The 140,821-nt window shown below is 39.2% G+C and overlaps 13 protein-coding genes across 22 annotated transcripts in view; 6 read left to right on the forward strand and 7 right to left on the reverse strand.

Moving 5' to 3' along the window:
- The first annotated feature begins 2,697 nt into the window (after positions 1-2,697).
- Positions 2,698-8,698, forward strand: LOC133452691 (presenilin-associated rhomboid-like protein A, mitochondrial). Its single transcript, XM_061732239.1, has 10 exons — positions 2,698-2,804; positions 3,584-3,767; positions 5,006-5,110; positions 5,212-5,344; positions 5,422-5,517; positions 5,612-5,761; positions 6,615-6,685; positions 6,771-6,872; positions 7,418-7,515; positions 7,730-8,698. Exons 1-10 carry the CDS (start codon positions 2,725-2,727, stop codon positions 7,854-7,856), a joined length of 1,146 nt encoding a protein of 381 aa, XP_061588223.1. The 5' UTR covers positions 2,698-2,724; the 3' UTR covers positions 7,857-8,698.
- extl2 (exostosin-like glycosyltransferase 2) lies at positions 8,547-13,085 on the reverse strand. The gene is made up of 5 exons (XM_061732242.1): positions 13,001-13,085; positions 10,359-10,804; positions 10,194-10,264; positions 9,935-10,050; positions 8,547-9,843 (listed from the first exon to the last, which is right to left on the reverse strand). The coding sequence occupies exons 1-5, from the start codon at positions 13,003-13,005 to the stop codon at positions 9,441-9,443; spliced, it is 1,041 nt and encodes a 346-aa protein (XP_061588226.1). The 5' UTR covers positions 13,006-13,085; the 3' UTR covers positions 8,547-9,440.
- A 427-nt stretch (positions 13,086-13,512) lies between these two features.
- Positions 13,513-16,896, forward strand: zgc:110366 (uncharacterized protein LOC550476 homolog). The gene is made up of 8 exons (XM_061732243.1): positions 13,513-13,665; positions 13,746-13,838; positions 14,529-14,777; positions 15,010-15,111; positions 15,252-15,343; positions 15,813-15,995; positions 16,086-16,145; positions 16,535-16,896. Exons 1-8 carry the CDS (start codon positions 13,572-13,574, stop codon positions 16,628-16,630), a joined length of 969 nt encoding a protein of 322 aa, XP_061588227.1. The 5' UTR covers positions 13,513-13,571; the 3' UTR covers positions 16,631-16,896.
- A 1,586-nt stretch (positions 16,897-18,482) lies between these two features.
- On the reverse strand, positions 18,483-44,362 carry rc3h1b (ring finger and CCCH-type domains 1b). Of its 5 annotated transcripts, none has more exons than XM_061732229.1 (21): positions 44,236-44,362; positions 40,805-41,229; positions 39,305-39,425; positions 35,970-36,209; positions 35,673-35,848; positions 35,308-35,508; positions 35,028-35,160; positions 34,764-34,882; positions 32,069-32,181; positions 31,722-31,949; positions 31,307-31,515; positions 30,432-30,470; positions 28,094-28,509; positions 26,892-27,050; positions 26,587-26,742; positions 26,190-26,412; positions 24,532-24,628; positions 24,298-24,394; positions 23,242-23,460; positions 22,286-22,389; positions 18,483-22,178 (listed from the first exon to the last, which is right to left on the reverse strand). In XM_061732229.1, the coding sequence occupies exons 2-21, from the start codon at positions 41,033-41,035 to the stop codon at positions 22,022-22,024; spliced, it is 3,438 nt and encodes a 1,145-aa protein (XP_061588213.1). In that variant the 5' UTR covers positions 41,036-41,229; positions 44,236-44,362; the 3' UTR covers positions 18,483-22,021. The 5 variants fall into 5 exon arrangements, with proteins under 5 accessions (XP_061588213.1, XP_061588214.1, XP_061588212.1 ...); XM_061732230.1 differs by having other exon boundaries at positions 24,532-24,625; positions 44,222-44,328; XM_061732228.1 differs by having other exon boundaries at positions 44,222-44,328.
- Positions 44,363-48,610: 4,248 nt separating this feature from the next.
- si:ch211-13f8.1 (uncharacterized) lies at positions 48,611-59,854 on the forward strand. Of its 2 annotated transcripts, none has more exons than XM_061732234.1 (10): positions 48,611-49,240; positions 49,704-50,913; positions 51,960-52,032; positions 53,579-53,728; positions 54,553-55,724; positions 56,591-56,741; positions 57,039-57,255; positions 57,534-57,646; positions 58,469-58,659; positions 58,780-59,854. In XM_061732234.1, exons 2-10 carry the CDS (start codon positions 49,737-49,739, stop codon positions 58,971-58,973), a joined length of 3,438 nt encoding a protein of 1,145 aa, XP_061588218.1. In that variant the 5' UTR covers positions 48,611-49,240; positions 49,704-49,736; the 3' UTR covers positions 58,974-59,854. The 2 variants fall into 2 exon arrangements, with proteins under 2 accessions (XP_061588218.1, XP_061588219.1); XM_061732235.1 differs by having other exon boundaries at positions 48,611-49,141.
- A 4,022-nt stretch (positions 59,855-63,876) lies between these two features.
- On the forward strand, positions 63,877-68,596 carry tal1 (T-cell acute lymphocytic leukemia 1). 2 transcript variants are annotated; one of them, XM_061732237.1, is made up of 4 exons: positions 63,877-64,041; positions 65,318-65,984; positions 66,498-66,616; positions 67,490-68,596. In XM_061732237.1, the coding sequence occupies exons 2-4, from the start codon at positions 65,443-65,445 to the stop codon at positions 68,017-68,019; spliced, it is 1,191 nt and encodes a 396-aa protein (XP_061588221.1). In that variant the 5' UTR covers positions 63,877-64,041; positions 65,318-65,442; the 3' UTR covers positions 68,020-68,596. The 2 variants fall into 2 exon arrangements, with proteins under 2 accessions (XP_061588221.1, XP_061588222.1); XM_061732238.1 differs by having other exon boundaries at positions 63,879-64,041; positions 66,498-66,586.
- A 5,048-nt stretch (positions 68,597-73,644) lies between these two features.
- otol1a (otolin 1a) lies at positions 73,645-76,394 on the reverse strand. The gene is made up of 5 exons (XM_061731434.1): positions 76,276-76,394; positions 75,708-76,170; positions 75,545-75,634; positions 74,641-74,712; positions 73,645-74,504 (listed from the first exon to the last, which is right to left on the reverse strand). The coding sequence occupies exons 2-5, from the start codon at positions 76,150-76,152 to the stop codon at positions 73,645-73,647; spliced, it is 1,467 nt and encodes a 488-aa protein (XP_061587418.1). The 5' UTR covers positions 76,153-76,170; positions 76,276-76,394.
- Positions 76,395-78,413: 2,019 nt separating this feature from the next.
- On the forward strand, positions 78,414-86,410 carry ppm1la (protein phosphatase, Mg2+/Mn2+ dependent, 1La). Of its 2 annotated transcripts, XM_061732241.1 has the most exons (5): positions 78,414-78,554; positions 79,456-79,789; positions 82,602-82,776; positions 83,654-83,815; positions 84,084-86,410. In XM_061732241.1, exons 2-5 carry the CDS (start codon positions 79,562-79,564, stop codon positions 84,434-84,436), a joined length of 918 nt encoding a protein of 305 aa, XP_061588225.1. In that variant the 5' UTR covers positions 78,414-78,554; positions 79,456-79,561; the 3' UTR covers positions 84,437-86,410. The 2 variants fall into 2 exon arrangements, with proteins under 2 accessions (XP_061588225.1, XP_061588224.1); XM_061732240.1 differs by lacking the exon at positions 78,414-78,554 and having other exon boundaries at positions 78,851-79,789.
- A 3,499-nt stretch (positions 86,411-89,909) lies between these two features.
- Positions 89,910-91,053, forward strand: arl14 (ADP-ribosylation factor-like 14). The gene has a single exon (XM_061732249.1). The coding sequence runs from the start codon at positions 89,967-89,969 to the stop codon at positions 90,570-90,572; it is 606 nt and encodes a 201-aa protein (XP_061588233.1). The 5' UTR covers positions 89,910-89,966; the 3' UTR covers positions 90,573-91,053.
- Positions 91,054-93,113: 2,060 nt separating this feature from the next.
- On the reverse strand, positions 93,114-95,432 carry LOC133452689 (zona pellucida sperm-binding protein 3-like). The gene is made up of 8 exons (XM_061732236.1): positions 95,022-95,432; positions 94,804-94,919; positions 94,570-94,673; positions 94,309-94,486; positions 94,053-94,170; positions 93,815-93,900; positions 93,400-93,665; positions 93,114-93,240 (listed from the first exon to the last, which is right to left on the reverse strand). Exons 1-8 carry the CDS (start codon positions 95,430-95,432, stop codon positions 93,149-93,151), a joined length of 1,371 nt encoding a protein of 456 aa, XP_061588220.1. The 3' UTR covers positions 93,114-93,148.
- A 9,650-nt stretch (positions 95,433-105,082) lies between these two features.
- Positions 105,083-116,287, reverse strand: LOC133451953 (schwannomin-interacting protein 1-like). Of its 2 annotated transcripts, XM_061731116.1 has the most exons (8): positions 116,197-116,287; positions 115,625-115,878; positions 112,668-112,777; positions 107,955-108,072; positions 107,612-107,818; positions 107,110-107,233; positions 106,099-106,192; positions 105,083-106,001 (listed from the first exon to the last, which is right to left on the reverse strand). In XM_061731116.1, the coding sequence occupies exons 2-8, from the start codon at positions 115,856-115,858 to the stop codon at positions 105,950-105,952; spliced, it is 939 nt and encodes a 312-aa protein (XP_061587100.1). In that variant the 5' UTR covers positions 115,859-115,878; positions 116,197-116,287; the 3' UTR covers positions 105,083-105,949. The 2 variants fall into 2 exon arrangements, with proteins under 2 accessions (XP_061587100.1, XP_061587101.1); XM_061731117.1 differs by lacking the exons at positions 115,625-115,878; positions 116,197-116,287 and adding an exon at positions 114,447-114,613.
- Positions 116,288-124,939: 8,652 nt separating this feature from the next.
- selenot1a (selenoprotein T, 1a) lies at positions 124,940-131,441 on the reverse strand. The gene is made up of 6 exons (XM_061732250.1): positions 131,204-131,441; positions 128,824-128,934; positions 127,570-127,696; positions 126,599-126,686; positions 125,575-125,743; positions 124,940-125,454 (listed from the first exon to the last, which is right to left on the reverse strand). Exons 1-5 carry the CDS (start codon positions 131,341-131,343, stop codon positions 125,622-125,624), a joined length of 588 nt encoding a protein of 195 aa, XP_061588234.1. The 5' UTR covers positions 131,344-131,441; the 3' UTR covers positions 124,940-125,454; positions 125,575-125,621.
- Positions 131,442-132,725: 1,284 nt separating this feature from the next.
- The window catches only part of kif2c (kinesin family member 2C), an 11,992-nt gene continuing 3,896 nt past the window's right edge, over positions 132,726-140,821 (reverse strand). For both annotated transcript variants that reach the window (XM_061732251.1, XM_061732252.1), the window contains 16 exons: position 140,821; positions 140,635-140,732; positions 140,463-140,558; positions 140,319-140,373; positions 140,041-140,203; positions 139,854-139,944; positions 139,684-139,747; positions 139,429-139,520; positions 139,195-139,337; positions 138,300-138,513; positions 137,942-138,052; positions 137,765-137,832; positions 137,507-137,588; positions 137,331-137,411; positions 134,423-134,516; positions 132,726-134,114 (listed from right to left, as the gene is read on the reverse strand). The exon at position 140,821 is cut by the window's right edge and continues 116 nt beyond it. In XM_061732251.1, the coding sequence (XP_061588235.1) occupies positions 134,053-134,114; positions 134,423-134,516; positions 137,331-137,411; positions 137,507-137,588; positions 137,765-137,832; positions 137,942-138,052; positions 138,300-138,513; positions 139,195-139,337; positions 139,429-139,520; positions 139,684-139,747; positions 139,854-139,944; positions 140,041-140,203; positions 140,319-140,373; positions 140,463-140,558; positions 140,635-140,732; position 140,821 (1,515 nt within the window). In that variant the 3' untranslated portion in view covers positions 132,726-134,052. The remainder of the gene's footprint in view (positions 134,115-134,422; positions 134,517-137,330; positions 137,412-137,506; positions 137,589-137,764; positions 137,833-137,941; positions 138,053-138,299; positions 138,514-139,194; positions 139,338-139,428; positions 139,521-139,683; positions 139,748-139,853; positions 139,945-140,040; positions 140,204-140,318; positions 140,374-140,462; positions 140,559-140,634; positions 140,733-140,820) is intronic.

A 140,821-nucleotide genomic window follows, 5' to 3' on the forward strand; every position in this document is an offset into this window, starting at 1 on the left:
GAGACATCAATATTTAATGTGGGGATTAGATCAATAAAGTGTCCTGTTCTTTTGATGCTGTATTGTGCTTGTTCTAGCATTGTACCACAGTATAATTCACTGTGAAACTTTGCACAGTATAGATAACCACTGCACATAAAAGACGAGCTAATTTTTTTGTATACTGTAACAGATTTGTGCAAAAAAATAAAAAGCTCTTGGGAGCGCTGCTTGTTGTTATGTAATTAGACCTAAACATAATTCAAATCTGAAAAATAAGTAAAGGGTTGGTGATCTCATAATGTGGGATGCCTTCTGTTGTATTTATGGGTAAAAACCAATTTTAACAGTTACATTGTACTCAGTTTACAATTCACACAAATTGATTTTCTTCAGCCAGCTACCTAAAGAACACCACAGTCATAAACTGACCACTCAGTTGGAAAATGTATGCAGGACAAAACAGAAAACAAGTTTGGTATTATCTAACCGGCCCATTGATCAGTGTCTAAGGAAACGCTCTGTCAGCACACTGATGGGACGCTATGACAACAGCTAGAGTTTCTCTGATGGTATAAAAAGAAAGTGCTGCTCATATGAGGTTTTTCCAGTGCTTGTGCTCAAAGAGAGGCCAAGGGCTTCAAGGCCAAATGATGTTAAGCATCACCTGGAGTCAAATCTCAGGTGCAGAATTCAAGAAGAAAATGTCAGAGAAGGGTTGATATTTTTTTCCAGATATAAGCTTGTCCTGGGATGAATGGTTTTCTGACAAGAATGACAAGTTGATCTGATTTTAATCATCATAGCTCCTGTCACACAGCAAAGACCAAGCCTCCCTGTTGCCGACACAGGCTGGCGTCAGTTCATTTAAAATCAATGGCAGAACCTGAAAGAAGACACTTCTGCTGGGTAAAGAAAAAAAAGAAAGCTGCATTAATCAGAAAGGATTCGGAAGTCCCACAGAATCAGAGAAAGATTAATGTGGTTTCCCTGCAGAGGATGCAACAGCTATTGGTAAACATCCAAATCACCAACATATCAAAACCAAATTTGCTTCTTAAAGCGTATTTCCTCGCTTCTTCTGTTCTTCAGTTTGGTCTCCACAACACAGTGTATCCTGTTTTGAATCCCATCACTATAATCCTTCCTTTCCTTCCTTTCCTCCCTTCATCCATACTCCTCTACCTCCTCTTCCACATTGCTGTGTCCTCCACCGCCCCAGACCTGCACCCATAGGGTATCATCTGACTCGGCAGTGTGTCCTTGGTCCATACAGCAGTAACGGCATATTGTTCTCCTATATTGTATATATATATATATATATAAAGAGAGAGAGAGAGAGAGAGAGAGAGAGAGAGAGAGAGAGAGAGAGAGAGAGAGAGAGAGAGAGAGAGAGAGAGAGAGAGAGAGAGAGAGAGAGAGAGAGAGAGAGAGAGAGAGAGAGAGAGAGAGAGAGAGAGAGAGAGAGCATTATACTGTGGCCACAATCAGTTTAGTTTAGTTTAGATGGATTGCTTGTGTTGTTTCTCATTTATTCTTTTTCCGCTTTACTACAACAATTCTGTGTGGAATATCTTGTTGAGGAAAACGATAGCAAGTGCCAAGTTTGCATTGAGGAGAGCTGTGCTCTGCAGGCACTGCAGTGCAGCTTCTGCAAATTCTACCTTCTGTACTTATTTCTGGAGTCACTGGCAAATACGAGAGTTTGTGGAACCTGTCCAGGTGCCAATAGCAACACCCAGCACTATCAATACTGCTACTGCCCCCGCCTTCCATCATTCACTTCTTTAAATTGAAAAATGAGCGTGGCTATAAAATAAAAACATAAACAACCATTAGTTACATTTCACTGCTACTGTGTGCGTGCGTGCTTCCTGTTACGTTGCCTTCACTATATGACGACATTATATTTCATGATAGAAATCTGGTTTCATTTGCACTAATATAAACTATAAAAGCTTTGGGCGTTAAAAGACCAACACTTAAAAACGTTCTATTTTTAATAAAAAATAATTTGAAATGAACGCTGCAAGAATAGTTCAAGTCTTTGCATATATTGAGTTCCTGTCAAGCTGAATGTTGAGTATATTTCCCACCGGACTGAATGTGAGCTTGTGGTTAATTGTATGCGTAGCTCTACAATGCACTGCAACCTGCAGGATGGGTGGATTACAGTAACATAATAACTAATTCTCTTTTCTGACAACTTAACAGTAAGGTGCTTTTATAATAAAAAAAATAATAGAATTTAATTGAATCAAATTTAATTTAAACATACACCCAACATTTAGAAAATAAAATAAGTAATACGGGTATTTTTGTTACCTTCGATCACAACCTGCCTATTTACTTTAATACACCACTAGGAGGGAGTAAAGTACAGGCTATGGACAATAAATAGATGAAAGAAGCGAAATGTTTTATTTACAAGCCCATTTATTTTTGGCAGTCATTTTAAACCTTATTTAAACAATAGAAGCAATTTCATGAAATACCACAGTTTGAGTACCACACTCAAAAGAGCAAATTATCTATGACATTATTATAATACATATATACAGTGTTTTTGTATAGGTGAAAATGGATTTTCTGCAAACGCTGTAAAATATAGGCTACGATAGACTCTGTACTATAATGTGAAAAAGTGTAAGTTTTAGTGATATATCGGAGCTCTCCGCAGGGTCCGTGAACGCAGCATGACGTCACTCCAGGGGGCGGGGCTTCGTGCAGGAGGTCACAACAAACATGGCGTGGAGAGGATGCGTTATGAAATGGGCTAAAACAGAGTTCTTTAGATCCCAAAACACTTTGTCCCGAAGCTCAAGGTGAGCAATTTGAACATCGTTCAGTTCGCGGGCTTTGTCTAAGGAAGAATGAAGTTAACAGGACGTGTATTTGTGTGTTTATGTTTTCCTCTCTTCCAGCAAAGTGATGTTACCTAACTGTTCCGACTGTCACTGTAAACGGAACTAAGACAATCTTTATGTTAGATTTTACTTAAATGAATGAATAAGTAATATGATTTTTTTTTAAACTGCAATACCAGCAATGTTAATGTTATTATTATGCAGTTATTGTATTTCTTAAGCCGAGCTTCTCGATAAGGCTACTAATCCACAGTCCTTGAATATAAAGCTTTTATAAGTAGCCAACATTACATCGTTTAAAACAAAAGCATTTACCAATGTCAGGCATACCAGCCATGTAATTATACATTTTATGTATTTTTAATAGCTTATTTACGATAAGACGAATGTAGGTAATGTGTAATTACAGACTACACATTAAAGTAGTCTCTATTATGAAATTAATTGGACATTAATCAACACAATTTGATGATGATAATATTAAGTTATTTATTGATGCTAAATTCTCCCTTCGCTTTGCTTTGTTCTAAGTTATATTAAACTAAAACTGTTTGGGTTTTAAAGAAAAGTGATCTTCTGCCCGAAATCATTACATACCAGGATAAACCACCTTGGCAAGCTACACATTTTTAGCTTCTACATTTTCAAATCTGGGATTTTACAAAGCTTTCCCTTCAGTTTTGTGGCAGTTTGAGTTATTCTGTATATCAATTAAGAAAGTTTATTTTCTTTGCCAGACTCAACCCTTGCAATCAACAGAGGTGTGCTTTCCGTCGGGAAGCAAAAAGGCCTGATACCAATAAAGGAAATGTCCCCCAGGAAACAAAAGTCTCACCCCCTGAGCCTGTCATGCCACAGCCACAGCATGCTCAAAAACTCCAAAGACCAACACTTTTCAGACCACTGATTTTCACAGTTGGGGTAGGTTCCCCAGATTTGTATTAATTTTAGGTCCATATGGTCTGTGACAACATCCATTCAGATATGATGTCGAAGAGTGACTTGTCTATGGGACCAAACAAATCTGCTGCCAGTGTCCTACCATCTGAAATCACATGTCACTCACAGAAAGCCAGTAGTGACATCCAGAAAGTTCAGAGCTAATTTGACTAAGCAGGACACAATGTTCTGGTTGTCGTATGAATAAAAAAAACAACTCAAAGTATTGCTGTGTACAGTGGCGTCAATTCAGTCAAAGCTAAGGTATGGCAAGGTTACGAGTCACAGAACTTAACTAGAGTATCAATCAACACGTCCAGCAAATACTCATCACAGAAGTCTGCAAATGCAGTCTCGATCACTGCAAAAACTCAAAATCTTACACAGAATATTTGTTTTATTTCTAGTTAAAATGTCTAATTTTTAGTCAAAAAATCTCATTACACTTAAAACAAGAGTCATCACCAGAAAAATAACTTGTTATTTGACCATTTTCACCTGTTTCAAGTAAATTTTCACTTTAAATAAGTAGAAAAATCTGACAGTGGGACAAGATTTATCTTCTCATTACAAGCAAAAAAAATGTTCTACTTATTTTAAGTGAAAATCTACTTGAAACAGGTGAAAATTGTTGTTTTTTTGAGTTTTTGAGTCTTGTCTTAAATGTAATGAGATTTTTTTTACTAAAAATTAGACATTTTACTAGAAATAAGACAAATGTTCTTGTTAAGATTTTGAGTTTTTGCAGTGTATAATAACTAGTGAAATCGATCATGTTGTTCTGATTTGCATTTGTAGTTATTCTATATGTATTAAACAATAGAATAATCAATACAAATAGACAGAGTAATTCCATAAATGTATTTAAAAAACAAACATTTACATTTTCCCCTGAAGCCAAGGTGTGGCGGCTGCCATACCTTGCCATACCCAATTGACGCCCCTGGCTGTGTATACAGTAAATATATAATAGAAGTGTTGTAGTGTGAGTGTAGTTGTGTGGATGGATGGATAAATAAGAAATAGATCTCAAAGCACTTTGTAGAACCAGGATAAGGTTAGAAAAACACTATATAAGTGCTAGACTATTTGATATTATAACCACGTGACTCTACCAAGAGATAGGTTGTTACAATTTTGAGGTTAATTCGTGCTGATGCTTGCTAAAATGAAATGTAGGAAAGGAGTGTGTTTTTGGTTGCTGTCTGATTCTTTGTCAGTTTACAGGCTGCTCCTTTGGTGCAGCAGCCATTCTGCAGTACGAGGCCCTGAAGTCACGAATTCAGACTGCGAAAGATGGAGAGGAGCTAGAGAAGCTCATGACGGTGAGGATTTAATGATACATGTGTAGTACTCCAGTGCTGTCAACTGGTACTATCTGCTTACCTGACAGCTGCTTACAGTAGAAGCATCTTTATGTTACTAGGGCTCTCAGGACATGGCATACTGGCACGACTGGTGGAACCAGCTGTCCGGCCTCCAGCGGCAGGCCATCCTTCTCATGTCCATGTTGGATGACTTCTGGAGCGGTCTCACAGAGGGACAGAAGACAGTCACGGGTAGCCTATAGTACATTTATTTTTATGTTCAACACGTTTCCATGTGTTTGCCACATTTCCTTCTTCATGTTTTCTAGGTATCATTGCAATAAATGCTGTAGTTTTGTGTTGTTGGCGGATCCCATCTATGCAGAGAAGTATGATTAAGTACTTCACGTCCAACCCAGCCTCCAGTGAGTATGAGTGAGATACGTTTTGCTGCTTGGTCATGGCATCTATTCATATTCCCAAAAGTTTAGTCCTTTTGTTTTCTCTCCCGCTCACCAGAAACGCGGTGCCTTCCCATGGTCCTGTCCTCCTTCAGTCACTACTCCATTATCCATATGGTGGCAAACATGTATGTTTTGTGGACGTTCTCATCTGGAATCGTCTCTCTCTTAGGAAAAGAGCAGTTTCTTGCTGTCTACCTCTCTGCTGGTACGTCAAATAAAGAACCAGGACAGGGGTTAGATAAACAGATATCCAATCTGAATCAAACTATGAGGTTTTAAAGTCTGAAATGTTTGAATATTTTTCAATCGGAATACTATACCTTCTATTTTTTAATCTTCCTATATATATATATATACATATATATATATATACATATATATATATATATATATATATACATATATATATATATATATATATATATATATATATATATACATATATATATATATATATATATATATATATATATATATATATATATATACATATGTACACACACATGTTGAAGATTATGATTTCTTTGGTTTCATATGACTTGAAGACAGAGGCCTTTGCTTCTGCCTCTTTCTTGGGATCTTTGTTATTCCACAAGGCTTCTACTCTATTCAGAATTGACAAATCAAGCACCAGAGTTAGTTTTTGCATTTCTAAAATTTTTAGGTGCCCCTAACGATTTCCCTATACGCTATGAGAGCAAGGCAGAGTCAGGACAATGGGTATTCAGTAGTATTCAAAAGGTACCTGATAAATACCTACTAAATCTTAAAATATTTCTGCTGTTGCCTTTTTGTTGTAATTCATTTTTTGTTAAATATTTTACTGTTCTAGTTGAACATTCAATATTAATCCACTTCCATTTAATCTGTTTTCATTCATTATGTCATGTCTATGACACCGTTCACCAGTGCTCAGTTATTTATACAGGGGAATAGTGATAACGGAATTTCTTCCTGTTTTATTAATTGAGAAAATGAAATACCAGGAAGCAGGATGTGGATCAGAGTTTTATGTGAAGAAAAAGTTGTATCTTAAGCTCAATTTTGTTTATTTTCAGGTGTTATCTCAAATATGGTCAGTTACATGTGTAAAACAGCTACTGGGCGAGTCTATCCATCGTTAGGAGCGGTAAGATTTATTTTCTTTTAAACTCTTCCATCAGCGTTTTTGCAAATGAAATAGAGGGTGGCTTTAGACTTTGTTTTATCCTCAGTCAGGTGCTGTCATGGCAGTACTTGCTGCAGTCTGCGCCAAGGTACCAGAAGCCAAACTAGGAATAATCTTCCTCCCTATGGTCACTTTCACTGCAGGAACTGTAAGTGATACACAGTTTCTATCCATATCTAAAGTCCTCTTCACACAGCTCACTCAAGACAGGACTGATGTGCCCTTGTTGCACATCGAATCCCTGTGTTCAAATACAGAGAAGTTCTCAGGTTGATCATGCAGCACTGACATATATATATCTCAGAGACAGTTATAGAGCCAAATTGGAGAATATGCAAGCGATAACACGGCTCTCTTACTAATGATGGTGTTGCACTCAGATGATTCTGTTGTATGTTGTTTGTTGAGTGTGAACACAAACCAATGCAGCACTGAGCCTCTACTGTTTGAAGGAAGTTCATAAGGCTTAATAAGGCTCCAGCTTTGCGCCAATATGGTGCAACCACTGTCTGAAAATCCCTAAGTCTGTGTGTAATGTATACTACTTTAGAGTACTATGAAAACACTGTTATACATTATATAATACTTTGGCATTTCCAGATTGTATTTAAATCTGTGTATGAATGCGTTACAGTGTAAGTAATCAGGGGTCCCAGATGTAACCAAAGGTATTTGGTACTGCTATGTCTTCAGGCTCTGAAAGCCATCGTGGCCGTAGACACAGTGGGACTTATGTTGGGATGGCGGTTTTTAGACCATGCAGCTCATCTCGGTGGAGCCCTCTTTGGAGTGTGAGTCCTCAATATTTACTTTTGTTATTTCCAAATATTCAGAAACAAGATCAAACATTGACAAAATATTGTAAAACCAAAATGTTTCACTTTTTTTTTTTTTTTTTTTTTTTTTACTTCCACACCTCGCTGGTTCAGAAACACCTTTTTGGCATCACTATTTATTACTCGTGTTTCATACGCGTTAATCATTTCAGTATATCCTATCGAACAGATGGTACGTGGCATATGGTCACAAACTCATTTGGAGAAAGAGGGAGCCCCTTGTGAAGCTGTGGCATGACATACGTTCTCCTGGCGCCAAAGGATCCAGCCCTGGTGGAGGACCTGGACAACAATAAGACTCTGCAAGGGAACAAAATTGTTTTTGTCTTGGATTATGCAAGGTCATTTTACCCACTGAGGCAGAGTGATCTGTTATTGTTTATCAATAGATATAATTTTCCACCAAGACTTAGTGATGAGACCTACCTAATGTAAGGGTATTTGGACTTGAAATTTAATTAAGCCATATTGGCTTTCTTGAGTTTTTTTCCCCCCTCCTTATTGATAAAGGGGATTTCATGCATGTGAAAAGTCTGCAATGTTACAAAATCCACATCAAAGGGACACAACTGCCTGAAAAACATGTTTTGTAGTTCAGCATGTTCTGTTATTTATGTGTCAATGAAGACAATTTACCAAGCCTGCCCAATTGATGTCCTATTTCCAATACCCCAGATTTACAAAAATGAATAATAACGTTGAATACATGCATCATACCACAATTTGACCTGTCGGAGCCGTCTAGGTGTTGGAAAGTGTGTCTTGAAGGTTCAATTTGTGATAATTACAAGGTAAATATGTCACTGAACAACTGAAGTCAAGTGAAAACTAAATTACTCTCTAAATTCTATGAGTTTACTGATCAGAACATAAATATTAATTAGATTTAAAAAAAAAAAAAAAGAACAAACTTAGACAGACTTTCCGTAAAACAAATGTATTTATTATTTTTTTCACATGACTATATTAATTTTGCGCAGATCTAACTTTGCAATAAATTCTCTGTGGAAACCCCAGTCTCTCAGCTCTTTATGCTGGAATGCGTTTGTGTATTGGACAAATGTTAAAATTGGAACATCGAAAGAATTATTTTGACAGAAATAAAATGCTTCAATCTGGGACTCATTTTCTGTAAAGGCTTGCCTCAATTCTTCGACCACTGTCTGAGCATTTAGCCTTCTGTTCACCAGTTTCAAAAACGTACCAAAAAGAAAATACAGATTTTTGAATTCAGAAAATAATTTTATTTTTTAGAGGAATCTTTATTTATTTAAATCATGTGATACAGTTCTACATTTACATGCATCTATTTTTATAAATATTTCTCTACACTTTGATGGCATTAGACACGAAGATTTTGTGTGTTAATTATGCACAATACTTACATTATATTCACACATTCACTCTTTAGTGAGAATTTTTCTTGTTTTTAGCAAAGTCATTACTATGACTACCTCTCTTCTCTATTTACGGAGGAAAAGGCAAAGAAATGGCTCTTCACAGTTACAAACTATTCAAGAAATGTTGTTAAAGTAGATTTAAGTGCCTTTAAAAAAACAAAAATCGGGGTATGCTGGAGAAAACATTTGACAGGTCCATCACTGTTGTGAGATGTCTTGATGCTTAATATAAGAAAACATTCACAAAAACACACTAACAAATTTGTCTTGTTACTTTGAGTTCATAAGAATCTTGTAGATATAAAGAACGAACATTTACAGCAAAATAATGTCAGTCTTTACAGCATATCTGGTCACCATCCTGAGAATATCAGCATATCACCATGTGAAGTGTTATCAACCAAACAAAAGAAAACCTACCATACTGTAGCTTGAGCAGGTCTTACTTCAGCAAAAAGCAGTTAGCAACTTGGCACCTGTTCATCCCCTACTCTTGTGATTGGCGTAGCTGGGGAAACCAAACTGGGAGACCATTAGGTTGGAGTAGCAGAGTGGCATGAAGCCATAGATCTGCGTCAGTTTATTGAGACAGTAGGACCTCTGGAGAAGGTGTTCAGGACGATGCCACATTCCCTGGTACCCACTGCTGGCGTCTTTTTCCAGGTTTCGTAGGTCTACCGGTTTGACGAAGACCCCTGAGGGTTTACTGATTGTGCTCGTCTTTGAGTGCTTCCTTAAATACAGAGCTACAGCAAAGTTCAAGGCAATATCGTCACAGTTCTGTGTTTCATCCACCAAGGCGTGCACCTCTTGAGGTTGGTCCTGGAAGAGCTTCAGGTAGCGGTTGTGGAAAAATGCAGCACCTATTAAAACCATGGAGTACCTGCAAAGAGAATTCATCAAAATTAAAACTAAACCAAAAACAAACTACAAAATTGACTTTAGGAGCAAAGAGAGAGAAAATGAAAACTTACTTGTCACCTCCAGCTGTTTCTGGATCCTGCAGCTCAAAGCTTCCATAACTGTACACGCCCCCTGGTGTCGAGACGTGTTTCCGCGGAACAAATCCAACAATTTGGTCTGGAAATTGCTGTGGAAAATATAGTTACTGACATTGGGTCTGTTTATGGCAGGAACAGTGTGTATAGTGCACATAAGTTATCACACATGACCACAGTAATACACAAACAATGGGCTATTTGCATACGTTCTTAGGACAATGAAAATAATTACCTTCCAGACAGAGAAAGCAAAACTGAGGTCAGGGACACTAATGAGAGTGTCATCATCCAGCATCAATACAGCTAAAGGAGAGATCAAATTACTGACATTAAAACAATAAAAAGGCCTCTATAAAATAATAACCAACTCAGTGCGCAAGCAAAGAGATATACTAACCATCTGTAGCAATCTCAGGGAATATTTGTAATCTGTTGCGCATTCGATTGCTAATCTGCTCCTTGAAGACAACCTGGACTGGATGTGGACCCAAGGAGTCCCACAACTTGACTGGACTCTGCTCCCCAATGTTGTTCCACACGATGATAATCCGCTGAAGATGAGGCACTGCCTGGTAATGGTTCAGGATCTTCAGCAAGATGTCTGTGCGGTTGTAAGTTTGGATGATGATGGTAAACTTCTCCTCCCGCGGTTTGTCTGCATGCTGGTCCTGTGCAGGGTTTGGTTTTGGAGGTGTTGCTCTGCGCATCATCCCCAACACACCAACACCTTCCTGGTTCTCCACAGGCGGCAGCAGAGCCGTCAGGGCAGCACCGACCAGGAGGATCAGCAACACTGGAAAAATAACATACTTTCGCCGGACCCCGAAACAGCACCAGGGTACCCTGCATACGTGGAGAAATACACATTTAAAGCAATACATTTTTTCCAGGGGGGTAAATATACTACACAGGAGCATTTTGAGCAAAGTTGTGAATATAATTAAATTTAATCTGATACATTTTAAACACATTAGGAATAATCTAACAACTGAGGCTGCAAAGTTATACATCAACGTAGTGCTGGGCGATTTTGGACAAAAATAAAATCCCAATTTTTTTCCCTGTAAACCCGATTTTCGATTTTTTTGGTAAAACTACAAAAGACAATGGAATAAATTGTTTCAAATATTTTATTTACTTTATTTTGAAAGAAAAATAAACACATTTCTCTATTGGGAATGAAGTGCAACTGAAAGATACTGTAAATCCTCCTTGAGTTTAGTAAAGTGACACCATTAACAATCTTCTTGACCAAACAAAGTAAAAAATTGATTTTCCGATTTTCCTTTTTTTAAACATCGTCTTGATTAATAAATCCGATTTAGATTTAAAATCGATTAATCGCACAGCCCTACATCAACGCCATGATTCTCTCGCACATGAACTACTGTCTTACCAGCTGGTCGCAGACAGGTAGGACTGCATTACAATCAGTGGGAAAACTCTATAAGCAGGCTTTGAAAACATTGGATAAAAAGTCAAATTTATATCATCATTGTAATATTTTAACTAAATATGTTTTTCTTAACTGGGGAAATATGATTAAGTTTGCAGACATTTTACTTGTATATAAAATCCTTCATGGTCTGGCCCCCGTCCACTCAATGAGTTTATTAAACAAAATCTAAACTCATCTACCAGAGCTGCCACCAGAGGGGATTGTAAAACTGCACATAGAAAAAGTGCCTTTGGGCAGTCAGCCTTTTCCTATCGAGCAGCTCATACCTGGGAACACTAAACCCATACAACTAAGAAACATCACATCTCTTTATTCCTTCTCTAAAAACACAAAACAGTTTGTTTTTTTTAGTTTAGTTTTAGTTTATTTTCGGTCATGACACAAATAAAAACAAAGAATAAAAATGACAACAAGAAAACGAATACACTGTTCAAAGAAAACATTACAAAAAAGTTTCCAATATACAAATAAACAAATAACATCTAGACCGAAAAAGGGCTAGGCAGAAGCAAAGCTTATTATTTGCCTACCCTCAAAAAGATTAATTAAATTAATGAAATAAAAGCAAGAAGTAAGAGAAAGACTGCCAGTAAAACAAATTGCCTCCATGGGGATAACAACATTTTTTAAACATGATTTTTAAAGTAAAGGTGCAGTCTACATGTTACCTTCATCCTTAAAAAATCAAAGCAAATCACCAATTAAATAAATACCCAAATCAACATAGCAAGCGTCACCACTCATTAATTTAATATACAGAAATCATCCTTCTTTTCAATGTTTTTTTAAATAAGGTTAAGGTTCTACATAATTTCAAATCCCTATCTAATTTATTCCATACATCCACCGCTGCCACTGTAGCATCTCAGTTTGGTGTGGTTACTGGACAATCAAATCAAACATGCTGTCATAATCTGGTATAGGGGTCAGGTTATTGTTTTTACTACCTGTTTGTGCTTATGTGCTTTTGTGGTAGCTAATGTGTTTGTGTGCTATAGTTCTTCATTTATGTTGTTTGTCATTATTCGGAGTTATGTCGTGGTTTTACTAATTGTTTGTAGGCTACTCTGTGCTTTAGTGTGTTGTCTTTCAATATTTTTTATATACGCCATCAACCTGCCAGGGACTGCAGATGTAAATTACCCTGTATGGCTAAATCTGGCACATTTACATGATGGACTCAAGTGCTCATGTTAATTAATGTGCGTTGCCCCTTTTAAATAAATAAATCAAATGAAATTTTAAATAAACGAAGCTGGACATACAACTGCAACTACGTGTAAACTATGTATTCAGTTTTGCGTGACCAAGTAAGGCCTTCAGAACACAACGGGTTATTGTTTAAAGAAAATTAAAAAAAAAAGAAGCCAAAATATTAAAGAGAAGTGCACATAAATCAGTGACATTAAGATGTTTTGATCCACAGTGAAGTGACAAAATCACAGCTGCATGCTCTCGCTTTGTTGTGCAAGACAGTTGCTCAGTGTTTCATTTAACAAAATATTGACACGCTTTCAACTTAGTGTTTACAGCTCACCGTAGACGCAACAAAGAGTTTCTTCGTGTGAGTTTTAACTTACCTCATTGTGTTACCACTTCAAGCATCTCTCGAGCATGGATGTATTAACTCTCGAGTTACAGCGTCGCCATGTTGGCTGAAGCCAGCTGACGTGACGTCACGTCGACGTCATCTATTTATCCAAAAGTGGTCATTTTTCCGATGTATTAACACAGACACACACTAATACAATATTTTTTTTTATTTTACTTTTTGACACCATAATAATGACTTTCGGGAGGATTTTTTAATAGACAGAGTGAGTCATGCAACTCTAAAGAACTTATTGATTGGTGTGTCTCGATAACTAACCAGAGAGCTTGAAAGGTAAGAGCTGTCACAAGATAGGATTTGCCTTGAAATAACAATTCAAGGACTCAATCGCCAGGCTGTAAAAAAATCCGAGAAACATGGGATTTTTTAAAATCTGCAATAATTCTTAGTCCACATGTTTACGTCATTAAGTTTCAAATCACTATTTTGTTCATACTTTTACAATTGTTTTTTGTAAACAGACGCCATTTTTCTTCATAGGCAAAAAAATCAAGGGATGATTCGGTTTTTCGTCAGTGGTGAAGCTCACTGGTCCAAAGATGTTACAAAGTTCGTGGTTGGGTTGTAAAATCATCGAAAACAAACTCTTTCATAAGAAACCTAAAGACCTCACAGCCGTCAGAAAAGCCCAGGGTAAGTTAACAATTGTTACGGTTGCAAAGTAGGCAAAAAGTCCAAACGTGGTCCTTTTCTGTTATGTATTTATGTAACAGGGTCCAAGCAGAGCAGCATGGCTTCACCTGCAGGCCTGAGCTGTCCCACTGTCCCACTGAGAAACGGTCTACACATCCCTATCCTGGGACTGGGTTCGGACAAAAAGTGCAACGCTTTATTTTATATTGAAAACAACACACACACACACACACACACACACACACACACACACACACACACACACACACACACACACACACACACATACACACACACACACACACACACACACACACACACACACACACACACACACTCACACAGTTGTGTGAAAAAGTGTTTGCCCCCTTCCTGATTTATTTTTTTGCGTGTTTGTCACACTTAGATGTTTCAGATTATCAAACAAATTTAAATATTAGACAAAGATAACAAGAGTAAACACAAAATGCAGTTTTGAAATGAAGGGTTTTATTATTAAGGGGAAAGAAAAATCCAAACCTACATGGCCCTGTGTGGAAAAGTGCCCCCTAAACCTGATAACTGGTTGAGCCACCCTTAGCGGCAACAACTGCAATCAATTTTGTGTTTACTTGTGTTATCTTTGTCTAATATTTAAATTTGTTTGATGATCTGAAACATTTAAGTTTGACAAACATGCAAAAAAATAATAAATCAGGAAGAGGGCAAACACTTTTTCCACATAACTGTATGTATATGCAGCTGTCAACAGTCTTGCAGACAGTTCTGCAATTCCAAATAAAATCATTTTGTAAATTGTCGCCTAAAACGTTACTGTAATGTAACTATTTTAACTCTCTATTTTAACTCTCATTTCTCCCCAGGCACATCACATGATGGTGGATACTCCCATGAGGCCATTGTGTATGCTCTCACTGAGTGTGGGATGCGCCATATTGACACAGCACAGCGCTATGGATGTGAGGAGAAACTAGGCAAAGCGATTAAAGAAAGTGGGATCACACGAAGTGATTTGTGGCTGACCAATAAACTGTGGCCAGGAGACTACGGATACAACGCTGCCAAAAAAGCCTGCCTTGATTCCTGCTCAAAGATGAGGACTGAATATTTTGGTGTGGATTTTGATTGATAAACAGATTAGAATCATCCATGATGTTCTTGCAATGCCACTCAATTTAAACTGTCATGGTAGTCGTACCAATCTTGTCTCATGACAGGTTTTTGCTCCTTTTGTTTTAGATGTTTTAAAAAAAAAATGTATTGTAATTTTTATTTCTTAACACTGAAATCATTTTGAAATCACCCTGCCTTCTTTTTAATTACTAGCTTGCCTTGTTTTCTCAGATTTGTACCTGATGCACTGGCCAGCATCATTTAGATCAGGTTGTTCCAACAGAGAGATGAGAGCAGAAACCTGGAGAGCTTTGGAGGAACTTTATGAGACAGGTGGCTTCATAAAAGATTGCTTCTTCTGCTTGTATTTTATTTATTTATTATTTTTTAATCATTTCTTTTCAGTCCTGCATCAAATATGTCAATAAAAGAGGATTATTTCACAGACCTCCAGTATCCATGTGTCATTACAGGGAGATGCCGTGCTATCGGGGTGAGCAACTTTCTGATCCACCACCTGGAGGAGTTGAAGGAAGACTGTAGTATGATGCCACACGTGAACCAGGTTTTTTGTTTTTTTGTTTATTTAAAAGCTTTAAATTATTTATTATTATTGGTTTTATTGGTGGTTATTATTATTATTTAATTTATTTTCTCAGAGTCTGTAAGGAGATGCTCAGGCTAAGCTCTGACAAAGAATGAATCATCTTAGATGTTTTATCAAAAGGATGGAGGGAAACACATCTTTTCATTCATACAATGGCATTACAGTTACTGCAGCTTTGCTTACTAAATGGTCAGTAATATATAGTTTGAACAGAACCTACAGATTCTGAGTACACAGAATTAAATATTCCACTCTTCATTAGTGAGTTTTACTGTCGGTTAGTGTGATCATTCCCCTTACACCAGTATTTTTTGTTCAGTCTCTGTGAAATATTTATTTGAACAGTTTAGTCTTTTGTATCTTTTGTAAGGTTCTTGTTGTGAAGACTCAAAACAATGTTACCTTTTGTGATCATTTCATTTGTCAGGTGGAGTATCATCCTTACCAGCAGCCCCACTGCCTCATTGAGTACTGTCACAAGGAGGGGATTGTGTTTGAAGGGTACAGTCCTTTGGCCAAGGGTCAAGTTCTCAGCGATCCCACCATTCGTCAGATTGCAGAAAAGCATGGACGGACACCGGCTCAGATCTGCATCCGCTGGAGCGTCCAGGTTGTCACATTCAGCACATCTTTTCTACCCAAACTAATGTTTCTGTATGTCATGAACTACAATTAAATAGTTTTTCTTATTTAATCCCAGAATGGAGTCGTCACAATACCCAAGTCAGTCAAAAAGAACAGGATACAAGAAAACTGTCAAGTGAGTTTCAGTTAAGCATCAGAATATTATAAATTGCCTCAACTGTTTACAACATGGACACATACTAAAGAGGATGTTGTGATAGACCAAGAACCAAAACAAAATGCATTAAGTAATGTATGTATGATCAAAACTGTTTTTTTAATAGTTATGAGATGCACGAAACCCCCTTACCATGTTGATCAAAGTAATTATCACAGGAGGTTTCAATATATGACAGTTTTTACATTGCAGTCTCACTTTAGAGATCCTTAACAGATTATTTAGAATCCAGTTTCCAAAGGTAGCCATGAGAGAGGACAGCCATCAAATGCAAATCGCACAGATGTGATTCTTTTATTTTCACCAGCTGCTCGTCCTCTTGCATGTCCTCCGTCTTGTCCAAACAGGTGTTTGGGTTCCAGCTCGAGGAGGCAGACATGGTCGCTCTAGGAAACTTACATGATGGAAGACATGTTACGTGGGATCCAACAAATGTGGAGTAAAAAAACAATTTGTCTGTGATTTGTGCATTTCATCATTCAACAATGTGATTTTTATTTTTTATTTTTCTATATAGCCTGTAAATCTGTGAAAAGAGCTATGCAAATAATACAGTTTACTTAATAAGTGATAGTACAAGCTTTGTCAGCAATGCTTCAATGAAAAATAAATATTTAATTAGATATATACACAAGGTTGTTTTTTTTTTAGTTATATTTGTGAAACTTTTCCATGAGACACTAATGTGTAGTTCTTTTTTTTCCTAAACTATTGGTTGTACAAAGGACCCCCCAAAAATGTGTATATTAGAAAATAAATATTTTAATACAAATAGTTACATTTTATATAGTTTATAATAGTTGTCTTTTTTGTAGTTTTTCAATAACTGGACATTTTGTGAATCAGGTTTTTTATATTTTGTGTACATATTCAGGGGGTGGTTAATCTTCTAATTTTGTAATTTTAACTTCCATTGGTACCAACTTCATCTCAAGATGCACTGTGCCTGATAACACTACGTACATGCCTCAAACTGATTTGTTAAATCTTAGGTGTAACATTGAATACTACGGATAATAAGCAATAATATATATATAGACACACTTATCCCGTGGGATTTCCAGATCTAAGATCAAACTGGTGATAGCTAACCAACTGGACATTGTGGTGGTTGATAAACTCCAGAAGAGAGCCGTGGTGACCGACATGGCAATCCCAAGTGACAGCAATATCAAGATGAAGGAACATGGGGAAGTACCAGGGCCTGAAGGAGATAGAGAAGATCTGGAAGGTGAGGACAGTTGTGCCAGTAGTAGTTGGATAACGTGGAGCTGCTTCCAGCTGGGAGGACGGCTCCAGCAGATCTCAGGATCATCAGATGTCGGTCCAGTAGAGCGCAGTCCTTGGAACAGTGTGGATACTGCGCAGGACCCTCAAGCACCTGGGCCTCTGGTAGAACGTTAAAAGCTTGAAGACGGCAACCGCCCACAGAGGAATGAGCAAGGGAGGAGTTTTAATATTTAAAAAAATACGTTACATATATGAAAATGAAGATATAGTTGGATCACACCTGGGACGTGGACAGTTTATCTTAAATAGGTTTAAAACGCTGACAATGAAAAGTGAAAAAGTCTTTATTTTAAATGTTAAAAATGTCAAAGCAGCACAAACCTTTGCCATTTATAGCCATTTGGGTCCCCCTACAGGCAGGAAGATTGTTGCTTTTATGATGCCAAGATTTACTTTTTGATTTATTTGGTCTCCTGCTCAGTCACACACATTTTTTACCTCTGTAATTACTCTCAAGTAACTTCTGCCATGATGTCAACTGTAGCTCTATCAACTACCTTCAGCAATGTTGAGCGTGATCTAGTACCAGGGCAGAAGTCCATAATTACTTTGGCTGGTTTTTATTTGAGCAGGGACAGAAGACTGTATGATTGTAAGCTAGATAGCACTTCGAAAAGCATGCATTTCTTCAAATTAAATTGAAACTGACATGTAAATGCAATTCAAAGTCTTCTGTGCCACTTTTTTATTTTATTTTTTTGTCATAACTTTGATTTTATATTTCTCTTGGTTTCTAGACTGTTGAAAACCCTCCAGGAGTGTGGAGAGAGACAGGGCTCCAACAGTAGCCTGGGAATCTTTCAAAAAACAACTTGCATACACTGACCATAAGGGGAGAAGTAAACCATAAAATGTGGAAAAAACACTATCTTTATATTCTAAAACATTAAGATGATATTTTCCATTGTTTTGTTACATTTTGTTTGAAAAAGATGCCTTGTAAAAGGGAGCCAAGATGCCAAGGGTCAAGATGTGAAATCAGAAAAACAAAGAATGACAAAGCCATTTTGAGTTAGCAATATTGTTTAATCTTTCCCCCTCAGCTTAGAATCACTGTTGCACATAAGTTACTTTTTTATTTTTACTCAATTTCACAGGATCTTTTATCCATTCTTCAAACTTCCAGTTTGACCTCCCCCTCTTATCTAACAAAAAAAGCAGATTGTATTATACAAAAATGCAAACCAATTTTCACACAGTGAATTCTCTTACAAAGTCATAAAATGGCGTAATAATGGCTACATCCACATTGGAGGAAGATAATTCTAGACATTCCTTAATGGAGTATAATATACATATAAAAACTTTTTTTCTTGCTGAAATCAAACCTGTACCTTAATTTAAGAGATATTTTACAAGGGATTAATCATAAAAAAGCCATCTGTGAATTTCTCCAGAAGGTCTGGAAAAAAATGTGAGCCTCAAACAGCAGTAACAATGGTCAATGTTCAAGGGCGTGGGTGGAAAGAGTTTCTGTCAATGAGGGATGTAGGCAGCAGTTTCACTCAGAAACAAAAACAAGATTTAAATGGATTTGTTTTCATGTACTATATTGTAAACTCCCCCATACAACCCTGTATGAGAGTTCTGTTAAGCTGAAGGTTTTGTAGGATCATTCAGACCTGCAGTGACCTTTCAGGCAGAATCAGCATTTTGGTAGACTCACGTTTAGTGGAGTGAGAAACAAAAAAAACTTTTTAAAATTACATTATGCCAATCTATAATGAAGTCCTATTCCCTCTCTCAAACTTTGCTCTGATTTCTTTTAGTTTATAGGCCAATGATTTGTAAATAGTCAAAGGACAGACGCCAGAAAAAAAAAATTAAAATACATCAATCTCAGACACTTAAAGCTGTTGACTGCACATCAGGTCAGATGCTGCATTAAAGACTTGCAGGTCAATAAATTCACTCAACTATTGCAAAGCCAAAAGAGGTAAAAAAAAAAAAAAAAGTTTTACTAACCCTGCTGGATCAAGAAAAATAAAATACATTTATTACATTTGGCATTTTGTATTGTTGCTGTTTTTCACGCCTTTATTTTGAAAGGAAGGCTAGGTTTGGGTCGGTAGACTCCACTTGTAGGACTAAATTTTGACAATTCAGTTAATTTGTATCTTTGATCTCATGCTCCTAAAGCAGACAATGTAAAGGAACATTACAGAGGGTTTTAAGGCTATGCTCTCACAGACTTCCATCCATTTCTTTCTTTTTTTCTCTGGTGGGGTTGTGATGGGCAAAACCCCCAACACTGTTCTAAAACCTCAACACTATTACTCAGTACAGCATATTTCGAGGGGAGTGGGGAGGAAAAAAAAAAGCTTAAGTCAGGGTACAATTTCTACAATACAATCTAGCACACACAAAACATCTCCATATAAATTTTCAAAAGTTACAGATTTTGTCTTCTTCGGAAGCATAGTCTATAAAGAACATCTTTGTTTGAACACAAAAGATTAAGTGAACACACATCAATGCACACAGATGTCCTTCATCTGGGAAAGGATAAAGTCTGTGTTGGCAACCAGTGGACAGGAAAAAAAAAAAAAAAAAGTTCAGATTCTTAGTCGAGATCATTTAATATAAATGCTGAGCAAGTAGAGTAAGAAGTGGCACGTTAATAGTGCTTCAGTATATTAATGTATGTATACATACTCATATGTATAAGTGAGCTGTGTACCTAAAAGAATAAATGTAGCAAGGAGCAGCCAGAGGCTTGTGTGGATGGAAACAGAAAATCAAATGATGCTGATAAATTGAAAAAGATGCCCAGCCCATTCAACCTTGATATAAGACACAAAAATATCTGTCTTTACTTGACTTGGTTATCAGGGATTTGTCAGTGTCAGTTTCTTAGTACCCCCGTCTGACCAAAACGAAGGCTCAATATTAAACAACTTGGCCCGGAGGATCTATCTTTAAACCGTTCAAGCACAAGGACTTAATCTTAGCAAAGCAGTGAAACTGTTGCCAATTATGCTAATTGTTCACAAAAGGCAAGGAGCTCCATATCGAGCATCAGCAGTAAACAATTTATATGATGGAGAAAGAGAAAAACCAGAAATGATGGCGGTGATGACAGCATATTACAAACACAACTGACCGATCTGACTTTTGTGGCAGTCATCAATGAAGACTGAAAAGCACTAAACAGAAGTTAAATGACTATCAAATCTGGATCAAGAACACAATATTGAAAATATTAGGTTTAAACCTCAGTTATTTTCAGCTGTAAAAAAATGTCAAATGTACTCTGCAGCTAAAAACGCTGTAACAATAACTTGTCTACTACAAATGTCATGTCCATGCTTTTGCACAAAATGCAACTATTTCATGACAGAAAGGAGGACAAACTTTCATGTAAGCTGCACCACCCAAAATCGTAACAACTTAAAGCACAAAAAAAAGACTAAATTAAAATTTAGACAAAAACGACACAAAGGAAGGCAACTTCATAGAAGTTAGGAGAACAAATGACAAGATAATCCCAATGGGGAGGCCTTTCATGTGGCCAGATGAGAAGCTTTGAGGAGGGAAATGTTTAAGCGAAAAAATGTTTGTCTTTTTAATTTGGAATCAAAGAAAATAATACTAACAATAATAACTATATTGTACAATTGGCCAAGACTAATTACAGCACATTCAAAAACACAGACACCAGGCACTGAGAACAACCTGCATCAAGCTCCAAGAGAACCAGATAATACAACTAATAAGATTCCTTATGGAAAGTATGGAAAGCTCGTAATGAAAGAAAAGCTGCAATCTCTAAAACAGAATGCTCCAATTAAATATACTGCTTTCAAGTATGGAAAAGGACCTGTTTTCATAAAATGCAAAAAGAAAACATACTTTTTGTGGCAGATTAAGAAATATATATGGTAATATTGAGTTCTATAACAATTTAAATGGGTATATTGGAGGAATACAAGTAGAATTTTGAATCATGTTTCCCTCCTCAGAGATCTAGATCTGGGAAACCTCTCTTTACGATTTTGGGGGCAAGTACCCAGTCACACACGTTATTTCCAATAATGCCTTCCTAGATTATGAAACTACTAGATGCTTCTCAGAGTGAATGTTATGTAATATTGCTTGTTAACCTGTGCACCTCCATATCAAACCGTTCATTTATATGCAAGCTTCTACAGCTAAGCTAAGAATCTTGTATTTGGAGGATAAACATTTTAACTGCTGTGACTGAATATGGAATAGCCATATTTATTCAGAATCAAGTTACAATAACGCTGTCAACACCACCACCATTTTCTCTTTCTGGTATAGCCATAGCGAGCCTTGTTAATGTAATCCCAGTACAAAAAATTAAGAAATAACATAAACAAGAAATGTTATATGCTCTGGTTTCCAGGCAAGGAAAGTCATTAAAAAAAGCTCATTCACAGAACAAAAAAGAAAGAAAATTCATCACGGCAGATACTGCTCATCTTCTAAATCGAATCGGTGTATGCGTGCCTGTGCATGCTTTTCAGTTGAGCGTCGTGTGTAATTGTGTGTGTGCACCCATGTGTGTAAATATGCATTTCCTAAGAGCAGGAATGGACAACACCATTTTTCTGCATCTCTGAACCAGCGGTACCTGGATCAGAACACAGGCTCAATGCAGATGTCTTATTTGTCAGTGACAACATGGGCCCGCCCATTGCACTTTCTTGCAGACTGCTGGAGCCATTGGACACTTCACTGAATTAAGAGCAGAGAGACAAAAATAACAATAGAATAAGTTCAAACAACAAATAAAAGTTTCAGGGAATACATATTAATTCATGTTTATTTATATTCAGACTCACCCAAGAACCAGGGAGATTTCCTCCAGTTGAGTCTTATGCTCTGGCTGTCCATTCTCTGAAGGCTTCATCTTGTACTGCTGAACATCATGGGCTACTTGGTTTTCCTGCATTGTAAAAATAAAAATGGTTAATTGTTACCAAGCAGCTTTTAGCATACATGGTTAGACGTGCACTGGCTTTATTAATGTTATTAACGAGTATTTTTTATTTATTTATTATTTATTGGATCCCCATTAGTCCGCATAAATATGAAGACTATTCTTCCTGGGGTCCACATTAAATCATACAATTAATCAACAATACAGCATTTGTACAAAGAATAACATAGATCAATTAACCTGAAAATATTAACATAAATTTCTCAGTGCATATGAACAAATACTAGTAATAATAATATGAACATTGAAAAATTAACATGAATGGATTCCTTTAACGTAGTTTTCTAATAGACTATTGTAACAGAATATTATGTCGAAACACAGTTTCTCTCAATTTACTTTTCTGCCCTGTTTTGAGTTAGCTGCAATTTGGAAATATCTTTCTTCGAGGCACTGGACCAAACTGTTGGGCAGTAGTTCAGATGGGACAGAACTAAGGAGTTAAGTAACAATTTGATGGTTGATTCCTTCAACAGGTAGGTGATTCTTCTAATATTAGAAATATTGTAACTCATTTTAGACACTATACTATTGATATGATTTGACCAAGACAACACTTCATCCACTATTACTCCCAACAATTTGGCTTTTTTGACCTGTTCTATAGCAATACCATTCATAGAAAGATGCAGTTTAGGTTCAGCCCTCAGTGCATGATTAGATCCAATAACCATACATTTAGTTTTCAATACATTCAGCTTTAGCTTATTCTCCATAATCCACTCTGAGGTTACCATTAATTCCTGTTTAAGTAACTTTTCCACGGATGTAATATTTTCTGCAGAGTATCCGCCTTACCATAGCCATCTCACGGGTTCTTTTGCCAATTTCTCGTTCCACCTGGTGGAGCTCCATGCTGAGCTGTTCACTGGAGACGGCTGTTGCACTTGCGCCCCCTGCTGGCCACTTGGGCTGTTGCTGCTGTGCAGTCACTGCTGTCTGGCCCTGGTTGGACTGTGTAGCCTGACCTGCCAAAGCACTAGCTTCCCTCTGCAGGAGTGAAGAATTACTGGCAGCCTATAGTAGAGACAGGAAGTGAGGAGGGTAAATGTGAAACTTGGAAATTCTGTGCAATAACAAAAATACATTTAAGTAATATGGGAAGTGTGATTTCTGCAATAAGATTTCCAGCTCAACTCCGGTTTGATGGCATCATTTAGTGACTACACCATCCCAGTGGTCATTTGTTCAAACATCAAAACAAACTAAAAGATTTGGTGATGCTGCTTTTAACCACTATGCTCCAAAACTGTGGAACAGCCTGCCGGAGGATCTGAGAGGAGCTGGAAATGTGGACATTTTTAAACGTAGACTAAAAACTCATCTCTTTGGTCTGGCTTTTATGTAGCATCACATTTTATAGTTTTAGTTTTATTCCGTTTAAATTTTTTTAGAGGTATCTGTTTTATTTATTTATCTATCTCTTATAATGTTTTTATTATTTTTATTGTTGTGGACTGATTTTTTTTTTTTTTTGCCTTAATCCTTGAACCTTTATCTTTTTATAAATTTTATATATTTTATATTGTATGTCAGGGTGCATTGGTCTCCCAGTTTTTATTTTTTTGGTCTCCCAGTTTTTATTTATTTATTATGCTTATTTTTCAATCAAAATGTCAAAGCACCTTGTATTTCATGTACCTGGACAAAAGGTGCTATATAAATAAAATTTGATTGATTGATCAGCTGTGCTTAAATATACTGCATAACAATGTAAGTCAACTTACCTGAAATATGCATAAATTATACATAGACACACATTACAAATGTCTGAAAATGTATACAACAAATGTGCCTGAATAGGAGGCTTTCACAGGTGCTATTGAGTTTGTCAGTATGAAGAGTCTCACACACCTCTATGCTGTGCAACTGAGTCTGTTGGGTGATCTGCTGGTTGACCTGCTGCAGCTCAATCTTTAGCTGTTCTCTGTCTGGGGCTGCCATAGGAAGGCTATGGAAAAGGAAAAAAAACATAGTTCGATCTGCTTTAAACTCATAACCTTATTTTCTAATGAACTTTTAATCACATTACTACTTTAACCGTAAATATCTTTATTTAATAAACAAATAAGCAAACATGCAGCTCACCGCTCACTGAAGTGTCCCTGAGAAGAAGATGCTGCCTGGTGGGAGGGGTATGAGGGTCCCCCCCACCCTCCATGACTTCCATATGAGTATTCTGCTGCTGCAGGCAATATAAAAAAAAAAAAGAGGTCATCGCAAAGGTATTCATTTGAAAAACTGGAAACAACACAGTTATGCAACATGATCACGCTGGATATCCAAAGGGCAGTGCATTCAAAACCAGCAGATTATCTCAAGTAATACATGCTTGTCTTCTTCTAAATTCTCATCAAATGAGAGGCAGACCTAGTTACTTATGAGTTAAGATCTTATAATCAGTAAAATGAAATATGGATAAATATAGATTAGCAATACTGTACTACAAGTAGTACCAGTGAGTCTTAATTTACTAAAAAGATGTTGACAATTAAGTAAGACAAATGCCTCTTAAAGCAGCACAATGTAACTTTCAGCTTTTGTTGAGTTTGGCGGCTCCTTGGGACAAAAGCGGTAGTGGTTTACCAGAAAGAACACTACGTTTCCCATGAGCACCAGCGTGTACTGCCGGAAAGATCCTGATCTCCCGTCGCGTTAATTTGTTTTGATGAGAAAAGACGGGACGGACTTTCAAAACTACTTTTCTGTTTTCAGCGGTCGTTTGCAGGGTGGATAGCGAAGAGGTAATGTATCTATTTTTGGCTAAACAATATAATATGACGATGTTGAAAAACACTAAGTTCAACTTGGTTTTATTAAGTTGTTTCAACGAGATAATGCGCCCTACAAACTCATACGCTCTGCACCTTTTTCCTGTCATGTTTTTTAGAGGGACTTCGTCATAAATTAGTAGTCCAACATACTTACTGACAAAATAAAAAAATACTTTATAACCTGTTAATAACTGAATGCCAATTCCTTATGTTTTGCAGATCAGCCCTGCACAATTTTACAGTTCTCAGGAAAAATACTAGAACCCAAGACGAATCCCCTGTATGTGAAAACATTCTAATTTTGATTCTTATTGAACACAGAACTCTACAGTTACATTTGTATCATAACAATTCTGTCTCTCTTGTCGGACATCCCTCCTCGTCTTTCATCTCACGCCAGCGAGTGAACGCCGGGCCAATGTTTATTCTTGTCCGGGCATTTATTTATTTACTTATTTTATTTTTATTTTTTTGTCCGGGCATTTAGCTTGTTACTCTCCCGCTTTCTTTTTTTGCCTCCTCCGATAAAACTTTTATTTTCTTCAGTTTTTCCGCTGCTTCGGCCATGATACCAGCTTCTGCGGAGCTCTGCGCTCCACGCCCCGCCCAGCTTTCGTCTCGACTACAAATCGGGAAGGAAGGGGAATTGACGTATGCCGTAAAGCAGACAAAGCCGTAAAAATCTGTAGTTTTTTAGTGTGGCAGGGTTCCTACCATGCTCCTCAAAGTTACATAGTGCCAGTGAAGGTGATACAGACCCCTCAGACCATGACAGAGGTGTCATTAAACCTGTTGTAAGTTGATGTACCATCACAATGACTCTGGAAATATTATATTAAGGGGGAAAAGTGACATAGTGCTGCTTTAACCAAGTGAACTCCAGAAACTGGATGGAAATACTAACTTCCACATAAACATAGCATGACAGGTACCACTGTTTGACAGGAAATCCACTGAATGTGGCTTTCTAACCTGACATGGCCATGTGTTTGGAGCCAGGGTTCTGCAGAGTAGAGGCCATGGCCTGGATAGGGCCAGTGGTCTGGTAGCCTGTCTTTGAAGTACGAGAGATGGCGCCAAAACGTGACACAGTGGGTTGGGGACCAAATGGGATAATGGGGTCATCGTCCTTTACTTCTGCCGCTCTGCGAGGAACCTCCATTGATGACTCCCTTAGTCCTTTAGCCTCCACATTCTGACACAGAAGAAGAGGCAGTACAGAGAGCAAAATTAAGATATGAAGACATCTCGGGAAGAGGCAAATGGGCAAAATGTCCCTTTATTACTTGACAAAAGAAGAATTTAACATATTTACTAGCTTGTATATCTATTAGGAAACAAAAATAATGAGTTATTCATCTGAACTTACCATCATCTCCATGGTACCGGGAACCATAATGTCTTTGGGTTTGGGATCCTTTGTGCCAATATAGGAGCCAATTGTTTCACAAGACCAAGGGGAGTATTGCCCTGCATAGTCAGACTCCCTGCATTTCACCATCGTTTTGGAGCCATCATCGCCAAACTGGAAATGTAAAAAACATACAGCGATGATAACACAACCATGTTAACCCCGAACCAAGACCCTCCTTGGAATCTTAAAACAAAGTAAAACATTACAGTTTAATTTGAGACGTTATATAGTCTGTGAAACATAACAAATTTTGTGCTAACCTCACTAGTGTAATCACTGGGAAAGGGATGTGAAAGAGTCGGGGATGCAGCAAATGGTGGAGGGGAAATGACCTTCCTTTCTTCTAGTTGGGATATCAGCTCCTGTCGACGTCGATGCAAGTAGTCCAGGCTGGGCTGTGAACCACTGTATGCTGAGCCCTAAACACAAACACACACAAACGCCACTGCTGAACTGTACACTCTGCTTTGTAAAATCTTTTATTCCTTTAGTGATTTTTGCTAAATACTAGGGGTGTAACGATACACTCATCTCACGATACGGTACGATACACGATATTGAGGTCACGATAACGATACGATACAAACTGAACTAAAAGTAAATGTCAGGTTTGCATTATGCATCTTCAGATTCATACTAGTACTGTTACGATCACCAGTTAGAACACTCGGTTTAACTCTGTATAAATATTTTGCAACAAATTGAATAGTTTCTCTCATGTATGATTCGACATTTTTCTTTTCCAGAAATGTTACAACAAAATTAAATAAATAAATAGAAGTAAATAAATACAATTTTACATCATAAAAAAGATTCATGCTCACCTTATAAGTGTAAGAGGAGATTTATTGTTGTTAAGAAGGTTATTTTGGTAATTCAGGGTTCATTATTTTATTAATATATTCTTTATATTCTGATGTAAATATATAATATAATTAATTAATATAATATAATTACTATAATTACACTAGTCAGTTTATCTGTAGTCATTACAGTTTTAGATTGGGCGGAGTGATACGCCACAGTACGGCACTAGGTGTTGTGTTGATGTTCTAAAATCCTACACTGTTGAGCGGACAGTAAAGTACTCTCGAACACGGCAGAAGTTGTGCCCGTGTTTATCCTACTCACGACCCTAAAAAGGTTTAATTTAATAAGGTAAGGCTTAACTCTACACCAGCCTTAAATAAGTAAAGGTTCAGAGCTCAAAATGGGACCGCAAAGCGGTACTATTTTCTTCTGAGCGGAGGAAGATTTTGGTCGGCGGGTCGAGCCGCGGTCGGCACGCGCGGTCGGATGCGCGTTTCTAGTCAACACAATAGATTAATATTAATAATCCAATATCGCGATAGACTTTGTCACCTCCACGACACGTATTGTGAGGTTTTTGTATCGCGAAATTTCGTGGCACGATATATTGTTACACCCCTACTAAATACAAACAGACTCAGAACAGACTTACTCTGACATAAGTCCTCATAGTTGGAGGCTGGTTGCCTGGAGGATAATAGCCATCGGGTGGGTATCTATCCCGGCCGCTTGGCTCCTGGTGGTAGAGCGAGTTAGACTGTCCTGCTGATGGTGGGGGAACATCCACAGGTGCTGGACTCATTCTGACTAGGTCGTCCCTCTGAGACGGGTAAGGCTGTGGGGGAAGTGGGGGGCCGCTGTAGGGCCCGTGGCGGCTCCTGTCATAGTGCGGAGGGTGAGGATAAGAGAAGGGCAGGCTGGAGTGCGGGGCCGGGTAGGCGCGCTCTGGGTGGCCGTAGCCGGGGTAGGGGTCCTGATAAGGATGTCCTGGATCACTCGGGGGCGGAGGGTTACGAATGTAATGTTCCTCCCGAGGAACATACTGTGGTGGTTGTTGGTAAGGGTAACCTAAGAAATAAATTAACATTCATAAAAATGTATAGATGTTTTCCATTTAAAGCTGTAAAATTATGTTCATTAGTCACAACCAAAGAAGTATCAGGCTTCCTTTGTTTTTTTTAAGAAATGTTTCCCAAAGAGAGTTATATTAGCCTGGTATGTACGAAGTAGAGCCATAACTACCATGAGTATTTTAAGTTTCCTTTACAACATAACACTGCAAAACTCTCAAACATTGTAGATACTCGTTAGCCCCTTTTAATTTGCCGGATTCCCCACGTTTATTACCCCAAATGAGCATGTTGCCTGTCCTTTTAGGGTGTTGAGCTGGCCCATCAATATGCTGCCTCTGGGGGTTCACTTAACACGAGTCTGGTATGATGTAGATAGGTTGGAGCGGGATGGCGAGGGGGTCCTCGAGCTCGTCAGCCTCACAGCCGAGGACACTGTTAACCCTCATATTACGGAAACTATAAATGATGGTCCTTTGTTGAAGCCACTGGCTACTAAACCGACAGACACAGGCTTTGCAAGAAAAGAAACTCTGGTCATTAACAAAACGAAGAGCCTAACAAAGAAGTTCTCTGCAGAAAACGGTAGGAATGGGAGAGGAAAAGTGGACTGGCCATATTTTGATTTGTGCTACGTAATTTCTTTTTTTTTTTGGGCTACTAAGCAATCCCCTTTGCAATTTAGGGTAGTATGGACCAGCACCCAGTGCTGCACCTGCTGAGGCTAACCATACAGTGGGGCCATTATAGTACACGGTGGCTGATCTAGGGCAGTGGTTCCCAAACTTTCTGTGCCCAAGGCACACCAAAGGACAAATAAAAATTTCAAGGCACACCTATTGTGCAAAATAGCCTTATAACACGTGTTATCACTAATATCATCTGTTAAGTTTATTATTTACTAATGCCAAATAAGATATGATAAAAGACAACTATTCTACTCGTGAAATATTTATTAACAAAATACTTCACAAAAATATTTAAACTTTATCAAATTGGGCTTCATCAAACACACCCATTTCAACCAGATTGGTGGTTTGCTCCGCACGAGAAAGCGCTCCATTTTCCCTCTTGTTTATGTTTTAATGTTGTGTTGACCTACTGCCTTTGATGTGTCACAGTCTAAAATTCCCACCTGCGCAACTGCGCGAACAGCGAAATGTGGGATCCTCTTTGAGGATTTTTTTTAAATAGTTTTTAGATAAAGAGTTTGCCTCTGTATTATGGAATGAGTGCATTCAAAGTATATAGTAAATTATATATATATATAAAAAGTTGTATACTATATTGCAGTCGGCTATGGTTGTCACAAAATCCCACGGCACACTTGGACTTGCCTCAAGGCACACCAGTGTGCCTCGGCACACAGTTTGGGAACCACTGATCTAGGGGACGGCTACTTGGGCTACAGCCCCGGATGTTTTCTCAAAGCCCTGGATCTCGCTTCTGAGCTGGTCTGAGTATAATGTGCAGTACTGGAATCCACCAGAGTGGCAGCATGCAAAGGAAAGCAGCATGTAGCCTGCCTGTCCAGAAGAAGTGTTTCCCTCTCGTCGCTGCTAGCTTCTACGCGTCGAGCGCCTCTGCGGCAAATTTTAAACAGATACGTGGCGGATATTAATGGAATCAGAAGCAACGCCCCAACCCCGGCTCCGACGAACGCGCTCACACTTGGCTAAGCCCCTGATCTCCTAGAATCCTAGATCCGCCCCTGATGGTACACAATACCACTTAATTACACCTCCCTTCCCCTCAACTAAGCTTCAGGCACTGGGAGGCAATAACACCCCTTGTGTTTACACTGCCCAGCCCCCGTTTAACAGAAGGTCTTCATCCAGTGAAAGTGTAATCAAAAATACCTATTAACACATCAACAGGGAGGCATCTGTGAGTCTGCAAGTCAGACAATTTTTTACGTACCCATTTTAATCCTGTTCAGGTTCACAGAGGGGCTGGATGCTGCGCATGAAGGGAAAAAAAAAAAGGTTCCAATACTGTAGCGGCCAGTTCAAATTTCTCAAGGAAAAACCCTGGCAATTGTCCTCAGATTGCGAACACCATAACACTTCATGAAAACACAATGGAGACAATACACCTTTTGGAGCTATAGTAATTGTACATCAGAGATTCCAGGTGAAATTAAGAGGAAATCTCCAGCACATCTTAAGAAAATGATCTCTGTGCACTGCAGTTCCCTGGAAACTTGAGATGTGCAGCCCTCCAAGCAAGATGATCATAATTCATAGTGTTCATGCAGTGGTGCACCTCCATCATACATTTTAAATTGAATTTTAAACCATTTTTTAAATACATTGTTAGCTAATAAGTGTGTATCTGAATCAGATTCAGTGTAAGCTGAATCATGCAATCGTGAAAAATAGATTTGATGGTCCAATAATCTTGATAGTCAATTACAACCTCTTCCTATTGTAATTTGTATGTTCACCCATGGAAGCACTGCAGACTGAGGTTACCTAAGCATTTTTTTTAATAGGTTAATTTCAGAGAAAAACTATTTTTTTAGCTTTTCTAGCAGCATATTTTGGGCTGCAACCTCTAAGTAGTGTGTATCAACAAGCCAATTATAGTGTTCTGAGTGTGAGGTTAACTAACAAGTAATGATTAGTTGACGTCACTGTCTCCTCTCTACTGTTAGGTTATAAGGATTTTTTTCTCCATCTCTAAAATTCATGGAGATTTTTGACAGAAAAGCATATTGAGAAGAAAAATGAAATTCAAGTTTTCCTTGTTTTATGAGGACTTCACCTGTATTTTTTTCTTTAGGTGATCCTTACCTGTTTGGTATTGTGAGGGCCCGTACTGAGAAGCAGGTGGTGGACGAGCCTCATAGCACATTTCCGAGGGCTGTGGCTGGGAATACACAGCTGAACTCCTGGGTACCACAGGCATATGCTTCACTCCTGAGAGGTAAGGATCTGGCATTCTTGGGTGGGCCATTGCATGAGGTGGCAGAGGCATACCGGGTTTGGGAACAGGGTTCAAGCTGCAAAAATATTGAATGTCAAATAAAAACTGCATTTCACTATATTACACTTGTCTATCTAATCCTGCTCAATTAAATACATTGCATGTAAATCCAGAGTGGCCTTAACAAATGACAATTAAAATCAGTGCTATGAAATTATGTCCAACAGATTGCTTCTTTTTAGCCGGCAACTAAATTAATAACCCATGAAATACTTCACTCACACATCAGGTGGCGACCCTGGGGCACTAGGACTGTCTCCATCCATCTTGGGCATGAGTTCATATGATGGTGTATCAGTGCCACGGGCAATAAGTTGGGGCAAATTTGGTGCAGTACTGCCATTGGGAAGGGGTGAGGACTTCCGGCCCCCTGCTACGTCAATAGGAAGGCAATCATCTGGAAAAAGCCCTCCTGAGCGAGCTGCAATACGCTTATTCATCTTACGGTACCTGACAAGGAGGAGATGTATTACAAAAACAATAACACATTGTACAGTGATTGTGAATAAAGGTAAAATAGAAATCTATGAATCAAAGCATTTCTTCATCCTGATATATTGCAGACTCACTTCTCCAGTTCTTCCTGAGAGTGAGCAAAGGTGCAGCTGGCTCCACGAGGACAGCCTCCCTTTTGCTTCATGTCACGGCACATGTATGTCTTGTATTTGCTGTGCTGAGGAGGCTGAAGAAAGTAATTTTGTGCATGATTATTTAATTTAAAAAAATGTATGAGTATAAACACAGGGGTTTTATAGGGCTGCATTGAGCCCTTTGTAGACACGAGAGGTATAACAATGACTTCATCGGTCTGCCTAAGCAACGGCATTTAGTCAGACAGGTCATCTTTTTTGTTAATTTTCCTCACACTTTACTTAGACATGCAAGTGAAAATGAAGAGAGCTTTAATGCACACACAGGATATATGACATTTGCACAAGACCACAGTAAATCAAGTGAGGTTTCAGAACGTTTTCATGTAGTCTCAGTTCTGCATGTAAGAATGATTCAGCATCATGAAGATGCCGTTCTTACAAATGTTGCTCCTGTCAAAAATATCAGCATGCAGTTCTCTCATGACACTCAGTATGGTTACATGCACATCTAAATCCAGCTATTGGCAACAATCTGGCTAAAGATTCAACTGGAGTTTCCAAGAAATCAGAGTATACATGTGCAGAAAGAGAACTGAATTATTGAGTGAAGTGCGTTAAGACTCTGACGCGCTAGGTGGCGCTACACGCCCTTTCGCGTTGCCGTTCTTCCAGTTATTTAGAACAATTAGTAAACAAACATCCTCAACCTCTTCCTACTAAGACACCCAGCTTATCCACACATGATCCACTCAACAACTTTGTTGTTCCTCGTCCTCTTCTGCTACTGTGTTGTTGTCATGCCGTGGCTGTTTTTCCAGCTTTTGCGGCCTCTTCACTTCCGAAAGGGGGAGACCCAGGCCAGTCAATAACTCTGATAACCATGGTTTGCGTATACATGCCAGAATAGCTTGATTTAGAACCACATTATCTGGCCTTAATAGATCAATTTCAAGAACTCCAGTTCGGTTCGACTACAGCCAGACTACGGTGTATATATGTGTGTGTGTATGGTGTGCTTCTTAAACTTTGATATCAGTGAGACTAAGGCAATTATTCTACTTTCTCTTACTGACTGATGCAGCATTATGCCACTTCCATTTGGTCTGTGTAATACTTGGACCCTAACTGTCAAAGCAGCACTTAAACAAGGATGGCCTTTTGCACACAAACATGATTCAACTGCCTTGTGCAAGAGACCTACAGTTGTCTCACAGCAGCACATTGTTTTGCCATAACAATTAACACAAAAATAAACATTGTTTTTGTGAATTGAAACTGGTGGATGCAATTGAAGATACAGATGTACAATAACATTGCTTTGGAATTGTTTTCTTATACCGTACTTGTATGATGACAATAAAGTGGTTTAACTATTAATTATTGAAGTTTGGAAAGTGCTCTTGGAGACAGCCCCCCCTAAGAATCTGATTAACAGAGCACTATTGTACATGTGTCTGTTTGGCTGTTTTCACAGTACATGATTTTAAGTCCAATATACCAGTCAAAACACTTGTCAACTGCTCAGATGCAAATCCTTGAGTGGTCAGTGATTACCCCATCAGTGCTTGATTGTCTTGAGTAAACAACTTAACACACTCAAAAGACTCTGCTGCAGATGGTAATCATTTACTTAGAACGCCAAATATCTTGACTCATCAGGAAACTCCCCATTCAAGCTACAGTCGATAAGAGGTTGGAGTGGGTTATGGTCAACCTGAATACAGGAAACCCAAATGGAAAACTGTAAAACACATGGGAGTTATAAAGATTAATAATACACAAAACCCATAGCATAGCGGGTGGTTCCCTTTCCATCACAAAAAAAATAAAAATCATTCAACTCTCTTTACAACACATAGAATACCTGCTGACCACATCTGCCAATAGATTATTTTCTTATCTTTGTATTCTGATAAATTCTTTATGAAAACATTTCAGCTAATTTCTTCCCAAATCCATTTTCAAATGAAACAACTAATGATTTGTGCATAGTGAGGCCTCATTTCCTTTGTGTGCTTTGTTGACAATGCATGGTTTGGAGACCAGCTAAGTACCGGTAACTGAGTTTCTGTGAGATCATGAAGTGTGTGACCCCTGCCGCCCATCATTTATGTAGGGTGGACACAACAACAACACTCATGACTACAAGACCACACTTTTTGAAGTGTGAACAGCACAAAAAAAGCTGTTGGTGTTGGAAGTTGTGTAATCTGTGTTTTAACTTATAGTCATGGGTATCTGACTTTGTCAGATACCCATTGCAAAATGATATGGAGTTATTCAGACATTACACAAACCGACTTGGCTGCCACAAAATAATGAAAAGCAACTCAAGTCTGACAATTTAATTGTATTCCATGAACAATAATAGTAAGTTCTGAGGATGTCATTTCCATCACTAGTATGCAGAATAAAAAGCTACATCAGAGTGGTGCATGCCGGAGCGGGGTTTAACACACAGAGCTGACAACTGGTGCAATTGAGCTGATACCAACACAATGACCACTAATAGAAATATTCATTAACCAGTTCAGAATGCATAAAAATATACTTATAAAAGTAAAAAAGGAAAAGAATGAACTTTTTTTTTTGTTTGTTTTGAAGTAGTGCCACCCCATACAGAGCCATCTGTATATTTTTGTGAAGTCTCCAAATATTTGGAAACACTGACCTGTTGAGGGTCAGCTCCTTTCTTGCTGTGGTTCTGGATGAAGTCAACAAGTCCATGTACCACAGTTTTTACTGCTACCAAGCCCTTCTCAAGCTGCTCCCACGTAGGAGGAGGAGCATCTAAACAAGAAAATTGAGATTGAGAGGAAAAACATTGAGCAAACTCTGGACGTCATATGACGTATTTACACTCGTCATTAAACAAAACAGGCTTCCTCAGGCTTCTCTACAAAAGCCAAGTTTGTGAAGTTGGCTTGTTTCTTACCAGGGCTGGGATCAATGTTGGCCAGTAGTTCCAGGTGGGGCCGCAGTCTGTTTAGGTTGGCAGGGTCTCCAGTCCTTTGCAGTGCAATAGTAAGCTCCTGAACACTCTGAGCAAAAGATGCCGGGGTCTGCAACTATGTGGAAAGTAGTGGGGGAAAAAAAGTTTAAAAGAAAACATAGTATGAAGAAACATTTTTAATACGGTGCTAAAAAACCCATCACACAATAAAATCACAATGACAATGTATATATGAAAAAAAAAGGTTATTTCTGTCACATACCTTATCTATAATAGACTGCATATGAGACTTGTGAGACTGATCCCCGTACAACAAAGAAGACCACTGGTCGGGTGCAATGCGCAATCCACCTTCCATGGCAATCTGAACAATTTGAGAGTCATGCTCGCGTCGCAGAGCCTCATAAGTACGAAACTCCTCTTTCAACTGCATCAAGGATGAGTCTTCATCGCGTTTGGTAACCTAAATAGCCGCAGAAGAAGATATTTTGTCCCTCTCCATCAATAAAACTTTAGGCTTCACAGCTTTAAATCACCACAATTTTTTTTCATTGTGGAGCAAGAAAAAAAAAGACATCATATGTCTTACATAGAAATTAAAAGAATCTGGATATCAGGAAGACCTACCTTGAAGCAGGAGGCTCTGTAAAGGAGCTGTACAACATGGCCTATGCTAGTTTTAGAAGCCTGAGGGAAGCGTGGCTCAAGCCTCTGGACCACAAAGAGAACCAACACTTTCCTGGATAAAGCCGAGCCATCTTCTAAAGCAAGAAGGACCAACTTAAGAGCTTCCTCTTGCATTGCTGGAGGAGAACAAGAGAAAACACAAAAACAGTGAGTTAAGAAATTCTAAGAATCAACACGAAATGAATATAAATGAGATACAGCCCATGTTGGTCTCCCTTTCAGGTAACTGACAATTACCTGGGCCTAGAAACTGACATCCTCGAGCACGAACAGCAGCCCACAGGTTTGAGGAGAGTTGTTGTGGATTCTGGTGCTGCAAGATGAGTTCAGTGACAGTGCGCTCCCCAAGAGAGCGGGCAGCTCTCATAGCTCTTACACGACCTTCTTCCTCCACCAGCTGGCAGTGTACCAGAGTTACCAGTTTCCTTTGCATGGGCCGACTCAGCATACTTTGGGCTGTGTTGCTCAGACCCACACCTGGTAAGAGATGAGACAGTTCATTAGCAATTACTCCATACCACTGTGCCATATTTATATCACTGTTAGATAGCGCTGGGCGATAAGTCTATTTAATCTATTTCAGTTGATTCAAATAAATAGTTGATGGCAGTTTGAAAAATGGCAATCGATTTTTACTCGAATCTGCTAACTGTTTTTGCACCATCACTCCTTCCACAAGCTTCTGTAGTTCTGTCATGTCCCACCCCTACCACTGAACAGAACAACACTGCACTTTCAGAGTACCGCCGCACAAGAGTGGTACTCTGAAACTGCAACACAAACAAGCAAAGCTAGCAATAACATTTTCCTGTAATATCCTGTTGGACAAGATAACAACCTAGTAAAAACATTACAGATGCAGTACAATTGAAACTGATGGGTGTATCCACTTTCTCAACATAATCGACCCCATACACGATGCAATCTCTGTATCATTATTTCAGGATAAATCACTTTCACTTTAATTGCATTCATGAAAGTCATCTATTGTTATAATTACATAAAAAACTTAAATCTGATTAATTCCACTGTAGCTCCTTTCTAAAAAAAATGTGAACTAATCAAAAATGAAGATCTGGTGTGTGGTGTTAAAACAAACAAAAAAAAACAATTAGGACATTATCACACTGCAATATAATACTCTGACAGCACAACAAACTAACATTTCCACCTTTTGGCCATACCACACCTGGTTTTCCTTTCAACATTCAAGGATAAACTGCACCACTGCACTCAAACCACATGTTATAGGACGCAATATCACAAATTATAAATGTATTACTTTTATATTTCTATATCAAATACACACTTTCTTAAACCTCTCATTATTTTTCCAAGCCATGACTTCAGAATGATGCCCCTTTTCCAATACGAATGTATTAAAATCCATTTCACCATACATGAAGTTAATGGCAGAAACTTTCATTAATTTTTAAAGTAGTGTCAGAAGCTACATTTTTATGTAGAAACCTGAAAGCTAGTGAACAGGTTAGCGAATGGACATTATGAACACAGCTAAAGTGGCGTAAACAACGACTGTCTAACCTTTCTACCTTGTTCTGCTGCATCAGTTGTGATGGTTTGTATGAAATTCAGGAACAAGCCAGGTCTTTTTCCAGATATAGTTTGTTTCCCAGTTAGTAAACCATCAAACAGATGCAACTCAAAAACCTTAAATGCTTATCCCAAGCTCTGAACAACCTAAACAATCATACATTTCAATGTACATTAGAAGTAGTAGTTCAATTTCTGAAAAGTTCCATTTTTATATTTTTTCAGTTCAGTACAAAGAGGGGGAGAGAAGGGAAAAAAGAACACAAAAAGTCCACCACAATGGCAGACTCCACAACCAGACTCTTTTTAGCATCTTCAACAGCTATTTACAATATTTATACAGTTACTACCCATGGAACCAGAAAATCCCCCAGCAACCAATCCAATGTATGGGGTAAAAAGCTCCACAAAACAAATGACAGCAGTCCAACAGGGCTAAAATCCACTTCCATCCTCGGTAAATCCACAACAAAAGAGAGCACACAATGAACATCCCAATCACTGGACAGAGTAAATGATGACAAATCTTACACATGGATTCTCACCACTATAGGCTCGACTGAAGTCTACCAATAGTGCTTCCAGTTTTTTGCAATTTTGCGACCGGGTAAATTAAATCAAAACCAACGTTTATATGCATGATTTGTGAAGCATAATTTATACTTTATCACAAAATTCCTCCATAAATAGTCACAAACATTGAGATTTCAAATGCCTACTCATTCACCCCTGCCAGTGGCAATCCATCTTATCTGTACTGCTGCCTCAGCAGTACAGGAGATGTCAGGTGTGTAGGCCGTGATTGATATGAAGAGTAACAAGAAGTTATCATCGTTTATAAGTGTTGTGACCATGCAAAACAGTGACCCCCAGTTCTTCATGAACGCAGGGGGAAACCACCTAGGGGTACTTGACCACACTTAAAGGAGAGGGGACAGCAGTCTCCACATGTTTGCAGGAATAATAATAATAATAATAATAATGACTTGGATTTATATAGCGCCCTTCAAGGCACCCAGAGCGCTTTTACAGAGATCATTATTCATTCATACACATTCTCACTGGTGGTGGTAAACTACAATTTGTAGCCACAGCTGCCCTGGGGCAGACTGACGGAAGCGTGGCTGCCATATCGCGCCAAACGGCCCCTCCGACCACCACCAACATTCAAACACATTCACACGGGGCAAGGTGGGTAAGGTGTCTTGCCCAAGGACACTACGACAGCAAACTGGGACAGAGCGGGATTCGAACCGCCGACCTTCCGATCATTGGACGACCCACTCTACCACCTGAGCTACTGCCGCCTCCAGGAAGGAAGGATGTCCAGCATATGGGACATATGCCAATCTCTGTGTTTGGCTGTGAAGCTCTGCTGTGGCGGCCCCTCCATCAAGGGAATGCCCTCTTTTAATCCGAACATTTCTCTTCAGGATGTGGGTTCTGGCTGTGTCTGCTGATATTGAGCTTAAGTTTTGATATTAAGTTTTTTAAAGAACAAATGATTGTGCTCTAAACTCTCCACTTGTTATATTTTTTTCCTCACCTCTTCCCTTCTATATGTAGATTTTAAATGGGCTTTAATGAAAAAAGTATTGCAAAATTCCTTACACATTTTTATGAAATACCACCAGAGAATCAAGCACAACATTCTGAAAGGATTGATTAGAAAATTGAAGTAATGTGATTGTGGTGCCTAAATAAGTCTTACACAACAGAACAAAAGGGTATGAGGTGTTGAAACGGTGTATTAACTGAGTTTTCAATATTCAATTACACTTAACAATTTGATCAGTACAAGATAAGTATTCCCCCTCCTGTTACCATCTTCTGTATAGCTTCTTTTTTTTTTTCTTTTCTGATTGGATAAACAGTATATCTCGTTTCAAAAGCACTGCCAACATAGACCAGAATGTAAGGAAGACATCAACACTGTCAACAGATCATAAAAAGGACAAGAAAGCTCTAGGGGTAACGAGTGTGTATATGGGAGGTTAAGTGTATGTATGTTCAAATACCTCGAGTGTTGCTGAGGGGTTTAAGGTAAAGGGCCAGTTCCTCGACACACTGCCTAGCCACCTCATAATTCTGGGAGTCCTCTGGGCTAGTGATCAAGGCAATTGGTTGAGCCTTAGGAACCTGCGAGGAGAAAACAAGCAATTAAAATTGTGGCAAAGTCAACAAAAAAAACTGAGGTGATTCAGTGCAGTTATATTTCAGTACATCAAATGCATCTATAGATGCAAGTATGGCAGTATTCATCTGTCATGTAGAACATAGATACAACCCAAGTACATCACATAGTACCAACTAATACCAAATTTTAAGACTGAAATATAGCCATTCTTAACTAAATAGTCAAGCATGATATATGTGTATTTGATTAACTTTGATTAAGCCCACAATAACAATACTTGATCAAAAGTCCTCACATTTTTTTCAATGTTGTTTCCTACTTCGTTGAAGCAATCCTCTATAAAAATATCCACAAAGGATAAATTGCTTCTAAGTTTTAATATAACAATGATGGCCTTTTTCTTAATGTGCAAATACCCCTTGCATTTAGATTCTTTCTTTGGATATAAACTTGTTATAAAAGAAACTTGTTATAAAGAAACTTGTTATAAAGAAATGCAGGGTTTCACTGGTATTATTAACACCTGCTAACTTACATTATCATCCAGGCACATTTCTTTGGAATCGGTGCCCTATAACTCAATATCAGCATAGACATGCAAAACATTATGCTAAGAGACAAAACAATACAGTCACATACATTTGAACTTAATGGATGGTATACTGTTATTAACTGTGACATAGGTTAAATCTTAAAAATTAAAACACTATTAGCTGTGCCTAACCCTGCAAGTTAAACAACTTCAGTGACATATACTGGCTGTGTGGGAACTCGGTAAATTAATCAAATTTAAGTAATTGCTCAATGGCTGCTGTGTGACTCAAAGTTTACTCAATGTTTAGTAGCCAATGAACAACATTCATAAACAATGATTGCAGGAAGAAAAAAAAAAGTAAAAAAGAGGTAAGTTTAAAAGGAGCCATATTATGCATTTCCATGTCGTCTGACAAACCCATTCTAAATAAATTTTATACACACGTTGTACATGTGAAATTACACACATCCATTCGACCCTCAGTTGCGAGAACATGGCTCCATCTTACGATAGAGTGTAATTTCCTTATATGGTCATCATCCCAAGGCAATGTATGATCTTACAGGAATTCGACCAATAAAAAAACCCACTTTAAGACACTTAGTAAACTGAGCTCTGCCTGTAACCCAATCCTCTCATTTTCCCAAAGTGTTTTTCATGCTAAGTTTTGGAGTTATGTTAGATGCAGAACTACGAAAGATTAAAAGATTTCAAGATATTTCAAGATATTCCATAACATGTCTTTAACCACAAGTTAACAACAGCATGGGATCTGTAATAATGTGAACCAGGATCTCTGCACACTCAGTTGGAAAATAATGACAAAAATATAGACTCATGTCTTACCTGGCCTCCCACAAGCTGCAATAGGGCGGTGTTGACAGGTAGCTGTTCAATGTCTGTGCTGATAACTGTCTGGTCAAAAGGACAGGCCTTTCGGTGCAGCTTGTTCAGGCACATCTTGCAGACCGTATGTCCACAGCCCAAGCTGATGGGCCGGCGAACAGTCTCCTCAAATGTCTGTGTGCAGATTGGGCACAGCAGAAACTCTGTCCATTGTGGTGCTTGCACTGGCATGGTTGTGTGTTAATGGGATGGGTGTGCACAAAAGGTAAGTAAGATTTAACACAAAGGAAAAAAAAATAATAATTATATATAGATATATAGATATATGGAAGATTCCACTGGAATCAAGATTTTTTTTCCCGAACTCAATCGTTCTTAAATGTCTTCACACATTGTGGATATTGGGTCACATCTCGTGATGAATACTGTAAAACAGAAAGAAAAGAGAATTAAAATTGTGGAAACACTGAGTAATTTGAACAATTTTGCATTCAAGTCAGAGTACATCTCAAAAAAATATATTACATTTAAGCACATCTACAGGATCAACAATTGATATTACGTTAAGATTGAAGGCTCTTTCTCCGAGAGGCATTTTTTCATTTGTGCCAAGACAAATAAGGAAACTACAAATATGTGCTACATCATTACAAAATCCGATAAAAACAACTAATGGAACGATGGGGCTCAGTTACGCGTTCTGAAAGTTATTTCAACTAGAAGCACAGAAACATGCGTCTGTGTCATCAGTCAGTAAATTCCAGAGAGCCACATAAGTGAGAATATACATTTTTCACTTCAAGACAATCAATGTGTATATAAACTGAAAATATTTAAAATAAATACATGTGCTTAAATTCCCTTTTGTGTTTTCATCCCTGTTGTAGGAATTACATATATAGTAATGTCCACAGCATTTCAGTGTGAACAAAGGTAGTCCTATCAGATTCTGAGCACATATTTGTAGTTTTGTAAGTGGTTGAAAGGTAGTTATTTTAGATTTCTTGTAAACCTGTCTTAAAATGATCAAAAAGATACTGGACCTCAGTTGGGCTGGTGGGACAGCGGCGGAAAATGTCCATTATTTTTAAATCCCAAACTTGACAGGTATGATTTAAGCACATCTGTATTTGGGAAGATCGAGAGCATCGACAATAGCTATTACGTTAAGATTGAAGGCTCTTTCTCCGAGATGCATTTTTTTAATTCGTGCCAAAACAAATAAGGAAACTACAAATATGTGTTACATCGTTACAAAGTCCGATAAAAACAACTAATGGAACGATGGGGCTCAGTTACGCGTTCTGAAAGTTATTTCAACTAGAAGCACAGAAACATGTGTCTGTGTCATCAGTCAGTAAATGCCAGAGAGCCACATAAGTGAAAATATAAATGTTTCAGTTCAAGACAATCAATGTGTATATAAACTGAAAATATTTAAAATAAATACATGTGCTTAAATTCCCTTTTGTGTTTTCATTTCTATTGTAGGAATTACATATATCGTAATATCCACAGCATTTTTGTAAAGACTCATATCCGGCACTTTTTAATCCTCATATTGTACATTTCTGTTTATACATTTTATTTTATTCTATCTCCATATATTTGTTTGGTTTTATATTTTTACTGTATTGCACCAATCACCACAACAAATTCCTTGTGTGTGTTAACAAACTTGGCAATAAACCCCCTTTCTGATTCTGATTTCAGTGTGAACAAAGGTAGTCCTATCAGATTCTGAGCACATAATTGTAGTTTTGTAAGTGGTTGAAAGGTAGTTATTTTAGATTTCTTGTAAACCTGTCTTAAAATGATCAAAAAGATACTGGACCTCAGCTGGGCTGGTGGGACAGCGGCGGAAAATGTCCATTATTTTTAAATCCCAAACTTGACAGGTATGATTTAAGCACATCTGTATTTGGGAAGATCGAGAGCATCGACAATAGCTATTACGTTAAGATTGAATTGAATTGAATATGTGCTACATCATTACAAAATACAATGAAAACAACTAATGGAACGATGGGGCTCAGTTACCCGTTCTGAAAGTTATTTCAACTAGAAGCACAGAAACATGTGTCTGTGTCATCAGTCAGTAAATGCCAGAGAGCCACATAAGTGAAAATATAAATGTTTCATTTCAACACAATCAATGTGTATATAAACTGAAAATATTTAAAATAAATACATGTGCTTAAATTCCCTTTTGTGTTTTCATCTCTATTGTAGGAATTACATATATAGTAATGTCCACAGCATTTCAGTGTGAACAAAGGTATCAGATTCTGAGCACATAATTGTAGTTTTGTAAGTGGTTGAAAGGTAGTTATTTTAGATTTATTGTAAACCTGTCTTAAAATGTAAGATACTGGACCTCAGACAGCGGCGGAAAATGTCCATTATTTTTAAACCCCAAACTTGACAGGTATGATTTAAGCACATCTGTATTTAGGAAGACCGAGAGCATCGACAATAGCTATTACGTTAAGATTGAAGGCTCTTTCTCCGAGATGCATTTTTTGATTTGTGCCAAGACAAATAAGGAAACTACAAATATGTGCTACATCATTACAAAATACGATAAAAACAACAAATGGAAGAAAAGAGCCATCAAAACAAGGGCTGTGTGGCCTACTACAGCAGCTGCCACCACTATGACTCTGGACAAAGGGTGCAGAAACTCTGGAGACTCAAACACCAGAGTTTACATGTCTGTATTTATTCTTTCACACCGTGAAATCAAACCAACCTTAAGCCCTAGCACGTTCTTTCACTTTGACAAACAAGCTGCCCCCCCGGGCTCAATAATCGTGCTGTTTTATTGCAGATCGTTGAATATGACGCGAGACTTAGCTTTCCTTTAGCAACATAAGATATGGGAGGCTAGCTGGCGAACCTAGCACACGAATACACGCTACTGGAGAAAAAACTACTTTCAGAGTCGATTACTGTCGCCGGGTGGCTATGGAGCCATTCATATTCACAATAAAGTCCTACACGTCCTTATACTTCCAAAAATATAGTTTTTTTTACCTAATATTGTTCAAAGAGACGATGCTAACACACGAGCCGCAGCACTGCCATTGACTCGCATTGATATTATGTAATGCTAACAGGCGGAGCTAATAAACACACTTAAACACGGATTTACGGCGCTAGACGCACCGATTTCAGTTCCATGGCCCATGAGCATGTACGAGCCGGGGCTGGACGCACTTTGAGAGGCGGCGGACTCCGAATTTGTGGTCGGAATAAGCGGAGTGTGCTAACATGCTACCGAACAAACGCTCCTCCCTGCTGCTGTAGCACCTTTATGTTAGCGGCAGAACACGACACTAATGTCATTAAAACACGAGCCCTGCAGACTCCGCTTCACCACGGGAGACCCGAACCACACACAACGATCTTACTCACTTATTCCAACATACTTGGAAGTACTTCATCTTTCATTAGAAAAGTGTTGGGGTGTTTTCTGGCCATGGCGACTGAGCAGCTTCGCTGCTGGGAGGGTCGAGCTGCTGTAGCCGGTTACAGCTAGCTGGGACCGGCCGTCCTCCTCACGGCTCCCTCTAGTGGCAGCAGGGCGCATGCGCAACACTGAAGTGGGCAAGCTGGCGATGTCAACATTGTTCTGATCAGAGGTGTCAAAAATATTCACATTCATTACTCAGGTAGAAGTATAGATACTAGAGTTTAAAAATACTCCTGTAGAAGTTGAAGTATCAACTCAAGTTTTTTACTCAAGTAAAAGTACTGGTTTCAAAACTACTTAAAGTATAAAAGTAAAAGTAATGTGAGGGGGGGAAAAAAAGCCATTAAGGACAAAAGCCATTGAAAATGAATGCATCTTAGTATAATGCAAATAGGGCTGTTCGATTTTGCCCAAAAATAAAATCTCGATTTTTTTCTCTCAAAATCCGATTTTCGATTACGATTACGATTATTTTGTGAATTGACAAAAGGCAAAGAAATGATTTCAAATATGCTGTTTTTTTATTGAAGATTTGCCCCATTGGGCTTTTCTTTTTTTTTTTTTTAAACTTTATTTTTAAAGATTTTTATATTTTTGACATTACAAGTAAAATGTAACAATGACATAAAATTAAAAGCAAAGCAAAATAAAAGAAAGAAAAATAACAAAAGTGCACAGATTGTAACAACAGGTCAGTGAGCCACTCTGAAATCAACAGCAAAGGAAAAGCCACATGGCAAGCATTGGAAGTTCACCTCCATCAAAAGTCCCAAACATAAAGTCCCAGGCCATCAGTCACACATACATATATACCGACAGAGAGGGATGTGAAGAACCTGTTTATCTTCATAAACCTCACATTATCACAAAGATGTACACACAACTCTACACCCTCTTCTTCACCCATCAAAATAAGATGACCACTTCCACCAGTGCCCCATTGGGCTTTAAGTGCAAAATTTGCTCTTATTAAACCAAAAATGAATGAATAAAGTGCAAAACTCTGTAAAATAAGTTGAAAATTTTTTTTAAAAAATATAATAAAATATAAAGTTTTATCTCTGAAAGAAAAATCAGCAAATCAGCACTTGCAAACATACAGTAAGTTATATTTCCAATTAAATAAAACAAGACATTTTCTAATTAAACTAAACTGGGTCTTTGCATGCTAAATAATAATGCAACCCATGAAGGAGGTAGAGGTGTGTAATGTCAGTCATTACATTTGCTATTCACATTTGCAAGTTTTTTGCAAGGAACACGAGCCGGTCTACCGCATCTGGCTTGAGGGATGCCCGGTGGCATGTTACAACGCCCCCTCCTACACTAAAGAGCCTCTCCGATGGGGCACTTGTCGCAGGTATTGAGAGGTATTTCCATCAATCATTAATGTGGTATCAATCATTAATATGTGTGCAGACAAGGTAAAAAAAAAAAAAAAAAAAAAGTGAAAAATCGATTTTACGAGTTTCACGCTTTAACATCGTTCTAATTACAAAATCGCGATTACGATTTAAAATCGATTAATCGAACAGCCCTAAATGCAAATATATTAAAGAACCATATATGTGTACTATTGAGCATTAACATGTGTTTCAGAGAGCAGAAGATATGATGACTAGTTGCCTATAAGTATTGTAATGGTGCAAAAAGTCAAACTTCAGAGGCATGTTATCTTTTATCCTAACCTTTATTGGAATGTACATCCAAGTTTAGTTGCAGGAATCTCAGGCCAACGGATGTAAGAACAAAACTGGACAAGAACATCTGTGCCACAACCACAACCAAATTCACTCTATCCGGATGGCTTTCTTTTTAAAGGCTGAAATGAAATAGAGTAACAAGGCTGGTTTTAAAATGTAAGGAGTAAAAAGTACAGATAATTGCGTGAAAATGTAAGGAGTAAAAGTAAAAAGTCATCTGAAAAATAATTACTCCAGTGAAGTATAGATAATCAAAATAAGTAAGGTAACAAAGTATTTGTACTTCGTTACTTGACATCTCTGTTTGTATAGCACAATTCAACACAATGTAATTCAAAGTGCTTTACATCGACATTAAAAGCGGCAAGACACAATTAAACATTAAATAACAAAATACAATGATAAGAAAAGAAGTAAAATAATAAAGAGCACAAGTTGTTAATCATTTGATCAGAGGCCTCGAATCGTCTGGTTAGAAAAAAAAAACAAACTCTGAAATATCAGCAGAACTTTGGGAGGAAGCACTGTCTCAGATACACTGTTGTTCTATTAACTCACGCTACAGGTTAATTCAGTATAAGGTACTTCACAGATTGCATTACTCCAAAACAAAACTAAATCATATTTTCCCATCTGCGTCTCCTATATGTGATAAGTGCCATTTTGCCAAGGGTTCACTAGCGCATCTGTTTTGATTCTGTCCTAAATTGTACAATTTTTGGTCAGCCATATTTGACCTGCTGTCAAAGGCTTACTCCGGACCCATTCAGCCCAACCAGGAACTGGCCATTTTTGGATGCTCCACTGAGACGTCTGTTCTACCACAGGAAACACAGCTTGCTCTGCAACTTGGGATGGTCGTGGCTAAGAAGTGTATTTTATTGAACTGGAAGTCTGCCACCCCATCCACCTTTACAATGGCTCACTGAAATGTTGTCAGCCATTCAGATGGAGAGACTGCGCTTGCATGGCTCGGACAGGCCAAACAGATTTGAGAGAGTCTGGGGTCCTTTTCTGGCTCAGTGCAGGACATGATACCTAACTCTCTTTTCAACTCGCAAAAGACTTGTTTTGTTGTGTGTTTTCTCTGTGGGCACTTGTCTGGCAGCCCCCCTTTTATTTGGTTATTTTTATTTTATAATACATTTAAAAAATGTTTCTTCCTGTTCTGATGTTTGTTGTTTGCTTTCATGTTGTGGATTGTTCCTTGTGTAAAATGTAAAAACTATAAATAAAATATTAAAAAAAAGAAAAAAAAAGTGTTTATTTGAGCAAACACAAAATTGTTATATTCTTCACTCAAAGTTCACACTTTGTTTCATATTTTCAGTAATGCATTTTATGCCTTTATAAGATATATATTGTGTAATGGTGTTGCTAGGCAAGGCAAGGCATGTTTATTTGTATAGTGTAGTGGCCACTCACTAGCAGGACATAATGACGTAGGATGTAATGACTTTTCAGTTAGTGTTCTGTGAGTGTTCGTTAACATCAGTTGAAATGAGAGAGTGAAATAAACAACACAAGTTTTTTCCTTCGTCCACAAAAAGAGTTCTTCTGCTCTTTTGTTCCCAAACTCCTATAATAGCACAATTCAACACAAGGTAATTCAAAGTGCTTTACATTAACATTAAAAGCGCCAAGACACCATTAAACAGAAAATAACAAATAAAATGATAAGAAAAGGGGTAAAATAATAATAATAATAATAATAATAATAATAATAATAATAATAATAATAATAATAATAATAATAATAATACATTTTATTTATAGGCACCTTTCAGGACACTCAAGGTCGCCGTACAAAAGGACAATAAAAAAAATCAGGCAACTTTATTTGTATAGCACAATTCAAAAAAATCATAATCATTATCAGGTTTATTGGCCAAGTCAGGTCAAACAAGGCAGGGAATTTGACTTGGTTATTTTCGCTCACTGTACAGTAAATAGACAAATGGCTCTTATTAACATGTATACAGTTGTTTTTTTTAAGTGAAAGGTGCAGCAGTATGAAGTCATTCAAAGTGCTTTACATCAACATTAAAAGCGACAAGACACAATTAAACAGTAAATAACAAATAAAATGATAAGAAAAGAGGTAAAATAATAAAAAGCACAAGTTGTTAAAAACTAAGGGCAGTAGAGTACAGCAGGTAAGTATTTAATTTAAGAGTACGCTTCAGTAAACAGTAATGTTTTTAGACCTGATTTAAAGGATCTACAGTTGGAGCAGACCTCAGGTCTACAGGAAGTTTGTTCCACCGGTGAGGAGCAGAATAACTGAACCTCTTGCTTGGTTCTGGTTCTTGAGAACCACAACAAACCAGATCCAGATGAACCTCAGGGGTCTGGGAGCTTCATAGGGAACTAACAGGCATGTAGTACAAACACTATCATTAATAGGTGAGAAGGATATCCCCAATGAGAATCGCCAGGACCCTTTGATAAACGTATTCTCAGATTGTTATGTAGCCTATTCCAACTGTGTGTTTACTCTGTGCGTGAGCACAGAGACAGTCAGAAGGGAGGGGGACATGAGAGGGAGGGATCAGCTGTGGCTGCTGGCAAGCAGGCGAAGAATCAGCTGACAGTTGTTTTTTTTTTGGAGGGAGTCAGGATCTGGCTTGTATTCTGGCTGCATCTCAATCGAACGAACCTCCTCTGGCCAGACATTAAACTGCAGCAACTATATGAAACTATATCATTCAAGCCATTTCTGTTGAACTCTTCCCTTTTTTTTTCCTAGTTTCGGCTGGTTTGGCGGGGATCCGTGCGTGCATCACGCTTACGTAACAGAGAGCATCACTCGGTAGCTGGTTTGCAAGGCAAGGACGGAATTCAAGCAAGCATTTTTGTATTCCATTCTTGTTAATCCCACTGATTTCTGAAGGGATTACCGGACCAATCATGATAGACGGACGGCGGGTTCGCCTGACACTGCCTGGATTGGCAGCTACGATTTTGGAGATGAGCAACGATATCAAAGGCAAATAGGATCCGTATAAAATGTGAAGATGCTTTAAGAAATCTCGTTTGCTTTTTTAAAATTTTCTAATTCGGTGGGGGTAGTTTTGGCATCTCTTTTCTGCTGATGTTCGTCATCGACCTGATGAAAGCTGAAGCGACTGTTTGGCGCAGTTGTTATTAGTAAGAAAGGTAACTTTACTTGTGCAGCTTCACCAGCATTTATGGCAACGTTTGTCGCAAGGGTCAACACTGGAATCGTGTATTAAAGAATATCATCTTCTCCCCCAGGTACACTTCAATGTATCATATTATGTCTCAAGTGTAAAAGCTTTTTGGTATCGTGCATTTTTAAATTGGGTTTAATGTAGGAATAATTTGGAGAAAAAAAAAGAGTAAGTGGTTTGCATGGCCATTTTCCATAATCCTACAGTGAATGAGTGGCAAATTTACAGGGAAATTTAATTGGGTGTTTTAATAAGTTGCATTACAAACAGAAAAGAAAGAAAAGGCATTTGAAAACATATTGTATTGCTTGGGCTTGTAGGAGCTCAGTAGCAGACAGCATTTGCTTATTCTCACCCTAAAGGATTATCCCATGCCCTGCAAAGTAATCACTGGATAAGGCAACGTGACTGAGTCCACAATACATATCTCCTGATGGAGAAGACATGTTAATAATCTGGTCTCATTATTTTTCCCTGTGTTTAAAAATGATATAACTTGATTTTGTTTTTTTATTTTCTTTCTACAGACTTTGTTTGGACCTGTTTTTACTGAGCAGCCAATGGAGGGACAGAAAGCGGATGATAATTTTCACGCAAAATCCAGTTGCCCTATGCCTACAGGGATTCCCATTAACTGGGGGCTCATTACTGGTCCTGTCCCTGAGCCCGTTTTCTCAGTGCCTTCTTTGAACACCTCACTTCCTCCGCCTCAGAGTCCGGCTGTGCATTCTCTGCAGACCAAGGTGAAGTCGCTCTCACAGAGAAGAACAAGAGGGAGAGAAAGAGAGAAAGATAGAGAAAGGCTGGACACAGATGTTCTAGGGAGCAGCTCAGCTGCACAGATTCCACCTGAAGTCTCATTCAGGCAGAGACCAAGAGGAAAAGGGCAGCTATTACTGAGTGCTACGTCCTGGCGATCAGGTACCGCAAAGGATTTGAGCACTAGTGATGAAGAGGAGGAAGTCGAAGTCCAGGTCAGGTTACAGATTCACAGTCCTCCTGTTGAATTGGTGCAGGTGGGAGAAGGAAGTGAAGAGGAGAAGTCAGAGAAAGCTGAGGCTCAGGTCATTTCTGAAACTGAACAGCCTTGTGGGCTCAGAGAGGTTACCTGCCTCCAGAATCATCTCTCAGAAAACTCATGCCATAACAAAGATAACCCATCACCTCCTTCTTCACCGCCTGGGATCTCCTCCTCTGCCTCCACTTCTGCATCTGCAGCAGCTTCCCCTGCATCAAAACTCTGGGCACCTCCAAAGGGCTTCTGGAGAGTGGCACGTCCAGAAACATTACTACTTAATGGGATTGGCCCTCACAACATACCGCCTACTTTAACACTGAAGGACTACACTCAGATTGAGCCTCAAAGTCAGGTAGAGTCTCAAACGAAGTCGAAATCTACCGAAACAGGGAGCAAGAATGAGGTGGGGATTGTGATTGAGGATGCTGAGGCATTTTCAAAGTGCAAACAGCCGGACAGCGTGGATTGTTACCTGGAAAGGTGTGAACAAAAGGAGGCGGAAGGGACGGATTCAGCCAAAGGACTGTGCAGTTCGGACAGCTGGGACAGCATGTCTTCCCAAAGTGGAGTGCTCTGTGCGGATTTGAAGCTCAGAGTGAAGGAAAGGGCCTATGCAAAATTGAGGGAAAGACAACAAAACTGTAAGGAGGAGCGAGATCCGAGTGGAGGAGAAAACGTTGGTTATATTGGAGACATAACATATAGAGTGGATTATAAAGGTAAGTGTTAAAGTTCCCATTAAACGCATCACTTTATTCCTGCCCTGTTTAAATAATGCTTAATTGGGGAATTAGGCAAATAGCTTCGCTATCATTTGTAACGCTGTCAAGTATTCTGAAAGAAATAGAAGCCCTGATTATGTATTAGCATTTTGAAATGAGATGAAAAATTCATAACATGTCCTTACATTTACACACTTTTTTTCTCAAACTACAAAATATTTTGTGTTTATGTGCTATGTTAATGATGCTTCCCATCTGTTGACATTCACAAGCTTACCTGAGATGCGTTATTAAAATGCAATATGTAACCTGGCTGGTTCCCAGCACTGAACAGATGTCAGACGTGCAAACGTGCATGAGGACGTTGCTATTATTAGTAGTCAGAGCACCAGGGGAAGTGACCCTGCATTTGTATCTCTGTCTGCTAATGAATGTCTTTGTATGTATATAGAAAAACAGATTATGTTTTAAAACATTTTGCGTATATGTAACTATCCACGTGTGTGCCTGATGTGAATCAGTGTCAGATGGAAGGTCTGTGCAAGACCTGGAGGTGGAGGTCAGTACGGTGAAGTGATCTTTCCTGGTTGCCTCTGGAAATGTGCCCTTATTTGTCAGTTAGCGCTTGTATTTAACTGTGTATTCCTTGGATGAGATTAGGAATTGGATGGGAGGAACTTGTGTGAGGCTGACTCAATCTATAGGACTAACATTTTATGAAAATCCTTCTGATCATACAAAAAAAAGCCCCAAAACAGAATTATTTTAAAGTCAAAATGTCCTTGTCAGTCTCATCATGGATAATTACTTTCTTGGCAGTCATGTTTACCCCGGAGCAAATACTGAGCAAGAACTGAACCCTTAATAAGAACCTTCTGTTGCAACACTTTAACTGAAAGAATGAGGACATAAAAACAAACCGAAAATATTTGTTTTATGAACAGAAATATCTTAGCACTACTTTCCGAAACATTTGTATATGAGAAAAAAAATAATTTATGTCTACATCTGCTCAGATTTGTACAGTCCCTGTTTTATGTCAGTTTCAGGTAACCCTGACGTTCTGGACCACACGGACACAGCCTTTATTGCTCAGGAACTTGAACCCTATTTGAGGTAAGTAGTGCAATGCTTGGTAAGATAGCCACATGGGCATAAGTTCATGCAGATTTTACGTGTGTATATATATATATGAATATCAAAACCTATACCCTGATGATGTTGATGATACCTTAGCCTAAGCAAGACAATTTCCTCAGGTCAAACTGAGATGTAACTGAAAGAAGACACAAAGATGTTTACCTTTACTTTGATTTTTATGTAAAAGGTGGGTAAAAAAAAGTTTGGATAGCAATGATTGGATGTTGCCAAGTGTTGAAGCATAAGATGCTTTTATTTTATTTTCTCCGAAATCAGAGTCAGGGATACGGGGTCATCATTGTGAGTGCATATGATTGTCTGTCTCATTTGCCTCTGTGTGGCAGTGTAGTGGTCTCTTGAGTGTATCCAGCCTTTCTCACTATGAAAGCTGGGATAGACTCCAGTGATCTTGGACAAGATGAGGGGGTATGGAAAATGAGTGACTGAATAAAGTCAAGTTCATTCATTTTATGAACTTGACTTCTCACCCTTACTTTGACTTGAATACATTACCCCTGGGCCGACAGAGGACACTCTGGAAAGGTTATATCTCTTAGCCGGCCTAGGAATGCCTTGGCCTCTTCCCGGAGGAGCTGGAGAAGGTGGCCAGGGAACAAGAGGACTGAGCCTAATAATTTAATTTTATAATTACTTTTATGACTGAAACAACATATTTTAATGCTTGATGGAGGTTTTCAAGGGCAGTCCCTTAGTCATGCGGTTATATCAATGATTGATGAAGGACAGTTCTTGTTACAGTGCTCTCAGAAGAATCGGATATCACAGATGTCCAACTTAGGCTTAGACCCTTATCCTCTTCACACAGAAATTCCTCCAAATTCCTCAAATATTTGAATAATTATATGCACTGTATAAGGATACCTTCTACAAAGACTGTAGATTTTTGTATTATTATTATTATTATTATTATTATTATTATTATTATTCGTCTTAAAAAGGCCTCGTACCAACTATTTTTGCAATATTCCAAACCTGAAATGAACAAATGTTCATTTTTCATACATAGTGATGAGAAAAACTGTAACCTTTAGAATAACAGCATGCTCTCATGACAAAACAAAGGAGAGAATGAATCACACTCAGTCCATTACAAGGATAATCCACATGCCTGGTGTATCATGCTATCTTTATCACTGGGCCGGGGATAAAGACAAGTACAGACGATGAAGCACAATGCAGAGCAGCTTAGCTGCTGGGCGCAAGGATAGATGGAAGTTATGACGTTTTCGCTGCTCACCATCAGGACTATGCCCCAGTCTATCCATCTGATATTACATAAGGCAGCTTAGATAGCTGCAGCTTGATTCATCGCATATTCACTCATTCTTTGGGAAATGTGATATGATGTTGCACTTAATAGAATATTAACAGCACTCAAACAGATGATTTATTCAAGCCTCATTTTACTCTCACATCTATCCATCCCCTTTACTGTTTGCATTTTGTTTTTGTTTTGTAATTCAGCTCTGTACTGATCAGCATTAATTTCTCTGAATATCAGGTCACTTCTTGTCATCGGTGATGAGCTTCCTCTAAGCCCAAGACATGAGCAAGCCAAGCGTCTTCTTGAGCGAGCCAGGCTCAAGGCTCGCTCCAATCACATTAAAGGTGATCGCCCCAGACGTTCCGCTTCTGATCAGAGATCCTCAGTGTAAGTTTCATAACAATGCCTCTTTGGGATATAACTTCTTCAATAACTTTGATTTCCATAGAAGTTCAGTCCTAGAAGGTATCAACTTAGCAATTATTTTGTGCATATGTGCCTATGGACATGAATTAGTGGCGTGATATATACATATATGTGTGTGTATGTGTATGTATATATATATATATATATATATATATATATATATATATATATATATATATATATATATATATATATATATATATATATATATTGCCACCATTATGTCCTCCTTTGCTATACAACAAACTACTTTGCTATTATTATTTCTCTTGCACTGGCTTGTTTTGGCAAGTTGCATAAACGGAAGCTTTAAAACCGCACTGTGCTTTGTAATTACAAGCACAAATCTGAAAATGCTTTTATGCTGTTTATGTAATAGTGTAAACATCGTGCATTCTTGTTTCTGAAATCCCCTTTTGTAAGCAGGAAGCTCTGACTTCATTCAGGATTAGGACCACTTGCAGTGGGTCCTACATTCATGATGGCATAATAAAACTGGTCTTTCGTGACTGAGAAAGCTCAAGCATCTAAGGATACAGCAAAGTAAATCATTGATTGTTATATAAATGATACTCAGAAAGGGGTTATCTGTTAATGAATTAGATGTTTATCCTTTGATCAAGTTATCTGGTACTTAGAGGTAACAAAATCAGTTCCCTTTTAGGCTTATTTCATTTTCCTTCAATTCTATAAAAAGACTGGGGCAGATGGCACTATAACTGCTTCTTTAATAACTGCTTCTTTAAAATGCCCTTTAGTATACACACATTTCATATTTCTTGCAGGAAGAAGCAGCAAATAGAATCTGCAAGTCCAACAACGGTACAGAAAGGGGTTCAAGAAAAAGAAGATCCTCCAGCCCAAACATCTGGTCCCCTTCTTGTTCCAGTACCAAGAGACACTTCCCCCAGCGATCAAGCAGGTCAATCCAGACGGTACGGTTGTTCCCCCACACGTGTACGCTTTGAAGACGAATCGGAGAAGGAAGCAGAATCTCGTTACTTGGACAGAGTGAGACAGCGTGGCAGGCCAGGGATGCCTAAGGCCAGGAGTAAAGAAAGTAATGCAGATTCCAGCAGTAGCGGCTCGGATAGGAGCAAAGGCCATAAAAGTGTCTCCAAGTCCGCTTCCCAGAAGCAAGAAGGTCTGCCAATGAATGGAAAAACCAAAACTGTTGTTAAAGAAATAATAGTGCTGGTGAAAAAGTGTGAAGCTTGTGGCTCTGTGGTGAGGGAACCTCAGCCAGTCTCACCGCTATCAGATCCACAGAAGAGTGAAGCTCAGGAATCTGGCATCTCCGAGGACCCACGGGGGAAGGCCACTCCTCGCTGGGTGTTATCAAACAAACCGGATGCAAGCACTCGTCCTAAAGCTCCACTTACTGTCACTTTTGCTGGAGCTTTTGTTTTGGGAGAGAGCAAAGAAAGCAGCACAGGGTGGAAGCCATCTGGTTTTGGGAAACTCAGGAGAAGGAGCAGGAAAGGGGAAAGTCGGATGGAGTCGGGTAATGGTCCTTACGGCCCGTCCTGGGCCCAGCGACGCAACTCAAATCCACGGAATAGGGTTAACCTGAGCAGAGCTGTTTCATTTGCCCCTGATAGTCCTGTTGCTCTGGAGCCACATTTACTGGGGGGATCTGACCCTCTGAGAGAATCACCCACCCCATCTCTTCCTATTAAGTCAGCACTCAAGTCAAGTTCAAGAAATCGCTCAGCTGCAAATCAGTCAACAGTCCAATTCCAGATGTCTTCGAATCAAACAGGAGAAGGCGGATCCCCTGCCCTGCTAGATTCTTTGGAGACGAGAAAGGAGTCACCTGTATCTTCAAGCCAAGGGACACCTACAACAAGCATCACAGTGCCATGTATCAGGCCCTCCTCGCTGAGATACTCCCCAGCCAGAGTCCCCGCAGACCTGTCATCTGCTGAGCTCTGGGATGCCACTCCAGATGGAGCAGGTGATGAGCAGAGAATTAACTATACTTCCTGCTATTTATTTCGCTTCAGTGAGGCCAGCACTCATATCTTTGAATGCTATATTTAATTATTAGTTAAATACCAGTGGGTAGTCCTGCAATCAAAACTATATACCGTATTTTCTGGACTATAAGCCGCACCTGTATATAAGCCGCATCCGCCCTATTTTTTAAAAAATAATACAAAAAAGATATACAAGCCGCACCTGTATATAAGCCGTATCCGCTCTATTAAAAAAAAAAAAAGATATGCAAGCCGCAGATATTTATGTTGTTAGATTAGATATTTACTACATGTACAGAAGGATTTTGAACTGTAAATGATGTACATGTTTGTACCTAAATAGATCCTTTACTAACAGTGTCTTTTAACACGGCAGCAACTTTGCTGATTAAAACGGGACAGAACCAAGAGAAAATAACCAGTATTTATTTATCTATTTATCTGTTTGAAATCTGCTTCTACTTCTATCTGCTAAAGAAGAAGTAGCATATTCTTCTTTGCATTTATTTTGTCTTAATTTTTATTCTAATTGCGGTTAGAGCGCCCTGCGGTGGAAGAAAAATCCACAGATTAGCCGCACCTTTGTATAAGCAGCATGGTTGAAAACCTATGAAAAAAGTAGCGGCTTATAGTCCAGAAAATACGGTATTTCTGTGTTTTTGTCATTGTGTGAGGTAGAACAATATCTAGTAGATTTTTGGGGGCACTTTAATGTATAATAAGACATTACTGATCAGATGCATTCAATGAGAAGCAAGGAGCTCTGAAAATCTGTTTATGGAATTCAGAGGAATATAACAGAATATACACAAGTGCAGTACTGATTATTTTTCGTTTTTTCCAGTCGGCCTGAGTGGAGACACTGGTTCTGGTTCAGAGTGCCGTGCCCTGCGCGGTCTTGGGATCTTTCGGGCCGAAGATCTCAGAGCTGAACTGTTGAGAGCGGAACATCTGAAGGCAGAAGCCTTATGGGAGGAAAACTCTGACAGTTCCAGGTAATCCAAGATAACAATGTTCTTGTCGTAGCTTAGCTAACAAATCCCCCCCCACCCCCCCAACACTGTCCCTACAGCGAGTTTAGGAAGCCAATGGTAGCAGTTGGGGGATTAAATGTGTGACCTACAGTCCACAGGATATTGTTTGAAATGTTCTATGACTACAAGACAATCCTGTCCTCTTTTGATAAAGACCAGAAAAAAGAAAAGATAACATAATTGTATGTGTTTGTCGGTTGTTTAGTCGTCACTGTTTATTATGTTTAAAGTCCGTATTACCCTTCAACTCTCATGCAGAAAACTGGATGGAAGGCCGAAGCTCTTCCTGCGGCGCTTCTTTTCCTCCATTGGCCTGAATAGCGTGGGCAGACTTGTGAAAGGGGGGCGCTCCAGTAGCATGGAACAGCTCAGTGTCCCCACTATCCGGGTGAACTCAGCTTCACCGAGCCCCACGCGCAGGCCGCAGCCAGCCATCCGCATACAGAGGACACCCTCTCTGCAGACCCTGCACACTGTGAGCAAGATACACAAATGTTTCCTCTTCATTCTCTTTCTGTTTTATATCATTATTAAGTTCTGTTTTGTAAGTTCTGCTTGAAGAAGTTTAGAAGCTTAATTGCAAGCTTGTTGCAACTTTGCAACTGTAAAAAAATAACCAGTTACAGTTAATATTGGAATAATGTGCGTGGTATCAAACAGGCTCTAATTGGATTGCGTGTTGTTGTAAAGCCACAGTTACAAAAGCTCGTCTATGGGGCACAACTTGTTACAATGCCCCTCTTTCGCCACCAGGTGCTGCCACTGGCCCAGCTGCGTAAAGCTTCCTCTGTGCAGAGTTTAGAAAGAAGGACAGAACGGTCAACAATACTTGGAGAAGTGCACATTCCCTATGGGCTGGCGCCCAGGTACGTAACAAAAGTATACACAACAGCTCTGTGTTTTGTTATATTCAGAGGTGGGTAGTAACGAGTTACATTTACTCCGTTACATTTGCTTGAGTAAGTTTTGGGACATTTTGTACTTTTAGGAGTAGTTTTGAATCACTATACTTTTTACTTTTACTTGAGTAGATTTGTGAAGAAGAAACTGTTTCTCTTACTCCGCTACATTGAGCTGTTACTTTTCTTTTATCCCTTTTATCCGCGTACGCGTCAATCTCATGACATCACTGGGTGATTCTTTGGGAAAAATATTTGTTTTTGCATGTTTTATCACATATACAGACTCAAACACACACACACAGAGTTTCTATGAGTTCATGGACATGTTCTAGTTCTGCCTGGTTAAAAAAGAAAAGTACAAAGGCTTGAAATTGTATGCTACTTGTGCTTAATTTATTTTTTTATTCTTGAATTCTTATTTATTAAAGTACTTGAATTTACTTTAAGATTATTTTAATTTAAGCTATGTTTTATTAATTTTAATTTATTTTATTGATTTAATTTGCCTGAAGATGATTATTTTGTACTTTTGTCTGTTTGAATGTGATTGTGTTAAAAAAATAAATCAGCGTTACTCAACAGTTACTCAGTACTTGAGTAGTTTTTTCACCAAGTACTTCTTTACTTTTACTCAAGTAATTATTTGGATGACTACTTTTTACTTCTACTTGAGTCCTATTATTCTGAAGTAACAGTACTTTTACTTGAGTCCAATTTTTGGCTACTGTACCCACCTCTGGTTATATTACACAGATATCTTAAAAGCCTGAATTTCTTCTTCCACAGCCCTGACAGCCCCCAGCTTGAGCTCCACAGAGCCCTTAGTGTTGAGGATGTGCTTGTCTCTAGAATGGTGCGTCCAGTGGGCCGGGTCACCCAAGCTTTCCCTGATGGGACTGTCCTCCTGGAGCTCATTAAACCCCCGAATGGTCCTTTTGGTTTTGTCATTTCAAGGGGCAAAGGTCGACCAGACACGGGTAGGTTTTGTTTTCCTCGTCAGACCTGATATTTGCTTTGGTCTCACATTTTATGCCAGCACTGGCAACGTGAAAGACATAGCAATCACCTCAACTCCCCATTTTGACATCTTTCTTCAGGTGTATATGTTGAGAAGGTGGGTGATGGCAGTGGTGAGGGCCCGCTTGTTGGCATCCTCGGCGTTGGTGATGAAATTCTGCAGGTGAACGGCGAGGCAGTGGCTGGACTCAGTTTGGAGCAAGTGACACGTCTCATGACCAGGGAAAGCACCGCTTCCCTTCGGATCCTGCCGGCCCGACGCAATCAGCGCTGAGGCATGACAGGGATGGCACACAGCCTTTTCTCCTGGGGACATATATAGCAACCGAGCACGACACAAACTTTGCAGTTTGACTGTAAAATATGAAAAAAACCAGACACAGTGCAGTTAGAAAAAAACTACCAGATATGGGGTGAAATTCTTTTAGTGCAAACAAATCCGGCAGTACAGAGGACTATGCTAAATAAATGAAAACATCCTTTTAGACTGGTTTCAGGGAATACATCACACTTATACCTCAGTTCCATTTTAAATTCAAGTCCACCACATTTTTATCACTAGTTTAGATAGATATGTAAGTAAACCTTTATTTTCTTTTGCTCCTCAAATCATATGATAAAGCTTAAGTGAGATTATAGTTTGTCATGCACTTAAATGCACTTGTTGATTTTAATTTTTTTTCCCAGATGACTGATGATTTAGAGTTTTTTTCCACATGTTAGCTTGACCTATCGTCCCTAAAACTAAAGAGCTATGTGGATCTATGTCACAATCAAGAATTGAGTGTGGTTTTGTGCATATGTTTTTCTGGATGGAGCTCTACAAGGTCTCCACATTTTGCTTCTGCTTGGCCATTAAGGCTATGTTTTCATGGACCTAATATCAGTTTTTTGCTTCTAAATAAAATGTCCAATTTTGTCAAACACTGTCTTTATTCTTACAATGAAACATCTGTCTATATTGGAGTATTTTGTGGAATAAAACCTCCTGTACATACAATGCTTTTATCTAACATTGTTTTCATGGGACGTCATTGGCCATCCATTCATTATCTAGAACTACTTCTTGTTTAGGGTCACGGAGGTCTGTAGGGGTGCAACCTGCATAAGTCCCATCGCAGGGCATGATGCCATAAGTTTTTGTTTAAAACTGACATCATTAAGTAGGGGACACAGGCTGGTTGTCACAGTTTTTACTGTCACTAATACTTCTTTGCCTTGCCATATGTTCATAATAGCCCATTGCTGTCAATTGAATGACAGACTGTGATAAAAAAAATCCATATATATTTAATGTTTGTACTAAATTCCTTTTTTTTTCTTAATTTATGAATAAGTTTGTGTTTGCAGGTTTCATTTGTATCAAACTGCCCCAGCACAAGGCTGGTTGGCACACACTTATAATTATTTAAACATTTTATTCAGATTACAACTAAAAGAATTTTAAGCAGAACTTAAGTATTTTAAATTCAGTTACGTGTGTGTGTGTGTGTGCGTGCGTGTGTGTGTGTGTGTGTGTGTGTGTGTGTGTGTGTGTGCGCGCGCATTTGGATGAAACAGTTATTGCAGATATAGATGGAAAAGCCTCATTTGCATAATTCATGCACTTACTTTGCAGTGAACCTTAACTTCCTATTTGAAAATAGTTCTGAACAGATGAGGCAGGGGTCATCTTCATCTGATTCAGACTCAGGGGGTCGTGATCCCTTTTTCTTTTTACTTGCAACTTTTGATTAAATCTGCTGTTGTGGCTTCTTGGGTCAATTGAGAAGCCCCTCATTCACACCTGTCCTTGGCCCCTCCAGCTGTCTTTTTTTGCAGGTGTGTCTGTCAGGATTGCAGTGTTCCTCTTTCTCCTGACAGAACAACCCGCTTTTCTTGGCTGAGCCTCAGAAAACGTCCGCCCATCTTCAGGGTTGAAATAACTGGCAGACCACTTGGCCCGGGAACAGGATCTAGTGGCAGCAGAAGGATGGTGGTTAGAAGAGGCAGTTGAGGAACATCGACGGTCTATGACCGTTAATTTGGCAAAATACTTATCCTTTTTTTTTAAAGGCTTTTGTGGCTGGGGTTGCAATAATTTCAGCCACATCATAAATGGATGTTGCTTTCCCTTGGTTGTTTTGCATCCAGGCATCATAGGCTGGTTTTATTTGTTTTTTTTGAAGGTCTATAAAATGAACAGCCAAGAGGCTGCAAGAGGATCTTCTTGGGATGCCATTTATTTTTGCATGATCTAACCCCCGTGATTGGAAGGTAGAAATGATGAGTAGAAGGACACAGGGTGTCTCTTTAGGAAACAAAAAAAGGACCTCCATAATCCACCCTGATGAGTTTGCCCCTTCTTTGCAGCTTGATGGTCTGACCAAGGAGGAAGTGGGCCCTAAAATGCATTCTTGGAAAAATGGAGGTTGGAATGTTGTCCCGCCTGGCAACCACTCTGTTTAGCGTCGGTTTGGCCTCTCCGCCTCTGATGAAAAATGTATTTATTTATTGTTGGTAACTTTGTTAATTAGACCTGTCCTTTTCTGGTTCTTCACCTGTCTTGCTGCCTCTACAGTTATCTCATTAAAATATCCTCTTACACTGGTTTCATGAGGATATATTATAGTTATAAGTCAGTTACATTTCAATTCAAATCCACCACATTTTTATTTCTGGCTAGTCAACATTTTTTTCTTTTGCTCTCTATGGTATGATAAGCTTGAGGATCATATTTTGTCATGCACTTAAATCTTTGTACACTTTTCCAGATGACTGATGATGTAGAAATGTTCCACATGATAGCTTGACCTATAGTCCCTAAAACTGAATGTGGATCTGTACAAGGTCTGTACATTTGCGCCTGGTTTAAGGATTCTTTTCCATGGACTTAATATAATTTTTTTTGCTTCTAAATAAAATTTTCAATTTTATAAAACATTTTCTTTATTCTTGAAATAATACAATTGTCTACGTAGGAGGTATTGGGGAATAAACTGTCTGCTTATACCATTGTTTTGATATGATGTCATAGTCCACCCATCCATTATCTGTAACTGGTTCTTCCTGTTTAGGGTCACAGGGGTCTGCTGGAGCCGATCTCAGCTTTCTTCAGGTGAAAGGCAGGTGTACAATCTGAACAGGTCACAAACCCATCCCTGGACTCCTAATAGTTATTTTCTACCACTTCTAAACTGAGAGATAGTTAATATTCTGGCAGCAGTTAATGCAATCTTTCACATTTTATATAAATGTAAAATTGAACTCATTGAATCAATGACCCACAGCTGTTTTGCTGTTATGGGTTGGTCTAATCAAGAGGACAGTCCTTTTAGTGTTCATTTTTATGGCAGTGCCCTTTAGTGCCCGAGATATAAATTGTGTTTTCAACCCAGCCATGATTTAAGCTTCATCATTTTCATCCAATTCGTCTCATAGCGTGTGATTTTTATTTTATTTTGAATTATTATTTTGCTTTGTTTTAGGTATTTGTCTCCCATTACCATGCATATTTCCTAATTCAATGAATTATAAGAGGAAGTGCTGTGGTGTTTGCGCTGCAAGCCAAACTGGTTCTCGTTTCAAATGGTTGTTAGTCCTAATGGTCCAAACTCCGCCACTGGATACCGGATGTAGGATGGTGGTCGTGGCTCGTTAAGGGGCCTGTTTTAGAATCGTGACTGGGTATAGTCCTCCCACCGAGCTCTTGGTTTTGAATTACGCGTTGCTTTTGGCTGAACCTGCTAAGTATACTAAAACTAAGTATAATCGTTTGATATAAGTTTGATATAAGACCTCGGGCCCCCAGGCGTATACGTTTAGCGCATATTGGGGGACAGAACTCCTTAAAAAATATACCAATCAATCAATCAATCAACCAATCAATCAATCAATCATCTATCTATCTATCTATCTATCTATCTATCTATCTATCTATCTATCTATCTATCTATCTATCTATCTATCTATCTATCTATCTATCTATCTATCTATCTATCTATCTATCTATCTATCTATCTATCTATCTATCTATCTATCTATCTATCTATCTATCTATCTATCTATCTATCTATCTATCTATCTATGTCTGTGAACACAGTTTCATAATCTGACATGTCTCCATGTTGACGGATTAACCGATAATTCAAGGAAGGTAATGCGTAAAATGAAAGAAGAATCCGTTATTAGGATGTACCTTCAACAATTAGGGCTGTTCTCAGCGCGCCCCGATAGCATGTCACAGTTGATGCTCCACTCATCTATCTGATGCCTCCAGAGGCCGACACGCTTTTATCTCCCCGAGCCAGGACTCCCCGTGGAACCCGGGGAACCGCCGGCCGAGCAACACACACACACACACACACACACACACACACACACACACACACACACACACACACACACACACACACACACACACACACACACACACACACACACACACACACACACACACACACACACACACACACTAAACCTTCTGTGTGAATGCCCAGCGCATACAATGACACACATAAGCTCTTTATTTATTTATTAGTTTATATATTTATCTATCTGTTAATAAAAAAAAAATGTTTTCAACAAGTCATCATTAAGCCATCGACACCTTCGTTTTAACGGTCTAGGATGCTAAAACATAAGCCTCAGTCATCCTCAGAGCAAAAAAAAAAAAAAAAAATGAAGATTAGCTTAATTAATATGTTTAAATTCGTAATATTAAGAATAAAGATAATATTAATAATAGTTATCGAAATATGAAATATGACCCTTTTGTATCATCATTTTCTGGCTCGATAAACGGGTTTAGAGAAAAGCGTTTCATGCGAGTTTAAACTGGTCAAAGGCTTAGCATGAGCTTTTGTTTCTTGATTCAAATAAATAATAATGAAAATAATAACACAAAATAAAACACTTCAATATAGCTCAGGTTACAGTAGCCATGGTCTCGCTCACGTTAGGCAGTTGCGCTGTCTGCGCTTTCTCTTTCCTTTTTTTTTCCTAATGCCTTGCCCTCCACAAGACTATATAGCCCACGACAGCCAAATAATAATGAATCATTTCATAAATAATGGGTTTAGGGGCTTATCGGGAATGAAGAGGCCGCTGCCGTGCGCTTATCTCGCTCGGCCACATTGCGGCCTGTGTTCCGCTCCCCAAACAGAGGGAGCGCACTGGATGCGGTGAGGAATAACTCAGCCATACGCACACACTCATAGCGTCCGCACGTACACACATACACACACTTACTGCTCCACAACTGGCAGAAAGAAAAAAAAAAAAAGAAAAAAAACCTCAGACATGGATGACCCACTCACAAAATGGCTCCACTTACACAGTAACACCAGCAAGACGGCTGCACGGTAAGTGCAAACAATTATACATGTTTATATTTACACCGTCGTATTTGTCGCTCCGGATACCGTTATTTTGGGCTGATGTCGGCCGCGTTACATTGGTGAAATGAGCGGAATATTTAGCCTATATTTTCTGTCATTGTGCGGTGGTTTATGCTACGGAATAGCCCAGGATGCGAGGCCTGTGGGAAAATTCCCCGAAATAAAAGTGCGTCTTTTATCGATGAACAACTGTTAGAAGGAAAATGGCTAAATTTTTCCGAAGTCTTTTGGGAAAAATGCGACTATAACACCTGACGCGAATAGTGGAGCTATCGACAATATCAAACCTTTAACGTTTGACAGCATAATGGCCTCGACCACAATCAATCAATCAGTCAATATATATATATATATATATATATATATATATATATATATATATATATATATATATATATATATATATATATATATATATATATATATATATATATATATATATATATATATATATATATATATAAGGCTGTTCTGAGTTTGTTGTTATATATTGTTCATTTTAGATTTCTCCTGAAACCGACATCGTCTCTGCAAGGGAAGGATTCGCTTTTTAATGAACAGAAATGTATGTTTTTTCTTTAAAAAAATTCTGTTTTTAAGCGTTTTCTATTGGATTACATAAGCTTTAGATGTGAATTATATTTATGCAGCCAATGGAGATTAGGAGCTAATAACGGTTTAAACTGTAATGCAGGCCAAGCAAGCATCAGATAAGAACACTAACAGAAAGAAAAACAACAACTCTTTATTCGAGCGCCTGTCCTTTGCAGCTTTACCAGTTCTAAATTTATGTCAAACGATTTAGTGAAGCATTTTGGCTTAGAATGATCATTTAAAGTAACAACAAGCATTTTCTGTTTAAAATGAATATACTCCGATGCATCTTCATCATTTTATGATAATAATAATTTAAAAAAAAGTGGAATTCTGGATAACCAACTTTTAAATGTACCCGTCAAAGGATTATGTTAATTATTTTTGCCTGATATGTTGAAAATGTCCGACATTTTCAAGCTTCAATTATTCAGTATAGTTCTTTCAAATATTAAATATAGCTATACCGCATCAAAGCAATAATTCATCAGCTGTCAATATTGTAATACGAAGATTTAAAATCAACTGTTAATAATAATCTTATATTCTCTTAATTATAATATCTTTGTAATATCTAATTTTACAATCTAATATTTTTGGACTAACCATCGGCCAAATAATGTGATGAATTATTCATTTTTTTTAGGCTTGCAAGGACCACAAATGTTTATATCTTATAGCTTGCTGTGACTTCCGACTAATCCTCTGATGATGAATTAATCGAGGGAAATCTCAGGTAGGACATAGTGGGACTCTAACGAGTGGTTAAAAATGATGGAAAAAAGGCAGCAGGAGCTTTGTCCTGGAAGCCCTGACGCAGGGTCCGGTCCTGGAAAGTGGGAAGACTCCGCCATCATCTCCAGACAGAACGGATACAAGGAGGACGAGGAGCAACGGAAAGAGGAGGGGGGAGAAGAGGAGGAGGATGAGGAGGAGGAGGAGGAGGAGGAGAGGGGGGGAGGGACCTTCAAAGGGGTTGAGAAGACGGATGACGTTCCTCTGCAGAACTCGAGCAACGGGACCAGCATCATCATTAACGGCGTTGCCAAGGAAACTGCCTCTCACAACGCCCTTGACCTGAAAAGGGAAGTGCCGGTGATCGAGCTCTCCAGGAGGGACGCTATAAAAGCGTTGGAGCAGAGGACCGAGAGCCATTTGGTGCCGATCACGGAACTTCGCCGACCTCCACCGCTGCCGCTGCCGCTGCCGCAAAGAGACGACGCTCGAATGGTCCAACTGAGCCCAAACGCGTTTCCTGTCCCGGCCCGGGCGATGCTCTACAACCTGGCACAGCCTCTTGCCGCCATCAACAGGTAAAGGCACAATCAGTGAAGAAAAATTCCTCTGCTTTCAGTGATGCATGCCTTATCTTTTTTTTTTTTGTGAGGTTTCAGCACCTTGATGATGGTTATTATATTGACCCTCTTAAATTAATAGCCATAGTCATCATTTTCCAATTTCTTTTCAGAAAACAGAAACAACTAAATCAAATATTTGGTTGAGGTTTTTATTTTTTGAAAAAGCTAAGAAGAAATTGCCTAGAGGAGATTATTTTAAGAGGGTGGAGATATAGCCTTTATGTGGCCCCATCATGCCTTGCAGCAGTACCATAGAGGAAAAAGATGCTTGTGGTGCAATTTAATTCACTTCATGTGTTTATTATTAAGGGCATGCTGTTTTAATGTGATGCACAGAGTTTCCTGTTTGTGCAAAAGGAATATGGTGCAAAGGAACTATGGATTACAAGCAAAACATGAAAGGACGTATGATGAATTTGTGTTTTCTCAAATACCTGTGCACCACATGTCTTCATTCTTTTGCTGTAGTCTTGGAGGGGAGTCGGAGCAGTACAGCATGTATCCCAGCAACAGGGTAAAGCGCCGCCCGGCGCCTTATGAGGTTGAACTCGACGAGGGTAGGCGCATTTTAGATCTTTATAAGTATGGTAAGATGCACTTTTGCTGTGTCCTCCTTCTGCTGATGTAGTCTTTAATGTCCCTTCCTCATCCCCATTGCCATTCATCCACTGACATGGATCCTAAGCTTCGTGTTGCAGAAGATGCTATTCCAAACAGGAATTCAGGAAGTGTTTCGCCACTGAAAAATGAATTAATTATAATTCATGGCACATATAACTGTCACTAATCCGAATACCAAATACATGTACCTGCATGCCACTACAATTAGCCCTCCCTGAGTAGATTTGAGGTATATTTCATTTGAAATATACTTTCCATTGCTGCCCACTCACTGCCATTTAGGAGGGAAGGATGGGGGTGATGTTGCCTCCATGCCAAGGTTCTACTGCAGAGTGGGCTGAGGGATTAAGATAGCCTGGGTTTGTTCCAAGGGCAACAATAGCCCAGAAGACAGTATTGTTGGAGGTGGGAGGATATGACTACCTGCAGTGAAACATTTTATTATGCCTAAATAAACAAAAAGTAGGCCCCATAGAATGCTGAATGGGATAAACATGGTCTCCCAAACACTCTTTCTTGTGATTTAAAAAGACACGCCAACTCCTTTCCTTTATCTCATTTCCAAAGTTTCAGCTCCATCCATTACAAATCCATTGTGGTATGGAGGACTTTTTTGCAACTTACTTTTGTGAGAATTTTGAACTATACTCTTTCAGTCCAATATTTTTCTCAGAACTGTTGTGCATCTGCTGGTAATTATTATCGCTCCTACTTTTGTGTGCTTTGCCCTTTTATGAACCATATTTTCTGTTCCAGCTCTGTATGGCATGTATTATTTGGACTATTGCCAATATCTTCTCAAACTGTCTCTTTTTCCTCTCCCTTTTTTTCTCTGCTAGCTGGCCAGCCGAAGATTGTGCGGCGCATCTTCACAAACAGTCGCGAACGTTGGCGGCAGCAGAATGTAAATGGTGCATTTGCAGAGCTTCGTAAACTCATCCCCACTCACCCTCCAGACAAGAAGCTGAGCAAAAATGAAATCTTGCGGCTTGCTATGAAGTACATTAGCTTCCTCTCCAACCTCCTGGAGGATCAGGATGGAGGGAGAAATGTTGGCAACACAACTGATGGGGACACAGGACTGTTGGTTGGCGTTACAGCCCATGACGGGGGCCCTCAGGGGGCTCCACACCAGGAGACTGTGGTAAGCTTGGCAAGGGATGATCTTCTGGAGACAATGTCTCCCGGTTCCAGCTGTGGAAGCTTACCTGATGGCGATGCTGAAGGGAGTCCTGAGAGCTTCATGGAGGACCAGGATTCACCTCCAGCTCCTCGGACTCTAAATGCTTCACGTGGGCCCCCGCTGCATCTAGCTGCTAGGGATCTGAGGCGCAATGGACGCCAAATAGATGGTTCCAGTCGCCGATGATGATGCCAGGAGAACAGGAATACAACATCTAATAATGTTAAGGAGCAGGGGGCTAATATTGAGATGGATATCCTCAAAACACTGTTATTTCTGAGTCATCAGTGTAGGAAGGCAATTCAAGCCACATACAGAGAGAACGGGGTGTCTACAATGGATCCTGAGTCCGCCCCTTTCTCCAATACTGGTTGAATTGATCCTTCAAAAGACTTGTAAATTCTGCATGTCTCTTGTCTTTGACTGACCTGCAGATCATCACTTTTTAAGTTTTGAAAATTCCAAAGACATTCTAAAAAAAGAAAAGAAAATGAAAGTGAAGAAGCAAAATTCAACAAAGATCCTTTATGAGACATTTTGCTCAAAGATTTTTTTATTGACGTGTAATATTGTGGATCAATGCCTCATATTTGATTGCAAAATAGTGCAGCAAGAATACATCCACCTATCCTTCAGAGTGCTGCAAGATAATGAATCAAAAATGCCAATAAATAAACTTGTAGAATTATGCCCAACAATTTTGAAACCTTAAAAAAGAAAAAAAAAAAAAAAAAAAAAGGGAAAATTTGCTTGAGGTGGTAAATGCCGAAACAGATGAATTGGACTCTAGGTGTACCCATGCAGCTATGTTTGTATTGTAAATAACATTATATATCCACCGCACAATTTAATAACATCGACTAAAATTCAAGTCATGTGATTTAAAATGTACCATATTGTATTTGTATAAGGAGGTGGTAGAAAATAAATTAGATAATTTCTTAATATAAAACATCTGAAAGTGAAGTAAAACAAATGTGGTACCATTTCCTTCTGTCACAATTTGGTGATTTGAAAATTACTAAATACTGCTACAGACAGACACCTGATTTCACTGTCTGGAGTAAATATATCCATTTGAAATTGTGGTACAAGAGAAACATTGCTCTTAAGGTGTACAAAATATGGGTCAAATGAAATTGTGAAATGACTCATGCAGATCTTTTGATATAAATGTTTCAGTGTTTTTTTTGTTTTGTTTTTTTTAATTATTTTTTAACTGTAATGCAGTTGTAGTTTAGTAAGGTACACAAATAAATCCCTTCGTTGCCGCATTACACATGTACATGCACACACGGACCAACATGGGCGCCGCCATCACCATCACACTGTTAATATCATGGAACACCAGCAGTTTTCTGACAGTCCTGTGTTGCTCACTGTTGTTGATTATTCTGCTTTTTCAGCAGGACCTAGTAGCTTATATTGGTACCTTTGGTAATTATGGTATTTTATGAATTGCAGTAAAGGGACATTGTACGTTTGGTAATAACATATTCATTGTATGATAGATGTATCTATAAATATATACAATGTTCAATTGATGAATTTTATACAAAATCCCTGAATAAAACATGCAGAGAAAAAGTTTTGTAGCAATATTTCATTTTTATACAGTCTTGTATAAAGCTTCTTAAAAAAAACAACAACCCAAAACTAGCTCAGTTCAGTTAATTAATTTTACAGAGCCACTTTTTCTGTCTTTATATTCATAACAGCGGTTTTGGGGGCTCACCCAGAAGTTGTCAGTCTGGACAAGTCACCAGTCAAACATGGGGCCACACACACAGACAAACGAGAAAAAACAACTAAGCACATTGTATTCATTCTCAGGGGTAAATTATGATATCAATTAACCTAATGCGCGTGTTTTTTAACTGTGGAAGAAGTCGGATGTCCCTCTTATAGGAAACATATTGAGGCAGAGGTGGAACAGGAAAATTCTATACAGAAAGACTCTAACTGGGATTTGAACCGGTAACTGTGTTGCTCTGGGAAGTTGGTGACAATTAAAATTTAATTTAAGAGTTTAAGATTCAAGATTCAAGATTCAAGATTCTTTATTGTCATTGTTCATACTAGTAGGCAAAACAAAATTACAAGTGCTTTATCGAAGCTGGGATATATTTTGTGTCCCATTTCAATTAGTATAGCTTCTTTAAACCTTATTAACTGAGGCAGACGATGGCATGTCATGCAACTGTCTCCCTCCCAATGCACACATTCTACAGTCCCAACCACAACCTCCTCGCTGAAACTCCTCCCATGGACTCTGGAATCCTTAGTTCCTCCTCAACAAATGACAACTTCCTGTAGAGGTTAACGTGGCTTGCTGACCTGCAGGATTTCCTGCCATTGTGAAAGTGGTTTTGACAGCCTCCACTGCACTCATTTACCCAGTGTTGTGTCTGTATGTTTTACGAAACAGCCACACCGATCTAAACTCCACCATCTGTAGATTACGCAGCTATGCATTAAAAAGTTTGTACTCTGTTCACCAACTTGTATTCATTAATAAAATAACAGCAGAGATACTGTGGCATAAATGCTGTATTTTCTGAAGTCTGCTTCCCTTTGTTCATTACACAGCAGCCTAGTTCCACTCCCACAACAGACTCAGTACTTGGACATTTCTAAAGGCTATAATTGCTTCCAGAGAGCATCACAGACATCCAGGTGTTTGGAGACCTTGCCTGTGCTCTGCTGCGGCTGTGCTGCAACTCCACCGAGGGGGCTCGCTGGGTTAATGCCTGCCAAACATTTACCTGCTTCTGTGTTCCTGACTCTCAGAAAAGACGGGGACTAACAAAAGAGGAGGATACAGGGAGTATATGAGGGATTGAAAAGCAGGGAGTGAGAGGATCTGTGCGTAAGAGCGTACGTGTTTATGTGTTTGTGAGAGAAGGCTTGTGTGAATGTGTGTGCACAGCATGGATTTGTGTGTGTGTGTGTGTGTGTGTGTGTGTGTGTGTGTGTGAGAGAGAGAGAGCTGGGCTGTGTGTGTGTTTATCAGCTCAGTGCAGATGGGTGGCAGAGTGGCTCTTGCAGCCAAATGATTCAGTATGCTAATGAGTTGTTATCTGTGGTGCTGCAGGAACAATATACTGTCTTTCTCACAGTGGGAATCCAGCCTGCTGGGAACAGATTACACTGCACACACCGCCAAGGTAGTTATTTATATTCTCACATAGAGTTGTTGAAAATACATAAAACACAGTTATGCACACACACACACACACATATATGCAGATAGGCCTATAAACAAACATAGGAAATAACATTTTAGCAAACGCACACACATACCGACATGGCCACATCAGCAGCAGGAATAAGGAAGACATTTGAAAGAAATTGTGGGTTCTTCACCAGTAGATGGAGATGCCATTCTGAGTTACCCTCTCTAGGTATGTTTGTTATGATTTTGTCCTTTCAATAAAAAAGTATCACTTTAATTAGATTTAACTTTTAATTATTTCAATACCTCAATAAATTCCAATTCACAAATCATTATCTCTTGAAATCAAATTTAAGGATAAAAATGTGACTTAAAAATAAAGCAATTTCAGTGCAATAATGTTGGAAAAGGGTTGCTGACAAAAGTAGTCATCTTCAGTTTGATATTGTACTAAATGCAACAGAAATAAAATCATTGCAGTAATAATTTTTAATCAAATTTATCTTTGCAGAGCCATGGAGCCTGGGCATTTCAAAGAGCAAAATAAATATAATACAGCAGGCTTATTAAGGTTGAATTTGATCATGTAAATTTGTAAAATATTAAAAAAGGACCTTCAATAATAAGTTACCATATTTCACGTAAAAGTACTCATGTACTCCGCTCTGCACCTAGAGTGCACTACACGTGTCTCCCTCCTGAAAAGAGAGCAAATATTTCTGGAACACATGAAAAGAAACAAGTGTGTATTTTGTACAGATTTGTATAGATTTACTCAGACATGTACATACTGTATTTTTGTATCCTTATATACTCTATTGGTGAATTAATCTGAAAAGGCTAAATGTATTGCTCTCTTGTTTGAAAAGCAAAGTGTGAGATTGACTTGTTGAATAATTTGACAATGATATTAATTCAATATGATATTATTTTCCAGCGTTCAATGTTCAAGAGATGAAGAGACAGATGTGTTATTCGTGAGTTCAATGCCCACTTCAGAGCAAACACGATATAATCACTCTAATGTTCTTATTCATTCTTCAGGCATGGAAATGAATGGGATTCATTCATACCATATATTATTATTTTTTTCCTTTTACTTGTTAACATCCTCTGTAAAATGTCCTCAGAGGAATTTATGAAACAATTGATTTGTTGTGCATTGGTGCTACACAAGTAATTTGAATTGAATTGAATAAAAGTTGATTTGATTATTTTAGAATGAAGTTAATCAAGCAAAATTTGATGAGTATAAATATATTCAACGAAAACAAATGTCAAGGGAGATAAAAAGCGTAACTGCTGAACAAAAATGGTAAGTATTTTATTATTAATATGCAATGATGGTAAATATATTTAATATTGTAAGGTGCATCTGATTTATGTTTCATCACATCTTACATAATGAGATACCAGTTTCAGACAATGAATGCTATGCTGGCAAATCAAGATTTCTAGCGAACGTAGACAAAGACATGCTTATATGTTTGCATAGCTTATTCCTGAATAATAAATGAAAATAGCACTATGAAGTCACTAAAACAAGCCATTACAATATAGTGTTTATAATACTGACAAAGGAAATATGAAAATGGATCAGGGTGGCAGATGATACTGTACATTTATTTTATTTTATAAATTGATTCATGGAAAAAAAGCAAATGGATAAATATAATATTTAATCTGTTGCATGGTCTTGAAGGTTTAGAATTGTATGAGATATGTTTTGTAAAAGCCAAAGATGTTTTGCATTGTTGGCTTTCAATGTGAAAACAACAAAGAATAATTTATGGTAAAGTCTGATTTGCTCCAGAGGGGTTATCCTTGCTGCTCAGGTTGACTAAGCTGTCATCAAGGGTAAATACATTCTAAAATGTATTATAGTTCACATGTATCATCTTTAGTGATGCATTTTTTAAATCAAATCAGTCTTTTGTGTTCCTGTGAACCCTAATAACATTTAGTAGTACTTCTATTTTTTTCTAGATCATTAGGAGAAACAAACAAACAAAAAAAAAAAATGGTAATGGTCTGGAACGCCTCAAAGACATCATACATCACAGTACACACATAATGAGCCGAATTCAGGAGCTGCATTAGAGTCAAGGCAGAATAGTAGTACTCAATGTGACAAATAATTAAAACAAATAAAAATCTGCAGTCTTTGCTGTTCTTCTCTGTGAATGACATCTTCATTAAAGGCTCAAGAATTAACGTGTTAGTCCTAACAGATAAGTCTTGTGGGCTTTACTTTTCATTGCATTAAACTATTTTATCTTAATTACTGACATATAAATGTTTGTGTCAGCAGCCTTTAAGAATGTACCATGCCATCTAGTGGGAACCAAATATATCATTCTACATTTTTTGCTTGCTTTTTTCTGGTTGTACAAAGCTTATTCACCCTTCTTGAAGTGGTTACTACATTATGAATCAGATCATAATATTTCAGTCAGGGGAATTTTAATGCATCATTACAAAGCAGTGAAATATTGTAGTCCTTCTCCATTTCCCAATAGAGGAAATGCATTTAGTTTGATCATCACAACAACAGCTTCTGAATAGGAAAGGGTGTGTAAATTATATTTACTTGACAGCTCTGCAATAGGCTGAATGTCCCGTGTCTCTATAGGCAGTTATTTGTTTTCCATAGCAGTGGTGTTGTTCTTTGAGTCTGGGTAAAGCAGGAATCCAGAGAAGGTGCTATCATCCTCGCTGCTAGAGTAAATTCCATTCCAATCTCTCAGAGTTTCCAGCCACACCTGGTCACCCTCATTCAGATGCAGCAGTGCAAGGTTGGATGCCTGATCAATGTCCTGGCCATAGAGGGAATCTCTTGTCTTCAACTTCCGTATGCCATTAACCACCAGGGCTGCACGCACAGGCCGGTTACGTAGAGTGATGTGATAAGTGAATAAATAGACCCCTGGGTATGTGATATTGAACTTATGGAGCGCTGGGTCCCAGTGCCCCTCCCCGTTGTAAAACACCTTATCAAACCTCACAGGGAGACCAGGTGGAGGGAAAGATCTGCTGGGGAACAAACCCACACTGAAAGCAGAGCGAACCTGATCCACATTCTCACCTGGATTACCTTTAGGTCCCCGGGGCCCACGGCCACCTTTGGGTCCCTTCTCACCCCTGAATCCTGCCACGCCCCTTGAACCTGGGAGTCCTCTTGTTCCAATACTCCCCTTCACTCCTGGAGGACCCATTTCTCCCTTTTCGCCAAAAGTTCCATTCACTCCTGGAGAGCCCGTTTCACCTCTAGGACCAGGTGACCCATGCTCACCCACATCTCCCTTCTCTCCTTTCTCACCTGGAAAACAACTGCCTGGAACTCCTTGTTCACCTTTCTGACCCTTTGTACTGACTATTCCCGAGGGACCCATGGGCCCGATGCTGCCCTTAATTCCAGGCTCTCCTCTTTCTCCGGGGTCCCCTTTCAGCCCACTTAAACCATGTTCACCTTTTTCTCCACCGGGGCCAGGATCGCCTACAGCATATGGAGCAGGTGTGTATAAAAAGAAAATTAGATTATTACACCCTTTTTAAGTATTGATGATTTGTATTTGTGGGTTTTTGTACAATAGAACTATCAGATGGTCAAGTTTTCTTAAAAAGCTTCACACCTTTTTCTCCAGGTTTTCCTGTGATCCCTGCAGAACCAGGGTGACCCTTAAGGCCTTGATCACCTTTCAAACCTGTAAACGTTTAATAAAAAAAATTGAATTAGTAAAAATGATCTAAAAAGTACTTAGCAATTAAAAAAGTAATGTTTATGTTTATGTTTATTAAGGATCCCCATTAGCCGACGCACAAACGCCAGGCTAGTCTTCCTGGGGTCCTATTTAAAAAGTACAATATAAGCAACAATACACAATAACATACAATTCTAGTTACAAAACATACACAGATCCAATTGCAATTAAAAAGAGAAGAAACGAAGAAAAAGAAAAGAATAAATCACAGTTCCCAAAATGATAACATAACACTTTTAACTCTCCAATCTAAAAAATGACTTCCATTTTTAAATGATTTCTTGTTTGGAATGCTCCTAATATTTAAAGGAAGAGTGTTCCATGATGAAATTGCTCTATATACAACAGTGTTTTTCATTGAATTAGTTCTTGGTCTTGGTAATGTAAGTTGGCGCTGAGTTGAAGCTCTGGTACTGTAATGATGAACATCTGCACTATAACTAATCTAAAATAATAATAAACTGGTAGATAACCTATGATTCACCTTCAGCCAACTGAGACAAGAATGCATTCGGTCAACACTAGATCTATAAGAACAGTTAAGAGTAAGTCTAGCTGCCCTATTTTGAGCTGTTTGTAACTTTGTAAGCTCAGACTTGACTTGATGCCCAGATAACTGAACAATAATCAAGATGACATAACACCAATGTTTGTACTACCTGTCTGCGAATTTCAGGAGTTAGATAGTTAGCACATTTCCTAACAGCAGCAATTGGAATCAAAAGAGAAATTTGGAGAAAATGAAGAACTCTCCATCTGTTAAACCCGACTGTACCTTTGCTGCCACTGAGTCCACTGGCTCCAGGTAATCCTGCTGGTCCTGGAGATCCTCTGAGTCCACTTTCTCCCTTATCGCCTGGCAACCCTGAAGAGTAGTAGGATGGATCAATGTTGATCCTGGTAAAATGACTTTTCTTAGATAAAACAATCCAACTTACCAGGTGGACCCCCCTCTCCTGGCGGCCCTGGCGGCCCTCTCTCTCCCGTGGGCCCTGCGGGGCCTCTCTCTATAGGACAGCACTCACAAAAGTTGAAGAAGCATTCGTTGTGGTCAAAAGTGTAGTTTTCGTGGCCGTTCCCAAGGGGGGCTATGTTGGTGGGAAGTTCCGTTGGGTGAGTATCACTGGGGTAGGTGCTACTGTCTGAGGGGGACAGGGGGTAAGTATCAGTCATAAACTCGGTTGTTTCTTCTGTGTGCAGACTGCTGGAGGGGTATGGGGTTGTGGTGGTCAGTCCATATTCTAGTCCCCCATTGCTGCCACCTGGAGGCGGCTTTTTGGGGATCTGAGGTTTGGGCCAGTGTGTGGTTCTAGCACCAGACGTCAACGCGACCATTGCACCAATGAAGAGAGTAGTCAGGATGACGAGGTGAGCAGATGGCATACCGAATGGCACGATGATCTGGACAAACACAAAGCAGCACTGATATTTTCTTGTGCAATATAATAGGTTCAAAATATAGATAAAAACAACAACAAAAAAACAAAAAGAACAGGCACATTTTACCTGCTGATGTAGAAGCCGCTGACTCAGTCCATCCAATCCAAGTGGTAACTAGTGCCGTTTACACCCCTCCTTTTATCAGTCCTGAAGCCCAATGTCCGCCAATGACAGGACAAGAGGGAGAAAAAAATGGGGTTATCTTGAGGTAGGTGGGCTGGCGAGAACAGATACCTGATTCCTGAGAGATATGGAATAAAGCAGATTCTATACAAAGCAAGACTTTCTCTTTGTGATATGAGAAATGAACATGGAGCCCAAGAGTGAAAACACTACTAAGATGCTATCTACACAGATGCTTGCTTTGTTCACAAACAGAAAACAACAACAACATGCGATTACAAGGGTAGAAATACAATCATGTGTACAGATGCATTTGTGTTTCTATACAGATACTCACACATTGTTGGGGGTGAATAACCACTTCATATCAGTGTTACCAAGTGCAATAGAAGTGATCACACCATTTGGAAGTACCTCAAAGCGAGTAAATGGATCGCTGCAGCCCCAGTGGGAAGAGGGTTAAAGTTCTGAAACAGGTAGCATGGCAACACCGATCCACGTATTTACCCCCTACACCTGAAAACCCAAAACGCTCTTGTTACCCAGGACCGCTGGACCAGGCTCAGAGGTCGGCAAAGTTAAACAGCCCAGTTCCGTGCCAAGAGTTACTGTTACCCACAGAAGACACTGCTCCTGAACTACATGTATCTTAAAAAACCTGCTTGTTTTTTTGTTTTTCTTGTTTATTTGCATCCATTTCATTTAGATATACATTTTTCATTAAGACACATATTTATTTTCACTACTTGATTCCAACTCCTTTTGTTTTTGTTTTTTTGTTTTCTTTATAAATCAACTTTGCTTATCATTTGCTTCATGTAAGTGTGAACTCACTCACCTCATCTCTTTCATGCACAGAGCAGTGGGAGATGGCAGAGAGGAAGAACTCCCTTTAAAAAGGAAGAGATCCTCAGCTTAGAGAGACTTAGTTGCTGAGAAGATAGAATAGAAACATCGAAGGATAAAAACATAACCAATAATAAAAATTGAAGAAAAAAAATCTTAGTAAAAGTCATGTTAATCACAGCCACAATGCTACGTACACAGGGGGGAAAAATGTGTGCTTCATCCTAAGTGTGCTCTTATCAAAAGCTTAAGTTAAATGTTAATGGTGCCAAGTGTGTCTGTATCCCTGACTCTAACAGCTGACTCCATATTAAAGGAACTTAAGAACTACAGTCTCTGTCTCCCGTTCTACTTCTGGGAACCACCAGTCTGAGAAGCCTGCAATCTGAGAGTAAACTGTTGTGTTGGCATAAAATGGAACAATGGCGCCTTAAAGATACACTGGAGCTTGGTCCTTGAGGACTTAAGGTGCCAGGAGAAAAAACATTATTTTAACACAGAGCTAGTGAAGAAATAAAACAATTGAAGAGTTTGGAATATAATCTGTCTGTCAGAATGTTTCCTCCAGGATTTATTCCTCAACTAGATGCTTTTCAGATACCTACTTGGTCATTATAGTGAAAAGGGATTACAACAGCCATGCCTAGAAGTAACACATGTACGGACATTTGTATTTTTAATCATCAACTAAATCAGTAAAAACACTATTTTCGCTGTATCATTCAAAATATATCATAGAAGAAAAACACAGAATAAATGATTGAACATCCAGTTGGGTTCAAAATGGTCGCCATATAACAGATGCTTCTATAGGTTTCATGTTAAAACTCTTTTATGTGACTGATTTGCCTGTATATAATTATCTTTCCTTTTAAACTATCTGAATCAGAGCTGGGGTGTTACTCTAGTTAACCACCAGGAGGCGTATTTGCTGCATGCAATGACTTGTAATATGTGAAATCTCATCAGTTAGTTATTGGAGCTTTAGTGAGCCACTTCTAATCTATAACTGTTATTTTACGTTATTTTAAAAAATCGTGTTAGAAACTTAATTTTTCGCCTCTTTTACTATATTTCTGGATTTCCGTCTCATTTTGAAGACTGGGTGCAATTGTTCTTTTGCACAAAACGGAGTCCTATTTATTCTAGTGTGGGCCACCCCTGTAATAATCATTGGTAAACTTCAGGTTGAGTCATCAGATTTGGACGGGGATATGCGGATGTTCGTGACCGGGCTCTGATGATATACTCCGTTAGATGACATCATATCTTAATTCCGCAGTCCTCGCCGCTGGTCCAAAATCTTTGAGCATCGCATGAACTCGCAGCTGTGCACGTTTGTCACCGCCGACTACCGTTCAAAGACCGATTCCCAGGTGAAGTTGCCTACTTTGCAAAACATTTCTGTTATTGGCTTTCAAAATTAAGGCTTTTACTCTAACGGCAATGTCGGGCCACCGCGTTGAGGCGGATTTATGGTTCCGCGTTACACCGACGCAGAGCCTTACGGCGTAGGGTACCACGACGACGCGCGCCGTACGCCGTAAGATCTGCGTCGATTTAACGCAGAACCATAACTCAGGCGTTGCGGTGTTGCAGGGCTCTCATGCGCTTTATTGTTGTGATTTTTTAATTCTGACATCAGGCTTCCGGTTTTGTCCTGCTGCATTTGTGCGCTTTGAACAACTCTTAAGAATGGAGGCGTGTGTGCAAAACTATAATGTTGGTATGGAGACTGAGTAGACAATAGAACAATCGGGGTCGGGGAAGAGAGAGGAGGACACCTCCAAGCCTGCGCGTCGGCTCTCCGGTGACTCCCATGTCTCTCTGCGGGGTTGGTGCAGCCCCAAAAAGACTCGCCCCTCCACAATGGCTCGTGGAAAATCGGCTCAACCCGTAGGATTCTCTTGCAGCTGTTCAGGGGGGCGATGATAGGACCGATGCATCGAACAGAGTCCTTAAAGAGTGGCCTGATACTTTTTTTTCTCCCCCCCTTGCGTTTCTGCTGTCCTGCAGTTGTCTGGCAGGCGACCGTCTACTATGCGTAAAATGCGCTCGTAGAGGATAGAAGAGGAACCACTGCACGCACCAAAATTCAGACATCTTATAGCAGCAAATCGATTTTGTTCATAGTTTCCGCAAACGCGGATGGATTGTGAATGAATTGTGCAAAAAGGAGGAGAGTATAGGACTGCAGCTTGTGTTGCGTGTGATGATAGGAGACACAATGACGCTCTTGTCTCTTCTGGGTCGCATCATGCGTTATTTTCTCCTCAGGCCGGAGACGCTGTTTCTGTTGTGCATAAGCCTGGCGCTGTGGAGCTATTTCTTCCACACCGACGAGGTGAAAACCATCGTCAAGTCCAGCAGGGATGCCGTGAAGATGGTGAAGGGGAAGGTGGCGGAGATGATGCAGAACGAGCGGCTCGGAGGCCTCAGCGTCCTGGACGCGGAGTTCTCCAAGACCTGGGACTTCAAGAACAACAACGTGGCCGTGTACTCCATCCAGGGGAGGAGAGACCACATGGAGGACCGCTTCGAGGTGCTCACCGACATCTCCAACAAGAGCCACCCGTCCATCTTCGGGATATTTGACGGTCATGGTGGAGAGGTACTGTATAGCCCGATTTATTGTTCCGCGTTAAATCGACGCAGAGCATACGGCGTAAGGTGTGCGTCGCCGCGGTACACTACGCCGAAGGCTCTGCGTCGGTGTAACGCGGAACCATAAATCAGCCTTATCTGGGAAAGATGGGCCGATTTTTATTACACTGCATTTGATTTAGATCATCCAGATGCAGTCGGGGCTGCTGCTGCCGCAGTCCTCTCAGCATCAAATGTATCCACAACAGAACAGATAAACTAGTTTAAAGTCTTGAGACGGAACAATAAGTTTGCTCAAAGAAACAAAACAAAATAAAATAGTGATTTTGGCAAACGCTATGTCACGACAATGTAATAATAATAATAATAATAATAATAATAATAATAATAATAATAATAATAATAATAATAATAATAAACTTTATTTATATAGCACCTTTCCTGTCATAGAATGCAACTCAAAGTGCTTTACATGTCAAGAGAAGATAAGCAAAGCAAGCAAATAGAAACAAAGCAGCTTTAAGACAGTGAAAAAAAAACAACATAGCAAACAGAATAAAACCAACAATAAAAGCAATAGCAAAGAGCAAAAAGAGTAAAAGAGTAAAACAGGCACGGCAGTAAGCATAAATAGGGTCACACACAGGTAAGAACAAACCTTTAAAATTAACTAATAATAATAATAAATTTGCTTTTAATAAACTAAAAGCAAGAGTAAAAAGGTGGGTCTTGAGCTGTGCTTTAAATATGTCAACTGAGGATGAATGAATAAATCACAGATCGCATCTTCTATATTCTGGTTCTGAATTGGTTATATTAAACGCATACAATGAAAATAAGGACAGGGACTTTTTTCTAGCTTTATGTAGAAGGCAGTTTCTGTGAGAAATGCTGTGTGGTTTGAAGGGACAAACTCCACTTTTCAAACAGAGCACTTCCCCTCCCCACTTCAGCATTGCATGCTCTTTTGTGAACACCTACACAATCCCATTTCCACTCAGAGAGATGCCTTGGAGTTCATAACAAAGAGCTTTGTCTGCCTGTGTGTGTCTCCATCCTCCACTCCCTGTATTGTCAAGGGTCAATGGTTTCTTATGGGTGCCTGAAGACTGCTTGTTATGGACACCATCTGTCCCAAAGAAGCACCAGTGTGCCCTTTGTTTGAATTTTTATTAAATTAAATTCAGTCTCCTCTTAATTTCTTATGTTATCAAACCTAAAGTCATAGGATAGTCAATTATATTGTACTTTTGCAAATGTGATCTATGTTGCTGGCTCATGTTTGTGTGTGACCAATCTTGATGGAAAATTGCATGATATTGCCCCCATCTCCATATACACTCACATATTAAAGGTTGAGTCTACTACTAATTGACAAGCAATAAATGCTTAGGATGTAAGGAACAAACCAAAAATGTACTTATTAATTTAAAAAAAAATCTCTGTTCCAGGTTTGAAAACAGGGATGTGTTTAGTTTACTGTCCAGTCGTTACTTACTCTGGCTCTCAAATCAAATCTTCTGCCCTTATAGCAAATTGATGTTTAAGTTTCCTGTAAAGACAATATAACTTCACCCATTTAGTTATTGTTTTATTTGAGATTCCATGTAAGACTAGGCTTTGGGTTACTCTTCGTTAAACAGGTGGTGACAACAAACGTGGGCTGGATAATGTTTACGAGAGCAGATGATGTTTGCCCATCTGGGACTCTGTCTACTTTTCTCCTATAAACAAACATTTACCCTTCCTGTCAATCCTGATATCTCTCTGTGCCACTTTTAACACTTCTGCTCAATCATTTTCCCAATTAGTCTTCAGGCACATTTTCATCAGTTTTGATTGTCACCCTCCTCTATTTATTCTACGAATTATTGGTGTTTTGATCAGAAAACACTGAGCCCAATGGCCTCTTATCTGAGTCCTAACAGTAAATGCAAATGAGTTATGAGTAATATTGTTACTATGGTTCACTTTAAGGGGTTCCTCACGATATGTAAAAAAAAACTGTGTAGATGTAAAGTATAAATATGTGTGTGCACCTTTTTCTTTTAAAAAAAAGTGCATATTCTTTGAAAACTGAGCAGAGTCAAGTGTTGTGGTTTAGACTTGCAATAGCACATTGCTACAAAACAACGTATCAGGCAAGATTGTGGTCTGACTAGTCTTACTTCCTAAAAAAACTGTGAATATGAAACGTGGATAACATCAACAGAAGGATATAAAGATGGTATAAAAGTTTCCCTGTTGTAGATTTAATTATATACCATCCATTGAATGGAAGTCTTGGCAGAAAAAATTAGGAAAGAAACAGATAAGTAAAGGCTGGTGGAAGAAGAGGGAAAAACATGCTGCATATTGAGGAGGCTACTCAATGATTCAGCTCCAAACACCTGCTGTATGTCATTAAAAGAAGCCCTTCGCTAAAATAAAGCCACATTAGATCATTTTTAGTGGTATTTGAATGGTGGAGTCAAGCAAAGGATAATCTGATAATGTGATGAAATGTGAAATCAATTTGGGTATCGTATTTTTAAACACACTTTTTGTGAGGTATAACTAGGTACAGTATGGACTCAAAACACACGACTTCACACAGGCAATGCAAGAAGAATTTAATAAGACGATTGTTTAATAGAGTGTAGTAACTGGTAGGGAAGTATGAAGAGAGGAGGGCTTATATGCAAACAAGGGTGGAGAAATGAGAGATGAGAGCAGCATTAATGGCAAGACAGCTCTGTACCTTGACTCTGTTTATCATCTATCATCTGTTGATTCCCCTTTACGTCTTATTTTCTCTCCTGATTTCCTTCGCACCGAAGGCGGCAGCTGACTATGTGAAGGCCCACCTGCCCGACTCACTGAAGCAGCAGCTGCAGGCCTTTGACAGAGAGAAGAGGGAGAGCGCTGTCTCGCATGCCAGCATTCTTGAGCAGCGCATCCTGGCTGTGGATCGTGAGATGCTGGACAAGCTCTCTGCCAACCATGATGAAGCAGGTCAGGATGGGGAGGAGGGTAGTAGGAAGTAGATAAATGAATATGCCGCACAGTTTCGGAGCCAAAAGCAGGAGGTGTGGAGGGGTCTGGAAACCTTTAAGGGGAGAGCAGTAGACATAAAGATTAAAGCTGTGATGTAAAGTGAATATAATCTTTTGGAAATAAAAGGTGGATTTATATAGAATTTATTATATATTCAGATTCACTTTTATATTTGGGTTTCATCAGATGAAGTCCTATATCAGAGGCTAAAAATAGTGAGAGCCCCAAGTGTTACGATCCATTTCTTTTTTTCTGAAAACAGATATTCAAGTTTCTCTCAAAACTGCTTTGATTCTTGTTGTTTTGGTCCCTGACAAAAGTTTACGCTCCTTAGCACTTAACAATGGACCTACGGTTGTTTTAACTCCTGAGATGTTCCTTTAACATTTTCAGTCTGTTAATTTCTTTACAGCTTAGTGTTTTTTTTTTCAGATTTAGAAATATGTACCCTTAAAACTGTATGAATCCATACAAATATTAATTTCAGTAGAAGAAGAAATAAAAGATGTCCTTTTCAGCTGGGATTTTTCCTACAAAGAAAATAATTCTAGTTTTTACTTCTTTGGTATCTCTATCTGATAAAATGAGCAAAACGACAATGTTTCTAAGTAACCTTGTTATACACTTCTCCCACATATCGAGCCACATAAACATTGTAGATAAGAAAAAGCAGTTTACTACAATGTTTTGTGAAATAAAATTGTCTCAACCTGTGAATTCTTAGATTGTGTTCCTCCTGGTAAATACTATTAGACTCATCATTGTTTAGATTATTTCCTTTATAGATGTTTAAAATGCTTTTATTGTAAGTGTTTTCTTTGAATGTCCTGCACAGGCACCACATGCTTGATGGCACTGCTGTCAGACAGAGAGCTCACAGTGGCCAATGTTGGGGACTCTCGCGGTGTGTTGTGTGACAAAGATGGGAATGCTGTTGCATTATCACATGACCACAAGCCATATCAGCTTAAAGAACGCAAGAGGATCAAGAGGGCAGGTATATACTGAGATAAACAATACTATTAAGTATACAATGGGCCGTTTTTCCGAATTTGTGTCCTTGGCTGCCACCTGTCGGTAGATCCTGCAAATGGCAGTGTGAAACATTTGGTTGTGCCTGAAAAAGATGCATAAGCTGTGATGACTTTCTGTCTCAATTTTTTCCCACAAGTTTCAATTTTATATTTGTTTTATAGCTGTTAACATTTTTTTTTTAATTTATTAATATTCTTTTTTAATGATGAGTTATTCTTTTTCACTTCCAGGAGGCTTCATCAGTTTCAATGGATCCTGGAGAGTTCAGGGTATCCTCGCTATGTCCCGCTCCCTAGGGGACTACCCCCTCAAGAACCTCAATGTAGTCATTCCCGATCCGGATATAATGATCTTTGACCTGGACAAACTGCAACCAGAGTTCATGATCCTGGCATCCGACGGCCTGTGGGATGCCTTCAGCAATGAGGAGGCAGTGCGGTTCGTTCGTGAACGTCTAGACGAGCCTCACTTTGGCGCAAAAAGCATAGTTCTTCAGTCTTTCTACCGCGGCTGCCCTGATAACATCACCGTCATGGTGGTGAAGTTTAAGAGTGGACCGGGGGGGAGCAGCAAGGCGGGTTAGTAAGTCAGGATCACGATTAGAGCTAACAGTGTGATCAGTATGATTCCCCCCCCCCCCCCCCGATCATCTGGAGGAAGCAGCAAGTATGCTATCACAGGAGAACAGATGGAAACTGATGTACGGACACTGAAAACTTTACTCTTGACAAGTGCACTGACAAACATATGCACATACACTTGCTAACACATGTAAAAATGAACTTTCACTTTATTTAATTTGATTGAGATGAGGGCATTTTACCACAGATATAACTATCTTCCATAAGAATCATTATTTCATTAAAAAAAAAGTACACTACTAAAACAACAAACACAGGGGATGTTATCTTAACCAGCACACATAAGACTGTGATTGCTTTACCTACTGTTTACTATACATGCACTGCTTTTTCAGAGGAAGCTCAAGTTGTGCCTACAAGATTTACTGTTCTACCATAAGAAGGTGCTGTAAATGCAACTATAAAAACACCTTTCAGCATGCAGAATTTTGATGATGCTCTAAAGTCTCCATCGGACCCAAATCTTTCGATAAAGTAATAATAAAAGCAAACCTCAACATTGAGTAAGAAAGACTCACCCCTGCGTTCTTTACCTTTTCGCCTGTTCACCCTACATTCATCTTGAATTTATGCTGAGTATGAAGGATTCTAAAAGAGAGCAACCACTGCGCTGAAAATAGATTGGAGGTCACAGTTTTCAAATTAAGACAGTCCAAAAAAACTAAAATAAAAATGCTCAAGAAGAAAACAAATTAAATGTGATGATTTGAAACACACTTAAACCTCTTTCAAATTTTGGATTTATTGGTTATTGTTCAACGACAAACTGAGACAGTGATTTTTAATGATTTTCTATTATTTCTATATACTGTGTGTGTCTGAGTTTATTTAGCCAAATTATGCACAAATTATTGGACTTATGAAATGCCTGTTGATCTGTTTGTGCACATTTGGACAGTTAGTTGCCTTCAAAGTGGGTGTGACTGTGGTTGATGGAACCAACCAGTAAACAGCACAAGGAGCTGAAACCTGTTAGAGTGGGATTCTCTATGAATGCACTCTGACAAAGAGGATGAAAGGCTCGTGTGTCTTCCAAGCTGAGTTTTCTTTCTAAGTCACCTTTCAAGTCTGAGAAAGTGTGTCATGCTCAAACGAGAAACTGAGGGAGACATTCTAAATTTACTTACAAAACAAACAGTACACTTGCATATGTAATGCTAAAAAATCACACATCAAACATTCTTGTTATTGAACTGTAATGCAGACATAACAGACAATTACAACATTATTCTTAGTGAGTCATGATGTAAAACCTGACTAAATCAGAAACCCCCCTTTTTTTGCAATGTTATTCAGGTAATGTGATCTGTTCCCTCCAAGGTGTTTGTCACTGTCTGTAGTAAGGCATACATGCTTTGACATGCATGACTTCTGCATGTTCAAGAACAAAGTACTGACCATGTTTGTCACTGGACACTGGTAGCTGCCTTTGACCTGGACAGCACACAAGACTTGATATGGCAAGACTTTTAAAAAGATGACTCATTGTGAACTGCACAGCTGAAGTGATCCGAAACGTGATATGCTCCTGAGGCAATACAACCAGCGTCATCGACAGCAGTGACATGTTACAAGTTCCAGTAAACCATATTTGATTTACTACTGATTTCAGTCCAGCTGTTACCACTGTGTACCATGACCTTTCATCAACTGAGAGAAATGGTGACTTTTATCTTTTTTTTTATCAGTTTACCTAATGCCTTATTTATTGTTGATTTTAGTTGCCAGGCAGATTGCCAAATAACTATGATGGGTGTTTATTTCCAGTTCCTTCTGCTCATGAGCTAAAAATTTACAGAAAAAAGAGAAACATCATTTTACTGTGGAAAAAGCAGTTTATGTTAACGGCGCGAGTGGATGTTCGGTATGACATGTTCTATGTAAACTCAGTAGCCTATTAAACTCTTTCATGTGAATACTTGGCTCATTTTATTCCTTATTAAAAGCTCGACAGTGAACTTTGACCATTATGGTTGGTCTGAACTTGTCTGGCTATTATACCCTTCAAGGTTTCATCGCCTCTCCAGGAATTTCCATCCCTGCTGTCTTTGGAGTCGCTGATCTAAAGAAACTGCCGCAAATCATATAGTCCAGCAAGAGTGACAGGTTAGGCTTCCGGCATCATACTTGAATTAGACTACACGTGAGGTCCGGGAATGTGTATCGAGTGCTTCGGCCGGGCAGCAGAGATATAATTTTCCACGCCATGTCTGTATGCAAAGCTGCAACGCGGCTCCACTTCAGCACTGGGAAAGCAAGGCAAGGCATGGCAAATGTATTTATAAAGCACATTTCACATGATGAGCATGGACTCACTGTGCTCAAATACATAAACAAACAAACAAAATTACAAGTTTACAATAACAGAAACAGACAAAAGTATGACAAGAGAAAAAAAAACAACAATAACAACCATAAGTCCATTTTAACAAAAGTGTGATCACCCAGCCAACCATAGAGTTTACACAAACGCCTGTGCAAAAAGGTACGTTTTTAGTCTGCTTTTGAAAGTGGGCACTGTTGGAGCAGACCTAGTTCCTGCAGCAAGGAATTCCAGAAAGTGTAGTAGTGACTGAAAGCACCATAGTGTGAATTCTTCTAGATATGATGAGAAGACTCTTATTTGATGATGGGGATCTGTCCGCTATGTAAAGCGCACATGCACAACCTGAAACCGCTTGCCGATATCAAGGTCGGAGATGGATTGCAGCAGGTGTTGAGGCTCAGAATAGCGCGAACGTCAACATGAGTTGTCCAAATAGCCTACTGTAGACCCCCATTGAGTCTAATAACCCTCAAACCTAATGCGTCACGTTCAGTGTTGCGGGAATTTACAGTGTTGGACTGTCACTGGACACGTTATAAGAGCCGGACCAGTGTGTTTTAGCAGCCAGTGGAAAACGACTGTCATTTGGCTGGACCTGTTGAATCAGTTTGGATCCTGTAAAATAATATTTTGAGGCAAACAATATGGGCCAGCACACTTCCAAGTCCTCCGTCGAGGCGCGCGTGATTTTCCAGCGCTTTGGCGCAGAGGATATCTATGAAAGAAAAGATGCGTCCTCTACCCCAGACCCTGTTGTTCGCTTTCAGAAGAGAGGGACAACTCCAGGGAGCCGCCATCACTCCTTCTCCCGGGCCCTGGAGAAAGCAGCCCCTCACTCTTGGCCCCAGAGCCGCCGTGACGCCGGGGGACTGGTGTACGTCATGGACGACCCGACCGGCGGCGTGTGGGTGAGGCCGGAGGAGAGATGGACGAGATCTTGAAAGACAGGAGTTGTGAACTAGGCTTCTGTTGAAATACCAACGAATTACGCAGAGAACTCACTCGAGCATCGCGATGCTGGCTGGATGCTTTCTGTGGCCTTCACTTCCAGCGTCTTCAGAGCAGCAGATGCCCCTTGATTTGAGTTCTTGGGACGCGCTTTTCGCAGCGCGTCCACGCCGCGGCTGGACCTGCAGGGGGTTTACTGTAAATGCCCCTGCAGCCCTGGGGAGGCTGCACTGATCACTGCAATGAAGTTTAATTGCAACTTCAACATTCAGTGTCAGTTTGAGAAGAAGACACAAGAAGAGAGACATTGTGTTACATGTGGAGATGACATGTTTTCTTTGCAAACATTGTGCTGCATTCTCTTGTTTTTATGATAGATTACGTCTGCTTTATTAAGTTATGTCTTAACCTGAAATATATGAATCTATATATCAAAACCAAAAGCACCTGAGATATATAAATACAATGAATGAAAGAGAGGAGTCTGGATTAAGTCAGCTGCAAGCTTGGGAACACAGTGCGCATCGGGCGTGTTTCAATACTTACTTGACTAACCTAATTTATTTTTTTGCTTCTCTTATTTTACCTTTCCTTCCTTTGTTATTGTTTAGTAATATTGTAACAATTATTATAGTTATTATTTTGTTACTAAGTTTGGCAGTTTTCATGTATTCTATGGTCAGTGTGATATTTTTCATTTTTCTGTTTTGCTCCTCTTGTTTGTGAGAGAGAGCAGGAGATTTGGCAGAAAACAGTTGACCATCTGTGGATGGAAACATTATCAGGTGACATTCAGCATTTGAAAGTGAAACAAGGGTCGAAGCACGCACACGCATTTTATTGTATTTTATTTGGTGAAATTTACTTTATTGTGACAGTCTTTTCTTTTTTTCTGGTGAAAGATTTCATCACGACATTGTGATCTCCTTTACCTATTGACTTTTACATGTTAAAATCTACAAATTAAATGTAATTTATTGTTTGGTCTCATTGTATGTGTCATCTCTCTGGTTTATTAAAGTTCCCTTTGAGGATTAATAACGGATTAAAGGATTATGGAATAGAATTGATGGTTTGTCTTGAAATTCTAATTGTCAAATTGGGTCTGGAATTAAATTACTAGACATCTTACTGTGTGTATCCAAGGTCCACCAAGGTTTACCAAGGTCAGACCATGCAAAGCTCAAAGAAAAAGAAAAGAAACCAATCTACATTCACTGAGCATTTTAAGTCTGAGTCTGTCTACAACATGACATATGGGTGAAGTTCCTGGAACAACGTCCTTTGGAGCCAAAAGTGGAGCTGTGTATTAACGTCCAGCGCCATGCTTGGTGAAAGTCAAACAGTATTTCAGCAGAAACACCTGACACCCTGTGGGTAGTGGAGTGATGATATGGGGTTATTTTGCTGCCAAAGGACCTGGGCACCTTGTAATTATTGAGATGACCATGAACATCTCTATAGTATACAGGTCAAAGGTGAGATAATTTAATGTCTGTAGCTTTGTTGTAACTGGGTCATGCAGCAAGATAGAGATACAAAGCTATAACTCAACATCAGAATATTTGAAAATTAAACAATTCAAGGTTTACAAAGGGCGTAGCACACCAAACCAAATTCAAATGCTATGATCAGAGTTTGGGCGAGTGAATTCTCAAGAATCTCGGTGTTAAACAGTGTTCTATATGTAATTGTGCCAAAATTCCTTCACAACAATATCAGTCATACAGGAAATTATCACTTCAAGTTAATACTGTCAAATTGTATACAAACTTTTAGGATCTTCTCTTCGTTTTGGCATGATTTCTGTCTTTTTTTTTCATGTATGACACAGTGAAAAAAGTCGTCTGGGGTTGCAATTTCCTAATTGTAAAATCCACAATCAACAGATAATTATTATTGTTTATTATTTTGATTGGTTATTATTGTTTATATTATACAACAGTTCATTTAGGTAACAATTCTTCATTATCCTTTCAATTATCATTGGCATAGTTGACATTGAGAAGAGAATCGCACTATGGACAGTGAAATAACAACCGATAAGTCAAAGTTAAACTTTGCTCCATGCGTGCCTTATCGAGATATGGAGCTTACTGGCTTATTTATTAAACGCCTAGCAACGCACTAAGCAAACACACGTCAAAAGGAAGAATAAAGACTTCCTGACTGAAAGACTGTGCATGCGTTAATCCGCCATGGGCCACCTGGTATCCAAACAGCCAGAGGTGCAGGTTCTCCTGCTGGGCCTGGATAACGCGGGGAAATCCACTCTCCTGTACAAACTGAAACATGGCGCAGATGTCACAACCGTCCCGACGATTGGCTTCAACGTGGAAATGCTGGAAGCCAGAAAGAACAGGAAGAGCATCTCGGTAACGATCTGGGACGTGGGTGGCCAGGCGCTGATGCGCCAGCACTGGTCTGATTTCCAGCAGAACACCGCAGCCGTCGTGTTCGTGGTGGACAGCACCGACCGGGAGCGGCTGGACGAGGCGCGCAGGGAACTGGAAAACACGCTGAGGAGCGAGCAGCTGCGGGGCCGCCCGCTCATCCTTCTGGCAAACAAACAGGACGTGAGCGGAGCTCTGACTGTCACGGAGATGAAAGACAGCTTCAATTTGAGAAAGACGTGCTTCGACCGGGACTGGTTCGTCCAACCTTGCTCTGCCTCCACTGGATTTGGAGTTCAGGAGGCCTTCAGGCGAGTGGTGCACATGGTCAGACTCCCCTCGGAGGCGGGCGCAGTTAAAGAGAATATCAAAGACACAGTGCACTACCTCCGCTCGAATAGCAGGCAATAACTTAACCATGACACGATTACAAATGCATTTTGAAAGTCTGTTTGAAATTAGCTAACATTGTTGGAATTCAAACTTCTGCTTAAAAGTTCTGTTGATTAGTGGCCCCAGAGTGATAAATAGATGACTATAGATCAAAACTGCCGCTTTCATCATTGGTACTGGTTTGTGTATCCACAGCTATCATTTAGAGTCCAAAATACATATTTTTCACAGTTGTGAAATAGAAATGTCAAAGCGATCACAGTATCCAGTATCACAGACAAAAGCAAGGACGAACGCAAAGAGACTAAGAACGGGAGTAAGTCTTGCTGCAAAGTCATCTGCACTGTTTCTCTTTATTTCCTTGCATGCACAAAGGATCTAATCTTAATCTTCTTTTTTTGTAAATGGCTGGTGCCAAATGTTTTTTTTCGTTATTGTTCATTCCTATTCAATCTCCAATAAAGATGGGGATAAGTAACATATTCACGAGTCAAAGGAACCTGGAAACCTTTTTCTATTGTGCTTCTTATATCTCTGATTGAACAGATTATTCAAACATCGGTCAAATCATATCCATACAGTTGCTCTTACCAGATTAAAATATAGTAACCTTCAACAGTCGCTATAGGACACATTCTGTGAGATCATTGAAGTCACAGTTCAGGCTGGTTACTGATGCCCAACATATCCAGTTTTAGATTTCGAGTTTAGTGAAGCCTCACTCTGTCCGTGGTGTCCTCGTCATGTAGTTTGTCCCATGGTGGACTCAGACAGTCCTCGGTCACCTCGGACGGTCTCTTCGTAAGTTGGCAGACGTTTGCAGTCGTCGTACGTCGGCAGCTGCGCTGCTGCGTCCTCTAAGCTGTCCCGAGTGCAGCTCTCCATCAGCATCTCCTGCGAGGCTGCGGCGCTTGGCGGTCCATGTGGTGGTGGTGGGATGTGCTGCCTGGATCTGGAGCACAACACTCTTTGGACAAAGTATCCAACTGCGAAGAGAAGCAGCATGATGAGCACCCCGGAAAGTTTCCGGGTCACCATGGCGATGTTATAGTAGGTCTGGTCTACAAACTGCGTGCAGCAGGTGGTTGTATTTCCGTGTGCACAGCAGACCTGGTCATCCCGACAAAGGTCTTGTCCACATCTATGGATGGAATAAACAAGTGTGCGGCCGAGAAGACACGCGGTAAAAACCACCAAAGCCTGGCATCCGATGAAAAACATTTCGTTTCAACGTGAAATGAAGCTGATAGTAAAAAAAATAGGACGCTGGAGAGACCATTTACTGGATGGCAGACAGGATTCTTTGAAACATCACGTCGTCGCGGACTCACTGCATTCCTCATCGGTGACAAAAGCCACCGAAATGAAGTAGTGAAACGAATTTTCACGAGTTTGCATTGTGTTCCCAAAATTGACCAGTCGCTGGGGAAGAGAAGGAAAAAGCTGAATCGGTCACATATGAAAATATTACGCGTTTTTACTATGCACTTAGTGGGTCTAAAGCGCAAAAATTGGTAAAGAATCTCGTATCTACAATGGCTTCATTTGTTATCCAAACAGGCGCCCAGGAAATTGACAGCTCTTGTCCTAGACTTTGGGGGAAAAAAGAAAACACGACCAATGAATCCCCACAGTGGGAGGGGACGTTTAACTAGCCATGTTTCAGGACAATGGACAGAGTTCAACACGCCCTCTCTGAGAAAGACAAGAGGCGCTGTCTAGGGTGCTGAGGCATATAGATCAGAATACTTTAAATTTGCTTTCCTGGCAAAACTGCAAAGAAAATCCATTTGCAACACTGCTTTATGTTCAGTGTACACTCGGGTCAATTCAGGTCACCTCTTAAAAGGCTGCATTGGTTTGGTCAACATCCATTTAGTCCAATGCATCTATGGAAAGCAATAAGTACAAAGTGCTACCCTGTTTGTTTACTCAAATGCAATAAAATGCTCAATACAGCCTACTGCTGCAAAACAGTAGCATGGAAGTGGTGCTGCCATTGGATTAGCTAGAATTCAAACTAAAACTTATGGGAAATGAACTACAAATGAAACAGAACCAGAGATTTGTCATTTTAGTGACCGAGTCAAGCAAAAGCAAGTATTTTGTGTTGCATCATGGCCTCCACAGAGAATCAATAATGTGACTAGATGATTAGTTGTGGTAATGGACGGAAGTGCTCCCTAATAGCATGTCTGCACATTTTAGATGACAACATCAAGTGTCATGTTACTGCTGCTCAGTGTTTTCAGTCAACTGTTCAGAGAAATGGCATATTCCACATTCAGTTCTGCTGGGCTTTAATGAACGAGTGCTTGAAATGTACACAGCAGCCAAAAAAAGAGGGAAAGAAAAATGAACCAAAAAGGTGTTGTGGTAAAAGTTTACTGGAGAAAGTATCAAAGACAAAACTGTGGCAACAGTGGTCACAAGCCAAGAAGTCATGTTTGGATTTCACTTCACAGATTTTCTTCCTTGAACACATTTGTAGAACATTTAAGGTCAAGTATCAGTCTCCACATTAATAGTTTGTGTTGAAACATGTTGACAGAAGTGAAATCCCTTTGTCACTCTCCAGTCAGGCCTGCCGAGTCTCAGGCGGTCTTGTTCTTTTGTGCAAGTAGTTCCCTTGAGACAGATTTGCTGAATGGCATTATAGTAAGGGGTCCCAGCTGGATGGCTTGCTCTTTAAAAACAAAGTTAGAGGGATTCATTAAAAATCATAGTTTGACAGATTTAATATTCCTTTAAGTAAATTGAACCGTCAAATACAGTCCATTAATAACCCCCCCCCCCAAAAAAAAAACAGAACCATTGACTGGATTTTACAAGTCATTGTACTCACGTGCTTTGTGCTCTGCATTTCTCTTTACTAATTTAGAGGACTGCTGGCGTTTTATGCCTTGGTACGGTGCAGGATGGACACGGATGTAAGTGGCTGGATAGTGTTCATTTTTACTCTCCTCTAAAGTAATGATGGGATGCGTTTGTGGGGCTACTGTAGTTGTAGTTGTAGGAGCTGCTGTTGGTGGTTCTGTTGGTGGTTCCTCCTCCCGTTGGGAGAGATCACAGCTCCTGCATGCCTGGTCACTCCCATCTATCGACTGCCATCTAGACAGGGAATATCATTTTTCAAAAGTTGTTTGAAAAAAATCCCTTTGCGCAATCAAGGTCGAAAGTGTAAAACTTTAAATCCAAGGGGAAAATGAATTCTGACAGTACTTCAGACAACCAACCGTTTCCAACTATAGTTCAATTACCTGTTCCCAATTAAAGAGCAGGCTCTGTTCCGAGAGCTGACAGACAGCGCAACTGGAACAGCCTTTAGATGGCAGGTTATATAGATCTGTAGGACATACATTTGAAAGAAGTGTGGGCATGCAAATGTTTGAGCAGCTATTGTTAACTACCAGCCAGAAGTAGTTAACAAAACCAAAAAGTGCTGATATACAAATTCCCAGAAAAACATTTAACAAAAATTGAGTGAGAAGTATAAACCTGGTTGCTGGGTTCTTGGTAGAAATTGAAGGCATCTATTTGGAACCTCAGCTTGTGTTCATCAAGTCTCGGCAGGTAACGAGAGTTTGAATTTGTGAGGTAAGCATCTGCAAGACACCTATTGTGGAATATGCATTTATAATTAAGATTTGCTTTAAAAACAAAAAACGCTTTATTGCTGGAGGAAAGTATATTTAGTGCAAGCTCAATTCAATTTATATAGCATCTAATACAACAGATGTCTCTAGAAGCTCACCCATGATGCTCAATAAAATCATATCTTAATGACGACTCTGGATCAGGAGTTGCTGTGGCCACACAGTGGTCAACATACACTCGCAGGGGCAGATGGTTCCCCATCATTGCAGAGACTTCAACGTGAATGGGATCACCCAGGAAATATATATAAGATTCCCTCTCAAACTGCCAGTCATCTGCAAAGAGAAGGGAGATTATACACACAAACACAAATTGTTAGGCTTTTAAGAAAGCTGCATGACACTCATCTAGCCATTACCTGTCATGATTTGCAGATTGAAGTCTATCTGGTCATCCACAGAGGTCGTGGAGACAAAAGGAACCCACGTGGGATTCAAGGAGATGCCATCCACTGAATATCGCCTGTAAATGTCAGACCATTACACAATTTCTGAATGTAGATAACCAGGAAGTCCATTGCATAAAATGATACAAGAACGAAAAAAAAATAAATTATATAGTGCCCCCAATTCTTAAAGGATATAAGGCTTACTTTTCATAATGGCATTCAACTGGTATAGTTGCACCATCCAGCCTGAGCAAACCATCAGCAGAAGGTTCAGGCGAGTAAACCAGGACATTAGAATATATGATCTTCTCTTCAGTTGACTGGGGGAAAAAAAGTGAATTTTCACTGTAAGCTTGCAGATAGAACTTAAAACATGGAAATGTAAACAATGAGCTTCACCCAGGGAAGGCAAGCGTGCTCACTGAGAGTTTGGTTCCACAGTCAGTCAGCTGAGTCACAATGGTGAAGTCATCCTCACCCGACGGGACCGCCCCACATTCACCGTCCTTACTCAAGAAGTTTGAACCCAATCGCAGGTGCTCGCCGTCCACCTGAAGGCCTGTATCAAATAAATCGGCCTGCACCACAATTTCCATGGAATCCGGGTGACACCTGACCACGATGGGCCGAGGCCGCTCGTCGAGCTGCGAGCTCGCCTGCTGTTGCACCGCAGACAGCCGGGCTGGCACTCTCCCGGATGTCCCGGCCGGAGGTTTGAAGAAGTCCACTACATTTGATGCTTGGTTATAGAACAGCCGACTTTCTGCCAGGGTCGACACCGAATAAAAGACGACAAGCCACCAAGCAACGACTCTTTGCGGGTTGCAGTCCATTCTGAAACGCGGGAGGGAGAGACGCGACACACACGCGCTGAACATATGAGTGCAGCTGATTCCACTACTTGTGCACACCTGGGCACAGCGTTTAGCTGATTAATTATTCAACTCATTTGCTGTTTTCATTTATGCTTTGGTGAGTTTGTTTGGGCACTTCCCACTGGGAGGAGATCCCTAGATAGGGTTGCCGACTCCCTGTAAAATAAAATAAGGGACACCTCAACCCGATTGCCTTCACCCTTCCTGGCGTGGTGAATTTTTTTAGCCCCTTTTTTGTGAATGAAACGATTTTTTAACTATTTGACTCGAAACTGAATTGACTTAGATGCATATTTTTGAATGCCATGAACACATGGAAAACAAATTATTATCCACTTTAATACAAAATAACAAAATGAACTGAATAAAATAAGTATTTTTCTTAAACAGAAACCTCTCCTGCTTACCTTAAAATTGTATAAATGAATATAAAACAATAGAAAGAAAGCAGAACATCCATTTTGTAGTGCACATTTTTAGTGCAATAACAAAAGTGCAAATAGAAAGTTTGTAGGAAACTTGTAAACATATTTGTGCCTCAAAGGCCATGACTGTGGGCTACAGTTGTAGTAAAACAGAAAAAATAACTTATGAACTCAACAGCTCAATACCATTTTCCATTGGCACTTATTTTTTGACTCTCAAAGTAATATGGGACAAAGTGTGTCCCTTTTCAGCTCAATACGGGACACGTACTTTAGTTTAGAAATGAACGATTCAAGTTTTTCAAGGGATGGTCGGCAGCCCTATCCCAAGAATACCCAGGGCACGCTGCAGTGGGCCTGCAGGCTTTGGGAACCCTCAGATGAGCTGGACGAAGAAAGTCTTGGCTTTCATACTTAATCTACTGCCCCTGCGACCCGACCCGGATCAGCCCAATAAGCTGGATACATTGATTTAATTCATAATGGACTATTATTTAATATTTGGCCTACTTATGTTTGTCGTTTGACAAATATATTGAATTGTGCTATACGCTTTATTATCCACTAGGTGGCACTAAAACTACATACCAACTGTACAGTTATAGGTTTTCATAATTGGGAACAATTTTCAGTATTTGATTCTGCTTTGTCGTCGTCTTTCTTTTTTTGTAAATCTTTGTAAAGCCTCACCAATCATTCATTTCGCCTTTAAATTGGACATAGAATACGCAATGCTCACAATCCTAATGATCTATTGTGACTCAAAGTTAGCGTTTTTTGATGAATTCAGTAGAAATTGTAAACTATGATCAATAAATCACTTTCCATGTGAAATAATAATTTTTTAAGCAATTATTGTTCTGAAACCAAGTTTTGGATCTCTGTAATATTATAGCCTAATTCCTTTATTTTAAGTAGCTTAAATACCATCATTTTGCATTATTTAAAAAAAAAGAAGCATATTCAGACAGTGTAGAATAAATACATTTTAACTTTGGACCTTCAAACAACTGTACAGCTTTGACTGCATATAAGCATTTTTCATATATTTGCAAGAATACAAACACATTTGTTAAGTTCCTTTTTTGAACAAGTGTGAGGGACCCAGCAGCCTCGGAAAAGGAATCAGACAAAATCTTCAAAAAGCTAAGGGGGTTTATTTACCCAAATACAAGGGAAACTATACGAATTAGGACAAAACTAGGCCCATAAAAAAGACAAACTAAAGCAAATGGAAGATATTGAACATAGCAAAACAAGTATGACCAAGCACGTCAACAAAGCACTGACCCAAGAATTGGACACAAGAGGGAGACATAATGGCTGATCAGACCATAACCAAACAAGGAGTTAACACAAAATACAATGAAAACTATGAAATTATCTTTGTACATATACAAAGGTTAACCTATCAGTTATACAAAACCAAAAGAATAAACAAATTAGTACATCAAACTACAAATCTAAATGTAACCATGTAACCAAAATAATGGTACTCCAAACTTATCTTTCTCCCCATGAGGTACTGGAACTTTTGGCATTTAATTCAATTCAATTCAATTTTATAGCATCTATTACAATACAAACTGTCTCTATGCACTCTCCAGAGACCCAGAACATGACCCCCGAGCAAGTATTACATAAACATAGTCTTAAGACAAACACTGGAGTGAAAAAGTCTCTTTTAAGAGGGAAGAAACCTTTAGCAGGACCTGGCTCATAAGGGGAGGGGGCTCCTGCTGAAGGCTAGCGGGGTAGAGCAGGAAAAGGGAGATCAGAAAGAAAGAATAAAGAACAGAGAGTGGACGGGCACAGATATTTTGTAAAAGGTGCAAAAGACAAGATATATTATTATTAATTATCCGTGAGGAAGAAAACTAAGAGTTCTGTGTGCATATTAATGATACATGGTTAGTTGGTGTATTACAGGGATGACTATATATATATTTAGACAGCAGACACTGAGGTGGTCAGAGGGCGGGACTACAGGTCAGGATGTCGGCAGATATCCAACTGAGACATCTATACAGAAAGGTGAAAGCAAGCACTGAGATTGTCAGAGGGTGAGACTGCAGGCAGCATGCAGCTCCTGAGGCTCTGGCCTGCAAACATGTACAGAAGAGAAAAAGAGGGGGCGGACCAGCACAACTACGAGAACAATTGAGAGCAATTATGCATTATGAGATAGGGCTGCTTCTAATTAGTAACTATGGACTTTGGATTTACGAGCTGCTTCCACGTGCATAGCCTTTACTTCCACCCAGAGTCTCCAGCAGCAGCACCCACAGCACTCGTGACTCAGAAAACTAAATTATCAAGCAAAGCTTTGAGGGAATGAGGTCTATGGCTCTCACTGGCTTCGTCCAGGACTTTGGTTTTCCTTATATGAAGCCATGTCTTGGTTGATTTGGAATTGTATTAGTAACCAAAACAATATAATGATTTTACAAAGGCATCTCTGTGCTGCCCTTTTCTTACAATCTGTACAAGTCAACTATGAATATCATGCCAATTACTGTCAATACACAAAAGGAGGAGCCTTCATTGTCTCTGCCTATTATGAAGTATTGATCCAATTAGATGTATTGATCCAGTTCTGTGGGATCAGAGGCCGTGAACGCTCTTCCTATTGCATCTGACAGTAGTTTGTTTGACGTCAGTCGTTGACTTGTACAAACGCATGGCAGGAGATGTTTTATTGCATATATCTGTAACAAGTTCAGAATTAGAAAGAACACCCCCCAATATTTTAGCCCATAATTCATTAAAATTGTGTTGATGAAAAGGCAGTTTACTGTACAGCTGATATCATGTATTTCAGTGCCACTTAGTTGGTAGTTAAGTTTATAGCATCATAGCTTTCTCAAATGACCACATTGGCTCAGCCAAAAAAAAATACTAACGTAGCAGATTTATAGAAGTTGAATTTCAGCAGAGTAGCTGAATTAGATGGCAAAAAGATTTCACACTGTAACTAAGTAATCAGTGAGTGAAGGTAGCACAGGTGTAAAAGGTCTTGAAGTAAGGATATCAATTCCAGTTTATGAAATAAAACCATAGAATATTCAGATCATGTGAAAAAGTTTTGTAGAATTTAAATGTTTAGTTGGAAACTATCCTCAGATGTTCAAAGATTTTTAGGACTTTTAGGACAGCCCATTGACAAATGAACGAATATAGAAACTTAGAAAGAATAAATAAATTAATAAAAAAAGAAACATGCTTAACACACTTAACACTTCAGTTCATTACTGAAAAATTATTTTAAAAGGCTTTAGGATTGTTCAAGGTCCTCAGTGGCTCTTCAAGTATAATTTAACCTGAATTTTGTCAAAAGAATCCATAAGAGGAAGTGTAAAGATTAAGGCTACAATGAATGAAATTAGTTTAAATTCCAAAACTAACTAAAAGAAAGACTTCATGCACGTGTTAGAAAGTAAATGTTGTATAACCGTGAGCTCAGATACCCTGCTTATTCTATTTCTCCTGTGCTAAACTCTGGTCCCTTTTTTCTGTCCCTGTTCTCTGTGGTTCGTTTTCATAGGTCTTTCTCAGCCACAACAGCCTCAAAGGTCACTTGCGAGCGACCAAGGGAAAACCAATATACGGTAAAACAAAAACAAAACCAATGGTACAGTTTTTCAATAACAAACACCAGCTTGTAACTTGCTCACCACCAAACACAAAACCAGACTCTTATGAATAATAAACCAGGCCAGCAAAATATGCAGATCACAACACACCCCCCTGTCTGATCTCTACAACATTTACAAAAAATCATTTATTCCATCTGCCACAATCATTCTGAACAATATTAAATAGATAGTTGCACTTTTAACAGGCACTAGTCATGTCTGTTCTAACTTATTTACTGTTTTTTTTCTTTTTAATGTATTTTTAATGTATTTATTCACTTTTCTATTGGGAATGTGTGAATGTGGTTGTGAGCCCTGTCAAAGAGGAATTTCTGTCACCATTGGGACAGACAATAAAGTATTCTATTCTACTATTCTATTCTTACTTGCATTTAATTAAAACATTCCCCCCTGAACATCCAATATTCTGGTAATGGTTGTAAATATGCTGCATCAGGCTCAGAGAACGGAAACTGGGATAATGTGGCATATTAACACCTTATGTTTTCTGAAGATTGGCCAGGGACACTGAGTAGAGGTTCTGCTGCTCCATATCAAAAGGACCCATATGCTAAACTCTGGTCCCTTTTTTCTGTCCATGTTCTCTGTGGTTCATTTCCATAGGTCCTCCTCAGTCACAACAGCCTCAAAGGTCACTTGCGAGTGACCAAGAGAAAACCAATATAAAGCAAAAACAAAACCAATGGTATAGTTTTTCAATAACAAACACCAGCTTACTGCATTTAATGAAAACATTCCCCCTGAACATCCAATATTCACTCACAGTTGGCGGGTAAAAACTGATCCATTGCTTCCATTTATTATGGTAATGGTTGTAAATATGTAGCATCAGGCTCGGAGAACGGTCACTGGGATAATGTGGCATATTAACTCCTTATCGTTCTGCTACCCCATATCAAAAGGACCCAGTGGAGGCAACTGGTTAGGATGCCCCCTGGACACCTCTCTGAGGAGGTATTCAAGTCACGATAAGGACCAGAGGGAAGTCCTGGGACAGGCCGAGGATAGCTGAAGAGGTTAAATCTCTTGGCTGGCTTGGCAACACCTCAGTATATCCATCAGGAGAGAAAAGAAATAATGAAATTGATTTTTGGCCATTCAAGAAGAGAGACAAATATATCACTTACTTTAGAAGGAGTTTTAATTGATAGAGTATCACAATTTAGGTTTTTAGGTGAAATTGACATGGGAAGCTCATATAGCTCATGTAAAATCAAAAGTGTGCAAAAATATTTTTGTTTTGAATAAAGCTAAGTTTGTGTTAAATCATACAGTAATGAGAATTTTATATTGTTCATGAATTTTTCCTTATTTAACTTATTGTGTTGCAGTCTGGGGCAACACATATCCAACTAATATGAATCCTTTATTTTTACTACAGAAAAGAGCACTTACAATACGCAGAGAACACACCAACAGATTATTTATTGAATCAAGATTACTGAAACTCGATGATTTAGTTAAGTTACAGACACTCACAATCATGTACACAGCTAAATGTAAATTATTACCAGAAAATTTACAATACATGTTTACTTTCAGTTCAAATAATGAAGATAGTTTTAAAATTTAATTTTAAACATCTACTTGCCCGAACAACTTTAAAGCAGATGAGTGTTTCTGTTGTTGGAATTAAGTTATGGAATTCATTACATGATGATTTAAAGGGCTTTATAAACATATTTCAGTTTAAAAAAATGTTTTTAATTAATAATTAATAAAAATGAAAAAAAATGTAAAGAGAAAGAAATAGCAATGTATCGATTAAATAGTTAAGATTTATAATATATGCGTATGGAGACAGACAATCTATCTTAGATTTTTTTGTTTTCCTTTCTTTGTGATGTTAATTGAGTAATTGTAATTGTGCAGACGATCTGTTATTATTGTTCAATTTTGTCTTGAGGGGGGGGGGGGGGGCAGGTATAATAAGATTTTATTCTTCCTGATCCTTTCTGGTTATGGAATATCCTTGTTGATGATTGTGTTGTTTTTATTTCACTGGTTTGTTTTTAGTTTTTTCTGTTTGCATATTTCCATGATCGGAATAAATAAAAAATGAAATGAAATGAAAGGAGAGCTGGAAGAAATGATCAGAGAAAGAGAGGTCTAGTGGTTCCTGCTCAGGCTGCTGCCTCCAAAACCCAAACACAACTAATCACACAGGGCCTGGATGTTGGGATGTCAACAAACAACTGCAGTCAGGTGATCAGAAGACTGGTTACTGTAATAACCATGCCTTCTGTGAAGAAAATACATTTAAACCCCAAACCACACAATGGGCATGTTTTAATGGCTTTCACAACCTTCTACATACCGTACGGTGGTTATTGACATTGTTATGGCCCCTTGATTGTAAATTGATAATAAATACATTGGACTTTCCAAATAAAGTTTAAACAAACACCTCACTGCATGTGATGTGAGTTAAACTAAGACCCAGCATGAAAGATCAAACAGTTACAGGACAATACTGTCATCTGTGTAGGAGGTTATAGGCTAAGACAAAATTCCAAAATATGATATGATGATCAAATTTTTTTGGAGACCATTACTAAACAAGTTCAGTTCTTCCTGTAAATCACGTATAATGTTTAATTTTTTTCACAACTTGATTGAGATGTTTTTGCTATATCATGATAGATTCTGAAGGGGGGATCCATCAATCATTTCATAGTAGATAATATTGTATATCTTTAACTACAGTGAAAAACCAGCAGTAGAAGTTTAAGCATGAAGAAAATAAGAGAAATACAAAAAATATTATGCAAGAAAAATGTTTTTATTTTTTGATTCTTAGAATCAACGTACAAGCATCAGAATAAATAAGTGAAAATAAATAGCTCTTATTAAAAATAAATAAATACATAAATAAATAACTCATTCAGTAAATATACTTTATAAAAGTACACCTTAACACATCCTGGATGTTAAATAAAATTAGCAAGCTAATACAAAGATAAATATGTATCAATATTAAATTATAAAGTAGACTTCAGTGTTTTCAGTTGTAGCTAGATTATGTTATTTGTATTTAAAGTGGATCTTTATCTCTTTTTGAAACTTCTCAAACTTGTGATGGAGCTCCAGGAGGATTCATTTAGTGTGTTCACCAGAGCTCATGTAGTCAATGGCTCGGTTGATTGTGATGGTGCGGACGTGGAAGCCTCGCAGGACTTTGCAAAGGCTCAGACGTTCAGCGTAGTTACTTGTGGGGTTCACAGGAACAGCCTGAAACAAATGAGAGGTTTATGAAGATTACTTATGGCTAAGTTTTTGCTTCAACAAACATCCATCCATCCATCCATCTGGGCCTGGGAGTCGAACCAGAATCCTTCTTGCTGTGAAGCAACAGTGTTAACCACTAAGCCACAGTGTTAACCACTAAGCCACTGTGCTGCCCTTTCAACATACAATTATTCTATAATATATGTATATTTGAGGAACACGTTTCTTTAGCACTGCCTATTAAACTAGAGAAAAATACATACTGTAATGTCTTACCTTATTTAAGTTTGTTGGCAGAGACCATTTGAAGCAGTTCTGTTGATTGGAAAATATCCTTTTTATATTTTAACATTTCAACAGTGCATGGAAATACTTGAGATTTTTCTGTTTTACAGTACAATTATCCAATATTATACAATTAAAGTATAATGTGTTAGTTTAAGTAATGAATCTATTCGTCATCTAATGACTTACTTCCATGAACTCTCTGAGGCTGAGCACAAGATTGGGACGAAGTAAACTGTCCGGGTCTGGCTGGGCGATCAGGAATTTGTAGTAGTGGTTCAGATCCTCCCCGATGTTGGTCACACATGACTCCTAGATGATGAAACATAACCAGTGAGGTAACAAAAGAAAAAGAAAAAGATTTGATAAGCCTTAGCTGGATTAATGTGACTTTCTGTTGCCATCAAAACATATTTTTAATGCATACTATCTAATTATTAGCCCTACAATGATCACAGAAACAGAAATTTCTACCTGATTAAAATCTGCCTTGATGATTCCAGAACATGCTGATTCCTATTGGACAAAAAAAGAAAAAGAAAACAATAGTTAGAACCACAGCAAAACAAAAAATTCACTATGTACGTGAAAACTTTTAGATATAGCATTGTTTGGTAGTTTGAACAATACAGGAAATGATTTACAACTATATCTACATGATCTCTCAGCATGTACCTGTGGTGCACACACAACTGGAGTGTTGGTCTCTCTGTTCATCTCCATGTTCTGCTTTGCACAGTCGATTCCTCTGAACAGTTCAGCCTGTTAGGAGCACGGGAGACATTTAATGACAAAATATGACAGTGACAACATAGAATTTCAAATGTATTTAGACACCTACCCGTGTAAGTGCAGCAGTGATGTTCTGTAGAAGTGTCCGTGCGTAGAAAACACAGGAGTCGGCCATCGGTCCTTTGCCGGTCACTGGCAGAGACTGGCTGAACTGCCACAATGGACAGGTGAGAGCCAGAAGCAGCAATGCAGGAGCAATGTCTAGAGAAAAACAGTCACATAAGTTTCAGTGATAAAGTTCTTCTTCAAAATGTTTTCCTGTAGAGAATAAGAACTCAGATAGCTGGATATACTTACAGAGCTTGATTACCAGCATGTTGGAAAAGACTGTTGAGTCAGAGTATTTGAGTTTGTCTGGCTCAGCTCTAGCGTCCTGAGGTGTTTTATAACCAGAGTGACGTAGGGATTTCCCTCTTGCCAGAGCATTTTGGTATGCAAAACTGTAAACTGAAAGTGTAGAGTCAGGGTTAAAAAATTTCCTTTCCTTTGTATCGCCATGTGAAACTGGAATTAACCCAAGCAGGTTATCATGACGCTTTTCATCAATGACTGTGAAAACATATACAGTATGCTTTTCTACAGCCTCACATAGTTATGCCTGATATGTTTTATTATTAATTTACTTGTGACATTGTGAAACAAATGTATAGTAATTTATACACAATATGCAAGAAAAACTATTTTACTTATACACATTTGCTGAATTAAAGCCGATTTATTAGGCACTGTCCTTTATTTTATCCTTTTCAGATTGTTTTAGAATAAACAGAAACCATTAAAGGTGGGGGATATTTGTTGACTTTTCTTGTTCATATCCATTGGAGAATTAGTTAAATTAATATTTCAATTAGTATTTTAATTGGATTAATTTCCTTCTCTTTGGCTGAGTTCCACTTTAGTAATAAACTCTAAATGGTTTATTTTGAATAACTAAATGTTATTTTGGTCAGTACAGTCAAGAGTGGTTCCCCTTTTTGGTTGTGGCGATCCATGGCAAAACTCAAGTTACAGTATGTATGTGTGAACACAAGCGTGGTTGTGAATGAGCAGAGAAACTAGGTTCGTTACGTGGAACCACAAACTGAATATGTTATAGGGAGATTGGTCGGTTGGTTGGTTTCATAGGAAATAACATTACTCATTTCACAAACATGTGAATTTGGATAAATCAAGAAAATTAAATGCAAATGAATCTGATGAAATCCAGGCAAATATAGTTCAGACACCTAAAATCTTTATTACCCGATTTCTTTGTACAATGATTATACAATACATTTATCAATGACGCAAATCATAGAAAGTTCAACTTTGTGTGAAATAACATTCATAAAAATCCGAGTGTGAAAACATGGAAACACATTGAGGCATGTCAGTCGGCCTTTAATTAAAGCATCTTCACATATACGTAGAATATATCCATAAACATTTTTAAACAAATAAAATATAATAAGCTCAGACAGATTTTGTTTTAATATATAACTGCTTAACATTTTCTGTGTTTATCATTAGCAAATTAAGCACAACAAAAATGATATTGCATATTTCTATTAAAAGGCTGCTCTTTTTGTTAACCCCCAAAGAAATAAATAAGTATACACTTTTTTTTTTGTTTTTTTAGTCAATCCATCATGGCACATTAAAAGACACAGGTATTAAACGTGTGTAGCAGCAGTGTACACATACACATTATATATATATGTATATATATATATATATATATATATATACATATAATATATGCTTTCAGTGAATTCCAGTGATAAATAGAGCCATGACAAAGTGCTCATAGTGAAATAAATAATACACTCTGCAAGTGAACAGAACATGGTTACAAAAGGCAACTAAAGATTTTTGTTTGTTTTGTGGTTGTTGGTCTTAATCCGATTGCTGCCCATTTCACCATTTGGTCTGTTATGATACTATAAAGTATAAACCAGGCTTGCCCTGTGGTGTAACATTTTATGGGTGTGCTCGTACAATATGCCACGAAAATAAATGGGCAAAGATGGAGTTTCAGCAGGAACACTAGTGACACACCGTGGAATGGGAGGCTGAGTGGCGTGCAGATAGACACATGTGGGTCGGTGGGTTATTTGGAGACGGCTTTCTCTGCCTGGTGCCGCTGGTGGCTGTGCGCATGCCTGTTACAATGTGGAAAAGGAGAATTAAAGTTTTAAGCTGAGTGAGTTTAGTGCGGCTTGTACAGATGATCTGTTTCTGCCAGATGTGGTATTTCACCTGGTGAGGTCCTCGATGTCCACCAGCATGGCATCTTGCTCCACATGCAGCTCATCCCTCATCAGCAGCAGCTGCACCAGCTCCTCATTTAGACCTGTGTTTGATTAAAATTTATGTTACTTAAAAAAAATAATACTAGAAAAGCTAGAAAAGGAATGATAGGATTTATTTGTCTCTGATTTATTCCTCTGACCACTAAAGTACTTGAGCAAATAGAAGAATGTTTATGTGTAACTGAAATGTCCCATGTGATTGGTTATGGTTATGAATCTTTATTTCGGCTTGTACAGAACAAGATGAAAAGGAAGAAAAAAAAGACAAAATTTCTTTTGCCGAAAAGGTGTAGGCTGAAGCCGTAGCTTATAGTGCCTACCCTTTTTTCTTATGATCAGCAAAAATATGAGACATTAGCTTTTACATAAAGAAGAAAAAAATAAGTAAGGCAAAATATAAAATTGACGTTTCACATCCTAGAATGTTTTTGATAGTATACTTTATAATTATAGTGTTTTATATTTATTTACAGCATTTTCTTTAAACAATTTCTTAAACTTGACGATAGAGCGACACATTTTTAGGTTGTTATTACAACTATTCCAAATTTCTCTAGCCTTAACTGATGTACATCTCTTTTTAATATTAGTTCTTGCTGTCGTCATCTCAAACATGAGTTTCCCCCTCAGGTCATAGCGGGTTTCTTTTATCTGGAACAGGTCCTGAATGCAGTTTGGAAGCAGTTTCTGCTGGGCTTTAAAGGCAAATAAAACAGTTTTCTGCTCTACTGTATCATGGAATTTTAAGGTATTATATTTAATAAAAAGATTATTTGTTGGTTCATAATAGTCGGTTTTATTAATTATCCTTAAAGCTCTTTTCTGTAATAGAAAATTAGGGTTTGTATTTGTTTTATAGGTGTTACCCCATAAAATGATTCCATTTGGTGATGTCGACAAAGCGGTTTCCTATTTAAATATGAAGATAAGGTTGAATGTATATGTGTGATTAACTCACTCTGAATCTGTGAGTGTAAATCATTTGTGATGACTTGCAGCTGTCCAAGACTCATGTCTCTCATGTCCCCTCGCCTCAGACTCCTCTTCATTAAGCCTTCGCTGATGTGGGGCAAATGGGGGAGCTGAGCATACAAACAAACAGGAAATCAAAATATACAAGACATATGGTCTCTGTATTGGTCAAAGTGAACAAGTTTCATTTATCTGGATTTGCAAATGCCACTTTTCCATCATCATAAACTCATTACACTTCTCTGTGGCAGTTTCAGGGGCTTTCTCTATTCACCCACACAATAGCCTCATTATATACTTTTTATTGAGGTTATGCGAGTCCCTTAGGTCATCTTTGTTGTGTTTACTGTAACATCTAGTAACCACTATTCCATTTTCACTTTGTTTTTCTTTACATTTCAAATGTTTTTTGTTGTTGTTGTTGTTTTTCAATTGTGCTCAGTCTCATCTTAAACTGCACTCCATATGAAAGGAGAACCTTGACTAACCAGGTCAGCGACAGGTGAACGTCGGTGCAGCTGGATTTGTCTCTCCACTTCCACCTGCATTCGGGCCATAGGTCGAGCCAAAGCCAGTGCCACCCGAGCCTCCTCCTGCAGCCTTCGCTGCACCCGCCAAAACCCTCCGCAGTCATCTAATGGATCCGAGTCTTCCTCTGCAGTGTCTCGGTCCGACAAGGATGAGCTCTGCTTGCTCTGTACAGGAAGTGAGATCGTGACATCGTGACATCATGAATTAGGTGACCAGTGCGGTTCTCAAATGTGGTTTATTACACATGAGAGTTGGTAGTCCCAACAGTCATTGTGTATTTTTCCATCTACAGCAACATACCACAGGGGAGAGAGGTGTGTCCAGACTGGTCTCTGTCCTGCTGTCCTCAGCATCACTGTCTTTGTCACTGCTGCTGTCATTAACAAAGCATACCTGTAGGTTCACGCCACTCTGCAGCCTGAGAACACAAGACAGAAATCTGGCTGTCAAAAACCTATGGACTGAAAGGGGAAATTGATTAATTAATGGTGCTTTTTCTTTTTTGTACACAAAAAGTGTAAATCAGTCCATTTGCACAATTCAGAACTTTATTTTAATCCTAATATATCTTCAACAAGGTAAACCACAAAAAAGAGTGACAAAATCTTGCAGGCCAAGAAAAAAAATGTAATCTTCACAAGAAAAACAAAAAAGCTTTATTACTGTCAAAAGGTCATACAGATGTCTATGTTTTTATTTTTTGTTGTGTTTCATACTCCATGAAGGCAGCACGGAATACTGGGGGTTTCTTGTTTAATTTTGTTGCAATAAAATCTCATTTCTTTCTATCACTTTTTTATTATGGTTATTTTATTTAATCTTTTTTTGCAGAACGTTGATTCCTTTAACTCATAAAGGCTTCCCTGCTTCCTGAACCTTTTTACCGTCTGTCTGTCTCTCCGTCAGTCTTATTTTTAAGTTGATGTGTTTAAATTGCTGGCTTGATGTTTATGTAATTTACTACATTTCGGAAGAAATGTAGCGTCATTCCTCTCACAACAATCCCACTGAAGTGTGCTTAACCTTAACCTCAACTTTTCCAAGCTCTCAAAACACCATTCATTCATTTCCACATCATGATACTGTGACTGAAAGAACCCAACAGTGTCTGGGATGAAAACAATTACTCGTATGTCGCATGGACATGACAGGGTGGTGCTGGAATTTCCCCCTAAAGCTGGACCCCAGAGGATGCACCTTTGCCTCCAATGGAGATCACATGACCCAATTACCACAATCACAGCTATTGCCTTACATCACTTCTTCTTGTAGTAGACCGCAGTGCTACACTTCCTCAGTCAGCAGCCAGTAACGCGTGTGTGGGAGGACACCCATATGTTTGTCACAGGGGAAAGAGAGTTGTTTGGGAAACAAGTCAGGGAGTGAGAAAGTTACTAGAGGGCAAAGCAGCTATGAAAATTTTTTTTTTATAAAAAAAAAAATATAGGAGGGACAGTTGGTGTGGGTGTAATTAACTTTGTTTGTTCCTCATATCTACGTTTTCTTCCCTCACTGCTTATGTTTAACAATCGCTTCACTGGCTGCGCCATATCTCTCCTCTCCTTTTGTAATGTTTTTCTTAAACTTAATATTATTCCTACAAGAATACCACAGACTTTAGAAAAAGACAAACTTTTATTTTAGGAAACATGACTTTTTTTAAAACTCATGCTGCCAAATACACTTGATAAACATTTTGTTTCCTTGCCTTAAAAATGTTAAATTACATCAAACAGCTTTAATTCGGCTCAAACAATTCAACCCTCTGCAGTACTACAGTATATCTTGCTGTAACTGTGGTCCACTCTTCCTGACATAACTGGTAAAGCTGAGTCAAGTCTTTGGAGACCTTGTTGCTCAGATGTGCCTTTTCAGTGCTGCACGCAAATTTTCTTTAAGCTTAAGGTCAGGGCTTTATTATGGCCATTGCAACACCTTTATTTTGCAATTTTACAATTGTCATTGTGAACAAAGTTTAATTTTTGTTTTGTCAGACCATAGCACAAATCTCCAAAATTAAGAAATTTGTCCTTATGTACAGCTGTAGACTGTATTATATTTTGTTTTGGGGGTTGTTTTTTTGTGGTTTTCATTGGTGGGGCGCAGCAGCTTTCTTTTTCTGTGTGGTCTTTTGTCTCATATCAGTATGCAACGTGATTCTTTTACCAGTTTCACTCAGCATATTTTACAAGGTCTTTTGATGTTGTTCAAAGCTTCATTTGCACATTTATGTCTAAAAAGCATGATGGCTGTGGGTCTTTATGCTGTTTATTCCTGCTTATTATTCTTTGAAAAGGTGAATATCAGACCTTCAGGCATCTGGAAATTGTAGCCAAGGATGAGCCAGACTAGTGGAGATATACAATTATTTTCCTGATACCTTCCTTGATTTCTTCTGAGCTTCCTACGGCATCATGCAATGAGACCTGTGTGTTTGTTTGAAGGTGCGCCATAAAACACATCCCCAGTTGTGACTCTAGCTAACTCAATCCTAGCGGAAGATTAGAAAAAAAAACACCATCACATGGAATTATCCAGGCTTAAATATAAGTTATCATAAAAGCATTTTAGTAAAGAAGGTGACTTTAAACAGGAAAGGTTTCTTCAACATTACTATCAGACATGGAATAAATTGTATGTGTCACAGTTTAGAGTTATGTCACAGTTTTGTTTAGTTAGGTTCTATATCATGTCTTGCTTTTCCCTTGCTCCCTGCTGATCCATATTGTTTTACTCTCCATGTGTCAGATCAATTTGGGGATTTATTCATGTTTAAGTTCTTGTGTTTTTTGAAATCCTGTAGGGATGGGCTAATGAAGCTTCATGAATCATTGAAGCGAGAGCAAAGCTTCTTGAAGCTTCATTTGCTCTAGTAGGACATCTACTGGACGCAAACATATCAGTTGGCATTTATTTGAAGTGTGTGGCATTTTGCAGAAAGCCTGTGAATAAAACTGTCAGCAAGAAGTATGCAAATCTATCTCAACTTCTCTCCAAACTATCTATAACTCTATCCAAACTCTCTCCAAACTCTCACTGACCTCAACTCTCCATCAAACACTTAGATTTTGAATGGAGCCTGAGGGGTTAATATCGCTGTCAAATTAGAGATTAAATAGGAATAATTATTTTGGTGGCAATGTCCCATTGAAGGTGTCCATTTGAAACAGAGATTCTCTTAATGTATCAATTATATATATTTCTTTCCCAGTTATGACACAACAGGGCAAAACCACTGTTCCTCATGGCTTACGGTATAGCAGGTCTGATAGTGACATTTATTCTGCTATAATTTTCCCTGGACTGGTGTAAACATGAGCATGGTTTCACCACTGTATTTTACTTTCTTTTTGTATTGTTAGTGGTTCAATCACACCATTTGTCTGTGGACAAAAGAACAAACGTCACAGTTTTGATTGACCCCCAAATGAACATAACCCTATTGAATCATTACTTCAAATAGATTTCCACAAGTTAGCTGCTGTCATGCACTGTCAATTGTACCACACATCGGTGAATCAATAAGCCAATCCAAACAGTTTTGCCTTTGTTGGTTTACAGTTCTATATTATAATGTGAGGCTCAGTTGAAAACCATGCATTCACGCATCCTATTAAGGATCACGGGGATCAGGTTGGGCCTATACGAGTTCTCTGAGTGAAAGGCAGGGGTAATCCATCGCAGAGCAACATATAGACAAACAACCACACACTGAGACCGACGCAAGCACTGGGAGAACATGCAAAGTCCACACAGAAAGAGCCCTGCTGGGACCTTCCTTGCTGGGAGGCAATAGTGCTAACCACCAAGCCACTGTGCAACCTGATAATCATGCATCCTCATCTAAATTTAAAAAAGAAAGCAGTATTACTATACAAAGATGGTTATTAATATTATTGGTATCATGGGATATTTGAGTTTTCTTAAGCTCTAAGACATAATCAGCAATATTAAAATAATAAAAGGCTTGCAATATTTCAGTTGATTTGTAATGAATCCAGAATGTATGACATTTTAGTTTTTTTAATTGCATTACATAAAATAAAGAACTTTATCACAATATTCAAATTTTCTGAGACAGTCCTGTATATAGACATATACATCGGCTCGTTCACCTGCATGCTGGCTCTGTAGTTTTTGGGGTTAGTTAATCGCGGTAGCTTAGCTCAGATTGTGGTTGGATCTCGAGACTTGGGCCGGAACTGCTTGTGTTTCTGCCGGTTCCATGCTGGTTTTAATAACTTGAATTATCATTTTTTTTGTTAATTAACATTTCAGAAAAATCCACACCCTTTCTAGATTCTATGACTCAACACTTAAAAGAACATGCCAATATTTTGGCAATTGGCTTATTCGCCATCAAGTTTGATAAGGGGATGAATACCCCTCTCTTCTCCATGCATCCAATTCATTCTGACAAAATCTCCATTAGCCCAGGGTCCTCGCTTACTTAGCATGGTTATTGGAAGTGGATTTTGGTGAAGTGTCACTACTTGGATGCAGCAATCATGCCCAGCATCCCCAAAACCATGATGTAACAACAGGGTTACTGGTCAGAGGCCAACATGATTTCTATAATATTGTGATGGTTACTTCAGGCTAAATAAGCCAGAGCCATATCTTTTTAAGAATATAGCCAAGAACTACTACAGGTTTTGGAAGCTGATTGCAATCTGTGCCCTGGCTAGCTGACAGAAATTATTGAGTTCTCAAAAAATCTCATAGGTAACCGTTAAGTGGAGCTAGGTCAAGCAACTATGCTAAACTAAGATGTGGGGGCTTTGTGAGACTGGATTATTGGATGCAGAGAATGTTATACGCCCCTATTCCTTTAATTGGTATTAATAGCATATCTGTTTCTCTGTCAAACATTCAGATTCAGAACAAAAATCTAGGAATAGACTTAAACACGTGAGGTGTCAGCGAGAGGCAGGTACATCGTATTAATATTAGTGTCAGTCTTCAAAAGGCTGCATTGATCAAATCTCTCACATGCACTGATTTCAAACCCACCGGGAGGAAGGGCTGTTCTTGCTGCAGCTGGTGTAGATGACTGGCTCGTCGTCATAGAAACTGCCAAGGGCAAGTTTCTGCCTGATTGACTCTCTTTCATTCCTCTGAGCCTGCCAGAAAGCAAGATATATATACATGAACACAAAGAGCATTCCTGAATAAAATAAACAAGTCTTTTCCTCTATGTCAGTATAAGCTTCAGTAATGTGTAGGATTGACATGTATCTGATGATTCTTCTTATTTATATATTTATATCAGATTAAAAGGGGGAGATGTTGCACATTAAAAGGTACACAGACTGCCCCTTAAGGTCATATTCAAATATTCGCCCCATCAACGTGTGTAAATATTGCTCTCATTGTGTCTGTTATGACTTGCTGAAAACCAACCCAGACTGGATCTCGTCAGCTGATGCATCCATTCTTTTTGGTCTCAAAGTGATTGTCAACAAAGAAGGGACAATCAGACCTCCCAGGTCCATTTAACAGTCCTAAAAATAGGTAATGCTATTTCTCTATTGGGCCTCTATTTATAAAATTAAGGTTGTCTGTCATTTTCTTCCCTTTAATAAATCATAGCAAAGTATTTCTTAATTATTCCAAACATATAACTAGAATGACTGGATATCATCAGCAATGTTATTTCATTTGCATATCATCACCAGGGCCTGAATTAACAGCTAAAATAAAATTCAAAACATTTTAAAAGCTCAATTGTTGCCATTTCTGGTTTTAAATGCCATGTCATTCTCTGCTTGGTTCAAAACTTCCCCTAGGTGGCTTATCTCTCTTGATTCACCCCCCTTTTTGGTCTTCAATCTTTAATGTTGCTTACTTTTCCCCTTAATATTTATTTTGTTCTCCCTTTTATTCTTCACCCTTTTCCTTTTCATCCTGCACATTATTTCATTCCTTTTTCTCATCTCCCACTACTGTCCTGGCATCTCATGTCACACTTTTTTACAATAATGGATAATATCAAACAAAATGGTTTTACACAAAAATAATTTACTATTCCTCTATAATAGAGAAACTGTTTTTCTGTATGATGCTATTGCACCACATGCTCTCTATTAAGACTGTCTACCAATGAGCATGCTGGTGACATGCAAACACTCATCCCCAGCAAACATCAAGTAATACCAAAAATAGTTCTGCTTCTGTTGGGTGTTAGTGTGTGTTAGCGCCATCTCTCTAGACAACCTGAAAACCTGAAAACTGATCCAACACTCAAACACACTCGCATACATGTGTGCGCCTCTTTTTTTTTTCTTTTTTGTGACGCATCATGAGATGAGGATGTGACGCAAGTGCCTAAATCAGGTGATAGCCTTCACTCTCTCAGCCATCACTCTGCCTCCTCCTCACCCACTTTAAACAACCGGATGTCCTCCTCATCCGTGGACAGACACATTTTAACAAGGCTGATTTTACCTATAAAAAAAATAAAGTATTTACCTATGAAAAAAAATTAAGTATGTGGTCTGAAAAATGCAAACCATGGTCAGTGATGTAGATACACTTAATTTATGAAAAAGTGAGCATACTGTTTAGTATGATTCATCAATATAAATACATTATCGTAGATTTAAGTGAAGATGGAGCACAGAGAGGAAGCAAGAATCACATGTGAACACATCCACTCCCTTCCACACATCCACTCAACCAGTATGGCTGACATCTACAACCAGAATGGATACCTATTTCATTAGCCCGTAAATATCATGTAAAAACATCTCTAGATCCTCAGAAATACACACTAACACAAAATGCACACACCTGGTAAACACGTTTCTCCTGGTGCACCATCCTTTCAGCGCATGGTACTAAGACAGCCGTCCTGCACTCGTCTACACTGCAGTGAAGCTAGACCCAGGAGACCCTCTCATATACTGCAGGTCTGTGCAGGGGAGATGAGTGAGGGTGGGAGGGTGCAGAAGAATGGAGACGGGAGGAGGGAGAGGCAGTAGAAAGAGGAGTAGGAGGGGAGTGTGGAAGCTGGAAAGGAAAGAGTAGGAAGAGACGGAAGCAGAGGAGGAGAAAGAAATTGAGAAGGTGGGAGGGGAGATACAGAGCTGCTCTGTGCTACCACTGATTCCTGATCTGTTCTGTACCTCCATGTTCCTCACTTGCTTTCTGTCTCTTAGCTTCTCTTCTCCACCCTTCATTTGCTGTAAAGAAACAAGCTAATCATCTTGAAAATGGCAATAATCTGATCTAAAGAGACAAAGCTGCTAGGTTTACTGTAGTAAGTGCGAATGATGAGATGCAGGGGAACAATGCGATGGTCATGAAAAACTGAGCCAAATAGAGTATTTTGGATGAAAATAGAACAGCGGAAGGAGAAACAATCAGAGAAACCATGGCTAATGGTTGTTAAAGCCTCTGTAACACTTTTATGCAAATTCGTATCTGCATCTGTCCAATAGCCCACTGCAAAGTAAGACATTTTTAATTTTATAAAATGTTTGTTAGTTTTCTCCTTCAGGAACCTCCTGCAGCCACATTCCATATCACAGAGTCAGGTGCCATGAAGCATATATAACAAGAAAGCCCATGTGTCTACACATGCCGTCACAAATACTGACACACCAGTCTACACACAACTCCCACCGCTGTGTGTCACAGTAGCAGTGGGCTGATTGCACGGCATATACTTTGAGTCATCTTTCATCCGTCATCAGCATTTAGCCAAATCTATCCAGCCTAACACAGGAATATTTCTAGGGCCAATGGATCTATTATTTTACTGTACATATAAACAGTCACAGTTTTGAATTATCTATCAATGCTGTTGTGGACATTTTTTGTCAAAAACTGTTTTCTCATTTTATTATTTTCAACTTGTAACTTTATCCCCTTTGATAAAAAACTATTTCAATTAAAAAAAACTGTTAAAACCATTACTTAAAAAATTCTGCTTTCACGATCTCAAACAAAGGGAGACGGCTACTCACAGAGATGCTGGAAAGCCTTGGTCGCCCTTCGCCGTGGCAGCCTTCAGCCTGTGGCACAAAGACATCCTGGAGCTCTTCTGCCCAACTGCGGCTGTTTACCATGCAGCTTCTTAATCTTGTCTCATGTGTGTCACCACTGCCATCACCGTCCTCCCACCAGGACCCTGTTGTGGCCCTTCTGAGGAATACTTCTCCATCCTCTTCCTCATCCATGTCCACATCATAATCCTCCATAAAGGCAAACTGTGAAGTGACTGAATACATTGCAGGGTTGGAGGAGGGGGGTAAGTGCTCTGGCTAGAAATATGGCCAGAGGTAAAAAGAAGTGGGATACTGATCTCAGACTGTAACTGATTGAATGAGCGTTATTCTGACCCGTTTAGTCTGACATCATTCCAAAAGGAGTGTATATATATGACATTCAAGGGATATTCTAATTTCTCAGATACGTAGTGTTTTACTCTGGAGTTAAATTAGCGATGTGAAAAACAAACAGTGCCTGCTGTGACCTAATATCCTAATAAACTTCAACAGAAAAATCCTATTACAGCACATTTGTCACGTGGACTCACCTTGTTCGAGCAGCAACTATTTCAAATGGTTTAAAATCAAGAAAAGCAATAAGAAAAAAAAAAAAAAAAAAAAAAAACAGAAAACGTGTTCTCACAATTTCTTCCACTTAGCAATCATGCATCTCTGTGCCCAGGAAAATTCAAGCAGACCAAGTGGCTTAATTGCAAAAGAAATATAGACCAGCGTCTCTGTCTCAGTGAGCAATAGTACATCTTGGTCGTCACGTGTGGCCCAGTCTTCATGAGGCGTGTATATTTGCTCGTGTGCACAGAGGTCGCCTGAGGCAGAGCAACATCAAAATATATGAACAGACAGAATGGGGGTGTGCGCATTTCAGACTCTAGGACCAATATATTTCACAATATTCATGATAAACATTCTTTTTTATATATTAAAAAAATGGGTTAGGGTTAGGTAACCCTAATCCTAACCCTAATTTTATTATAATTATAAAATATAATTTTTTATTATAAAAATATAAGAGAATTTTTATTTTTTTTTCAGTCTTTACAAGTTAGGCAGCTGTATAGTTATTCATGGAAAACTGAAGCACAAAGACAGTTGAGGCTGACAAAACAGGGAGGTAGCTTTAAGTTTCATGTTTTTTTTAAAAACCCACCCCCCTTGCATATCAATTTAAATTGATCGATGCACAACATGTCAAGTTTCATGAAAAGCCATTTATTGAATGCCAAGGACAGTCAACCTTTGGCATATTTACCAAAGAGACCCGAGTTAAATGCAGCAGATTTTACATTTCTAAACAAATTTCTCTTTAGTGATCAAGTGAAGGGAAACTACCAATAGGAATCTGATGCTTCAGACCTGGCTCCAGGTTGGTAATATTGATAAGGGACGCGATCTTTTTGAATTAAAGGGTTTCTATAAAAATATTCAAACCCCTTCTGCAAGTCTGGATAGGCAATGCTTCTCTGTGTTGGCTTTAGCTTAGAAGATTTAGTCATTTGTGGTGTTGGGCTTGAGGGAGTTGGAGGTTCTTGTTGTGATCGCGACAGGTGTCCTATAAATGCTGTAGAGGGTAATGGGAAACCATAGGCTTTCCTGGCCCTCGCGACAACAGCTTCCCTCCTTTATTCATCCATCCATCCATCCATCCATCCATCGTCCGCCACTTTATCCGTTCCCGGGTCGCGGGGGCAGCAGCCTCAGCAGAGATGCCCAGACTTCCTTCACCCCAGACACTTCCTCCAGCTCCTCCGGGGGGAGTCCGAGGCGTTGCCAGGCCAGCCGAGAGACATAGTCTCTCCAGCGTGTCCTGGGTCTTCCCCGGGGTCTCCTCCCGGTGGGACATGCCTGGAACACCTCCCTAGGGAGGCGTCCAGGAGGCATCCGGTACAGATGCCCAAGCCACCTCAGCTGACTCCTCTCAATGTGAAGGAGCAGCGGCTCGACTTCGAGCTCCTCCCGGGTGACCGAACTCCTCACCCTATCTCTAAGGGAGCGTCCAGCCACCCTGCGGAGGAAACTCATCTCGGCCGCTTGTATCCGCGATCTTGTCCTTTCGGTCACTACCCAAAGTTCATGACCATAGGTGAGTGCAGGTGCGTAGATTGACTGGTAAATCGAAAGCTTCGCCTTTCGACTCAGCTCCCTCTTCACCACGACGGTCCGGTACACCGACCGCATAACTGCGGACGCTGCACCGATCCGTCTGTCAATCTCACGCTCCATCGTTCCCTCACTCGTGAACAAGATCCCGAGATACTTGAACTCCTCCACCTGAGGCAGGACTTCTCCACCCACCCGGAGAAGGCACGCCACCCTTTCCCAGTGGAGAACCATGGCCTCGGTTTTGGAGGTGCTGATTCTCATCCCTGCCGCGTCGCACTTGGCCGCAAACCGCCCCAGCACATGCTGAAGGTCCCGGTCTGATGAAGCCAACAGGGAAACATCATCTGCAAAAAGCAGAAATGAAATCCTGAGGTTCCCAAACCGGAACCCCTCCGGCCCCTGGCTGCGCCTAGAAATCCTGTCCATAAAAATTATGAACAGGACCGGTGACAAAGGGCAGCCCTGCCGGAGTCCAACATGCTCCGGGAACAAGTCTGACTTACTGCCGGCAATGCGAACCAAACTCCTGCTCCGATCATACAGAGACCGGACAGCCCTTAATAGAGGGCCCCGGACTCCATACTCACCGAGCACCCCCCACAGAATGGCACGGTCAAATGCCTTCTCCAGATTCACAAAACACAGACTGGTTGGGCAAATTCCCATGAACCCTCGAGCACCCTGCGGAGGGTGTAGAGCTGGTCCAGTGTTCCACGACCGGGACGAAAACCGCATTGTTCCTCCTGAATCCGAGGTTGAACTCTCGGCCGTATTCTCCTCTCCAGTACCCTGGCGTAGACTTTCCCGGGGAGGCTGAGAAGTGTGATCCCCTTATAGTTGGAACACACTCTGGTCCCCCTTTTTAACAAGAGGGACCACCACTCTGGTTTGCCACTCCAGCGGTACTGTCCCCTTTCTCCATGCAATGTCGCAGAGGCGTGTCAACCAAGACAGCTCTACGACATCCAGAGACTTGAGGTACTCAGGGCGAATCTCATCCACCTCCGGTGCCCTGCCACCGAGGAGCTTACGAACCAAATCAGTGACCTCGGCTTGGGTGATGGATGAGCACGTCCCCGAGTCACTCTGCTTCCTCAATGGAAGGCATGTCAGTCGGATTGAGGAGATCCTCTTAAGTATTCTTTCCACCGTCCAACAATGTCCCCCCCCCAAAAAAAAAAATCTCAGAACGTTTCAGAGAAATTTCCCCCCCCCACCATCTCATGACTACCAGCTTTTTCAGTGTAAGCTCATTGGGGAGATGTACCTCTGAAAAGTTTATGGTGGCTTGTTCCTTCTTCCAATTTTGTTTTATTGTAGGAGAGCAAAATGACAACTCAGATTTGAAATCACAGGAAACTTGTCAGGCCCACTGGTTTAGATCAAGGCCTCCTCCCATGTGATTTTATAGTAATCTTACATCAAGTGTGCCATTAGCAAATGTATTGGTGTACAAAGTGAAAACCCAACATGCCTCTCACCAGCTTACATACCATGCAACTTTTGCTGAAGGGCAAAAAAAAAAAAAAAAAAAAAACCCACACACCTCTAGTCACTAGTAGTGTCAAGTCTGAGTAGTTGATCCTGAATTCAGTGCTTGAAGAAAATGCTTACAAGACACTCAGTTGCAATAAAGAACTGCTTCAGCAGAGACAGCAAGTATCACTATGGCCAATTGTTTTTAAAGAATTTTTAGAGAAGAAAACCTGCTCAACACCAGTCAGTGGTTATTCAAAAACATTTATTGCAACATTTTCAGCTAGCCTTGATAAGAGTGATACATATGTTCATATGGAAGAAAAGGAAGATGTTCATGTGAATAAAACTGTACGGGAACATCTGCTGGAGATGGAGTTGTTGGAGATGGAGTTGTAGGTGCAGCCGTATATGGAGCAGCTGTTGACTTCTCTTCTGGCACACCAGTTTCTGGATATTGCAGTTGTGGAATATGAGGAAGGGCAGGCATCAAGTTTGGAAACTGAGGCCCATAGGCCCAAGGAAAATGCGAGTGGAAAGGAATCTGAGGAAAAGTGACTATAGGTGCTTCAGTGGTCACTGGCTCAGCTGTTGAAGACTGAGGGGCAAGAAAATGGAATGGTTGCTGGGGGTAAAGTGGGAATCCCCCATGTTCAGCTGCTCCATTGTAGAGATGATACAGGGGGTGAGACAAGACATTACCTTCAGGCAGCTGGTGAACAGGGGGAACCTGGGGAGCTGGTGCCATGACCAGAACTGGTGGCAACTGAGGCACGTGGGGGGCCTGTGGCATGCCCTGAAATGGAGGATACTGAAGCACGTGGGGGGCCTGTGGCATGCCCTGAAATGGAGGATACTGAAAAACATGGGGGGCCTGTGGGATGCCCTGAAATGGATACTGAAATACCTGGGGGGTCTGTGGCATTCCCTGACCTGGAGGCGATTGTGGCACCTGGGGGGTCTGTGGGATGCCCTGAAATGGATACTGAAATACATGGGGTATTCCCTGACCTGGAGGAGACTGTGGCACCTGGGGGGTCTGTGGGATGCCCTGAAATGGATACTGAAATACATGGGGTATTCCCTGACCTGGAGGAGACTGTGGCACCTGGGGGGTCTGTGGGATGCCCTGACCTGGAGGAGACTGTGGCACCTGGGGGGTCTGTGGGATGCCCTGAAACAGATACTGAAATACATGGGGTATTCCCTGACCTGGAGGAGACTGTGGCACCTGGGGGGTCTGTGGTTTTCCCTGACCTGGAGGAGACTGTGGCACCTGGGGGGTCTGTGGGATGCCCTGAAACGGATACTGAAATACATGGGGTATTCCCTGACCTGGAGGAGACTGTGGCACCTGGGGGGTCTGTGGTTTTCCCTGACCTGGAGGAGACTGTGGCACCTGGGGGGTCTGTGGTTTTCCCTGACCTGGAGGAGACTGTGGCACCTGGGGGGTCTGTGGTTTTCCCTGACCTAGGAGAAATTGTGGCATTCCCTGACCTGAAGGAAACTGAGGCACGTGGGGAAACTGGGGCATTCCCTGACCTTGAGGCAACTGGGGCACATCGGGGGCCTGTGGCATTCCCTGACCTGGAGGAAACTGGGGCATTCCCTGACCTTGACGCTGCAGCCAAAGATGCTGCAGCTTTGGGGCAGTAGCCATCACATGCTTGGGACACAAGAGTGACACTGGTTTCCCCTGCCAACGCAGGGGCAGCTTATAGTTTCCACCCTTGGCAAAAAAAAGACAAGACATTGTTACAAGCAACTCAATTTCAGGTTGTTTCTTTTATATAGAGACATCATGCTTCAACTATAGCTTAAAGTTGAAAATAAAAAATTAACTCAGCCTCCCAGATTAAAATTGACCACACTGAGCTCAAAACAAAAAAAGTTACCTGTTGGACCATGCCACACCCATCATATGGTACCATCATAACCATCACCAAGGAATTCCCATGTGTGTTGTAGCCACATTTTGACGGGACCATGGACACAGGCAGAGGTTGTTTATTATCTGTGATAAGGTGGTCACATTACAATGCAATGCTTTACTTAATATGATTCTGATTGCAGTAGGAGTCAGTTATTACCTTGTGCCACTGCAAATTGAGACGCTCCTGATCCAAGAGCCCTAAACTTCATGTGATCTCCGAAACAATGCAGAGATGTTGCCAGGCGATTCCATTTGTCTTTGGAAGTCGAGTCATCTGGAGTTACTTTGAGCCAACCTACCAAGAGATGCTCAATTCAGTCACAGAACAGATCATTTAAGCATCGTTACAATAAACTACTGATAGTTTAAAGATGAAACAATTGACCACATGATCCCTTGTGAGATTAAGAGCAATGAGGGGGTTATTGACAAGAAAACACCCCAACACGCATGTGTAGTCTCATTTTATCTAGACAGTCATCAACACATTTAGTCAGTTTTGGATATAGTGCAAAAGATACCTGGGAAGTCTGCCTGATAAGCCGCTTCATCATGCACAGAAGCATTTAAGGGGGCTTTCCTGGTTCCCTCTGTGACCCGTGGCTCCTCTGCAGAACCTTCCCCGAACACTATTTGACCCTCTTGCACACCTGTCGCGCTGGCAGCGTCGCTTTCTCGCTGCACTACTCGCCTCTCTATTTTCTTCAACCGAAGGCAGTCTGTCGTTTGTAAGAGCAAACTTGTCAGGATAACAGCTGCAGTCAAGCAGACAGTGGCACCTTTCCTTTTGACTTCATGCATCATTCAGTCGTGCGTGATTGCTGGAGCCGTAAGGATAGAAAACAACGCCTTGTCGCCGCTATTTGTCTAGTGAAGTTCCCTTACAGGCGCACTCAACAGGTCTTGCATCAGCCAATCAAATGTCACGAGATTTATTGGTCCTTAATTATACATCATTAGATGCACCTGAGTATAAGGCCCGAGAGTGCACGGCTCTTCCGCCATCTAGTGGGGAATGACAGTAAATGTCAGCAGACGAAAAATATAACCTTAGATATTTAGTTGCTATCTTTTCTTTTCATGTATATGAGGAACGAAAAATGACAAAACAACAAATAAACATAAAAATGAATAAATACATATACATTTATAACAGCATAAATAAATACATGAATAAATAGACAAATACAAGTAAAAAAAAAAGAATTGGCCTTTTTCATGAGCAAAACATAATTATTGTATTTATTCATTTATTTTTATATTCATTTGTTGTTTTGTCCTTTTTTTCGTTCCTCATACATGTAGGCCTAAATCCCATATTTTTTTTGCAATTTACATAGATATCCCATTAATGTTCATCCTTGCCCTAAGCTGATATAGTCATAAGCTCAGGAAAAGCTAATAGGAAGCTAAAAGGAAATAAACGGGCCTTAAGCTAAATAAGGCTTGTCAATTGAATTGACTGATGTCAATGTTAATGTCAATCTGTGAAACCCCCACAAGAACATGTTCTTGAAAAAAAACGAGAAAAAAAAACAAAAACAAAACATCCAACACTCATTTATACCTACTTCTTCCCAACAACGGTCACATGAGGGTTGATGGAGCATGTCCCCACTGTCTTTGGGTGAAAAGGAGGAAGATTTTTGACAACTCTCTTGCAGGGTCACATATAAACAAACAACTGCACACACTCACTTCAATGATCAGCGAATTACAAGGGATTTACCAGTCAGCCTGACATGCATGTTTATGTTCTCTTGGAGGAAACTGGAGCACATGGTGAAAACCCAAAAAGGCACGGGGAGACGGTGAGACCATGTCAACACCACAGAGTAAGGCCCCAACTGCCAACCAGAAACCAACTAGCTGTAAAGCAACAGTGTTGAGCGTCAAGCCTCTATGCTCTTCCACATAGAAAATAATTGTAGCATCTATAAATCTGTGACCACTTCAGAAGGTTATTACTGTTTTGTGTACTTCATGTTGGCTTATTTGTTCAGTTTCATGTTCAGTTAGTTTGTGGTTTCTCTTTTTTGTTCTCTTTGTCAGGCCGCGACCTAATGACAATAAAATGAATCAGAAAACAAGTGGAAACCAAAGAGCCCAGAACATCTTTCAAAGAGGTTCAAGATACACTCCAACACAGCTAAAAAACCACCCAAGAATGGCAAAGAAGAAAACATTGGACTTTTCTGAAGAGGCCTTCAGAATAATCCTTTTGAACATTTGTGGAAAGAGCTGAAACATCTGGATAAGAAAGCCTTCAAACCTGAGACATCTGGAGTCAAACATCATTTTACTGGTGAGGAAAGGGCAGGTTGGAAGGGTACCCACCCATCATCAATACAGTCGATCCGTTTTTGAGCAAAATACAGCTGCTTATCACTGGCACATGGGTGACAGGAAGTAGACTATTACGTTTTAACAATATTACCTAATGGAAGCATATACATTTAAGAGCAGTGGAACAGGAACTGAATCTAGAACCTCAGAGAGGATATTTTCTTCTCATCAATTAATCATTTACACTCCAGAGTTTATATGGTTTTGAGCTCCATTTCACTTATTCATTCTACAAGCTGGCCTAAACAGATCTACTCGTCTGTTTGGGTGAAAGTATGAATACCTTCAACCCTCACATCATGTCGCTCTCAAAAATATAAAAATAAAGTAAATAAAATCAATGTTTTAAGGAGTAATATAATCCTGGCAGGCAGGAATTACATCAATAATTTGCCAATAAATTATAATTTCAAATCTCTCCCAAAAGTACAAAGTTCATATTTTTTGCTGGATTCATAACAGTTCAACATGTTGTGTATGCTTCAGTGCTATATGGCATCAGCATGTTTAGGACTTGAATTATACTCATGTCTGATCTTATTTGCCTCATGTAATCCAATCAGGTATGAGCCCAAAGACTTCCTAAATACATTAGCTTCAGTAGATGCCTAACAGACTGATTTTTATCTCCAAGCCATTTGGATGATCTTCTACTTAGAAAAATGTTCAAGAAAGTGGATCAGCAGTCAGAAAATATTTAGCATGGACTAGTGCTAGTGGAAATTTTAATTAGGTTTAAGTAGGTTCCTCTGGAACCACTCCTTTTATCATTATTTTTAAATGGTTTGCTGCCACATGATACTAAATGGCTCCTTACAGGATTATGGTCTGAATTTGTTCCTGGCCAGCTGAGTTTTTGATAGAGGGCTCTTATAGATGTTTTATGCCTTTAACACACACACACACACACACACACACACACACACACACACACACACACACACACACACACACACACACACACACACACACACACACACACACACACACACACACACACACACACACACACACACACACATATATATATATATATATATAAAAAATGACTGTTGCACCTTTCAATTAAAAAGTTGAAAATTGAGAAATAGCATTAATTTCCATCTACACAATGTCATCTCTTAGACTAAAGAAAATACCTGTATAACAAAGTTCACTGCATTCTGCGCTTCTGCATTTATATATGTAAATAGTATTCTTATCTGGGGAATAGAAATTCTCAAAAACACTGGCTTCCTTATTAATAACTGTAGCAGTTAATGCACTTTACACATGAGTATATTCCAATTGATGTTCCCTACACTTAAAGCAATCACAGCCTATATGCCACAACTGTTGATAGTTGGCTCTTCATTAAAATCAGTCTAATGTGGATTAATTGACCAGCTGATGAGGGAGAAGAACTTCAACACAACTTCACATTTAAATACTTGTTTTAATCTTCTTTGCTTCCTCCAAGTTATGCAAATATAAAAATTATTCAGAAATCACCCAGACATTTTCCCCCAATGTTATTTTCACAATAATGACAAATGTTGCATTTTCTACGTGTTATCCACTTTTTAGAACAATAAACTCATAATCCTACATTATGGCTCAAAAGTACAAATGACAACTTTTTTTTGTTTTTTCATTTATTAACATGGATCAATTATATGCAACAAGTTAAAGACTACAGTAAAGTTAAATCTCTGCTTAGTGGACCACTAATCTTCTGGATGAAATCTGCAGTAGTATGAGTAGTACAAGAAAATAAGAGGTTGACCAGCACTGTTGCCATGAATCCCGCTCTGGCGTCAGGGGCTGGACTTCTCCAAGGAACATGGTGAAGAGTGATGGGGACATCCAGTCTGCGCTAGCAGTCTTCCTGCCTTCAGCACAGACGTTCATAAACATCACTTCACAGCTCAGTGAGAAATCCGCCTCGAACCTAGACAACGAGAGTCGATTTGGAATAAATTAACAAACACGGAAAATTACTCTCCTCAAAATGTACGTCTCATAAAACATGAGCTTTTACCACGGCCCTACTAGTATGAACACCACTTACAAGGGAAGGGGGGCTTTCAGGTCCAGTCAAGAATTGGACAAATAGGGTTAAGAGAGGGGGTGTCGTGTGTTCATGTGAACGTTCATCTTCATCTCGTTGTCCAGGATTTGCACAAGCTGCTGCATGGAGGGCAGGTGCCCCGACTCCAGTTTTGACCACACTGGAACATCTATGAAAAGACAACATGTTCCCTGTAAATCACTGGATTTTGCTCAATTACCTCACAACTATAAGGATATAAAATATCGCAGGTCATTCTTGGATGTTGTGATGCTACAGATAAAAGAAAAACAAAACATTTCTCCGGGATTAATCTGCAATGTCAGGTAACCTCCCTATCAGAACTACAGTGACTGTGAAATGAGAAAAAGGAGGGAAAAAAGGAAAAAAAAAAACAAACTTGTATTTGGCTGCTGCAAAACCATGATTGTGTAACATGATACAGTTCAAGAAGAACAAACCAGTCTTTAGATATTAAAGGTCAATTAAAAAATTATTTAAAAAAAAAAATATACTTTCATATGATTCTACGCTACAATACTGAATTTCTGCAATGTTCCCTACATTTTGCACACTAACTGAAAAAAAAAAAGTGTGGATTGTGATGGGAAAAAAGTGTTTCCCATACTTGATGAAAACAAAACTGCTGAGAACCTCAGAATATAGCTTTGGCCGACTACAGTTGCAGACTAGGACTCTGCCCAAACAAAGATTAGCGGTGGGAACACTAATGTTTTGTCAACTAGAATGCATCATCCTCTACGCTTTAAAATCACTATGCTCCTCTGTTTCATTGTCATTCTGCATTGAGATGCCTGAAGTATGTTCTGGCCCTTTTGCATGCAACTGTTTAATTAAATCTACTGAAATCGGGATCATCTCTCGAGTCCAATTCTTGGTAACTTAGACACTCAGTTTTAGTCCAGTTAATCACCTAGTTGGAAATATCGTTTAGCAGGTTTTTCCACAACACAGACCAACCAAGCTTATGCCCTCAGCTCATGCAGTGAAATAAAAACCTCACCATTTAATGTGATTTCAAAGGCTCCTGTTGACATCATTTGGTTTTCAATCATATTGCTGAAGAAGAACACCATCATGCAGGCATATATCTGAAAAAAAGAAATAAATGCATTAAAAACAAAAAAATCCTTATTCTATTGCACAATTCCTATTCCCCTAGCGAGGAAGAGGAGACTCTGTAGTAGCAGATTTACATTAAAGAAATCATGATGAATGGTCTATGGCCCATTTGTCAGTAAGCAAAGCAAGGTTGGGATTATTGATTTTATTTTTTCAATAGTTATAAAATCAGTCATTTAAAATCTGCATATAAAACCACTTGCTTCAGCAATGTGAGCGTGATGACAATAACATTTTCAGTCCTGTCAACATCTACTACTATGTGATTTTAGTGTGTGTTTGTACTCAATGGCAATGTACTCAGAACATTTAAGGGAGTTCATGTTATAGAATTTAGTCAAACAATTAATCTGACACTGATGTTCGCAAAAAATAGATAGGCATTAGTCACAAAAACGTTTTCAGCCTCAGTGCTTGTTCGTCTCAAGGTTACTTTTCTGCAAACATGCTCCCTTCTTCACAGAACTTGATATGGTTATCAGCATTTGACCAACAAGTGCATGTGTGAAAACCTCACACAGAGTCCACTTTATCAGTAGATGAGATCAGAGTGCAGACACTGCCACAGACTGTGCAGCCTGATTTCTTTTCTCAAGCTTTTGGTTGATTTGTTGTGAGTTAAGTGACAAGCTGAATGAGCACTTCATGTTTTGTGCATCCCTAGCAATGTATATGCATTCACTTCTGTTAGAAACAACCTCTCTCCAGCCTTACTGTACATTCAGCAAATGTTTCTATGGGACTAAAGGGAAATATAAAACGTTGACTACCCTCTCCAATATCTTTTTACGTAAAAATGACCACCAATTTTCCAAAACATCTAAACTCTTTAAAAGTTCCAGTAAGCCTCACCTTATTTCCTTGGCCCCACTCCCAAATACCTGGAGCTTGCATACCAAGGAGGGCAAATGGGTCCCTGCCGATAATAATCAGCCCAATCACAAACAGTTTGAATATAGACAGGAAGGAGGCAAAGTGTCTGTGGAAATAAAATGCAAAGTAATTAGCAACAGAATTTCAACATATGGCAAAAATGAAGCAGACAAGGCTTGGTGAAGATGTCAAATATAAATATACACTACACACAATTTGTCTATTGAATATGACCAGTCAACCGAATCACTTAATATGCAGATATTACTTTTTTCTTCTCTATCAAAAATATACATTTTAAACAAAATATACATTTATGAGAATCAGCCTTAATCCAGTTTACTCTGCAGTTCTGTCTTTAAATTGTAACATCTGGGATGTAACATAAAAAAAAGGTAACAGAAAAAAAACTAAACAAAAAAAAACAACAATTTTAAGCCACTGATACCGTCTCCCCTCTATGTTATGACTAATCTCTAGTGTGTTCATTAAGCCTTCACTAGATGAGGGCCTGCGAGTAATGTTTAACTGGAGACTGTAACAAGCCGGTCTCCCTCCAGCTCTCACCCTGGGATCAAAACATAGCCCATAACTCCAAAGGGACTGAGCCTTTACAATCCTGACTTTTTCCACAGGTTTAAAACCCTTTAAATGTTATCAGAATGCAAAAGGGAGTTTGTAACAGCGGGGTAGATAGAAATGATAAGATGAGATATCCTCTAAAAAGAAATGGTTCAGATATTTTATTCTTAGGACTGCAAACAATCAAGATTAAAGGCTACATTAGTTAGAACATAAATGAAATAATCTCACAGGCATACCTAATAAAAATCCTCATTACAGTGTTTCCTCTACAGTACCTTAAAATGTCTTTTTTTTTTTTTTTTTTTTTTTTTTTTTATAAAATCACTGCAAACCCATTGTTGCATGTCTCCCCCTCGCAAATACTAAGGTAAGATACAGACAAATATCTTGCTCTGTATGTACTTTTTTTTTGCAATGCCCCTGATGCTGAAAAAAAAAAAAAAAAATCCTAGAGGAAACAATGCATTACTAAACTTGTACTACAATGCATGTTTGCTAAAACTACCAAATACAAATCCCGAGCCGACAAAGACTATGAATGATTATCTCAATCTGTCACACACGCCACTGCCAGACGCACTTTCAGTCTGCTTGAATATAGATGGATATGAATCACTTAAGGCAGGAAAACAATACTTTCTTTCTTACCGATAGAGGGGCATAGGAAGATAATTCTCCCCTTCAATGCGGATGTCTGGGTACCGCTGGTACAAAGCCTGCGTGTACTCCTCAAACACCCGCTTGTACCCTCAGGAGATACTGTGTAGAAAGCAAACATAGTTAGAAAGATGTACACTACAATTATTCAATACAATGATAAGTAGTGGAAACAAAGAATTAACATTTACCACTAGGTAATATTACTGAGGACAATTTTGAGGTTCATGTTCTCAAGTATTTCCACTTTGTACTTACACAATACATTTAACAAGGACATATTGTATTTTTCTAACATTACATTAAACACGATTTGTTACATATTACAATATTGTAGGCTAGACAACCAAGCTTTATAGTAAATAACAGCAATAATCAAGTGTTGTGCATGAACGCGTTCAAATGAACACGTTAATTTCTGTGTGAACGTTGAACTGAACGCAACATATTTGCAAATAAAGATCTTGAACGTGAACTTGTTCAGATCTGCAGATCACGAAATGGAATTTGAACTGTTCAGATTATGCAATTTCAGCTTCACTATTTAGGTCCAATTATTACTGAATAATCCTCATTTCACCAGCAGCTTCACACTACATTACCCACAATGCAGTGCACACACTAGCATAGCAACGGGCACCAGCACCATGGCAACGGCGGCCCAAGCCCGGTGCAGTCTTTACATGACCAGTGAAGAGAGAGGCGTCAGATGATGCCTCCGCTTATCGTTATCTGCGGGAATTTTACAGTCTCCCAAATCTGTGCAAATTATGTCCACCTGCGCTGAGTAAACTAGTCCGAGCGTCTGCTTCGTCAACTTTGAAACGTCATGGAGTTAAAGCATCCGTCCAGTGTGAGAAAATATCTGCAAGTCCTTGACAATCAAAGAAAGTCCTCAGGAAAGACCAAGAAGACCCAACAGCCCCAATGACCCCAGTCAGACCTGCAGCCTTCAGGGGGTTGATTTCCCAGCAACAGGTAGACAAACCGATCATGGACAACATTGTTGGAGATTTACAGCCTCTAAGTAAAGTTGAAAAGCCACTAGAACAGTTTTAGGATAGGGGGGCGTTTCATTCGTACTTCCCACCTAAAAATATTGAAACTGAACTGAATTTGAACTAGTTCAAAGTGAAAATGGTGAACTATGAACGTGAATTATTCATTTTTAAACTGTGTGGACTGAACTTTGAACTAGTTCATGAGAAGTATGAATGTGCACAACACTGGTAATACTGAACAAACGTTTGCTTCTTCTTTTTTTTTCCTTTTCCAAGTTAACATCTAATCTGCATTGCAAATGCCTCGTGCCCGTCACGTCACGTGACATCCTACAGGCCACTATTGACATTTTGCCAAGTGGTGCAGAAAACCGGTCTGTGCATTGTGGCCTTGACTTTAAAAAAAAAAAAACACAAAACCAAAATATCAGTAAGTCGCATATAGACGACATCATATTTGCGCATTTGGCGAGAATCTGCTCGACAGAAACTGCAGCTCTAATGCCGCGTTCCATTTGTCCTCGGAACTGGGGATTTCCCAGTTCCCAGTCGGATTTTCTAACTGGAACGCCCCTCGAAGTGGGATTTCCCACTGGGAAAGTGGGAGAGTCTTCACCACCCCCGAGTTCACATTCCGAGATGGCTGCCCCGGTTGTAAACAGTAGAAGAGAGCTCTGTAAAAAAATCGTAGCACTTCTTTCTAGTTTTGGTCACACTAGATCAGTCATATACAAGTTTTGTTCGGCATATATATGCTGCTATAGGGTAATTTACATTTTTCATGTGGTATATGGCATATACTATATGCGAACTACAAACTTGTTTTCCGACTTTGTAACTGGAACGCTAATAACTCGGCTGTGACGTCATTCCCAGATCCGAGTTCCGACTTCCGAGGTAAATGGAACGCAGCATAAAGCCTGACGCAGAGCCCTACGCCGTAGGCTCTGTGTTGGTGTAAACGCCGATTTATGGTTCCGCGTTACACCAACGCAGAACCAACGCGTACCCTACGGCGTAGGGTACGCGTACTATACGCCGCACCCTACGCCGTAGGTTCTGCGTCGATTTAACGCAGAACCGTAATTCAGGGTTAACGCGGAACAATAAATCAGCTTTAAGAGATTACGCACAAGCTGCGGAAGTAGGGACATGTATTTCAAGTTTGAGAAGTGACAAAAACAAAGTCTAAAAAAAAAAATAAAAACCCCGACAATGCGTATGCTGGTATTTGTGGAGTCGTGTCCCTAATATCTCCAGAGCAGCACCTGCCTCGCTGCAGACGCACAGCCCGTCCACGCCGGGCCTGCAGGTCTCCAGCTACGGTATAGCTGCGATGACTCGCCACATTTTCGCTCATTTTCACTTACCAGATCTGAAATTTGAGAAGAGGCCCTGCGGCAAACTGCATCTTCATCTTCTTCACGCCGCTGCTGTCGCCGGCCGAGGCGCAGCACAGCGAGAAGACCCCCAGGACGAGGAGCGACAACCGCGACCACTTCAGTGCCATCCCGTCCGTCCGGGCTGCTCTGCTCTCTGCTGGGTTACTGGGTTAATCTGGACGTTTCCTCTCTCGCTGCTCCGGTCCTCCTCTCCTCGGGTTAAATACAACTAGCGCCGCCTTCAGCGACACCTACTGTTCTGGCTGATATACAATCAGAATAGAATGGAATATAATGGAATATAATATAATAGAATAGAATAGAATAGAATAGAATAGAATAGAATGGAATGGAATGGAATAGTAGAACAGAATAGAATAGAATGGAATAGAATATAATAGAATAGCAGAGAATAGAATAGAATAGAATGGAATGGAATAGTAGAATAGAATAGAATAGAATAGAATGGAATAGAATATAATAGAATAGCAGAGAATAGAATAGAATGGAATATAATAGAATAGCAGAGAATAGAATAGAATAGAATGGAATAGTAGAATAGAATAGAATAGCAGAGAATAGAACAGAATAGAATGGAATGGAATAGAATAGAATAGCAGAGAATAGAATAGAATAGCAGAGAATAGAATATAATAGAATAGCAGAGAATAGAATAGAATAGCAGAGAATAGAATAGAACAGAATAGAATGGAATGGAATAGAATAGAATGGAATGGGATAGAATAGTAGAATAGAATAGAATAGTAAAATAAAATAGAATAAGCTTAGCTCAGACTGTGATTAGATCTCGAGATTTGGGTCGATTGCTGCTCGTGTTTTGGTCGGCTCTGTGTCGGTTTCGTCTTTCGTTTGTGGTTTGTGTTGCAGATTTGCAGTCCTCTCCTCGGTTTAAATACAACTAGCGCCGCCTTTAGCGCCACCTACTGTTCTGGCTGATATACAATCAGAATATAATGGAATATAATGGAATAGAATGGAATGGAATAGAATAGAATGGAATAGAATAGTAGAATAGAATGGAATGGAATATAATAGTAGAATAGAATAGAATAGAATAAGCTTAGCTCAGACTGTGATTAGATCTCGAGATTTGGTCGATTGGCGCTCGTGTTTTGGTCGGCTCTGCGTCGGTTTCGTGTTTCGTTTGTGGTTTTTGTTGCAGATTTCCAGTGCTTGACGTGTGCCTCCATGTGTTCTTGCTTCCTGGTTTAGCAGTGGATGCCCCCCCCCAAAAAAAAAAAAAAAAACACACACTGGGTTTGTATGTGTATATATATATATATATATATATATATATATATATATATATATATATATATATATATATATATATATATATTAAATATAGTAACAATGCACATATATATATGCCTTAGGTTTTTACCACCATGGTATCAACCATTAATATGTGTGCTGACAAGGTAAAAAAAAAAAAAAAGAATAGAATAAGTGAACAGAGAAAAACATGTCTCTCATTGTTTAATATCAGCAAAACAATAAAGCTTCAATCAATCAATCACATTTTATTTGTATAGCAGCTTTCATCCACGTACATGAAATACAAAGTGCTTAACATTTTGATTGAAAAAAAATAAGCATAATAAAAACAAAAATAAAATCAAGCATGTATTTTGGTCCAAGACCATTCAGGTCTTTGTAGACCAGCAGTAAGATTTTAAACTCTATTCTTTGACTCACTGGAAGCCAGTGTAGTGATTTCATAATGTGGTCCAGTTTCCTGGTGTTTGTAAGGACTCTGACGGCAGCGTTCTGGATCAGCTGCAGCTGCCTGATTGATTTCTTGTTAAGGCCTGTAAAGATGCCATTGCAATAATCCAACCTACTGAAAATGAATGCATGAATGTTTTTCTTGTTTAGACAGAAACCCTTTAATTCTAGCAATGTTTTTCAGGTGGTAATAGGCATATTTAGTGATAAACTTTAGATGGCTGTTGAAGTTCAGGTCTGAGTCAATAATAATTACACCAAGATTTCTAGCTTGATTAGTAGCTGTCAATGACATGGAGCCTATAAAGTTGAATTTAATCCAAGTTAGTTTGCACATTAAGAGAGATAAAAACATACCTCTATAAATGTGAGGTGCAGTCAACAGATTTTTGTCCATTATCCATAGAATTTGTTCGGTCGACTGCTCTCAAAGCGGAGATAGTGGCCAGAAGTTTTACATCCCACATCTATAATCTTCAGATGATGTTCATATTGCAGACACCATCTTCTTAACGAAGCATCAATTTGACTACTTCCCAAATTCGGGGATTACTTTTTTGACTTGTCATAAAGTGAGCACCAATAACACCGATGATGTAACGACTGACCAGATCAGTTTCTCGTTTCCTCCCCGTAGATCGACTTGTACAACAAAGCTCCTCTTTTATGATCCCTTCTATTTCATTTATTTTTAACCACTTGCAAAAATGATGAAAATTATGAAGCAGCTTTAAGGGCACGATAACTTGATATAAGTGAAGTTCCAACTTTTATTCTAGAGACACATAAATTAATTGCAAATTCTTGTCAGTTACTGATGAAAATAAATGTCAGTGACTCCTATTTCCATTTAAAAAAAAAAAAAAAAAAAAAAATGTCCCCCTTATGTTTTACATCCAGTGAAGTACACCAGTAGTTTTTAAAGCTACAAACAAGACTAAACATGTTTTTTGTAAGATAAGACAATCCTTTATTTGTAAATGGTGTTACAAAACATTTTATTTATGACAAAAATAATAACACAAAAACACACAATTGAAAGACAGTAAAAACAGTTTGTTGATCTCTCAGGTTGCTGATTTGGGCAGTTAGTGGTTCAGCCTCATGAGTCTCTCCTCCCCCACAGCAGACTGCAGAGCCAGAACCATGTCTAGAAACCAAATAAAACTAGATATAAAAAAATACTCTTACATATTGTATTTTGGTTATCTATATATTAAGATGTAAACACTGGGGCCCTGGATAGCTCAGTGGGTTGAGTGGGTGGCATTTATAGCAGCCATCGCCCCTTATGCATGCAGTGGAGGGTCCAGTCCCGGCCTGTTGCTGTCTCCTCCCTCTCTATACCCATTTCCTGTACACCTAATGTCAGAATAAAGGCCACTGGTGCAAAAAACAACAAACTAAACTAGCTTCAATATAGTATAACTTCATAAAAACATTGTAGTTTATACAAACCCATTAACTTCCGGGAATGATCCACCAACCCTGGAATTCCTGCCTCAATGTCGTAGGAGATTTGGTCCATTTCTTTTAAAAGTTCAGCTCCTTTCTAAAGACAAAAAAAAAAAAAAAAAAAAAGAATTCAATTAAATTTTATTTATATAGCATCTGTTACAACAGAAGTTGTCTCCAGAGGGCTATTCCAGGAAGCGGGTTTAGTGAAAACTCTGAGTTTGTTAAGCCTGAGATGAGGGAAACCCAGAGTTTTCAGTTCCAGAAAGCTATGTAACTCAAACTCTGAGTCAGTTACTACGGCAACTGACCTTGTGAACCCAACTTGCTCGCTAGCAGGTTTTCTTCAATAAACCCAGAGTTTCTCTCTGTCTCCTCCCTCAGTGGCGTCAATTCAGCCAATGGGCCTTTACGCAATACGCATCCGTTTTCTGCACCACGGACAGCAAGCGGCAGAGTTAGAGAGCAGAAAAAGCGTATCTGACGAACGCAATTTAACTCATTCTGTTCACTTTATTCACTATGTCCAGTGGTGGACAGTAACGGAGTAAATTTACTTGAGTACTGTACTTAAGTACATATCCAGAGGATTTGTACTTTACTTGAGTATTAGATTTATTTGGTACTTATTACTCTTACTTGAATACATTTCCAAGACAAATATTTTTACTTTTACTCGAGTAAATTTCTAGGAAGGCTGAAAAGTACTCGTTACTTTCAGGTCTGCTCTTTTTTCTTCTTCCCTAAAATCCTATTGGACACAAGCAGTTTTTGTCAAAGGAGGAGACCTATCACAGTGCACGCTCTCCACTGGGATGTACGTAAAGCGGAAATACGTCAAGCCTCCTCAAAACGATACCGCCAAAGTAGCCTGCGTTTGTCAAGACAGAGCCGCAACAACGGCTACGCCTGCGTCAGGAGAAGAAAGACAATCCGCTGAGTCGTCTGAGTCTGATAATGAGCCGGACTCGGAGCAGGGACTTTCACAAAATCCTTGGCCGTATCTTAACTCAATGTTTGAGTTCGACCGAGTAAAAAACGAGGGCACAGACAAACCAGACATTTATTTTCAAATGTTTATTGTGTCTGCCGAAGCAGAACTACCTCTCTGCTTTGAAATTTACTCTTACTTAAAGTAAATTTAAAAGCATTTACTTTTGGATACTTAAGTACCTTTAAAAGCAAGTACTTTTCTACTCTTACTCGAGTAATATTTTGACTGAGCTACTTTTACTTGTAACGGAGTAAATTTTGACCAGTAGTATTTGTACTCTTACTCAAGTACTGGGGTCGAGTACTCTGTCCACCTCTGACTATGTCAGTGCAACAATATCACAGGGACATCCGAGTTTAACTTCAGTTAAAGTCCAAATGCAAAAAGGAGAGGGAGGAGCAGAAGAGAGAAAGAAAAAAAAAAATAGAAAAAGTCAAATATTTCCCTTAAACAGATTTATAAGAGGGTAGGGTGACTTGATATCTTACCTTATAATGAACTTGCATAATTAATCAATCAGTGGCTAACAGCCTCGTTAATATCTTCTGCTGCTGGGGCAACATTGGACCCATCACTTGCCTTTTTTTTTTTTTTTTTTTAAACTGCGTGGTTGTCTGCTTCCTTTTCATTTTTGTAAGTTAGTAATACTGCAGAGCGCGCTAAAAACGAGATTGATAGCGACCACTGTCTTCAGGGACATCACATTTCAAGATATGAGGGGGGGGTACCAGTGTTGGGAAAGATAATACCTAGTGAAATCCATCATGCTGTTCTGATATGCATTTGTAGTTATTTTATATGTATTAAGTAATAGAATAAATAAATACAAATAGACAGTAATTCCATAAATGTATATATAAAAAAAAAAGATTTAACATTTTCCCCTGAAGCCGAAGTGTGCGGCTGCCCCTGATCTAAATGACAATAACATTTCATTCAATACCATTCCACCACTGTTTTCATCTGTAATATTATAAGACAGTGTGCTTAAATGTTAAATGAATGCTGCATTCAAACTTACACATTCACTGCAGCAACTTTCTCCCACGCCAATCGTCTCTCCTCTGCTGCTGCAGCTGTGTTTTTGTTTTCCGAAATATGCTCTCATACTCGCCATAGGCACGTATTAACACTTCTAACTCCAGTGGCGTGAAGTATGTGGATCTTCAGATGCAAACTAAAGTTTCCTCAAAGGGATTTTGTAAATTGAAATGTTAAATAAAGTTTGTTTTTTTTTTAAGAAAAAGTATGTGGATCTTTTGTTGTCGCCGGTTGCCATGGTGAATCGTTGTATCAGGGCTCCATTGATGATGGCTTTTTATTTTCTTCATGCACGCGCTTAACTCAAGGTTAACAAACTCAGAGTTGATTAACTAACTCATATCCGCTGTTCTGGAACCGAAAACTCACATTTTCCTATCTCAGGGTAAGTCAACTCAGAGTTTAAGTTTAAACTCAGAGTTTCTTGAACCTGCTTTCTGGAATACCCCTCAGGTGTTTTAAAGAGACCCAGAACATGACCCCCCGAGCAATTATTATATAAACATAACAAACAGTGGCAGGTAAAAAAAACTCCCCTAGTGGGAGAAAAACCTTAAGCCAAACAGTGGCAAGGGAAATGTTTCTTTTTTTTGTAACTTTGATACCCGAAGGTAGATTTGTTTTCTCTGCATTTAACCCATCTCTAATTAGACTAGAGAGCAGTGGGCTGCCATTTTGACGGCACCCGGGGAGCGGTTGGGGTTGAGGGGCTTGCTCAGGGGCCCAGGGTGGTTCACCTTGGTTGCAATCTGGGGGCTTGAACCTGTGTCCTGCAGATTCCAGCCCACTTCTGCAACCACTAGGGGTTTTAAAATACAGCTTTATTTAAAAAAAATACAAACAAACATTTGCTGTTAAGCGCAGAATTCAAACTACCTTGAGCTCTGCATACACGGTCTCCTCCAAGTCTGCCACATGAGATACGACATCATAGACACTGGTCTCCACACTAGTTTCCTAGAGCACACAAGAGACCGAATTTGAAACTAATCGTACAAAGGCTATAAAACTTAAAATAAGACACATTAAATGTAGATGTGGCACAGACTTACCTCCTCCTCTGAGGAACTGTTAAGAGGTTGCTGTGCCTTAGGTTCTCCATTTACTTTGGGATTGCCTTTCAGCTCCTTCGCTCTGTATTTAAAAAAAAAAAAAGTTCAAGCTGCATTGTCTGAGAAATACACATTAAAATTGTATATTAATTAAATTTGACTTTAATGTCACTCATTCCCAGCAGTTATCTGAGGGTACATCACAGAGAAGATCAACATAAGAGGAAAACCACTCCTCATTAAAGTTGAACTTTATACCTGTTGGCATAACGTAAGGTATTCATAGTATATTCACAGGAAGTCATGCCTGGAGACACCATGGCAATCTGTACAATAAAATAAAAAAAACAAAAGTATATTTGAGATGTATAGACATCATCCTCTACAGGAAACCAGTGCCAGTCAGAGAGTAGGATGAAATGTGTGCTAACATACCATGCAGGTCTTGGACTTTTCCCCAGTGAAGGAATCCCTCAGCACTTTGGTAAGAGTGCTCATCCGAAAAGGAATGTGATCGCTGTTCATTCCCAGTGAACGAATACATTCCTGCAACAGAAATCAGTGAACATTTGTGTTAGATTTAAAACGTCATTAAATTGCAATTAATCCATATTAAGCAAACATAAAAATTGTGAAAACATCATAAAAGTTACTCAAATATTCTCGGTGTTCCCCAGTTTTGTAAACTCCATTTGTCTGCATCTTAGCTTAGGTTTAAATACAAAATAAGGATTTTCGTGTGCAGACAGTTCCTTTACATTGTATGCATGACTCCTCATCAACTATACGCTACCTTAAGAGCAAGTAGACTGCGATTGATCTCAGCGGTCTCCACCATGGTGCTGCGGTCGTTGCTGCTTACATCTGTGCCGCGCTCATTGCCAGCTAAATCGACCAATGAAAATTTGCCGTGCAGTGTGCTTGCACGATCATTGCAACGTAGCAAAATCTGAAGGATAGCGTGAGAGCGAGATGAGTTGGCATTGGCTGACGTCTGGCCAGATGTCCTGCAGTTACAGTAAAAGAGGAAGAGAACAGCAAAGAAATTATTTTCTCGATTATTAAGTGATGTTTCCTCTAAACTGAAGTTTAAAACTTATATTCTTATGGGATGACAAGTTGTAGTAGAAATATTAGAGATAAATATTTATGCTGGAAATGTTTAAAGAGGACCCATTATGGCATCTAATATCTATTTTAAACAGGCCTTGAATGTCTTAAAAACAAGATTTTGATTGTTTTTGCTAAATAAATTAGAAATTCAGCTTCTGAGCCATGTCTATCTTCCCATTCTCTAACCTCATTATCTATGCGGGATTCTGAGTGGGCGGGGCTATGATAATGAGGCTCTGTGCTGATTGGCTGCCTGAATGACACGATACACCGCTACGAAAAAATGGCGGAAGCTCCGGCCGGCGGAGTTAGTTGTGGGCTTGGTTTCACGCATCAGAGCCCAACTGATGCAAATTGCATTTTGGTTACATAACGAAAGGGAGCAGAATCTGAACGGCTCGTAGAAGCCACATCACACTGGATGGCGCATCCGGGTGGCTGTACAGACACTGCAGAATTTGGTTGCTTTCCTCCTTCTCTGAGTTGGCAGGTTGAGGGGAGACCACTTTATATATGTTAAAGCAAGAAAAAAAAAAAAAGTGTTTTTCATAATAGGTCCCCTTTAAGAGTAGTACCTGCATGCACTGCCCGCCTGTATTATCTTGATGACCTCTTCTTTTGAGGACACATAGACCTCTTCCAGCCCCACCACCTGAACCTGCTGTCTGTCGTCCTCCAAAACCCGGAGCTTGGCCTTCTTATTTAGCAGGTCATATACCTAAACGAAAAAGTGCACTTTACCCAAGGGATTACTTGGAATAAACTAAATTATCTTAAATGTCTTTATGGAGAATATTTTCTTCTCTTACTTTGCCATTGTAAATCTCAAAGAAGCTGACGTAGACAGACAGATCCAGATTGGCATACTTCTTGTGGTTGAGGTACGCAAAAACATCGTGGGCTGTAAAAGGGAGACAAAAATAAATTAATATTCAATTACATGAAAATTACTCAAGGAAAGCATAATTAAACCAATGACTTATGCTGAAAATCATGCAGCTTTTAATTAATTTAAATTCCAACATCTCAACCTAGAAAATGATAATACTTTTTTTTTGTCTAACCTGCCAGGGCGTATATTCCTTTAGTGCTGTTCTGTTGCTTTCCTGTGAAATCCCCTCCCATTGTCTGTGGGGGGAGGGAATAATTAAAATATATTACATAGTTGGAAAAAACAACTAATCTTTTCAAAAACAACTTGACCTCAACCCCAAGGAAGAAATCTGAAACTTACATGCGTCTTCCCGCTCCCCGTCTGTCCGTAGGCAAAGCAAGTTGCCTTGCTGCCCTCAAAGATGGACTGTACCAAAGGTTTGGCTGTAAACCTAAGGGGGTGGAGATAAAGAAAAACAGATACAATGGTTAAAAATGTTCTGAAGAAACCATAGAAACTTCTTAATAGGAAGAAATTAAGGAATTACTTGTAGACCAGGTCATTGGTGGCACTATGGTCAAAGGAGTAGTCGAAGTGGAAGACCTGGTTGTCCAAGTACTTGGTGAGGTCCACCTTTTGTTTAGGCTCATGGACCAGTAATGTACCATTGCCAGGTACAGACACCACATCTATCTCCTTCTTATTCATCTCTGAAATATAGAGGGAAAAGTTTACAATTACAATACATTGTATTTCCTTGTGAATTATTACTGCATTATATTAATTAGATACCATATAAAAAAGGACAAATTATTCACGACTCACCTTGCTTGTTTAAGGGGCGCTTACGAACACACACACAAATTCTGAGAGACTGAGTCTGTAAAGAGTGATGATGGTCACGTGAATGAATGAATGAGTATTCTCAAAAGATTCCTACATGGAACAAGCTTCTGTGACAAAACTCACCACGTTTGTAGTTGATAACGGCGTTATCTCCAGGTTCTCTCTGAAGTCTTGAATCATCTCATAAAACTTCTGGTTTGGCCTAGAAGCTTCCCCAAACTAAAAGCAAATATATATTTAAAAAAGTAAACTGTGTCTTTAAGATTCAAATAAATAAGAAAAGGAGAGTTGGTACCTTTCCTCTCTTGGGCTGCGCGTCAAAGGGCTTTATCACACAAGACAGCCTTTTGTTGCCTTTGTTTAACTCCTGGGGAGCCACTGATTTTCTTCTGACTGAATTGCATAGAAATGATGTAATCGTTAACTCAAAACGTCAGTTGTCAAGTACCTTAGAGTAAACGTGACTATTTTGGTTACCAACC

Source organism: Cololabis saira, chromosome 10, assembly GCF_033807715.1.
Source record: "Cololabis saira isolate AMF1-May2022 chromosome 10, fColSai1.1, whole genome shotgun sequence".
Classification (NCBI taxonomy): domain Eukaryota; kingdom Metazoa; phylum Chordata; class Actinopteri; order Beloniformes; family Belonidae; genus Cololabis; species Cololabis saira.

What these genes read in the sequence shown, in the direction of transcription:
- LOC133452691 (XM_061732239.1), top strand. Translation starts at nt 2,725, where the DNA reads ATGGCGTGGAGAGGATGCGTTATGAAATGGGCTAAAACAGAGTTCTTT. An exon ending in TCTATCCATCGTTAGGAGCG is followed by an intron (nt 6,686 to 6,770) that starts GTAAGATTTATT and finishes TTTTATCCTCAG; the next exon opens with TCAGGTGCTGTCATGGCAGT. An exon ending in TCACTTTCACTGCAGGAACT is followed by an intron (nt 6,873 to 7,417) that starts GTAAGTGATACA and finishes CTATGTCTTCAG; the next exon opens with GCTCTGAAAGCCATCGTGGC.
- extl2 (XM_061732242.1), bottom strand. An exon ending in CCCTGAGATTGCTACAGATG is followed by an intron (nt 10,265 to 10,358) that starts GTTAGTATATCT and finishes TCTCTCCTTTAG; the next exon opens with CTGTATTGATGCTGGATGAT. An exon ending in GAAACAGCTGGAGGTGACAA is followed by an intron (nt 9,844 to 9,934) that starts GTAAGTTTTCAT and finishes TTCTCTTTGCAG; the next exon opens with GTACTCCATGGTTTTAATAG.
- zgc:110366 (XM_061732243.1), top strand. Translation starts at nt 13,572, where the DNA reads ATGTTACAAAGTTCGTGGTTGGGTTGTAAAATCATCGAAAACAAACTC. An exon ending in CATCCCTATCCTGGGACTGG is followed by an intron (nt 13,839 to 14,528) that starts GTTCGGACAAAA and finishes ATTTCTCCCCAG; the next exon opens with GCACATCACATGATGGTGGA. An exon ending in GATGAGGACTGAATATTTTG is followed by an intron (nt 14,778 to 15,009) that starts GTGTGGATTTTG and finishes TTGTTTTCTCAG; the next exon opens with ATTTGTACCTGATGCACTGG.
- rc3h1b (XM_061732229.1), bottom strand. Translation starts at nt 41,035, where the DNA reads ATGCCAGTGCAAGCACCACAATGGACAGAGTTTCTGCTGTGCCCAATC. An exon ending in TGCAGCTTGTGGGAGGCCAG is followed by an intron (nt 39,426 to 40,804) that starts GTAAGACATGAG and finishes TTCTCCTCGCAG; the next exon opens with GTTCCTAAGGCTCAACCAAT. An exon ending in ATGTCAGTTTCTAGGCCCAG is followed by an intron (nt 35,849 to 35,969) that starts GTAATTGTCAGT and finishes GTTCTCCTCCAG; the next exon opens with CAATGCAAGAGGAAGCTCTT.
- si:ch211-13f8.1 (XM_061732234.1), top strand. Translation starts at nt 49,737, where the DNA reads ATGGAGGGACAGAAAGCGGATGATAATTTTCACGCAAAATCCAGTTGC. An exon ending in GAACTTGAACCCTATTTGAG is followed by an intron (nt 52,033 to 53,578) that starts GTAAGTAGTGCA and finishes TCTGAATATCAG; the next exon opens with GTCACTTCTTGTCATCGGTG. An exon ending in GAAAACTCTGACAGTTCCAG is followed by an intron (nt 56,742 to 57,038) that starts GTAATCCAAGAT and finishes ACTCTCATGCAG; the next exon opens with AAAACTGGATGGAAGGCCGA.
- tal1 (XM_061732237.1), top strand. Translation starts at nt 65,443, where the DNA reads ATGATGGAAAAAAGGCAGCAGGAGCTTTGTCCTGGAAGCCCTGACGCA. An exon ending in CCTCTTGCCGCCATCAACAG is followed by an intron (nt 65,985 to 66,497) that starts GTAAAGGCACAA and finishes CTTTTGCTGTAG; the next exon opens with TCTTGGAGGGGAGTCGGAGC. An exon ending in TTTAGATCTTTATAAGTATG is followed by an intron (nt 66,617 to 67,489) that starts GTAAGATGCACT and finishes TTTCTCTGCTAG; the next exon opens with CTGGCCAGCCGAAGATTGTG.
- otol1a (XM_061731434.1), bottom strand. Translation starts at nt 76,152, where the DNA reads ATGCCATCTGCTCACCTCGTCATCCTGACTACTCTCTTCATTGGTGCA. An exon ending in AGGAGAGGGGGGTCCACCTG is followed by an intron (nt 75,635 to 75,707) that starts GTAAGTTGGATT and finishes ACTACTCTTCAG; the next exon opens with GGTTGCCAGGCGATAAGGGA. An exon ending in TGGACTCAGTGGCAGCAAAG is followed by an intron (nt 74,713 to 75,544) that starts GTACAGTCGGGT and finishes AAACGTTTACAG; the next exon opens with GTTTGAAAGGTGATCAAGGC.
- ppm1la (XM_061732240.1), top strand. Translation starts at nt 79,391, where the DNA reads ATGATAGGAGACACAATGACGCTCTTGTCTCTTCTGGGTCGCATCATG. An exon ending in TGCCAACCATGATGAAGCAG is followed by an intron (nt 82,777 to 83,653) that starts GTCAGGATGGGG and finishes TGTCCTGCACAG; the next exon opens with GCACCACATGCTTGATGGCA. An exon ending in CAAGAGGATCAAGAGGGCAG is followed by an intron (nt 83,816 to 84,083) that starts GTATATACTGAG and finishes TTTCACTTCCAG; the next exon opens with GAGGCTTCATCAGTTTCAAT.
- arl14 (XM_061732249.1), top strand. Translation starts at nt 89,967, where the DNA reads ATGGGCCACCTGGTATCCAAACAGCCAGAGGTGCAGGTTCTCCTGCTG.
- LOC133452689 (XM_061732236.1), bottom strand. Translation starts at nt 95,432, where the DNA reads ATGGACTGCAACCCGCAAAGAGTCGTTGCTTGGTGGCTTGTCGTCTTT. An exon ending in ACCAAGAACCCAGCAACCAG is followed by an intron (nt 93,901 to 94,052) that starts GTTTATACTTCT and finishes TATGTCCTACAG; the next exon opens with ATCTATATAACCTGCCATCT. An exon ending in AAATGCAGAGCACAAAGCAC is followed by an intron (nt 93,241 to 93,399) that starts GTGAGTACAATG and finishes TTGTTTTTAAAG; the next exon opens with AGCAAGCCATCCAGCTGGGA.
- LOC133451953 (XM_061731116.1), bottom strand. Translation starts at nt 115,858, where the DNA reads ATGGAGGATTATGATGTGGACATGGATGAGGAAGAGGATGGAGAAGTA. An exon ending in AAGAACAGCCCTTCCTCCCG is followed by an intron (nt 108,073 to 112,667) that starts GTGGGTTTGAAA and finishes TTGTGTTCTCAG; the next exon opens with GCTGCAGAGTGGCGTGAACC. An exon ending in GTTCACCTGTCGCTGACCTG is followed by an intron (nt 107,234 to 107,611) that starts GTTAGTCAAGGT and finishes TTGTATGCTCAG; the next exon opens with CTCCCCCATTTGCCCCACAT.